This window comes from Anolis sagrei, chromosome X (assembly GCF_037176765.1).
Source record: "Anolis sagrei isolate rAnoSag1 chromosome X, rAnoSag1.mat, whole genome shotgun sequence".
NCBI lineage: Eukaryota > Metazoa > Chordata > Lepidosauria > Squamata > Dactyloidae > Anolis > Anolis sagrei.
Genome location: NC_090034.1, coordinates 92,968,359 through 93,112,537, shown reverse-complemented (window position 1 = coordinate 93,112,537; position 144,179 = coordinate 92,968,359). Strand labels below are relative to the sequence as shown.

The 144,179-nt window shown below is 41.0% G+C and overlaps 3 protein-coding genes across 3 annotated transcripts; 2 read left to right on the top strand and 1 right to left on the bottom strand.

Annotated features, from left to right (window-relative positions):
- Positions 1-38,949: 38,949 nt before the first annotated feature.
- Positions 38,950-54,961, top strand: LOC132781689 (chemerin-like receptor 1). Its single transcript, XM_060786077.2, has 2 exons — positions 38,950-39,262; positions 53,095-54,961. The coding sequence occupies exon 2, from the start codon at positions 53,099-53,101 to the stop codon at positions 54,059-54,061; it is 963 nt and encodes a 320-aa protein (XP_060642060.1). The 5' UTR covers positions 38,950-39,262; positions 53,095-53,098; the 3' UTR covers positions 54,062-54,961.
- An 8,427-nt stretch (positions 54,962-63,388) lies between these two features.
- On the bottom strand, positions 63,389-89,140 carry LOC137094886 (serine/threonine-protein phosphatase 2A 65 kDa regulatory subunit A alpha isoform-like). Its single transcript, XM_067460817.1, has 15 exons — positions 88,973-89,140; positions 83,405-83,495; positions 82,773-82,873; positions 80,782-81,014; positions 80,510-80,657; positions 80,239-80,394; positions 79,158-79,272; positions 78,263-78,333; positions 77,663-77,797; positions 75,686-75,859; positions 74,097-74,157; positions 70,123-70,277; positions 67,266-67,408; positions 67,007-67,098; positions 63,389-64,775 (listed from the first exon to the last, which is right to left on the bottom strand). The coding sequence occupies exons 1-15, from the start codon at positions 89,123-89,125 to the stop codon at positions 64,759-64,761; spliced, it is 1,845 nt and encodes a 614-aa protein (XP_067316918.1). The 5' UTR covers positions 89,126-89,140; the 3' UTR covers positions 63,389-64,758.
- A 14,670-nt stretch (positions 89,141-103,810) lies between these two features.
- On the top strand, positions 103,811-129,508 carry LOC137097932 (sialic acid-binding Ig-like lectin 13). The gene is made up of 11 exons (XM_067473397.1): positions 103,811-103,891; positions 110,779-110,929; positions 113,617-114,006; positions 116,050-116,088; positions 116,779-117,027; positions 120,600-120,665; positions 120,794-121,042; positions 122,018-122,350; positions 123,544-123,628; positions 124,692-124,809; positions 128,490-129,508. Exons 2-11 carry the CDS (start codon positions 110,818-110,820, stop codon positions 128,697-128,699), a joined length of 1,851 nt encoding a protein of 616 aa, XP_067329498.1. The 5' UTR covers positions 103,811-103,891; positions 110,779-110,817; the 3' UTR covers positions 128,700-129,508.
- The last annotated feature ends 14,671 nt before the right edge of the window (positions 129,509-144,179 follow it).

The window sequence follows — 144,179 nt, the reverse complement described above, 5'->3', positions numbered from 1 at the left end:
AACCTGTACTGAATTCACTGTTCACTGACATGGGAGTCACCACCCACCATTCAGCTCCTTCCATCCGAACAGGACCACTCTTGTAGATGACTTTTTGGCTTATCTACCTCTCTGAAACTCTCCCATCACAGCAGCATGCACAGACATCCACAAACTAGCGGTATCTCTCACCTGTAGAACAATCTTTGGTGCTGCCATCTTTCAAGGTGCTGAGGATGAACTGTACTGTGTAGACTCCAAAAGAGTTGCTTGCAACACATAGAATCCTGTGGTCTAACTCTATGCTGGTTGTCCAGTTGATGCTACTGGTGACCTCATTCTCCTGTATTAAGGAAGTGACCTTCGGGTTCTTTCTGCTGCTCTCCTCAGTTATAGTTTCTCCATCTACTTGCCACTGGATCTGAGCTGGAGGGTGAGCCTTGAAGGAACAAGTGCAGAGGACACTATTGTCCTGGTGCCAACATGTGGTATTTCTTTGAGGACTTACGCTGAGCTCTGGGGCATCTGTAAACAAGGGACAGATATGTCTAGATTAATTTATCAAGATCTAGAAATGTTAGTGCTGGCAGCAATCTATTTTTGGACATTCCTCTGATGAGTATTGGCACCATGAGAACTACCAACCTGTTGTTGTTCAAGAAAAGATTCTAAGAAGGCTAGATTAGAAGTTAGAATCTGTTTTACATATGTTTAATATTTAGAAGGCATGTAGCATCTGCTATGATACTACAGAAACTGGGTGAAGGAGTAAAAAATATTTAGCAATGTAGTTACAGCCAGGTATATTTCCAGTTACCATATTTCAGTAAATATTTGTGTAGCAGTGTAAATATCACATACTACAAAAATAAAAGCTAATTAATATTACTTGCTGGTACTCTGGGAAGTTGTTATATTCTTAACAGAAGGAACTCAGGTGAACTAACACTGCACAGTCACCCAGACAGTTTGCTTGGCTGAATCGTGCCGATTCTCTGCCTGGCACTGATACTCCCCAGCATCCTCTGGTGTGATTTTGGTCAATTGGAGTACATGTTTCTTTCTCCCTTTGGGGATGCTGATGTTCCCCTTCATCCAGGTCAGGGTGCGATTTGGACTTCCATCCATATGGCATAGTAACCTGATTGAGGATCCTGCTTGAGCCACCACAATGGCTTTGGCCTCTTCTCCTTTCTCTGAGGAGGAATCTGGAAAAAGAACAAAACAGGTTTAGGCAACTGTGGTGGATCTGAAGGCTATTTTTTTTACCTCAGGAACCTTTCAGGGCTGCATGGGTTGCCAAAAATGCCAAAAACCTTCAAAGGAAATTACTGCAAGTCTACTTCTTTTATTGATTTTTTTTTTGTGCTAGCATGTACAGCAGAGGGTACAATCTTTTTAAAATATATATTAGAGAGTTCTAGGAGATGCAATTCCATATGCATATTTCAATTTGCCAAGGATATTGCTATTTAATAGTGGTATGCAATCCAGCAAAAGCCCGTGTTGTTTTTGGTCCCATTTTTGGCTCCCCCCAATCTGGTTCTGTTTTCATTCTGGTGAGATTCAGTCCATTGGCCCTAATGGGGAAACTTTAGAGGTACATTTCTCTGTCATTATTAGAAAACTTGCCTCAGTTGTAGACCACATTTATGACTGCAAGACTGCCAAGTTTCAGAACGTTTCACCTATCCATTGATTTTTGGGAATTTTAAACATTTTCACCATAACATTTTTAAACACACATACATAAAGGGGGTTCTGGGAATTGAAGTCCCAAGTGTATGCCATAAGAGGGGAGGAGAATGGACACAATCAACCAAGCCTCCGATTGGCTGAGAAAGAAAGTGAGAAACACACACAGAGCAAAACCTCAACTCCCATTGTGCCCCAGGAGGAAGTATGGAGGTCCCTTCAATGTCCACGCTTCAAAAAGTGCTGCTGGGGAAGTGAAATCCCATTTGCCTCAAATGGGCGCTGCGGGGGGGGGGGGGCTTCAGGAAGGGATGGAGAAGGCTGTCAGGAAAGAAATAAGTGGAAGAGCCACAGCTTGCCTGATTTGCAAAGCTGTCCAACCCACAAGCTGCCTCTGCCTCAAATAGAGTGCCCCTCAGCCCCATTAGTCCCATTAGCTAAAAAGATCCAACTGGTGGGATCTCTATTGGCTAAGGCTTCAGCTGCTCCCCACCAGGCTTATTTTCATGGATTTGACAGCCAAATCCCCAGAATCCAATACACCAAAAACATATTGTGCACATCTCTACAATTTAATCCTTAGCAGTCCCACTTTTTTCAGTGTTCCAACTTGTCTTTCTCTACCAACTTTCCTCCTTTGATCCCAGTGAGTTTGAATTGTAAAACTAGTTTACAGTCAATTCAACTCAGATAGCAGAGGAGGGAGCAGAATATTGCCCTTCCTAGAAGATTCAGGCAAGAGCAAACTATTACTTGTTGGCTGTTCTTCCTTGTTAGGTCAATTTGACCACACTCTGATCTTGCTTGGCCACAGATGTCCACATTTTCATGCATAAAATGTGGGATGGCATGTAATTCAACCAGTGGAATGATGACTAAATCTTGGAGAGACTGAAGATACAAAGGCACATTGGGATCTCACATTTTCCGCCTATCCACAAAGTGAAATACAATCCACCAACTGTGAATATTGCCCCTCTAAATGTTTGACAATTCTCTTCTCCTTGTTATACCACAAGAACAGGAAAACTGAAAAGCTTGCTGGATCAGGTTGTACAGACATGTGTTATGTTGCAATCCTGCACAGAGCTCAGAAATATGGAATAGGTGCATGAGATAGCAGCCCACCCCAGATTTTTTTTTCTGCTCTGGTAAAACTTTGAATTAAGACCAGTTATAAGCTTGTTTGACTGAATTCTGCGATACCTCTTCCACATTTCTAGTGGTACCCAGATTCAAAATGAATTAAGTAATATAGCAGTTGAGTTGTAGAGTCATACAAGTTCATTTCAGGTTTAACCTCACCAGCCTGGCTCTGTCTTGTTAAGTTCACTGTGATTTTCATATCTTCATTTTGATCTGGAATAGAAAAAGGTAAAAAGTGAGGGTAATAAATGGGTGGCTGAAAAAGTTAAGAGTAAAATGGGAAGCAAAGTTGGGGGAGTATCTCTGGAACCTCCAACAAGATATGCAAAATGTGGGCCAACCTTCTTCAGGGGCACCTGATTTCCATGTCAGTGGAGCAGCAAATATATTATTATCAGTTTGAATCAAGAGCAGTGATTCCTGAAGTTTGGTCCTCCAGGTATTCTGGACCTCAGGTTCCAAAATCTCTGAGCATTGGCCCAAGTGATTGAAGCTTCTGGAAACTACATTTGGAAGCATCTGAAAGACTAGTATTTGAGAACCAGTGCTCCAAATGTCAAAAATGCTTTCCAATGTGCTGAATACTACCTTCGTAGCAGCTCTTTTGAGAGATAATAATAATATTTTACTAACACAAAAACACAGTATGTCACAGCAAACAAGATATATATGTTGGATTTCGTATCACAAAATCACAGGTTGAACACTTCCCAAGTGACTAGGACTATGTGATGTATCCTTGAATGATGTGTGCAGACCCAAGTAAGGTGGCCTTTTGCAGTTGACAGATTGTGATTTTGTCAATGTTTATTGTTTCCAAATGCCGGCTGAGATCTTTTGGCACAGCACCCAGTGTGCCAATGACCACTGGGACTACCTGTACTGGTTTATGGTACAGCCTTTGCAGTTCGATTTTGAGGTCTTGATAGCGGCTGAATTTTTCCTGTTGTTTTTCCTCAATGTGACTGTCACCTGGTATGGCTACATCAATAATCCAAACTTTTTTCTTTTCCACAATCATGACATCTGGTATATTGTGTTCCAAAACTTTGTCAGTCTGGATTCGAAAGTTCCACAGTATTTTTGCATGATCATTTCCCACGACCTTTGCAGGTTTATGATCCCACCAGTTCTTTACTGCTGGCAGGTGGTACTTGTGACATAAGTTCCAATGAATCATTTGGGCCACATAGTTGTGCCTCTGTATGTAGTCCGTCTGTGCAATTTTCTTATAGCAGCTGAGGATATGATCAATGGTTTCATCAGCTTCCTTGCACAGACTGCATTTTGGGCATTTTTTCAATCCTGGCCTTAATAGCATTTGTTCTGATGGCTTTATCCTGGGCCAGAATCAGGCCTTCTGTCTCCTCTTCAGTGTTCCATTCTATTATTATTATTATTATTATTATTATTATTATTATTATATCCAGAATAGATTCACTGCCCCTCTGACATGTAAAACTCCAGCTTCCACCTAGACCAGTGGTTCCCAATCTTTGGGCCTCCAGGTGTTTTGGACTTCAGCTCCCACAGTTTCTAACAGCTGGTAAGCTGGCTGGGATTTCTGAGAGTTGAAGTACAAAACACCCGGAGGCTCAAAGGTTGGAAACCACTCACCCAGACAAAGTGAAAGCACTGATGGTCCTTCCCTCTCTCATCCACCCACCCACACATTAAAGATGAAAATATTAATCACCTTTTTCCAAAAACATCAGTGAGATCATGAAACCTTCCAGATCTTGTTGGACTGCAAGTGTCAACAGTCCTAGCCAGGATCATCAATGGTGAGGAATAATGGGAGTTATAGACCAACTACCCCTAAAAGATTGCATGATTCTCTCCTCTGCCATGAAGACTCAAATACCCATTGTAACAAGGAATGCCCATTACAATCTTTGCACAAAATTTTTGCTGAGAGTTTAAAATTGACTGTTTTGATCACAAGGGGAACTGTTATAAAATGATGCACCATTGGTATGTGACTCCAAATGCATTTGCTAAAATCCTTAATGATTTATCTAATTCTTTTTGGAAATGCAGTCAACAAAAGGGCTTATTATATTTTATTATATGTGGTGGACTTGTGATGAAGCAAAATAATTTTGGGATCAAATATGTAACCTGATGCAGAAGATTCATAAGATAAACAGGAGCAATACAGGCTGTGGACCCTGTTCCTGCAAAGCTGAAAACAACTATGGGGTCAAAATCTGAAGGGGAAAAAAACCCAGAAAAGGTTTGTCACCCCTCCAGCAATGATTTACAAACTTCACTGGATCTGTATGCACTGCCTTTTGATATATCAATGCAAAATATTGACTTTGAAGTAGCAAGTTCAGTATGATTTGTTATTCAGATACCTTGGGCTTGTATTTCCCTACATCCTTTTTGTATCTTTCCAAGACAGGAGCAAAGAAGTCCATGCCTCAGAAATCCCATATATGAACCCCCATGTTTCAGCACAATATTGGCAGGGACTAGACTGAACACTGTCATTCTAAGAAGGGCATTTGGAAAAGGCACATAAAGGAAAATGTGTCTTCTTTTTTCTGAGCAATTTTCCCAATGGAGGAGTTAGCACTGTGATTATTATTATGTGCAAATGCACAGGGCTTTGTTTTGGGCATCCTCAAGTCTCATAAAAATGTGTATATTTTGAAATGTGCACAACGTTCTATCACTGGAGAAAATGTCAATTCTTTAAAAAGTATACAATAATTTGTGCTGATGGGAGAAAAGGATAAGATGTTCAAATATCCTCATAGAAAAAGAGGAAAGGGGATGAAAATGCTAATCTATCAACTGACCACAGAATTCCATTGAAAGGCCTTGCAATGTTTAGAGGGTACATATTTTTCAAAGTCTACATGCAATCAAATCTATGAATTAACTGTAGTAGTTAATATATAGGTTGGAAAATACTTGCCTGTTACAAAAATGTCAGGTGAAATATAATCAAACATGGTGGAATAACTGAACTTTAATCCTCTGTTTCCCACAATTCTGAAGTAATATTTTTCCTCATCTTCCACCTGGACCTGGGCAATGCTGAAGGAACAGTCACCATGGTTCACGTCTCCTATTAGTTGGAATCGGTTCTCAAAGGCTCTGTTGACCAACTGTGTGCCATCATTGGTGGCTACAAGAAGACCTTGAACACAATGTCTACGGGGGGCTCCATCAAAACAGAATTCAGACCCTTCCTTGTTCTTAAACCAGTAGGCAGATATTTTTTCATGGAAATTTGAAAGTCTATAAGTGAACTGGCAGGGAATATGGACAGAGAGACCTCGTTGTATCGTAACAAAAGTAGGTGCTGTCAATGTGAAACCTGGTATACTTTTGCTCCATATACCTGCCAATAGAAATCAGAAAGATGAGATTGAGTAGGAAGTAGGGATGTAACTCTTTCCCACCTTCATTCTAAAATGAAAGAACAAATATATAAAGCATTCTCTCAACTGTGCAAGGAAATGAGTTTCTATGTAGTTCTTAAGAGTAATTGAATTTTGTGAAATTTTTAGGGGAAACACGTGTTGCTTCTTTGTAACAAGGTTGGAAAGAATATTTGACAATATTCCAAATACAGTGTTTAAAAACCCATGTTTTTCAAGTGTTGGAAAGGAAAAGGATCTTGGATTGGTAAGTCCTGGGTTTTGTGTGTTTCCTGGGTTTCAGTTTCCACTAGGTTTCTGCAATCTGGGTAAACCTTGAGCTATTTCGTGTCTTGACTTTTGGTGTGGTTCCCAACCTATTTTTTTTTGGCAGTCTCCCAAAATCAGGACGGCAGATATCTGTTTATATTCTGGAGTGCCGAATGATCCATTTTCTATCAGCCCATAATGGGGGGGGGGGGTGGCTTCCCAGGCTCCCTTTCCCATCATTTTAGACATTTAAGCTGCTAGTGTTTCTACTATACTGGAACAGCGCTCAGCTGCAGGGAGGTGCATGCTTTAAGGAGGCTTCTGGGCCTGCATGCCATAAACACACTCTTTCCAAGGCAAGGAGGCTGTCACGAAAAGCAGACAACGAGCCGAAATCGGCTCACACTTGTTTTTGTGTCGAGCTGATTTTTGTACCGGGAGGGGGTTTCCCATTATGTGCTCCCTAAGGTAACAAAAGTAATGAAAGAACAGATGAAATGAAAGGAAAATGAATCTGTGCACAACCCTAGTTTCCACTGTTCTGCACAAATAGAAAATCAGGTTTCTGTCCAAAATTTCTGGGGCTTATTTAAAATAAAAAAACTACATTTTCGCACAGAACAATTTCCTGAAAGATTTTGCAAAATGCATAGAGCTTTTGCTGCTGCCTTGCTCTTCTCACAAGGATTTCTTGAGAACTAGAAAGCCCATTTTCTGTAGGAAATGGAAAACTTTCTCATTATATCCAATATTTTTTTACTTCTGTTTCATGTATGTGTATCTTCATTTCATGATCTGATATCACGTATTTCATTTATTAGACACTCAAGGGAAAGACACAGTTTAGTGAGTTACTGGTTGACTAGACTTGTGATATTAAGTTGACAGCACTATACAGAGTCAGGCAACCTGGGCAATTTATTCTTTTTCATTTCCCACTCCTACCTTCAAAGAAAAATGCAAGGATTAGTAGGCTGAACATTGTGTGATTTTTCATCTTCCAGGGAAGATCTGGCTGTTGGTTAGATTTCCTCTCCCTTAGGAATTGAGAGTTTCTTTCTCTGGAGGGAACAGAAATGTCTCTTTTACCAGTGTGATTTTTTGTTGAAAATCAGGAGCTGTTATGCTCAAAATAACCCTTTCTGGGGCGATTCCACAAAAATATAGCAGAGTGCTGGATGCACAGTTTATAAGCAGAAACTTACATGTAGTGAGCAAGGATTGGCTTCCATTCAACAGGATGGAACAGGATTGCAGATCCAAAACTCCATAGGATCACTAATAATATGTTTATTAAAGACAAAATAAATCCATTTTAGATAGGAAAGGTTCTTTGAGCTAACTAGCTTCACTGAGCGATCTTCTAAGGATTAAAAAAAAGGAAAAATAATAAAAGTAGCTATTAGGCCTGGGTAACAACGGAAAAATTTGTTTCTAAAATCAATTTGTATTTGGGGGTTTTTTTTGTTTCGATATTTAAAATAATTACAAAATTTTCCCTTAAAAAAGTTCGATATTTACGAAATTTCGTAAATGTGAAAAAAATTACAAAACATTAATGAATCGATTTCCGAAACAATAACGAATCGATTCGTTAATGGCGGACGCGACCGCGAAATACGCTAAAAAACCTCTAAAAACTTCTGAAGCTTCCCTCTCCCTCTGTTGTTGACTGTTGGTGTGATATTATAATTTTTTTTCACTAATTAAACAAAAAACTTGCCCCAGACATGCGGAAATAATAACGAAACGACCTCAGAACAATAACGAAACGAATACAATAACGAAATACGAAGCATTTACAAAACGTGTTTAAATATTCGTTTTTTAAAAAAATTGCTCCAGAATGGTTCGTTATCGTTTTGTAATTGAAAAAATTAACGAATTATTAACGAATTACGAATTAACGAAACGAAACCGCCCAGCCCTAGTAGCTATGTCTACTACATCTTGCCTGGACAATGGCAAGATGCCTCCTCACTTTAGAGAAGACAAAGGAAGATGGAGACAGGCTGTATGACCAGCCCAGGGCAATAAAAATACCTTTAAAGGGGAAGTTACATTTCCCTGAAGAGATCACATTCCTAAGTATTCAAAGGGGAGGAGACAGTGGCATGCAAAGAGGAGTAAGACAACTCCCTTCTTAACCCCTTCTTAAAGTGAGCTTGCTAGAGGAAATTGGGGAGGAATCCCTCAGTCTAATCTATCTCGGCTAACTACTCATTGAGAGCTGGAGACTTGTGCAGTCAGGGATGAAACCCAACAGTTTTTTATTGTTTATTTTTTAAAAATATAATGCTTTTATTCATATCATGGATTTATATTGGTGTACCATAAGTTCCCTTTACTCCCATTTGAGATGCGGGAGGCATCAATTCAATGAATGAGGGATGCCACCTTCAGCTCAAGCAGCAAATATCATGGGTTGTTGTTCATGCTTTTAGGACTGTCTGCTATCTCAGTTTCCCACCCATAAGGGCTCATCCTAACAGAGTTGATGCAAATATTTTCATTATCTAGATTGAAAAATGAAACTGATAGCAAGCTCACAAAAATACATCTCTGGGAATCACTCTTTGCTTAAACATTGTAGAACATCTCGAAACAAAAGAAATAGGAAGCTTTTGGCTCGGCTGTCATGATACAGTAACTCTGTTCCTCTTCTTGCCTCCCAAAGATAGTTTCACTAATAGGCTGTTTAACAGCTGTGGGCATTGGAAACATGTCCCATCTTGAGTAAGATGTTTGCTTAAATCAGGAGGTACTAGTTTAACCCAGGAGGTACCGGTTTATGCGGGGGGGGGGGGGGGGGGGGGGAAATCCTAGCTCATAAGATATAAAAGTGAAAGGGAAATCTGTCAGTTTCATTTTTGCTAATATTGAATTTCATAAATCCATGCCATCCCAAATACAATGAACTTGTGGGGACAATGGAGAGGGCCTACTCAGTGGTGGCCTCTCAACTTTGGAATACCTTCCCCAGGGAGATTAGGCAAGCCCCCACACTGTCCTCCTTTTTTTAGGGAACTAAAAACCTGGATGTTCCAGCAAGTTTTTGAGAATGGCTAGTCCCTAGGCCCAGTCCCCAGGTTGCCAGATAGTACTCTGTTCTGCACTTCATCCACTTCGCCAGCCCTATAATACACTGTTTGCACTATCCCTCGCCCAGCCCTTCTATAGTTGATCAGATTCATTTTAGTACCCTTGGCCAATGGTATTGTTGAACCTCTCCTGATGGAGCTCTGATGAAATCAGTTTTATTTTGGTGCTGATGAAATCGGTGCAAACTCTAAAATCTTCCAGGGAAGCCCTTCTCTCACTCCCACCACCATCACAAGAACAGCTGGTGGGGACGAGGGAGAGGGCCTTCTTGGTGGTGGTCCCCCACCTCTGGAACACCCTTCTAAGGGAAATAAGACAGGCCCCATCCCTCTCCCCTTTTCATAAAAGCTTGAAGACATGGTGGTTTCACCAGGCCTTTGACAATGACTAGTGCCAGCTCAGCCCTTGGACACTATTAGAATCTGGCCTTGCACCCCCATCTTCTATCCCAGACAGTCCCCCAATAGGCCCTGGAATTGAGCAGCCACAGGCTCCACTATTACTATGGTTGGGACTGGTTATTACACCTTACCCATTCCCCCCATGTCCTGTTTTTGCACTAGTCTCCATCTGATCCTTTTAATTTACCTAGGCCCATTTTTGAAATTCTTGCCCTAACAGTAATTTTTGCACAAAGAATTGGGTGGGATTGGTTTTTAATGTATTTATGTTGTTTTGATAATTCTATGCTTACGTTTCGCATACTCTGCATGTTGGTGTTTTGTTATTTGGAAACCGCCCTGAGGCCCCTAGGGGAGATACAGTGGTATATAAATAAAGCTTTATTATTATTGTTATTATTATTATTTTATTATGTTTTTATTTTTTGCTATTTGTTTATTATGTTACAGTTAGGTTGTTCTTTATTGTCTAATGTGTCTTGTCCTGGCATAAATTGTTTGTATGGTTTTCTTTTGGCATTGAATGTTTGCCAAATTTGTTGGAAACCGCCCTGAGAACCTTCGGAGAGATAGGGCAATCTATAAATGAAATAATAATAATAATTATTATTATTATTATTATAAATGAAATTATTATTATTATTATTATTATTATTATTATTATTATTTGAAACACAACAAGATGAGTCAACAGCAGACACTCTGCTGGCTGTTGAATTGGATCACACATCGGACACCTCCCAAGTGTCTAGGACTGTGTGATGTATCGGCCAATAATGTGTGCATATCCCAGTAAGGTGGCCTTCTGCAGCTGGCAGATGGTAATTTTGTCAGTGCTGATTGTGTTTAAGTGCAGGCCAAGGTCTTTAGACACTGCACCCAGTGTGCCGATCACCACTGGGACCACCTTTACTGGCTTGTGCCAGAGTCTTTGCAGTTATTATTATCATTATTATTATTATTAACTTCCTCAAGAATGCATACAAACAACAACATTACCCATTTGTAACTGATGAATTCCATTAAGCAAAGCTGTTTCCAACGCGGGGAAGGCTATATTGTGCCTTCCTGCCATATGGCTGCTAAAGTTGAGAAGACTCTCAAAAAGGTATTCTATCAGCAAAAAAAAAAAAGGCAATTGGATAAAAAGAGTTTCAAGACTAGATTTTAAAGCATTTAAACACTTAAGGGACTTTATCTGGATGCACAAATATACATAATTTGGTTTCTCCCATTTTTTAAAAAATTGAATACAAAGAAATTTGCAAGCTTTGGACAGTTATAAAGAGACAAACTAAAACAAATAAATGGAAACACTTCTCCAGTATGAAGATACAAAGCATCACAAATAGAAAGAACATAAGGTTAGAAGGCAATGATGGCCCAATGCACTATGTTCAACTGATCCTCAAATTTCATGTTATCCTTACTGCTGTTTTCCTTTTCCTTTTCTCTTCTTGCAGGTCTGCCACCTCTCCTCTCTCTGCCTAAAATAACCAAGGCACAGAAAGGATATAGATATTATCTTTAACAGAGTCATTTTAGGTAGAAATATAGCAGCTGAGAGATTCTCAGAAAGATGATCTCAGTAAACTTCATTAGATATTTTTCCCCATCTAATATCTGCTAGATTGGATACCAGGTGAAAATACAGCAACCTTTCCTCCCACCTAGGTGTAAATACCTTACAGTAGGATGACAGGAGTTGTTGTGTCTCAAGCTCTGGTTGCAGCTGGAGTTGTGAGGGTAATCTGACAAAACAGCAAAGGTATAAATGAAGGAAGGAAAAGGGGCTAGAGAGAGAAACTGATAAATGAGGAAATAATTCATGTCAGACCTGGGTATCTAGAAGGTTACCATGTGTTGTTATTTCTTTTGGCAACCATATTATTATAAAAAAGGAAGTGCAAGTAAGATGGTAGGCAACCAGATGGTCTCCAGATGGACAGGAATATCATCCTTTTGGAGTTGCTGTAGTTTTCCAGGCTCTATGGCCAGCTCTTTGGCTTAGAAATGGAGATGAGCACCAACTCCCAGAGTTGGACACGACTGGACTTAAAGTCAGGGGAAAAGCTTTATCTTTCACCTTATGGCTCCATGACTGCTACAGCAAATGACCACATTTTAATCCTCCGGAGACTGTAATGTTTTTCTTGACACGGATGCTTGAGTAATATAAGACTGAAGTCAAGATCCAAACACTCAAGCCCACAAAGGTAGCTTGGTGGGGCGTGTGGTGACCGTGAGCCCACCCAGAGAGAATCTTCTTGACTGAAACAAAACATTAAGAAAGAACAAAACTTCCTTTTCTGTGAGCAAGTAATTGAATGTTCTCTTCACCAGAGGAACTGTCAGGAACACGTATCACTAGCCCAAAGTCCTAGTTGAATGAAATCCCTTCGGACCATATCTGTTGCTTTCTGGGGGAAAATCAGCTTCCCTCTGAAATAAATAAGACTAAAATTAGATTGTCCTGTATAGCTTAAAATCTACTCTGCAGGAAAGAACATCAATCAATAAAAATATATTGCTTTATATACTGGAATACATCGCTTTACATCCTTGTGAGAGACATATTGAATGAATATCTCATCTGAGTACACAAGATTCTAGCATAAGGGCAAACAACTTGTGGTCCTCTGAAAGTTGTTAGGCTGCAAATCCCATCACCCATGACAATTGGCTTAAGGCGAAGACTGGTGACAGTTGCAATGCAAGCCAATCTAGAGGACATGTTCTGCGCCATATTTTCAGGTCCTCCTTTCACTTGAAATTAGGATGAAAATTTTGAATCTGAAGGCTTTCAGTGACTCATTTATTTAGGGTTCTTTTGAGGGGCAGATGCCACCATCCTGAGTTAAAAACATCTACTATATTATTATTTATTAATTAATATAAACATTTATATTTTACCCTTCTCACCCCGAAGGGGACTCAGGGCGGAGCACAACATACAAACAGCAAACATTCAATGCCAGGACATGAATTTATTATAGGCATACATAAACATTAAAAACATTTATCTCAGTATTAAAATACACTGTTTAAAACTGTCTCAATCATCTGCGTCAAATCTAATTGGCCTGGTAAGGTTTCCTATCACTGCTTTATTGCACGGTCTCAAAAGCTTGGTCTTACACCAAGTTTTTACCATCCTTCTGAAGGACAGGAGGGAGGGGGATGATCTAATCTCACCAGGAAGGGAGCTCCATAGCTGGGGGCAATCACCAAGAAGGCCCTGTCTCTCATCCTCACCAATCACGCCTGTGGCCATGGCGGGATGGAGAGCAGAGTCTCCTCGGAGGATCTTAACCTCCACATAGTTCATACAGGGAGATGTATTCGGACAGGTAAATTGGGCCGGGGCCATTTAGGGCTTTATAGGCCAAAGCCAGCACTTCATACTAATAATATGTACTTATTAGTAAAGAAGTTAGCCAGAACATTGATCCCTCCAAAACTGGTTTGAATTATACGTGGGTCAAAGCAAGTGCTACATCTTAATTCTTATATATTAAAACCTATCTCCTTCTCTTAGTAGAAAGGAGCCCCCAGTGGTGCAATGGGTTTAAACCCTTGCGCCGGCAGGATGGAAGACTGACAGGTCAGTGTTTTGAATATGGGGATAGTGTGGATGAGCTCCCTCTTTCAGCTCCAGCTCCCCATGCAGGGACATGAGAGAAACCTCCCACGAGGAAGGTAAAACATGAAAAACATCCAGGTGTCCCCTGGCAACATCCTTGCAGATGACTAATTCTCTCATACCAGAAGCGACTTGCAGTTTCTCAAGTTGTTCCTGACACACACACACACAAGTAGAATGGTGAAAGGTGAGCTCTTAGTCTGCCCTAGGAGACCTGACCTCGACTTATATACAAGGTTGGCTTATACACAAGTGCATATTTTAAACATACGATTATGCAAAATTGTATTATGCATAACATTCCCATATGCAATTGTCTGGAGAATTTATGGAAAATTATGCATCTCAAAGTATTATAGGTCTGTCATTGCTCCCCACTGGCAGCTCTTTTGACCACACTCACACATATTTTGTATAGCTACTAGAAAAGTACAATTTCCACTGGCTATCATGAGGTTTTCAGTGTGGCTACTGGCAGGCCTGCAGCAAGGGGGGGGGGGTTAGGGGTTCAAGCCCCCACACCGAAAATTTTCAGATTAAAAAAAATAAACCTGGTTTACTCATGAATTTTAACTGGTTAATCAAATCCCCATGCTAAGTCTATGAGATGCAAAAAATTAAGAGTCCCTCCAGAACTGCAAGCACTATCTCAAGCAAATATTGACAATTTATTCACACTGTCATTACTTGCAGCAATAGCCGATGTAGTGAAGCAACCAAGTTGGGGAGGTGTTGAATGCTGTCATTATGGAGGTCAGACTAGGTGGAGGTGGTTGACAGGGGCGGAGCTGCAGGCTATTGAAGGCTGCTCTGTCCCCCTGCTGTGGTCTTTGCTTCAGCGTGAGCCAGGTTTCAACTCCTCCCCCCCCCCCGAAATTTTCAAACCCCTCCCCCAAAATTTCAAAACTTCCCCCCCCCCCCAAATTTTCAACCCTCCCCGAATTTTTTTCTGGCTACGGCCCTGGCTACTGGCTACCATTAGTTTCAAAATAACCTTTCCATGCCCATTAATTATATTGTAATTCATAGAGCTGAATCCATATCAGTTTGTGGTTGAGTTTTGTTTGCACCAGAAAGAGAGGTAAAGAAGAAATTTCCCATGCAAAATATTGTATAGACTTTTATAAAATATTTATCTCCTTGATTAAAACAGACAGTCTTATTTAAATCCATTGAGATTAAAATATAGGAGCAAATCCAATAGTTAAATACGAAGCACCACCAACAGCACCACAGGGGGTTTGCTCTCTTTGAAGATATCAATGGATCCTTGTGAAATGTCTCAAGATACCTATCCATAGATTTGCATGTCATGATGATGGATCTCTTTGATCATAAATTTGATCATAAATTGATCATAAATAAATGCTTGAACGTATATGATTCCTATGAACAAGAAACTCATAATGAAATGTTGGCTATCCCCCAAATAGGTGTATGCCAAGTAGTAGCTGAAGGAAGCAAGTAATCTGACTAGATATAGGATATGCACTAGAGTTGTGTGCGGAACCGTTTTCCTTCATTTCATCTGTCCTTTCATTACTTCCATTACCTTCGGGAGCACTTAACAGGAAGGCCCCTCCTGGTATGAAAATTAGATCAACACGAAAGCAAGCGGGAGCTGATCCTAGCCCCTTGCCTGTTTTTTGTGAGCACATGCTGCTCCACGCCTCCTTGCCTTGGAAAGAGAATTTGTGTGTGTGTGGCATGCAGACCGAGAAAACATATGCATCTACCTGCAGCCGAACGCCTCCTCTAGAATAAGAATGAGAGCTTTCCTCCTTGACTTGGTGTGGCAAGAGTGTGTGTGTGCGGCATGCAGGCCCAGAAAGTGTCTGCCTGCAACTAAACGCCTCTCCTCTAGAGTAAACAGCTTCAATGCCTAAAATGATGGGAGGGAGAGCCTGGGAAGCCACCCCCCCATAATGGGTCAATAAAAAACAGATCCTTTGCCCCCCCCCCCCCCAGAGTGAAAACAGATATTTTCCCTCCCGATTTCGGGAAGCTCCCAAAAAATGGGTTGGGGCCCCCATTAAAAACTGGGACACCAAATGTGTCAAGGTTTGCCCCAAATGCACAACCCTAGTATGCACCACTAGCAGCTGGTGGCTTCAGTGTCTAATAGAGTGGTGAATATGATCATCATTTTGGTATAAGTAATGTTGTTGTTCATTTGTTCAGTCGTTTTTGACTCTTCGTGACCTCATGGACCAGCCCATGCCAGAGCTCCCTGTCAGCCGTCACCACCCCCAGCTCCTTCAAGGTCAATCCAGTCACTTCAAGGATCCCATCCATCCATCCATCTTGCCCTTGGTCGGCCCATCTTCCCTTTTCCTTCCATTTTCCCCAGCATAATTGTCTTCTCTAAGCTTTCCTTTATTCTCATGGTGTGACCAAAGTACTTCATCTTTGCCTCTACTATCCCTCCCTCCAGTGAGCAGTCGGGCTTTATTTCATGAAGTATGGACTGGTTGGATCTTCTGGCGGTCCAAGGCACTCTCAGAACTTTCCTCCAACACCACAGTTCAGAAGCATCTGTCTTCCTTCATTCAGCCTTCCCTATGGTCCAATAGTGAAAAGACCAAGGCAGAGACATCTCCAGCTCATCCCCTGTTTGGGTATCAGCCAGCACGTCAACGACTTAAATCTAGAAATAGTTTTCTAAGATCTACAGAGACACTCGCCGGAACACCTCAGCAAGCAAGAGTCCAAAAGTGGCAGACTCAAACCCAGAACCTCAACCAATGGCTGATACCAAATGAGAGACTCCCCGCTGGGCACACAGAGGGCTGGGCGACTTGGAAGGCGCTGAACAGACTGTGCTCTGGCACCATGAGAAGCAGAGCCAACCTTCAGAAATGGGGCTACAAAGTGGAATCCTTGACATGCGAGTGTGGAGAAGAGCAAACCACTGACCACCTGTTGCAATGCAACCTGAGCCCTGCCACATGCACAATGGAGGACCTTCTTGCAGCAACACCAGAAGCACTCCAAGTGGCCAGATACTGGTCAAAGGACATTTAATCAACTACCAAACTCACAATTTTCGTATTTTGTCTGGGTTTTTTTTTTTTTTGCTTTGTTCTGTTAGAAATGTAATATAATCGACTGCTTGCACTGACATGATAAATAAATAAATGGTCCAGCTCTCACATCTGTAGGTGACTATGGGGAATACAATTGCTTTAACTATGCGGGTCTTCATTGTCATACGTAATAGCCAAGACCTAAAAGATGAGTGGCAATTTGGATAGGTCCATTCCAGTTCACTCCAAAACCCAAAGTATATTTGCCATCCCCACTGAAATGGAAACTACCAAAGACACTGACATATGTGTGGAATGTCGTCACATCTGATTCAGAAGACGAGGGGCATGAAAACAAATGAAAGAGGAAATCATGTTCTTTATTTTATTAAAATGAAGATAGGGAATTTCATCATGTTTTTGGTCCTTGCTTAGACACAGAGGTTTTTATTCCAGTTGGAAGTGACTCAGCAGTCAACTCTCAAATGCACTATGACAGGCATTGCAAGTTGCAAATTGGACAAAAAAAAACTGTTCAATCTGAAGTGCAAAGCAATTACAAAGCAATGTCAAACTAAAAGAGACCATATCTTGAAGGCGAGAGGAGAGTTGTGAATGAACCTGTGAACTTGTGGACTAGCAGTTGTTCCTGGACTGTATCTCTCATCATCCTTGACATGAGAAGTACAATTTCTTGAAATTTTGTGGGTGGGTGAGTGAGTGAGTGGGAGGTGGTGAGGGTGATGCATTTACTTTTTCAGAACATAACAGTCCACCTCTATATGTGAAGATGATAGTTCTGAAGAAAACAACTGCCTAAATATGCCCTCTAGTGACAAAAAAGAGGAATTACCAAGAAAGAAAGAAAAGAAAGAAGAAAAAGATCAGAAATATCTAATGTTCAAAATCCACACAAATTGATACCTATATTGGCCAACTGAAATGCACAAAATACATCATGCCATCAACTCCTTTTAAAACCCTTTTGCTTGGTGATAGAGCCAGGAAAGTTTCAAAAATTGCAAGATGTAAGTTGCACATTTTGGATTGGTCAATAAAAGTATCTCCTTTGTGTGGATTTGGCTGAATGGCCAACACAGCTAAACCTGAACATGTTTCAAGTGTTCGCTTATTGAAATATGTTGTTTCAGCATCTGGGGGGACATTTATAGAATTGTGAGTTGACAGTTTACAAAGCTCTGCAATGTTTTCAACCCATAATGTCGAAATGCTGAAAAAGTAGGCTTTAAGTCTCTAAAAACCTATGGCATTAAAAATGTTTTGCCTTTTAAGGTTCCATGTGGATTTCTCTTGTCTAAGCTATAATGTCAGCCTGCAGTGCAAACTCATTTGATAAGTGATTTCAGCTAACCATAAAAGGTGGATTCGGAGCCTGGTGGATTTTGCTACTTCAAATAAGCTAGATTCAAGACACGAACCAGGTTTGAAGGCAACAAACAATAGTTTAATCAGTCTGGCCAGGTTGGATGTCAGTTCAGAGTCTGTGCTCAAAAGGAACAAACATAGAGCATACAGGGAAATACAGAGCATTTCATTCACTTTGACAACAATTCAAAATACTCATGCCCTTCTCTTATTGGTGGAAAAGTCATTCTGGTTTCGATCTAGGCTCCTATTGGCTGGGTAATCCTTCTGATGTCATAGATGTTCCCTCCATGACAGAAAAAAGGAAGAGCTGTGGTTGGTACATTTAAAGATCCACCCTCACAAGGAGTGTGAGTCTAGGAATGTGTTAATGAAGAATAGCTCCATGACTGATTTAAGGTCCAGTTCAGGTGATTGGGATTACTTGAGGAAACAAAGGTTGGGTTTGTCTACAGCAGGTCTGCTCTGAAAAGAAGCAGGGGAGCTGAGGGGTGATTTATTGTTGCCACCAATTTGAAAGGAACCAGTATTCAGGAGATTTTACCCCAATTTTAAAAAGACTTAGCCGATTTGCAATGGAGGTTGCCGATTAGGAACCAAATTTACCCTCAAGTTAGAGGGGAGGCTGTTCAATTGCACCTCCTCCTTTATTAAGAAAGTAATAACTTAGTAGTAATTACACTGTATATACTGTAGCATGACTGGAGAGAAGAATGTAGATTTATTTGGTTACTTTTCCCTACGTTTCTGCCACCACGTGAGGTAAGTTGTAATATTGTGAGAAATGGCACTTTGTACACAGAATAGACGGAGCTGAGGCAATCTTCAAATAAAAGTTAACAATTTTATTAAGTACACAGCGTGTGGTTGCAAGACGTAACTTTTCCTTGCTGCACTTGGAATAATACTTGTAACTTTAACAGTTCATTCTTTCAAGTAACACAGTATCTTTCTGACATAGAGCACTTGTTTCAGACAAAGTTTCCATACAGGGATGTTTCCCTTAGTTGATCCTCCCTAGATCAAATACTAAGTAAACTATTCTTTAGCCTCTCCTTAGACTAAAAGAATTCTAGCTATGTTTCACCATTCGGCTGCACTAGCCTGAGAAACTTCCAATAGCCAAACCCAGCTTTTCAAAGCCTCAAAGTTTTGCTTCACAAGTCACTCCGCCACCTTTCCTTTCCTTCTCTCCCAACTCCTAACTCCTCACTCCTCTGAACCTAACTCCTGACTGCTCACTCCTCTAAACCTAAACCCTAACTGATTTTTAACTGTCGTTTTTTCAAACTCTCCCCTCTAAGCTCCTCCCACTTCCCTCTCTCCTGCATCGGTCTCCATGGCAACGCACATGGAGGACTCCTCTGACTTAGGCCGCTCCAGCATTACTGCAGCCAATCTAAACACAAATACAATTAAAATCATACAATTTATAATCAACTCCTGTACACCCTCAATGAAGACCAGGTTTCCTAGCACATGTAAGCCAATTTATGAATGGGAAGAGGTTTTTTACAATGGGAGTTGCAGTTTACATATACACAAAGGCAATCGCATCAATGAAATCTGCATACATTATCCAGCTTAGCTTGTTTCCTGGCCCCAGGCATGAGGTTGAGCAAGACAGAATTCTACATTCACAGTTCCAAATACAATTTAAGGGTTTGATTTCTTTTGTTTCAATTCCATATAGTTTATATAATTCCATAAAAGCATATTTCATACAGAGAAAGAAACATAACAGTCAGAATCTCTCTGCAACTGGAGCAGAGCAGCACTTTGGAATTGCGGAGTTTGAGAAAAGGAAAAAATAAAATAAATGTAGTGGTTCAGCCTACACTTATTCCATTGCTTGAGGTTTTAGTGCCTAATGACCAAGATCCTGCAGACCCACAGGGGTCTGGAAATAGGGATTTTGGACATGAGTTTTGTTAGCCATGATGAAGCTGAGGATTCTGGGATGGTCAAGCCTGCATGAGATGTGCCAGTACAGACAGAGAAAGAGGCTGACAATCTTGTGTTAGGTTACTCAAGGTTCAAATGTGCAAAGAATGTTTTAATTGGGGATCCAGGGGAGGATGCATCTTTTGATAGAAGGGGTCAGATTTGTCAACAAAGACATCTGGCTGGGGAGAGGCACTGCTCTCAAAGATTAATTGACAAGAGGGTTCCTCTCGAGTCTTCTCAAGGCAAAAAGGCATGGGGTTTTTTTTTACTGTATATGAGGGCAACTGAGATTGTGTCTTCAGAGGAACCAATGTTTGGTTTAGATAGCATCCTGTCTTGTGTTCAAGTTTCTTGTGTCTTGGATTTACATTCATGTTGATATTCCCATAACTTTTTATGCCTTGGATTTAATGCTCAAGTTTTGTTCCTGTATTTTCATGTGTTTTTGCTTTTGCTGTCCCGGGTTATTTTGTAACCACAGACTCTTGTTGCCTTTGGATCTTGTCATGGTTTTGGACAGTCCTGTTTCCTGAACTTGATGTTTGGATTCTTGTTTTCCATGTTTAAGTGACTCTTTTAAGGACAATATTCTATACTACTTTTGATCTTTTTTTTATCCTTTTGCTGAAGCTATTTTTATTCTTCAATAAACTGCTTTGCCTCTACACAACTCTGGTGTGTGACATTTTTTCAGAGGTGCTTTCCCAGCCCTGGTGTGAAATAATAAATTCATATTTGATATATCTCTGTCCATTTGTGTTTAATCAAGAGGAGGGATCCATTTTTCAATAACACATTTATGCACATTTCCAGGGTCTTCAAAAATGTTCTTGTTCAAGAATTAAAAAGGTGTGTGTGTGTGTGTGTGTGCAGACCCTGAGCCATATGTTGCTCATTACTTGCATTACACATTCAATGCAACAGACAGAGGCATGTCAGCAGTGAGAGCATGGCCAGCTCATATATCTTGTTCCCTACCCACCTTCACCACCACTACACATTTTTCCATACACAATGGAAAAAACATTCAATGGAAATGTTTTCTGAAGAGGCTATAATCGATGTTCTTCTGTATTTTTCTTCCACAGTCACCATGCTTTCTCCTCTTTCATTCTCTGTCCCCCTCATTCCCCACAAAGCCATCAATCTTCCACTTGAAATATATTTACTTTCAGCATAAGCTAAAGTGGAAATAAGTATAGATATTACATGCCCCTGGGCAAGTGACCTTTTCCTGTATTACTCTGCCCTCTTAATCATCTGTTAGGTAAGCATCTATGTCCTTCCTATAATCTACCAGGGATCACACAGAGGTTATTAGCACATACTTGCCTTCCACACTGACTCCACCCCACTCCACCAAGTCTGGTTGCTAGGCATGCTATTGATTTACATTACCGTTATGTACTGATGTTAAAGGATTGTCAATGAAGTCTCTTTGGTTAAGTTTTGGTTGTCCTGTTTGGTATACACACATGCATACATTTGCTGCACAGCAAGGGATAAATTGTTGGAATTTAGGCTGGAAGAACAAGGCACTAGTCCTCGCCAAGCCATAAAACTAAGTGACTCTCAACTCTTCCCTGCCTCTCTCACGGCATTCCAACTCAGAAGGGTTTGTAAGGATAAAGCAAGGAGGAGAAAACACAACTATTTCTTTATGTAGTACTGGATTTTAAAGGAGCAATTACAAAGGAAAGAAAAGAGGGGGAAAGGGGGGACAAGTATATAGTATGGTATCCAAATCTACAAGAAATATGTTTCTGGACTTACCATGGAAACATGACACTGCAAATAATAACAAACACTGGAGGACCTAGAAAATACTCAGAGAGTATTTTCCCTTGTATTTCTGGCTCCCCTGGCATGAGGAGGATCAGATGGAAGCATGTCATAGAATTGCACTGAATAACACTGGTCACATCATGAGAAGAAAGGAAAGCTTAGAGAAGACAATTATGCTGGGGGAAATGGAAGGAAAAGGGAAGAGGGGCCGACCAAGAGCAAGATGGATGGATAGCAACCTTGAAGTGACTGGATTGACCTTGAAGGAGCTGGGGGTGGTGACGGCCAACAGGGAGCTCTGGCGTGAGCTGGTCCATGAAGTCACGAAGAGTCATAAACGACTGAATGAATGAACAACAAACACTGAAAATGCCAACAGAGATATTTTTGCAGGCTTGGGGAAGTGAACTTGCTGATACCAGTCCCATGTTTATGAGAGTTGTACTGTACAAAGTAGGTGATACAGGACTTCTACTTTCATTTTTAATGGCATGCTGAACTTCTGTATAGCAATTTTTGTGCTTCCAAGAGAGTTGGCAACATTATATTTATTATACTCTGCCCTTCTCACCTGAATTATACAATTAACAAGGACAAACAACACAAACAGAGGTAAAGGCAGTTTTTCCACCTTATTTCCTGCAGCTTGGAGGCTGTGCTCGACTCTGGCCATGGGAGAGTGCTGCCGTTTCATCTTCCATACCAAGGAGCTTTTTCCTCCCCACTAAAAGTGGTCGCATTTCTCCTTTTGGCCTGCTACGTGGGCAGGTGAGGTGGGGCTAACAGTGGGTCCTCACCCTGACCTGGGCATGAACTGCTGACCTTTTGATTGGCAGGATTTTTCTGCAGCACAGCCCATATAACTGTCATGAAGAAGTTCAGACCCATGATATGGTAGCAAACACTGGTTCAAGCGTGTTGCTATCCATTGGTGAGATCACATAACAAAGCTTTACAATAGGATCATAAGAGGATCTAGAAAGTCCTCACATTTGGAGCCATAGTGATGGGACACAAGCAAGTTTCTTTAAAATCTGGAACGAGGCTTAATTCCTGACCCCATAAATGTGGAAGCTAGTCACCATGATATCAGAAACCACACAAAAAATGAATTTTGCAAGTTTATCTACAGGAAGATTCAGTATATGCTTTCCAAAGTATTTGGGATGCCTGAATCAGAGGTTCTGGATCATTTCCTTTAGGTTGTGCCTGAAAAAAAAAACATCAAATCAGGCAAAAAAAATGAGACACACAATGTTACTTTATCAGGTTTTTGAAGCTGAAAAACAGCCTATTACTTCTGGAAGGTTACAGTGTCCTTTTTGAAGCATATAATAGTCTGATTTTTTTCCCAACACAATAACTTACATTCAAAGATGCAATCAATCCTGGCTAAAAGATCAGTGCTTTTAGGCCACTGGAAGGATGTGAAATGCTAGCAACGGAAGTAAGCAAGAAGTGAGGGATAGGCACTCAAGGAACCAGTATTTTGAATTAATGGAAAGCCAAGCGGATGTTGTTTTCAAAGAAGTAGCTGTGTTAGCTTGTTGCAGCAAGAAAAGAGGGGGGAGGGGAGGAATAGAGGGGGGGGAGGTAGAAAGAAGAAATTTAGCAGTGTTTAAAGGCTGGATCTACACTGCCATACAATCAAGTGCAATGCAGTTAATAATAATATACTTTATTTATATTCTGCTCTATCTCCCCAAGGGGTCTCTGGGCAGATTACAGAACATGTATACGGCAAACATTCAGTGCCATTATGCAATTAATAAGGACAAACAATTCATAAACAGAGGTAAAGGTTTTCCTCATCTTTTCCATTTCCAGCATCTGGAGGCTGTGCTCGACTCCGGCCACCGGGGTGTTGGGAGAGTGCTGTCACTTCATCTTCCATGCCAAGGAGCTTTGTCATTGTTGCACTCCAGGACAGGAAAAATCCTCTGATTTTAAACACCACACTTTGAATAGGAAAACAATCCTTTTATTGAAGATAAGTAAAAAGCAACTAAATAAAAAGCACTTAAATGGAATAGGCAAATCCAATTAGGTAAGAAGATAAGCAGGAGCAAATGAATCCAAAGTAGAGTTTAGCAAAGTCCATAAAGCAACGTCCATACTTTTCTAATATAATCCAGAAAAACAGGAATACATTGATCCAAGGCTTGGATGAGCAATCAATAAATCCAGGAATCAAAAACTATGACACAAGAAATAACACGAATCTTCAAAGCAGAGCTTCCATGAAACAAGGGCAAGAACTAGGCATGATTCTAAATGATGCTTCATCTGACTACACATCCCAAAGCTGAAACTTCTATTGCCTTGTTAGCTAGGTCACTAGCGGTCAGAAATTGATTTCTCTTTAATTGAGGCTTTATTATTGTTTTCTATTGAAGCCAGGCCAATCGGCGAAGCTACTGTTCAGCCCTCCTGATTTGGCTAATCTCTTCTCATCTATCTCTTGGCTCATTATCTACTAGCTCATTAATTTCTTCAGGTGCTGAGCTAACTTTCTGTTCTCTCCCATGGGAACCCTCTGGTAACAATTCAAGCACATTATCATCCCCACATCCCTCAGGGACATTATCCTGGGAAACTACAGGAATCTCCTGGTTATTTTATTTTTTTCTCGTGTCAGGGCAGCTCCTGGTCATTTTCTGCATCAATATCCCTGACCAAACCATCTTGAAACTCATCTTGAGCCTCATTGACACCCTGACCCTGAAACACAATCACAGACTGAGCTTCAACAGTCATCTTTAGATGTCCTCTCAATTGCATCGTGCCTTATGGGCACCTTTTATTACCCCCTGCTTTTAAAGCAGTACCTATTTATCTACTCACATTTCTGTTTTCAATCTGCTAGGTGGGTAGGAAGCTGTGGCTGAAGGCAGGTGCTCACCCTAACCTGGGCTTGAACTGCCAACCTTTCAATCAGCAGGATGTTCCGCAGCTTAGCGGTTTAACCCACTGTGCTGAGCCCGGTCCCTAGGAGCCGCTGGTGGTGCAATGGGTTAAACCATTGTGATTGCAGAACTGAAGACCGACAGGTCGTAGGTTCAAATCCAGGGAGAGCGTGGATGAGCTCCCTCTGTCAGCCCCAGCTCTCTATTCAGGGACACGAGAGAAGCCTCCCATAAAGATGGTAAAAACATCAAAACATCCAGACAGAAAGGAACTGAAGCTTTGGGGGCACGAGGGTAGGGAGCGGAAGGGGATAAGCTGATTTTTGGGTGCGGGGCAAGAACTTCTTTTCACACCTTTCCCCCCCTTCCCCCCCCTCCCCACCCCCCCTACCTCCCCCATACCACTCCTCCTCTTCCCCTCCCCCATTCTTACCTTTACCCAGCACTTTTGCTACTCACTGAACTGTTACAAATCATAAAACTCAATAAAAAATATTAAAAAAAAAACAAAACATCCAGACATCCCCTGGGCAATGTCCTTGCAGATGGCAAATTCCCTCACACCAGGAGTGATTTGCAGTTTTTCAAGTCACTCCTGACATGAAAAAAAAAGAAGCCCGGCCCCTTAATCAATTTATATTTTAGCATGAACTTTCATATATGCAATACGATGATATTAAAGTGTTTTCCAGATGCAACGCAGAGTGATATTAAAACCTCAGATTATGAAGCATATTTATATAATTGTGGGAGTGAGGTATATTATAATCAAATCTGTCTCACTTATTGTTCAAGACACTCTTCTAGAGAGCTGCAGAAAGGAGTGATATTTATACGTTTGATTGGAATCAGACATAAAGCTTGTGGATTTTATTATTACCTACCCCCTACATTACAATTGGAACAGATGATTAAATAATATAAATCTCAGTTTTTCAACAGCTACGTGATTTACGTAGCAGGTATAGAAGTGCTTTGGGACAGAACTCCATTCAGTTTCAGAAATTAATTTTCTCTTAGGATAATTGCTTGAAATACCCCATTATATTAATGTTCTATACTGAAATTGGTATAATTTCATTGCAGCCATCTGTTCCCTGGCTGGAGCTGTTTGCAGGTCCAGCCTGGAACTAGCTTTTCCTAATTTAGGAACTCCCAATTGGTGATAGGAGCAATTATTTTCATTGAGCCGAATGGGGTTTCGGAGCCTTCTTCAAAACATAGTGCTGAACAGACAAATTTATTTCTTGGTGCTTGAGAACATTTAGGGATATGGCCACATCTTTCAGTTTACCTCTGTGTACAATCAGCTGAATGCCTGAATGAGGCTTTGGGTCCATTACAGCTGCAACTTAATATGATTTCACTTTTTCATCACAGCAGTTATAATATAGTTATTAGCACATGCTTATATATGTGTCTTCGAGTTGCCCTGTTATGGCAAGCTCATGAATTTCTTAGGCAAAGAATACTCAAGGGTGGGTTTTTTCCAGTTCCTTCCTGTGGAAGTCTACAGGGCCTGGCGTTCATTAGTAAAACCAACCCAAGTACTAGCCAGGGCTTACTCTGCTTAGTGGAGCCCCCAGTTACGCAATGGGTTAAACCCTTGTGCCAGTAGGACTGCTGACCAAAAGGTCAGTGGTTCGGATCTGGGAAGCGGGATGAGCTCCCATATGTTAGCTCCAGCTTCTCATGTGGGGACATGAGACAAGCCTCCCAGAGCAAATGTCCAACTGTAGTACCAGTCCGGGCATCCCGGGCATCCCGTAATAATAATAATAATAATAATAATAATAATAATAATAATAATCTTTATTTATACCCCACCACCATCTCCCCAATGGGGACTTGGAGCGGCTTACATGGGGCCAAGCCCAGAGCAACATGTTACAGCAAAATAAAATCAAAACATAAACAACAAGCAACATAATCAAAATTTCATAAAAGGAAAAAATGTATAAAAACAGTAACAAAATAACATTCCAATAAACACAATCATGACAACAGTGGGCGGGCCACATGTACAGGATAAAATGATTAAAAGACTAATGAGATAAAAATAGGAGTAGGTTATTTGCAGGGAGCTCATGAAAACACACAAGGTTGTGAAACTAAACTTCCCATTTGGAGAGTGTGTACTCCAGTGGCAGAAGCGTTGAGGGGAGCAATAGTATCATGTTGTGCACCTACTCGCCAAAGGCGCAGCGGAAGAGCCAGGTCTTAAGGTTCTTTTTTAACGTTTCTAGTGAAGGAGATTTCCTGATCTCTCCGGGTAATGAGTTCCAGAGTTGGGGAGCCACAGAGGAGAAGGCTCTCTCCCTTGTGCCCACAAGACGAGCTTGTGAGATTGGTAGGGGTAAAAGGAGGGCCTCCCCTGAAGATCAAAGGGCTCGGGTTGGTACATGGAGAGAGATACAGTCACGAAGGTAGGCGGGTCCCAAATCGTTTAGGGCTTTGTAGGTGATAACTTGTACCTTGAATTGGGACTGGAAAATAAATGGCAGCCAGTGGAGCTCTTTAAACATGGGAGTCGACCACTCCCTATAACTAGCCCCAGTTATTAATCTGACTGCTGAACGTTGGACAAGTTGTAGTTTCCAGTCCGTCTTCAAGGGTAGCCCCATGTAGAGTGCATTACAGTAATCCAGTCTAGAGGTAACTAAGGCGTGGATTACCGTTGTCAAGTAAGACTTCACGAGGTATGGTCGCAGCAACGTTCTTGCAGACGGTCCAGATCCATCGCTATTTGAGTGCACAGTGCTCTCTGTATGTAGTTGAACTACAACTCCAAAACTCAAGGTTAAATCCCACCAAATCGTTTCAGTATTTTCGGTTGGTCATGGGGATTCTGTTTGGATCAATTCCATCAGTGATGGAGTTCAGAATGCTCTTTGACTGTAAGTTATCTATAAATCCCAGCAACTACAACTCCCAAATGACAAAAAAATCCCTTCCCCATCCCCACCAGTATTCAAATTTGGGTGTATCGGGTATTTGTGCCAAATTTGGTCCAGTGCATGAAAATACATCCTGCCTATCAGATATTTACATTACGATTCACAACAGTAGCAAAATAACAATTATGAAGTAGCAACAAAAATAATATTATGATTGGGGGTCACCACAACATGAGGAACTGTGTTCAGGGGTAGTGGCATTAGAAACACTGCGATAGATGTTCCAAAACTGTCACAGGAGGCAGCTGCGATATTTAAATCCATGATACAGGTTGAGCTATTATACTTTAGAGGGAAATAATATGTTTTGCTGAGATATAAGTATGAAAAGCTTTTTCAGAACTCAGTAAACTCAGTAAAAATAAACCACAATACGTATAAGTATCATTATTTACAAGCTCCAGAAACAGGTTCAGACTGAGCTGAACAAAATTGGCACAGTTGAGCAATTGAGAAAGCGGTAGGTGCTTTGCCTCCAATTCCATACTTGTTACAAAAAAAAACCATCAAAATTCTCACCGTCACCCTAGAAAATGGGGAAAGTAAGTGAACTCCTACATAGCAGTTGCGTCTCAAAATACCTATATATCTGTGCCTCCAACTTTGTGAAAAGTAAAATATCTTACAGAAAGCTGTTTGCGAGATTCATTTCATGACGGTGGATATATTGAATCCCCTGAGAACTGCAGGGAGGTTTGGGAAAACAATCAACAGTGAAATAATGGAAAGGAGAAAGACATCAATTTCCCACTTTTCCTCCAATGAGCTCAAGGCATTAAATATATACTCTTAACAATCCCTACATCACACTTGAGATCAGACAATAAGATCAGATTAGACATAATGTTTCATTGCTTTTTGTGCATTTTAGGAATGTCAAAAAAGACAACGGCTATGATCTAAGAATAATTGGGAATATGAGATAATTTTATTCTTTTTCCTTGCCCAAAGAAATCTGATGGAGGATTCTGTCTACACACCAATAACAGCTTTGGGTGGAGAGTTATTCATTGGAACCATAGCAGAGGAATAAATAGATTCATCATAACCTATTCCTAAGACAGCTAACCAATAGCTGATACATACATACATACATGTGTGTGTAAAGTAACAGCAAAACACAGAGAGTGTGTAGAGTAACAGCAAAACAACAGAGAGGAAACAATCAGTGACATCTAATCATGTCTCAACAAAAGATTGCCCCAGGCACTGCCAGGCCATCAAATGCTAATCAAGGTGGTCAGTTGAAACATTCACACCTAGCTCCATTAGATAAGAGTTATTTGTCCCACCCTAGTCATTCCACAGATATATAAACCCATTTCCTAGTTCCAACAGACCTCACTACCTCTGAGGATGCTTGCCATAGATGCAGGTGAAACGTCAGGAGAGAATGCCTCTAGAACATGGCCATATAGCCCGAAAAAACCTACAACAACCCACTAAGAGAGCTTGCACTATAGAATATCACATCTAGCATATCCCAATTTCTTGTCCAACATGCAATGTAAGCAACCTGCTTGTCAGCAAAAAGGTTAGAGTTAGGGAGTATCCGCCCTGCAATATGAATACAATTCAACAACACTTTAACTAAATGGACTGAATGGTATGAAAACATGGCAGTTGTAGGGTTGTTGTGAGTTTTTTCGGGCTGTGTGGCCATGTTCCAGAAGCATTGTCTCCTGACATTTTACCTTCCATTTCCTCCTTGGCTGTTTCCAGTCAGCTCTCTCTTTTCCCTCCAAGATTAAAATGGCAGTTAAAACCGTTTGTCTCAGCAGCAAGCCAGAGACAGCAACCCATCAGAACTCTGGCCCCTGACATGATCAGCCAATCAGCTGCCGACACATGCCTCTCCAGTCAACCTACCACATCATGGTGTCCTCACATTAAGAAGGTTGATTAATGATGATACTTGTGATATCAGAGGTGACCTCCCCCCCCCCCCCCACACACACACTCTGTAAACGGTGATTCAAAACCAAGGAATTCGTAGTTTTACCAAGGACACCAGGTTGGAATGATCCCATGATCCCCTATCTCTCCCCCATGTGGGAACTTCAGGCTTTTTCATGGCCCCACATGGCAAGCCCCCTGTAATCCACCCTTTATGGATTTTTCTATGAACTTTTAGAAATCTTTAATCAACTTTTCATGGACTTTGGAACTCTTACAGACCCTATACCAAACCCTTATGAACTTTTATGATATTTCACTGATCTATATGAACCTTTGGTCGATTGTGGAGGGAGGGAGGGAGGGAGGGCTGACAGGACTCCCTTGACCTTGCATGGCTTATCCCTTATGTTGTGACTCAGTTTGATTCTGAGTCTGAAACTGAACCCTGTGGGTCTTGTGAGCCAGAGTGCCCTGATGAAGAGGATGATGGGATTCAGATTTCTGTTGTGCCTGCTTCAGACAGTGCAGCAAGAGAAACATCAAGTCAGTTCTCAGGGGAAAAGAATGTCAGTGGGATAGATAATGGCCAGGTGGAGTTGCCTCCCCAGCCTTGCCATGGTGATCTAGTTCAGCTGGACCAAGATAAAGAGAGCCTTGAAGATAGTGAAATAATGAGCAGGCAAGAACACTTAGAATTAAGGGTCTGGAGGAACTCTCGCTTAGCTGGTAAGCGAGAAGCCAAGTTGGCCAAGGGTCATCGCAATGCGTTCATGATTGCAAAGGGTATTTAGCCTTCTGTCTGACAAACGGGAGTTGTCAGTTCAATGTGGCTCTTTCTATGCAAAGTTCTATGGATTTACCTTTGCTTTAAGCAGCATGCTTTTGGCTTCCTGAATCTGGGATGTTGGGTCTTGTGTTTCACTGTTTTACCATGGACTCTTGTTTGATCATTGCCTGAAGGATTATGCTTCATGTCTTTGCCTTTGGATCTTGGGAAATGTGGTTTTTCCTTTAAACCTTTGTCCTGTTTGTGGAACTTTTGCATTTCTTATTCTATGTTTTGACTTTGCCTTTTTCCTCAATAAACTACAAAATCTACAGCTCTGGTGTGGTGGTGTTTGGGAGCAAGGTGAAACTACTCTGAGTTGCAACACCTAATTATTTCCTTGTTCCCTTTTCCTATTATAGGTGTGTATGTCTATATTTATGAAATATGAAGGAAAAGCCACTGTTTTCAAAATCCAGCAACTCACCTAGCTCAGGAACCCTCCCCTCCCACCCACCCCATGCTTCCTGAGCTACTAATCCCCTAACAAAAGGTTTCACCACACCCTTTGCATGGACAATAAAACAAATGGTTCATATCAGCCAGATCTTGGAGGGCACAAGGCTAGTCCATCTGGAGATAAGACCTCTGGGCATCTTGATCCACCAACACCAAAGGTGATTTCCTGTCTGTGAGGAATTAGGACTTTACTACAGCTTCTTCCATTATGTCAACCCTGCTGGCCGAATCCAGAGACAAGATATCATCAATTGATCCCATATCTAGGACTAAGGATTACCGGGGTCTGGCATTTCTTTCATCCCGGGTCTTTGTTTCCCATCTGGACTGCCTCTTCATCCCTCATTGGCCGAAAGGCGAAAGCAGCACTGGCTCCCTGATTGGCCAAGGCATGGCAAAGCCAGCCACACCTCCCCTCCAGCTGATTACACCCACCAATCGGCGTGAAGCCAGCAAGAGAGGGCACCTGTCCTAAGATGAAGCTGGACACAACATATTAATGCAAATAAAATATTGGTCTTTTATAAGATTGTTTCATTGGTTCCAGATTTAGTTAGGCTTAGAGCAGACCAGCTGAAAGCATTGGAAGTTCAGTGTTAATTCCTGGTGATCTCAAATCCTGTAAGAATGTTTGGAACTAACCCAGTTTTTACCCAAGGGCAGTTATTAAAACTGTGTCTTTAAAAATTTGTAAGAACCACAGATGGCAGACATCATATCAGAATAATTTCAAAAGCAGTAGCTTAGCAGCTGTTGCGCTGAAAACAACAAAAAGTTTCCTGTGTATATATGTCTTCAAGTCAACATACTGAATATACTGGAGGGGTTTGATGGACTGAGGTGACATAATACAAGTTGTAGTTCACCTTGCATCAAGACAGAGCACTGTGACCCCCACCAATAGACCTGAACCAAACTTGGCACACAGAACCGTCATAACCAACAAAAAATACTGGAAATGTTTGCAGGGATTTGACCTTTATTCATATGAGTTGTAGCTCACCTACATCCAGAGTGCATTGTGAACCCAAACAACAATAGGTCTGAACCAAACTTGAACTGTATATTCAATATTTCCAAATTCAAATACTGGTGTGGTTTGGGGGGAATTGACCTTGACATTGGGGAGTTGTAGGGAACTAGGATTTATAGTTTTCCTGCAATCAAAGAGCACTTTGAGCCCCACCAATGACGGACCTGGACCAAACATGGCTCACAGAACCCCCATGATAAACAAAAAGTACTGGTGAGGTTTGGGGGGAATTCACCTGGATTTGTAGTTCACCTACATCCAGAGAGCATTGTGAACCCAAACAACAAAGGATCTGAACCAAATTTGGCAATCATATCCGATATGCCCAAATTTGAATACTGGAGGGTTTGGGAAGGATTGACCTTGATTTTGGGGAGTAGTAGTTCATCTATATCCAGAGAAAAAACTGTGACCCCAACTGACAATGGACCTGGACAATGCTTGGCAGACAGACAAACAGTTTTAACTGCCGTTTTCATCTTGGAGGGAAAAGAGAGCGCTGACTGGAAACAGCCAAGGAGGAAATGGCTGCCAAGTCTCTAAAACCTGATCAATTTCTAAGGCATGAAACATATAGAATCATCGAATCATAGAGTTGGAAGAGACCTCATGGGCCATCCAGTCCAACCCCCTGCCAAGAAGCAGGAATATTGTATTCAAAGCACTCCTGACAGATGGCCATCCAGCCTTTGTTAAAAGCTTCCAAAGAAGGAGCCTCCACCACACTCTGGGGCAGAGAGTTCCACTGCTGAACGGCTCTCACAGTCAGGAAGTTCCTCATGTTCAGATGGAATCTCCTTTCTTGTAGTTTGAAGCCATTGTTCCGCGTCCTAGTCTCCAGGGCAGCAGAAAACAAGCTTGCTCCCTCCTTCCTGTTTAAAGGGACCATTTAATTCCCTCTGTTCTCTGTGTGGATTCAAATAAATAAATAAATAAACATCCATGATCAACTTGACATACTGGAGCAGTTATAGGGAAATTGACCTTGATTTCTGGGAATTATAGTTCACCTACACTGTGACCCCAACCAACAATAGACCAGGATCAAACCTTGCACACAAAACCCTCATGACCAACATAACCATACTGACCCAACATGGTGGGAGTTGTCATTCATCCTGCAGCCAGAGAGCACACTGAACTCCATCAATGACACATTTGGAGCAAACTTGCTCCATCAGTACTAAAAGTTAAAGTACTGATGGAGTTTAAGGGGCTTGACCTGGCATGATGTGCGTTCACCCACAACCTTATGCATTTTATTAATGGGACCTTAATGCCTTTTTTCAATTAACCCAGGCATCGTTGGTTACCCAAGCTAGTATCCAATAAAAGAGAATGATGCAAGCTGCAGTCTAGCAACTTCTAGTGAGCCACAGTTCTTCCAACCCACTTTGGTAGAAACCTAACAAATCCCTTGAAGGAGATGCAACGATGAAGAAGTCATCAACTGATAAATTGATTTCTGACACACAACTTTCCAAAGAGTAGCTCTTTTGTCAAGGAAAAGGACAGTTAAGCCAGGCAAGCTAAGCGTTGCTGTTCAGTGCAAAAAATGATATTGCCAGTGTGCTGGGATGCAGTCGCTCAGCCTTAACACCACAAGGATATTAAATTTAGGAACAATGAAGATAAGCAGAAACGAGTAGCAACAGTTTGTGGGTAAGCAATGTTATCACTTCCTCACCCACTGTATTGCCGCTGGAGCCTTGAACTGTTATAAAACCAGGTGGAAAAACAGCTAAATAAGCTTTCTTGTGCCCTGAAATTTCATCCCCGGCATTAAGGTAGGAAAAGAAGCACCTGTTAGACCTCCATCTGCAAAGCTGTTACCAAAGAGTCCGAAGAAACACTGCCAGATTTTTTTTTTAAAAAAGCCAAACTAAAATGACCAAGGGTCTGGAGAACAAGCCCTATGAGGAGCGGCTTAAAGAGCTAGACATGTTTAGTCTGCAGAAGAGAAGGCTGAGAGGAGACATGATGAGGGCCATGTGTAAATATGTCAGGGGAAAACATACAGAGGAAGGAGCAAGCTTGTTTTCTGCTGCCCTGGAGAACTAGGACGTGGAACAAAAACTTCAAATTGGAGGAAACAAGATTCCACCTGAACATTAGGAAGAACTTCCCAACTGTGTGAGCTGTTCAGCAGTAAGGTAAAGGTAAAGGTTTCCCCTTGACATTAAGTCCAGTCGTGTCCAACTCTGGGGGATGGTGCTCATCTCCATTTCTAAAGCTGGCATTGCCTGTAGACACCTCAGGAGCGGTACCTATTGATCTACTCACATTTGCATGTTTTCGAACTGCTAGGTTGGCAGAAGCTGGGGCTAACAGCAGGAGCTCACCCTGCTCCCCAGATTTGAACCAGTAACCTTTTGGTTAGCAAGTTCAGCAGCTCAGTGGTTTAACTCACTGTGCCACCAGCATTAATTCCAGCAGTGGAACAATAATAATAATAATAATAATAATAATAATAATTTTTATTTATAGACTGCTCTATTTCCCCCGAAGGGACTCAAGGCAGTTTCCAACAAATATGGCAAACATTCAATGCCCAAAGAAAAAAACATACAACCGTTTACATCAGTACAACACACATTAGACAATAGAAAACTACATAACTATAACTTAGTAATCAAAATAGCAAAAATTAAAAATAAGAAATAAAATTGGTCATGTCAGGAGCGACTTGAGAAACTGCAAGTCACTTCTGGTGTGAGAGAATAGGCCGTCTGCAAGGACGTTGCCCAGGGAACGCTCGGATGTTTTGATGTTTTATCATCCTTGTGGGAGGCTTCTCTCATGTCCCCGCATGGGGAGTTGGAGCTGACAGAGGGAGCTCATCCGCGCTCTCCCCAGATTTGAACCTGTGACCTGTTGGTCTTCAGTCCTGCTGGCACAGGGGTTTAACCCACTGCACCACCAGGGGTTAATTTTAATTTTAAAATTAAGTAAAAACATAATAAAAATTTGAAAAATCCTGATAAAACACACTAAAAATAAAATATAATATATGGAACTCTCTGCCCTAGACTGTGGTGGAGGCTCCTTCTTTGGAGGTTTTTGAACAGAGGCTGGATGGCCATCTGTCAGGGATGCTTTGAATGTGATTCTCCTGATTCTTGAAAGAGGTTTGGACTGGATGGCCCATGAAGTCTCTTCCAACTCTATGATTCTATGAATGACTTGAATACAGGACTCAAATGTCTGATGAAGTTACAAAGCTTCCATGCAACGGTGAATGAATACCCCTTTATTTAAAAGCATCACTCTAATTTCTCATCTGAAACCAGCACTGAGTATTAGAAAGCGTTTATTAGAAGTCATGAATATTTACATAGTAATCTCCCCATCACCATCCAAGCGCTTAAGTGGCTTTAAATACGTTAGCCAAATGGCCTTTACAACAGTTCCGCAAGGGAGGTTGCTGTAATTTATATTTCATTTTAAGTATTCACTTTTGCATCGGATTGGTTAAAATAACTGGTTCCTTGAGCCCGATTTGCAAAGGCAATGCATAAATATGACACTCCATAATGGCATCGTTATTATGCCACAGGGTATAAAAACATTATGTGCAAGCGCCAAAAGCGAAGAGAGAACTATAACTTAGACTCATTTGCCCAGTTTCCAACAAACCTCACAACCTCTGAGGATGCCTGCACTGATGTGGGCGAAACGTCAGGAGAGAATGCTTCTGGAACATGGCCATACAGCCTGGAAAACTCACAGATCGTTGCAGCTATGGGCAACTCAAAGATCATTGCAGCTATGGGCAATCATCACACTATAGAATGAATCTACTTGTAATTTAGTGAGGAGCTTTTAACAGCCTCACTAAAGTACAAACCCCATAATTCTGCAGGCGGCAGAAACTGGATTTAAAGTGGATTCTTTCTTTAGTGCGATGAAGTAGTGGGTCCCACATTAGAAGAAAAAAGGGGTATAAATTAAATAAACAAACAAGACTTTGTCCTCATTGGGTTGTTGTGTATTTTCTGGGCTGTATGGCCATGTTCCAGAAGCATTCTCTCCTGATGTTTCACCCACATATATGGCAGGCATCCTCAGAGGTTGTGAGGTCTGTTGGAAACTAGGCAAGTGGGATTTATATATCCATGGAATGTCCAGGGTGGGAGAAAGAACTCTGGTATGGGTTATTGTAGGTTTTTCAGACTATATGGCCATGTTCTAGTAGCATTCTCTCCCAACGTTTCACGAACATCTATGGCAGGCAGCCTCAGAGGTTGTGAGGTCTGTTGTAAACTAGGTAAGTGGGATTTATACGTCCATCGAATGTCCAGGGTGGGAGAAAGAACTCTTATCTGGGTTATTGAAGGTTTTTTCGGGCTATATGGCCATGTTCTAGTAGCATTCTCTCCTGACGTTTCATGAACATCTATGGCAGGCATCCTCAGAGGTTGTCAGGTCTGTTGGAAACTAGGAAAATTGGATTTATATATCTGTGGAATGTCCCAGGTGGGAGAAAGAACTCCTGTCTGTTGTACTTAGATGTGCATATTTCAATTGGCCACCTTGATTAGCATTTGATCGCCTGACAGTTTTTAGGTGTGGCTTGTTACTGCCTGAGGGAATCCTTTGTTGAGAGGTGATTAGCTGTCCCTGATTGTTTCTTGTCTGGAGTTCCCCTGTGTTTGAGTGTTGTTCTTTATTTACTGTTATAATTTTAGAGTTTTTTTAAATACTGGTAGCCAGATTTTGTTCATTTTCATGATTTCTTCCTTTCTGTTGAAATTGTCCACATGCTTGTGGATTTCAATGGCTTCTGGAAATTAGGAAAATTGGGTTTATATATCTGTGGAATGTCCTGGGTGGGAGAAAGACCTCTTGTCTGTTGGAGCAAAGTGTGAATGTTTCAATTGGCCACCTTGATTAGCATTTGATGGCCTGACAGTTTTTAGGTGTGCCTTGTTACTGCCTGGAGGAATCCTTTCTTGAGAGGTGATTAGCTGTCCCTGATTGTTTCTTGTCTGGATTTCCCTATGTTTGAGTGTTGTTCTTTATTTACTGTTATAATTTTAGAGTTCTTTTTAATACTGGTAGCCAGATTTTATTCATTTTCATGGTTTCCTCCTTTTGTCCACCTAGCTCCAACAGACTTCTTTCTCCCACCCTGGACATTCCACACATATACAATAATGTTTTAGATTGATTTAAACCTAATGTTTTTATTCAATATGTAATTGCTTTGCTTGTTGTTGTGGCATCAAATTGTTGCCAGTTGTAAGCCGCCCTGAGTCCCCCCTTGGGGGTTGAGAAGGATGGGATATAAATATCTGAAATCATAAATATAATATAAACTCAATTTTCCTAGTTTCCAACAAACCTCACAACTTCTGAGGATGCCTTCCAAAGATGCAGGTGAAACGTCAGGAGGGAATGCTTCTAGAACATGGCCATATAGCCCAAAGAACCTACAACAATCCAGTGATTCCAGCCATGAAAGCCTTCAACAATACATTGAACTCTTGTCTGTTTGAGGCAAGTGTGAATGTTGCAAATAAAGAGCAACATTAAAAAAAAAGAGGGGGGTACAAGACAAAAATTAATCAGGGCCAGCTAACACCTCCCAACAAAGGATCCTCCCAGACAGCAACCAGCCAGGCTTTCAAGCTGCATGGTCATTCAATGCTAATCAAGGTGGCCAATTGCAACATTCACACTTGCCTCAAACAGACAAGAGTTCTTTCTTCCACCCTGGACATTCCATAGACTTCTTTTTTCTATGTCAGGAATAACTTGAGAAACTGCAAGTCGTTTCTGGTGTGAGAGAATTGGCCGTCTGCAAGGACGTTGCCCAGGGGATGCACAGATGTTTTGATGTTTTACCAGCCTTGTAGGAGTCTTCTCTCATGTCCCCACATGGGGAGCTGGAGCTGATAGAGGGAGCTCATCCACGCTCTCCCCGGATTCGAACCTGTGACCTGTCGGTCTTCAGTCCTGCCGGCACAAGGTTTTAACTCATTGTGCCACCACAGTTATATATTCCACAGATATAGAAACCCCATTTGCCTACTTTCCAACAGACCTCACAACCTTTGTGGATGCCTGCCATAGATGTGGGCAAAACGTCAGGAGAGAATGCTTTGGGAAGATGGCCATACATTCTGGAAAACACACAACCACCCAGAGATTCCGGCTTTGAAAGCCTTCAACAACACTTTTGCCCTCCTTTCTGTTTTAAGGTTCAGTGCTTCCTCGTTCTATTATTTTGCATTGTTTTATTGTATTCCTAAGTTATTTATTTTATTGTGACATTAGTTCTATTGTTCTGTTTTTATTTTGCTGTAATGTATTACTGGGCTTGGCCTCATGTAAGCCACCCCAAGTCCCCTTTGAGGAGATAGTGGCAGGGTATAAATAAAGATTATTATTATTATTATTATTATTATTATTATTATTATTGACACAAAAGCACAGTATGTCACAGCAAACGGGATCTATATGCTGGATTTCGTATCACAAAATCACAAGGCGAACACTTCCCAAGCGTCTAGGACTGTGTGATGTATTTTTGAATGATGTGCGCAGATCCAAGTCAGGTGGCCTTTTGCAGTTGACAGATCGTGATTTTGTCGATGTTTATTGTTTCCAAATGCCTGCTGAGATCTTTTGGCATGGCACCCAGTGCGCCAATGACCACTGGGACCACCTGTTGTTGTTGTTGTTGTTGTTGTTGTTGTTGTTGTTATTATTATTATTATTATTATTATTATCCATCCTGTCCTCAAAAGCACTAGCTTTCCCCACTTGTTGGAAAAAGGGGGTGGATTCTGGAGGCTGTAGTCCACCAGAAGGCCATCCTGTCCAGGAAAGCTGACTCAGACGCTGACGTCCAAGTCAAATGCATTGCCACGCTGACCCTTAAACCCCGAATGTCATACTCTTAAACGTCAGCAAGACTCAATCGCAAGACTAGCTTACGAATTGGAAGAGAGGAAGGGGAGGGTAAAAAAAAAAACTTTAACCAAAGAAGGATAGATGGAGCTTATGCATTTAGGGAGGGAAGCGGAGGAAGAGACACCCCTTCCTACTGCATCAATGCTATTGGGCAGCTGAGTTCCCTCTGCATATAGAATAGCTTGCCTTTTCCAACATCAGCACTAGCTTTCCATTGCACTCTCCTTTCTCTCACACATACAAGCCCCCAACCACTTCACAGAGAACAGCTAATCCGCTTCTCTCACACTCCGTGCCGGGGCTTTCTCATGAATAGATGGAGGATCAGCCTCAGCCTTGCTCCCATCCATGGGGCTCAGGTAGTCCCACTGCCTCTGGATCGGAAAGCATCTCCTTTTCTTAGAGGGGAGAGGACCACTCGGATCTTTCCTGAACAAATGGACAGAGGAGCCAAGAGCCAGAAGACCTGTTGACCTGTTGAAAGGAGCACAGACCTCATCAAGCAGTAAGGTAGGATTCTATCAAGCTCTCTCCTTCCTCTTATTGATCTCCATTGAATGAGGATGCCTGCTTTCCTGAAACCAATTTGGCATCATGAATTGCAACGGCGATTCAGAAATTGTTTCAGACAAGCTCGCAACAATCATGGGTCGAATCTAATCTTATGTCCCCAACTTGAATAGATCGAAGGGATGAGTCACAAGTCACAGCCTGCGTATCTGGCTTGAGTCAAGGGCTAGCATTAACATAAAGGTTTTCCCCTGACTTTAAGTCCAGTCATGTCCAACTCTGGGGGTTGGTGCTCATCTCCTATTCTAAGCCAAAGAGCCAGCATTATCCGTAGATATCTTCAACGTCATGTGGCCAGCATAACTGCATGGAGCGCCATTACATCCCCACTGGAGCAGTACCTATTGATCTACTCACATTTGCATGTTTTCAAACTGCTAGGTTGGCAGAAGCTGGGGCTGAATCCGCTCCCTGGATTCAAACCTAGAATCATAGAGTTGGAAGAGACCTCATAGGCCATCCGGTCCAACCCCCTGCCAAGAAGCAGGAAAATTGCATTCAATGCACCCCCGACGGTTGGCCATCCAACCTCTGTTTAAAAGCTTCCAAAGAAGGAGCCTCCACCACACTGCGAGGCAGAGATTTCCACTGCTAAACAGCTCTCACACTTAGGAAGTTCTTCCTAATGTTTAGATGGAATCTCCTTTCTTGTAGTTTGAAGCCATTGTTCTGCATCTTACTCTCCAGGGCAGCAGAAAACAAGTTCGCTCCCTCCTTCCTATGACTTCCTCTCACATATTTATACATGGCTATCACGTCTCCTCTCAGTCTTCTTCAGGCTAAACATGCCCAGCTTTTTAAGCCGCTCCTCATAGGGTTTGTTCTCCAGACCCTTGATCATTTTAGTCGCCCTCCTTTGGACACATTCCATCTGTGACCTGCAACCTTTCAGTCAATAAGTTAGCTGTTTAACCTGCATTAGATTATAATTATAATACAAATTATTACAGCTTTGTTAAAAACAACAACAAAAGAACTAGAATTTAGTACATTGTGGCCGTAACAACAGGTGCCTTTCTAAATCTCCACACACAACATCACAAGAAACCATCCTTGCATAACTCCATACACAAGATTATGAATGCACTCACCTGTGCTCTTAAAGGTACATAAACAATGGAGCATTTGTGACTGAAGTGCAATTCTACCCCTTCAACTCCCCTTTTCTGTTATTCTCAGCTGCACCAGACTCTTTGCGTACTCACACATGGATCATAACGCTGTTACGCAGATATGCCAATCGAAGCAGGGTCATTCAATGGGTTAAGGGGAATAAAAACTCAGAAGCATTTATTCTAGCCAATTTGATCCCGAATCCATGTTCCCTAGTGTTTGGGTGATTATGTATGAAGTGCTCCAGACATTTCTTTAAGGACATTGCACACCTTTCCCCTTCTTAAGAGACTTTCCTATAGAAAAAGGGGTGTGTTCAATGGGAAAACATAGGAGGGTTACAAATGGACAACAAGATAATCTGGATCCACATTAAAATCTCAAAAGATGTAGCTGAATGATTGTGGGACAGAGCAGCAGGTGTCTGTGAGATGCTCCCAAACACCTCCAGGTGTTTTGGACTTCAACTCCCACAATTCCTAACAGCATACCTGCTGTTAGGAATTGTGGGAGTTGAAGTCCAAAGCACCCGAAGAGCCCAAGTTTGCCCATGCCTGATTTAAGGTATGGCCAGACTTTTCTTTGTTGTCCAAAATTGACATTCCAATATAAGATATACTGCTACTGGATACAGAGGCTCCACCTTTGCACTCTGTTCTGCCATATAGGAAGAGATGTTAGGCTGTATCTTCACTGTGGAATTAATGCAGTTTGACACCACTTTAATTGTCAAGGTGGAAAGCTGCCCCGAGTCCCCTTTGGGGAGATGGTGGTGGGATATAAATGAAGTTGTTTATCTATATAAATAAAAATGTAATGTTCATTTGTGGGATTAACAGAACTCAAAAACCACTGGACGAATTGACACCAAATTTGGACACAAGACACCTAACAACCTAATATGTGTCCTTCACTTAAAAAAAATGATTTTTTTCATTTTGGAGTTGTAGTTGCTGGGATTTATGGTTCACTTACAATCAAAGAGCATACTGAACCCCACCAACGATGGAACTGAACCAAACTTGGCACACAGTTCTCCCATGACCAACAGAAAATACTGGAAGAGTTTGGTGGGCAGTGACCTTTGGTTTTGGAGTTGTAGTTCAGCTACATCCAGATATCACTGTGGACTCAAACAATGAAGGATCTGGACCAAACTCTACACGAATACTCAATATGTCCAAATGTGAACACTGGTGGAGTTTGGGGGAAATAGAATCTTGATATTTAGGAGTTGTAGTTGCTGGGATTTATAGTTCACCTACAATCACAGAGCATTCTGAACCCCACAGCAACGCGTGGCAGGGGACGGATTTTTATTATTATTATTATTATTATTATTATTATTATTATTATTATTGGAATCCTGGGATTTGAAGTTTGAAAAAACACCAGCCCTCTTTGGCAAAGAAGGCTGAAGAACTGATAAAACTACAATTCTCATGATTCCATAGCATGGCAATTAGAGTGGTGTCAAACTACATCCATTCTACTATGTAGATGCATAACTAGTTACTTGCTAGCTTCAACAAAAAGGGGGTGGATAAGGGTTTTTTGGAATGTCATGCGTAATGATAACAAACCACACATGGCTGGGATGTGTTGTGGATACAACAAAAGGGCTTAAAAGTGCATTTACACCATTCTAGTTTCCTTTTTCACCTGTACATAAATCATAATTCAAACTTTTCCCTTTCCCTCCCAAATTACCAATTCATCAACTTGCACCCAATGACTCTGAAGGCCAAGGTTTGAAACCCCATTGGGCTGGTCACACTTGCTCAACCTCCAGCGATAGGTGCCCTTTAGGGCTGCCACAAGTTGAAAACGACATAGACAGAAGAAACTGTTGAATGGAAGGGATTAAAATACATGTTGCAAATAACTTTAAAAAATATTATAGTGTACAATCCCATTAATTAATTGCTCCTCTGGGGCCTGCCTTTGATTGCCTGCCTTCTGTACCCTGAAACAGCTGGGTGCACATCCATTAGCAGGCCTTAATGGGTCTTGGCAGCTCTGGAGCACGTGGCAGGTTGTTCCCCAGGCGGTGGCGCATCTTTGTGAGTGATGATTATTAGCAGCACTCTTCCCCTTCATAGGCAGAAGGACTGATGGACGAGCCTCATCAAGGAAGCATTATTAGAACATTTGGAATGCTTGGAAGCTTTCTTGAGTCCCCTCGGGGAGATAAGGCGGCCTATAACTAAAGTATTATTATTATTATTATTATTATTATTATTATTATTATTATTATTATTATTGGAGGCGTAACAAGCTGCTCCTCCCAGGAGAAGGGAGGAAAGACTTGATGCTGCGCCACCACCTTCTGACTTGGACTGCAGCTCCCTTCATCTCCAACAGCAGGTAGGTGAAAGAGGGGAGTGTGTGCTCGAGGCTGGTGGGACATCCATTTCCATGGGCTTTATGGGATGCTCTCCCTTCTGTTGACATCCATCCACCTGGGATCCTCTCCCTTTTGTTTTGGACTACATCTCCCATCATGTCCAACTCCCAGGTTTTGAGGAGAGATTTTGCTTAAGGCTGATGGGACATCCACCCCTGTTGGCTTGAATATATTCATTTCTATTTTAGACTGCAGCCCCCATCATCTCTGTCTATAGCTGCTGGGGGGCATTTACTTTGAAGCTGTTAGGGTATCCATACTTCTAGGCTTGGTGGGATGCTCTCCTTTCTGATTTGGACTGAAGCTTCCATAATCTCTGAACTGGAAGTAGTCTGGGGAGATTTCATTTGAGACTGATGGGACATCCATCACTCCTGGATACTCTCCCTTTTGTTTTGGATTGCAACTCCCATCATCTCCAAACTCAGGTGTTGGGAGTTTATTTCTTTTGAAGCTAATGGGACATTCAGTCCAATGGGCCTGAATTCTCTTCTTTCTGGGTTGGTGTGAGTTTTCCAGGCTGTATGGCCATGTTCCAGAAGCATTCTCTTCTGATGTTTGGCCAACACATGGCCATAAAACCCTTAAAACTCACAGCAACCCAGTGATTCCAGCCATGAAAGCCTTCAAGAATGCATTGAACAGCTCTCCTTTCTGGTTTGGACTTCTGCTCCCATCATCTCTGTCCACAAACGTGGGGAGATTTTGTTGGAGGCTAATGGGACATCTGCCCCCATTGATTTTATAGGATATTTACCTTTCTGTTTTGGACTATATCTCCCAACACCTTCTGACTGCAGATGATGGAGAGATATCCTGTTTGAAGTTGATGGGACATTGTTGTTGTTGTTTTTGTTGTTACAGTTGTTACATTATTATTATTATTATTATTATTATTATTATTTATTTCCATCCTGCTTTAGCTCTCTGAAAAAGAGAAACCCAAAATGACATGTAGGGGAAACATTTGGAGGAATATAGTGCTGCTGCAAGGTGATGTTGGGCAGCTAAAATCAATTGTTAAACAATAGAGTCTGTCTGCAATCTATGCATATATATTTGGCAGCAAGCTTCACTGAACACATGGAAGGCAAGTCATAGTAAACATTGCGCTCATATCTATCATCATATTTATGAATTTTTCAAACTAATGACTGGTGAATGTACTGGAAAGGAAAATGGGTTCCCTTGGAACTGGAAAGACCAGTATCCACTAACTGCAGTGATGCAAAAGTGTCTAAACACATAGAAATTCAATGTATACATATAAATACAAATGTCAGTAAACATAGGATTGTCATATTAACATTAAACAGAAATAATTTGTTCTTTTCTCAAAAGATGGGGGAAAAATCCTCTTTCCATGTGTGGAAATAGTTCTTGTTTACTTTACTACAGATGAGTAGACTCCAAATCCTTGCACAGTAAATGTCCTATTTTCTTTATTACACAAGAGTGGACTCCAACATTCAACTGGTCTTCATCAGGTAGTCTTCATCAGGTAGCTGGGTCTATAAACAGTACTTTCCTTGCCATCCATTTGCAAGTAGCCAAAATTAATGCAGGTTTAGCATCTCTTATCTGGAATTCTGAAATCCCCCCAAAATCCAAAATTGGCCACATGGGTAAAATGTTTACTTTCTGTTGCTTCGATGTACACAAAGGTTGTGCACATATCTTTTCGTATGTGCATAAGGGTTTTATGAAATATAAATTTACTTTATGTTTACACTTGGGTCCCATCTACAAGATAGCTCACTATGTATGTATGTATGTACTATGTATGTATGTATGTGTATGTATGTATATGTATATGTATGTATATATATATGTATGTGTGTGTGTGTGTGTGTGTGTATACACACACACACACTAGCTGTACCTGCCATGCATTGCTGTGGCTAGCCTTCCCTCCCTCTTTCTCTCCTTCTTTCTTTCTCTCCATCCTTTCCTCTCTCTCCTTCCTTCCTTCTCTTTTTTCCTTCCTTCCTTCCTTCATCTCCTTTCTTCCTTCTCTACCTATTCTTCGACTGTAACTCCCAGCAGTCCTCCTGATTGATCTATCTACCTACTATCTATGTCTATCTAATCTATCTATCTTATCTATCTGGAGAATTGCTAGGAGTTGCAGTCCAGGAATAGGAAATAGGACATATGTATGGATTGGGATGCTCTCAAAGAAATCCAAGGAGAAGCAAGCTTGCAGCTTGGAAGCAGTGCATTTGGAGCATCCTCTTCCCCTAAAGGGTCTGGTCTAGGGGATGCTGGGAGTGGTTGTTTTCACGCATGTGCTGTATCGTCATTTAGCTTTTTTGAGAGCGGTTTATGAGTGATGGTCATTCATTGGTCCGTTAGGGATGTAGTGTCCAAATTTTGTGTCAACTTGTTCAGTGGTTTTTGAGTTAGGTAAATCCCACAAATTAACATTACATTTTTATTTATATAGATGAATATACAAATATTACAATTTCTGGAAAAGAAATTCCAAAATCCAAAACACTTCTTGGTCCAGGCATTTCTAACAGGGAATAATCAGCATGCAGTAATCAACCTGCTTGATTTTTAAAAAAATCATTTCTGCCATTCCCCCCCCCCCCCCAAAAAAAAAACCCCAAACAAAACAAAACAAAACAAATAAAGGTACCAACAAATAAAGGTTTTGGGAAGTACAAAAATAGTATTTGGGTTCCATCCTGAAATGTAGAAAGCTAATATAGGTGTCCAGGAGTCTTAGCCAACACTACCCTTTTTCCATTTTTAAAATAAATATCAGGAAGATAAAATACAATGGCACTGGATTGGCCTTTAACAATTGGCAGTTCTTATTACTCATGTCCCTTATCACTCTCCATGGAAATGTAAGATAAATGAGGTGGGAGAGAAGAGATGTGCTGAAGTTGAATTTTTAATAACCTTGCTCTTTTCAACAGTGGGACTACCATCATGTTGTAGTTATATACCCTATTATTTTTGCACCAGTGAGAAGCTGTAAACACAGTGCAGCCTAGGAGACTTTACAGCAAAGATGTACTATTTGGTGTATTTGCAAATATACAAACAATGGACAGGGCACTTCTTATTAGTTGTGACCATTTTAAGTTTCATTTTTGATTGACTAGAAACAGAAAAAGACCACCATTGTTTCATGCAATAATTTGTGGTTTGTGGAACCCAACAGGACTTCTTGATCCTTGTGCAAAAGCCTGTTTGTGGTATGTTTTCTCAATTTCAGCAGTATTATATTAGGGAAAATGGAGTCAATGGCCCAAACTAGCACTGGTGTTCATGTAGACCTCCAAAAGTCATTGGATTGCAGCTCCCAATATTCCTCACTATTGCTATGCTAGTGGAAGCAGTTGGATATTGTAGTCAGACAACCTCTGAAGGGCCACATGATCCTGATGCTGACCTATATCCAGTCTTAACTGCAACTAGAGTAAGTTCAGTGGCTCAATTGTAACTTGGTTACACCTAGGTTAGTTCTGGAGTTTGAATAGTTCTATTCTGCTTGCGGTTTAACACACAGCCTCCAGCATTCCTGATTTCCCAGTGAATTCTCTGCCTTTAAAACGTCCTAGTTTCTCACTCCCATTTTTGCCTTTCTACAGTTTACTTCAATCTCTGCAAATTGAGTTTAAAGTACTATAACAGTTCATATTTTATTAACTCAGTGGAGGGAAAAATATGAGAGGAGAGGAGGAGTGGATAGGATCTCACTCTCCCTGGAAACTCAGGCAAAAGCAAACTGCTGCAGTGTCTCCTTGCTTGTGAGTTCTTCCACATGAGCAACTTTTGCCATCTTGACTATGCTCTAATGTTACTTGACCATATGTGTCCCGGTTTCCATCTGGAAATTGTCGGTGGTTATGCTAGCAATAGGTAGCCATAAATATCCTAAACACAACATATCCTATCAGATCTTGGAAGCTAAGCTGGAACAGTCCTAATCAATACCTGGATAGGAGTTTTCCAATGAATCCCAGGTACCATAGGATGTATTTCAGAGGAAGGAATTAGAAAACCACTTGTGAGTATACCATGCTTCGGAAAACCCTGGGAAATGCATGGGATCACCATAAGTCAACAGGTGATTTGAAAGCACATAGACACAAACTTGCTTGCAATTGGATCCAGACTTTAAATTGTTGTTAAGGTAAAGGTTTTCCCCTGACATTAAGTCCAGTCATGTCCGACTCTGTGAGTTGATGCTCATCTCCATTTCTAAGCCAAAGAGCCGGCGTTGTTCTTAGACACCTCCAAGGTCATATGGCCAGCATGACTGCATGGAGTGCCGTTACCTTCCTGCCATAGCGGTACCTATGGATCTACTCACATTTGCATGCTTTCAAACTGCTAGGGTGACTTGTGACCTTTCGGTTAGCAAGTTCAGCAGCTCAGTGGTTTAACCCACTGTGCCATTGGGGGCTCCATATGGTCCCATAACCTTGGAGCAAATAAGATTCATCATGATATGGTTATGACTTGATTTCCTTTCAGCATCACCACTCCCTTCAGTGTCATTGTGGTTTGTCACAGAGCGATTCCTCTGAAACCCAGGAGGAACCAGTTAACAACCAAAATTAAGTCACTTCAGAGTTTACCAGTGGATATTGAAATCTTCCCCTCATCCTTGCAGCACAGGCATTAAAAATAAATAAAAAACTTAAAAGAAAGAGATCTTAACTTGAGAGCTGCTTTTATAATTTTTGCTGGACAGCTCCTCTGCCTTTAGCATCAGCCTGATAGACAGAAAGAAGCAAGTACTGTATTGTCGAAGGCTTTCATGGCTGGAATCACTAGGTTCTTGTAGGTTTTTTCGGGCTATAGGGCCATGTTCTAGAGGCATTTCTCCTGACGTTTCGCCTGCATCTATGGCAAGCATCTTCAGAGGTAGTGAGGTCTGTCTATTTCCAACAGACCTCACTACCTCTGAGGATGCTTGCCATAGATGCAGGCGAAACGTCAGGAGAAATGCCTCTAGAACATGGCCCTATAGCCCGAAAAAACCTACAAGAACCTAGAAGCAAGTACTGTTTTGTGATCCAGAGAGAAACAGTCAGGGGGCTTTCATCTCAAGTTCTGTGCTAGACTCCTGCTTTTTTAAAAAATGGCAATGATAGTCTCTCGCCAGAATTTGGCTGCCTACCTCCCTCCTCCCTTCTTTGTTTGTTTCCAGATAATGTGTCTCTGGTTGTTTAACAGCACCTGGAATCAGATGGAAGAGAAGTTACACAACACAGAAAATCTCAAGGTCCCAGCTAGACCCAGGAGGGCAGATGCAACAATAGCTGTATAAATAATAAAACTACAGCTGCAGTTGCATAACCAGATCACAGCATTATGATAAATCTTACAGCAGCGTGGAGACTAGGAGAGCGAACATTAAAGGTCTTCAGATCTGCAGGTTGACTACATTTGAAATGCTAACATCTAAACTAGGTATTAGATTAGAAATCCATCAGTTTTCCTCTCTCTTTCTCAGAGACCCCTGGGATCACCCACTCCAGCCCCCTGCCATGTAGGAATACATAATCAAAGCACTCCTGACAGATGGCCTTCCAGATTGGTTTAAAACCTCTACAGAAGGAGACTCCATACTCTATCCTTTTCAAAACCACAGCCTTACAACAAAAAATCTCGAATGCTGCCATCTGTACCCAAAGTAGAAGCAGGGGACTTTGGTTGTTGCTGAAACCCATTGGGCTGCAGTTAAATATGTACAGGGCCAGAGTCATCAAAAGTGTTGGGCCACATCTTTTTTTTTCCTGCCAGACTCTTTCCTCTTATTCCTTTCCAAGAGGTGTTTGTTTAAGGTAGGAAACAGAGCTGATTCACTGTAACTTTGAAGCCCTAAAATTAAATGTTAAGTCTGGTGTTTACCCATTTTTGAGCAAACACGCTGCAATTGAAGTTTAGAATATATTTACTTTTACAGTTTGAAGAGAAAAGGAAAGAAAACTTCTTCATTTTATTCCCCTCTGTTTTGTAATCTTTTGTGCTGAAATATGGCGTGCCGGTTGGGTTTAGGAGAATGGAAGGAAGTCTCCAAACTTGGACACACTTTCAGATTCTAAAAGCTTTTAAATTTGTTTCTCAGATTTGAATGAGGTGAGAACTTTTTTTTACTGTCTAACAGGCTTGTTCTTTTGGGGTAAACCTTGCTTCATTTTATGTCCTGGCTTTTGTTGGAGGCCACAATCAATTTTTGAGAGTCTCCCAAAATTAGAAGGGTTGTTTTCTGTTTGGGGACCTAAAATTTGGACCATAATTGGGGGGATTCCCACCCACTGGCTCCCTTTGATGGTGTTCTTACCTGGCACCTGCTTTTTCCCCTCTCGAGTAAGAGGCACTCAGCTGCAGGCCTACATGCCTGCCAGCCGCAACACAAGTCCCACCACACTCTCTGAGAGTGTGTGTGTTGAAGCTGGCCAAAATTGCCTCCCTGCCTGCATGTAGGCAGGCCTGGAGGTTGGTTGCAGGCATGCTCTGGGTCCTGGCACACATGCTTTTGGAGAGTGTGGTGGGGCCTGCAGGCAGGCCTGAAATGTGCCTGTAGGCAGGCTTGGAGTGCACCTGCACTCGAGCACTAGACCTGCCTGCACGCCCTGCCACACTATCCAAGAACGTGTGTCGCGGGGTTTGTAGGCAGGTCTGGAGCATGCCTACAGCCAAGCTCCAGGTCTGCCTACACGCAAGCAAGTAGGCAATTTCAGCTCAACATGAAAGCATGTTTTTGTGTTGAGCAGATTTCTGTGTGGGGAGGGGGCTTCCCATTTCGTGCTTCCAAAGAAACACAGGACACAAAAGAAATGGCAGAAACAGCAGGTAATTAATATTACACACATGTCTACTGTCCAGCTTCTTCCTCTTGCTCATTTCCTTCCTGGGCTTATTTAAGTCTAATTCACTAACAAGTTCCTATATCTTTGGTTAGCAAAGGATAGAAATTTTCTCCTGGCTTTGCCAAAATGAATGTACACTGCACAATCCACTCTTGAAGGTTTGTATACTCAACAGATCATATCTCTCTATTCCACACAAACCCTGACTCTTTGATGGTACTCATATGCTGCTATGCACCTAAGTTGGCCACTTCAGCCGGCCTTGTGGTCGGACCACTGATTCCTCCAGCATCCCCTTCTCTCTTGTGCCATCTCTTGGCAACGGAAGCTCTCTCTGATCCCATGGCAACTCTCTCGTTTTGTACCGAGGCTCGTTTATTGATGCTTCCCTCCACTTTGTGCAATAGTTCCAGCTATGTGGAAGTTACGCGGTAACCAGAGCAACTGAGATTGCCCTTGAGAATTTCAATTACAGATAGGAGGGGAAGGAGTGGTTAGTTTGCACAATGTGGTGGGTGCGTGGGAGGGGAGCAATGGAGTTGAGGTGAGCCCTGTCACCTTGGGGGGAAAAATCCCAGGTGTTTTGACTCTACCAGTGACTCCTGCCCTCTTTTTCCTGTGGCCTTTAGTTTTTCCCATGTCAACAGGATGATTAATCAATCTGCACTGGGTTTCAAACTTTAGAGTAATTCTCCATGGTGCTGAACTACATCCCCAAATAGGTTCAGCCAAGCGTAGTTTTACCATGCAACAACTGACGTGTGAACCACCTGCACCCTCTTCACTAATAGACACAACTTCCAATTGGTTGGGCACGTGCAGCATGGTTTTCACCTCCTTCTGCAGACTCTGGGGCAGCATTAAACTGAGGAGCAGTGAATGAGTAGAGAAGCTGAAAAGTTGATGTAATGGCTCATAATGCCTTCCGCAGACTTTTAGATTCAGAAAGCATAGTAAGGGGCATGGTTTATATGGTGCAGTGGGGATTAATTAACTCTTGGTGAGTCACTCAGGAAGTCTAGAGGGTGAGGAAGTGCCAATCTCCAGTATGCAGTTCTGTGCCAATGTCATTCCCAAAGCTAAGATCACAGCACTCTGAAGTTTAACACTGAGGAGTTTAGACATGAATAGAAGGAAGAAATAGAATGTTTCATACATTTTCAGCCTCTTGATGTACTACTATTTAGATTTAAAAGAAGTTGACATGGATGTAGGTACCACTAAATCTCTTTTGGGAAAATGCTGTTTGGCTCTTCTTATATTGGTAAGGAAATGTGGACAGACACATGAGATGCCGTTGTTCCTGAAAGTGGCTTGTTTTTTATCAGAGGTGATTATTTGAATGAACTAATATCTGGGGTGCTCTCACGGGACTACCATTACACCCAGAGATAGATTTTACACATACATCACAGTTTTTAAAGTTTGAGCATCTTAAACATACTCTATAAATTGAGTGCTAATCTATCCGAATGCCAACTCTTACTAAATTAATTGAGTACCCCTAAGCAACCACCCCCAAAATGGGTTTGCATTCACCATACAGCCTGGGTTTTAAGTCAACCTACTCCAAACATGTTATTGTTTATTCATTCAGTCACTTCCAACTCTTCGTGACCTCATGAACCAGCCCACGCCAGAACTCCCAGCTCCTTCAAGGTCAAGCCAGTCACTTCAAGAATACCATCCATCTTGCCCTTGAATGGCTACTCTTCCTTTTTCCTTCCATTTTCTCCAGCATTATTCTCTTCTCTGAGCTTTCCTGTCTTCTCATTATGTAGCCAAAGTACTTCATCATTGCCTCTAATATCCTTCCTTCCAATGAGCAGTCAGGCATTATTTTCCAGAGTATGGACTGATTGGATCTTCTTGTGTTCCAAGACACTCTCAGAATTTTCCTCCAGAACCACAATCCAAAAGCATCTATCTCCCTTCACTCAGCTTTCCTTATGGTCCGGCTATTGCATCCATAGGTTACTACGGGGAATATCATTGCTTGAACTATGCAGACCTTTGTTACCAGTGTGATGTCTCTACTCTTTACTCCACTGTTCACTCCAAATATATCTGTGCAATTTTGTAAAAAGCCTTCAAGCCATTTTCACCTAATGAAAGCCGCAAATCGAAATTTTTTTTTTGATATACAGAATTTTGAAAATGGTTGATGCTCATGTATTTTTGAGCTATAAATTTAAAACATGGAGAATGAACAGATGGGCAATGCAATTTTATGTCCTTGCTGGAATAAAGAGGTTTATGCTTCAAGGCTGGAAAATAAGTACCTAGCACTGCATGTTTTCTACAGATTTTTTGTGGGCATCATTTTGCTATATGAACTGCTTATAGTAACTCATAAATTTAATTTTTACAATATATTTCTCCCTCACTTTGTTGGTTTGATGATTAATAATTTTATTTTATTTTAATTCTTACTTCCCCACCTTCTTTTTTGACAGCGTTGCCCTTGGAGTAGGGCATATATTCCAGTATGCTATGGACATACAGTAAATTGTATTGGGCAAACTCTGCACCAGCGTGACTTACTGCCTTGAGTGTTTGACCAAGGTGCTAGGAGACCAAGGTTCCCATCCCAGTTTAACCATAGAAACACATCTCAGGAAGGCCACACTCCCCGAGCCTGAGGAAAGCAATAACAAACCCCTTCTGAATAAATCCTGCCAAGAAAACCTAGAAATCGTGCCGCCAAATAAATAGATCCTAGAGCAAATGAAGCCTGAACCTTCCCTAGAAACTAAAATGTCTAAGTGGTGTCTGTTATACTTTGGCCACATCATGAGAAAACAGGTCTCATTAGAAAGACAATGTTCCTTGTGAAGGTAGAGGGTGGGGAGATCAATCAAGGAAGCCATGGCTCTGACGTGGACAACAGGGCTGTTGATAAGTGGATGATGTTGAGGTCTCTATTAAGTCAACATGATGGAAGGTAATACAGTGTCATAAGAAGTTTAGATTGACCTGAAAACTCTGAAACCTAGGGGCCAATCCTCACCTTCTGCTCACATTATAGGTTCACTAAAAAAACAAGAAAGTGGAAATTATTTTTAAAACTTCTGAGGATGTCTGCCATAGAAGTGGGTAAAACATGAGGAGAGAATGTTGCTGGAACATGGCCATACAGCCTGGAAAACTCACAGCAATCCTATTAGAAACCTTTATTAGTGGTTGAAGAAGAATTGGAGGGCTGCACTTTGTGTTAAAGGTGAATTTATAGCCTTGGAGGCCACCATAAACCATAAATATCTTTCTTTTTTTTTGCCTAATGAGGGAATGGGCAGAAGAGGATTTAGGGGCCACAGAAATGGGTAAAGAGGACACATGTGGTCCATTGCCCTTCATAGATAGAGTTACATGCAAGCTTAATTTTTCCCCTTTCTTTCTCTCTTTGGCAGGGAGATGTCCGCAAGCCCAGCAGCCAACAGTTCAGCTTCCTCTCTGGTCCTGGGGGAGAGCACTGTGCGTAACATTGTAAAGATCATCACGGGTGTGATCTTCAGCTTTATCCTCCTGGCTGGAGTGACCGGGAATGGGATAGTTTTGTGGGTCACTGGCCTGAAACTCCGTTGGACATCCAATACAGTCTGGTTCTTCAACCTCGCCTTGGCTGACTTGGCCTCCACCTCTCTGATTTTTGTGACCATCCTATATTTGGCCTTGGATCTGCACTGGCCCTTTGGATCCGTGGCCTGCAAGGTGGCCAACTGCCTTTTTGGGCTTAGTGTGTGTAGCGGCGTGCTCTTGCTCAGTTCCATTAGTGTGGACCGCTGTGTCCTTGTAGTGGCCCCTGTCTGGTGCCAAAACTACCGCACGCCCCGCCTCACTTGGGGGGCATGTGGGTTTCTCTGGCTGCTCTCCTTGGCTTTCTTTGTCCCCAGCTGCTACTTCTTCACTGAGGTCTCACTAGAAAAGAACAACCGGAGCTCCTGCAACAACCTGGATGTCTTCCAGGACTGGCAGGAAGCTGAAGTCCTTACCATTTGCATCTTTCTCTATCAATTCCTCCTGCCTTTATTGGTCATCTCCATCTCCTACACAATCTTGGTGGTGACCATGCACAAGAAGAAGCTCAACAAATCCAGCAAGCCTTTTTTGGTAGTCACCAGAGTGGTCTTCTGCTTTTTCATGTGTTGGCTGCCCTATCATGCCTTGGCTTTGGCAAGGATCTCCATGGACACAGTGCCAGATTCCGTGCGCCTGGTAGCCATCCCCCTCTCCAAGTGCCTTGCCATGTTCAATAGTTGCATCAATCCTTTGCTCTATGTCTTTGTGGGGCAGGAATTCCAGGATGCAGTAAGGAGGTCCTTGCTGCAGGTCTTCAGGACAGCTTTTGAGGAGGCACCCATGGCAGCCAATCTCTGAGAAGCAAAGGGGAGTCTCGCTTTCTTGAGATCTCATTAGTGGAAGGAAAACCATCTTCTGGTTACAACTAACCACAGTTTGGCCTTTTGCTACTAGCTACTGCCACCCTGCTGTGGAGGACAGAACCCACTGTAAAGAAATGGGGAACCTGCAGTCCTATAGGTATTATTGTACTACAGCACCCATCATCCCTGACAATTGGTCACACTTCTGGGACTGATGGGGGGTGGAGTGCAACAATATCACAGGGTCCACTAGTTCTCTTAACACCACTTTAAGCAAGCGTATCACTTAAACTCTGGATCAAGGTACTGTGAAGCCAAAATCTACAAAATTAATAGATACCAATTTTTCAAAAACTTTGAAAAGCATCAACATTATTCAGTTTATGCTTGTGATAGGAAGGAACCCAACAATGAACTCAGGCTCCTCATTCTGCACTCCTAAGATTTCTCCCAAGATGATCCATCCTTCTTCAAGCGTAGCAAGGGCTAGCAACCTGACTTTTAAAAAGAAGAGAAAACAGAAAGTCATAGGATTTTCATAGTGTCACAGGATGCCACCTTTGGCAACCATTATGCTATTTATGTACACAGAGAATTTCTGAAAATGGGCAGATCTGGTGAAAAGAGACTTCTGAACCAGCATTAATGCCAGCTTCTTGGTCCAATTGCACAATGTAACCCTATCAGGTCTAATCTGTAGTAAATCAATTGAATTAAATGGGAATGGCCTGGCAAGTGTGTGAGATTGTAGTCTTAAGTTTGTGTCCTTCCCTACTCTGCCTTATCTTAGTCTTATAACCTGGCCACTCTGTTTCGGTATGTGGAATTGGGAAAAGAGCGACACACCTATGCCGATATGCCACTCTTGAAAATAGTCATCAAGGCAAGATCAATTTATTTCACTGCAAAAAAAAATTAATAATAATCTAACTGACAACTTAAATACCTATTTTAAAAGTGCATTCCTATTAGTCAATTCACTCTTTTGGTAGATCATACATTCACAGGCCACTCAGGGGAGTATGGATATATAAATACAATAAAACTTTATTTATATTCCGCTCTATCTCCCCAAAGAGACTCAGGGCGGATTCCAAACATAACAATCAAACATTCAATGCCTGAATACAACAACAATACATCCATACTAATAAAATGTGTGCAACCCAACATATAAATACGAGTTATAACTTAACAAACTAAAATTAAATAAAAAGCACAGCCTGTTATAACAGACATAAGACAAAATGTCAAACATCAAATGGAAACAATAATTTCCCATTTCCTTGGGGCAAATTGGTTAATCATTGCTCAAGATATCTATGGAGGAGCTCAGGGCTGCAAAAATAGCCTTAGATGGCCTTTGATGACTCCAGGTACCTACAGAAAACACCAATTTCTCAAGATCTGGGCTCAACATTTTTTTTTCGTGTCAGGAGTGACTTGGTGTGAGAAAATTGGCCGTCTGCAAAGAATAGTCTGAAGTTCAGTCAATCAGTCAGTCAGTAGCCTTTATTTCGGTCAACAAACCATCGACTAAGTCAAGTGAAAGTAGAATAATGAAATACAACATTTAAGTAATTAGGAACATCACATTTGGCTTATGATTAATGAAAACAAGTATCACCATTTGCTATCAGTTGAATGACTGGAGTCTGAAGTTCTGATGTTTTACCATCCTTGTGGGAGGCTTCTCTCATGTCCCCACAAGGGGAGCTGGAGCTGACAGAGGGAGCTCATCCATCTGCTCCCCGGATTCAAAACTCAAACCTGTTGGTCTTCAGTCCTGCCAGCATAAGGGAGCTCCAAGCTCAACATTAACCTCAGCAACAGTAGTTTTGCTCTGTATGGACCCTCTAAACACCAGCAGATTATTCTTTGTGTCTGAAACTGAAAAATAGGCAGGGCAGGTATGACGAATATGTTTACTTTGGATGACTTGAGAACATCCAAGCATCCTGAAGTTTTTATCGACTGAAGATATTAGCCTGTGTGGATTTCTCAGCTTTGAAACTTCCCAGTGCATTTGTGTTTTGCTTTGGCTTTTACTTCCATCAAGAGGGCTAGGAACTTGATCTTTACAAAAGGGACAAGTGACAATTGATGAAATGTCTTAATGACATCACTGAAGAAAAATGCACAAAATGCTTTTTGGTTATGATCCTCATGCTGTCTTTAGCAAATGTTTGGTAAATATCCCCTCTCTAATCTCTTTTCCTTCTCAATATCCCTTCCTTTGGTTTGTTTTGTGTCTCTGTGTGTGCATTGGGAACTTTGTTGGTTTGTCTCAATCTACATTTAGGAAAACTGACATGAAGTGTGTAAAGTTGCTGATTTCTGCTTATGTGTCATTTTGAAGCCTAATATTTCAGCATGGATCAGGGATAAAAAGCCAAGCCATCCAACAACTGATTGCAGAAAGCAAAACGTGTTAAATCGATGGTTTTGGAGGAGCAAGCAATCAGTAGAAAGTGCCTGAATTGTAAACCAAATGATGCAGAATCCCTAGGATTTGGCTGCTTTTGCATCAGAGGAGAAAGACTCAATGCTGTTTCCATCCTGCTATTGACGCAATGCTCCTGTTTTTTGGCAATGGTTAACTGCATCCCCAACCGCGTTTTTCATTTACTCTGAAAGAACAAACTCCAGAAATGAGCAGAAGCAGAATGTTGATAAGGACTCCCTCTTTGGTTTTGTGCAGAACATTCGCAAGACCTAAAATACAACTTCAAACAGCACCATTTCCTGCTGAAGACTTGGAAAAGATTGCTAAGTGTGGGTAGAAGAAGCCACTTTCCTTATCCCCAAGTGGGTTTTAAATCGCTTGAGAATTGTGGTATTAGAAGAGCGGTTTAAATCCGAAGCTCTACCTTGTCTTTTCAGGTGTAGTGTAAAGAAAGATGCTAAGGATCTGAAATTCAAGTGGCACACCTCAAAGTACTATGAGACAATGTATTTTCATGGCTCGAATCACGGGGTTGTTGTGTGTTTTCCAGGCTGCATGGCCATGCTCCAGAAGCATTCTCTCCTGATATTTCACCTGCATCTATGGCAGGCATCCTCAGAGGTTGAAATTTCACAACCCCTGAGGATGCCTGCCATAGATGCAGGCGAAATGTCATAGAATCATAGAGTTGGAAGGGACTTCATGGGCCATCCAGTCCAACCCCCTGCCAAGAAACACGAATATTGCATTCAAATCACCCCTGACAGATGGCCATCCAGCTTCTGCTTAAAAGCCTCCAAAAGAAGGAGCCTCCACCACACTCCGGGGCAGAGAGTTCCACTGCTGAACAGCTCTCACAGTCAAGAAGTTCTTCCTCATGTTCAGATGGAATCTCCTCTCTTGTAGTTTGAAGCCATTGTTCCGCGTCCTAGTCTCCAGGGAAGCAGAAAACAAGCTTGCTCCCTCCTCCCTGTGGCTTCCTCTCACATATTTATACATGGCTATCATGTCTCCTCTCAGCCTTCTCTTCTTCAGGCTAAACATGCCCAGCTCTTTAAGCCACTCTTCATAGGACTTTTTCTCCAGACCTTTGATCATTTTAGTCGCCCTCCTCTGGACACATTCTAGTTTGTCAATATCTCTCTTCAATTGTGGTGCCCAGGAGAGAATGCTTCTGGAACATGGCCATGCAGCACGGAAAACACACAACAACCTACTATGACACATATGGAGACAACTAAAGTGTTGTAACCGCTACCTTCTCAATAGCCCTACCAGGGGAAGTCCCGGAGCTTGTTTTTTATTTATTTACTTACAGTACTTAAGTTGTGCCATTCTCTCCCCAAAGGGGACTCAGGGCGAATCACAGATCATATACAGTGTTCCCTTGCTACTTCGCAGTTCACTTTTTGCAGACTCACTGTTTCTTTTTTTTTCAAAAAATATGAATTTAAAATATACAAGTAGCGAGGGCACACTGTATACCCATTACCTGTGAGGACCCCTACGTGGATTTGGTGGTTGTGATTGGTTAAAATCATCCCCTCCGAGTTGACACCATGTTTCCCAGCGCAGTCACCGGAAGGTGAAGAATGTGTGTGTGAGCAGGGAAGGAGGAGGGAGGGAGGGAGGAAGGGAGGGGGAAAGAGGAGAGGAAAGAGAAGGCGAAGGGATTGAATAAGTGAAAGAGAGAGGGGGGAGGGGGGAGGGGGATAGAGGAGTGAGCGGTCCTATGCTTCACATGCGCTGGGGCAGTACATATATAGCGTCCCTCTTTGCGGATTTTCAGTTATCGTGGGTGGTCCTGGAACGTAACACCCACAATAAGTGAGGGAACACTGCATATGGCAAACATTCAATGCTGATTATACAATGACAAGACTGACAGACAGATATAGGCTTTTCCTCATCACTCAGCTGTGCTCGGTTCTGGCCACAGGGGAATGGTATCGTTCCATTTTCTTGCTAAAGAGCTTTCTTTGTTCGTAAACTTTCATCCGAAATGCCGTGCCTGAAATACCTCCCTGGATAATGTGGTTCCTATTCATCTACTAACATTGTTGTTTTCGATCCTCTAAGTGGGCTGGGAACTGGGCTGAAAGTCAGGAGCCCACCCTGACCCGGCTTCAAATTGTCAACCACCAAATGTCCACACTGTTGTTTTTTTTTTGGGGGGGGGGGGGAGGGAGGATAGCAAAAGTGAAATTTTCATATGACAAAAATGATTGAAAATATGATCCTTGTTTCTGCTTCAACTAAGCTAGAGACAAATAAGACAGCATCTTGACATGAAAGACAGCTGTATTCAAAGCTAAAGATCATGGATTCGGTCAACTCTATCTATTTTGGTTGCATTCGCATGAAGACCTTGTGAAGCTCAACAATGTCCAGTTTGGGATTTAATCAAAGTGCCATAAAATGTTTCTTAATTGTGGAAGGTGAGAGGTGAGAGGAAGGCTAGGGGAGCGGGAACTAGCCCTTAATCCTGGGAGGGTCGTACCTCTCCTGAAAATGAATTAATTTGTCCTCTAGTTGGTTTTCCCTTGTTTGGGGTTTCAAAAAAGATATCTCCTAAATTGGTCCAGTTGATCCATGATGGAATTGCACCCCATGTTCCTTAGTGGACATTTGGGAATATTTATGTTATTTTCCTTGTAACATTTTTTTGGAAAAGTGTGTTTGGCCCATGGGATTGAGTTGCCTCCAAATGTAGTGAAAATGCCCTACACACCCTTAGAGTGACATTATGGGGCAAAAGTGTTTTAAGTAAGGCTTATTTTGTTAATGCTTTGGGGGCCTGCATGGGCTGGAAAATAGCCCTGGGAGCCCCATAGTTCTTAGGACTGCCCTTTCCTCATTCGGCTGTTGATACTCCATGATGGGCAATTTTGAGCTCAGAGAAAGAGGCTTCATGCGAGACAACACTTGTGCAGTTGAGATGGGCAGAGAAACAGAGAATACGCACAATGCGAGGTGAAGCAACTTGAAGTGTGCACGTTTGTGTGTGTGTGTGTGCAAGCCAAGGGGAGATACTCTCTCCAACCAGGGAAATGTAGAAATACCTGTTTGCCTCCATTCATACTTTGCTTGTATGTTTTGTAAATAAAGCACATGCTGCAAAGATGCCATAGATTTTTTGGTGTGATTCCTCCAAGAAATGAAATAGAATATGACCCCTGTGCCCATGAATTCACTTAGCTTCATCCAACAAAATATGCCTTCTCTGTTTGACTGTTTTTATATTGTTTTTATTTAAATTGTATATTTATGCTTTTGGTTGTGGGCACCATGGTGTGCCGGTTGTTAGCCGCCCTGAGTTCCTCTGCGGAGGTCGAGATAGGATGGGATACAAATGTCTGAAATAATAATAAATAGATCCTCCAGGCAATTGGATGGTATGCTTCTGTCAGAAGCTACCATAGTCGTGTTGAAAGACGTCACTAGAAAAGATATCTTCCTAGAGAAGATATCTTCCTACAGATATCTTCCTAGATCTTCCTGTCTTGGAGCTTTCTAAGTCCTCTGATTCTATGGCAACTTCCAACAGAAGTTAAGTAATTTCACTATTAATCAGTTTGCTACGTCCATTGAAAGTTGAAGAATGTGAAGAATATGATGATTGAATTGTATATTTGGGGATTGTCTAGTTGTGGGATTTACTTACCAGTGGTTCTGGAAGAAGGTTGAGTCCCATAGGTGAGGAGTAGGAATCATGCCACCACCCAGATGTGTGGCTGCGATGAGACTTGCAGCCCAACATCATCTGGAATACCACCCCTCCTGTTTGTGCTGGTAGCTCTGACTGCTCGTTACTGTCAGAATTCTGGATCATGTAAACAACACTCTGCATATGACCAGGAACACAAATTACAACTTTCAACATATAATTCTTGGGTATATAATATCTCTTGTGTTTCTCAACCTGGGTGTTAGGATCCCTGGGGGTGCCGTAAGGGGGTGTCAGAGGAGTCGCCAAGGACCATCATTTTCTGTTGATCATGGCGGTTCAGTGTGGGAAGTTTGGCCCAATTCTGTTGGTGTGGTTCAGAATGTTCTTTGATTGTAGGTGAACTAAAAATCCCAGCAGCTACAACTCCCAAATGTCAAGGTCTATTTTCCCCAAACACCACCAGTGTTCACATTTGGGCATATTGAGTATCTATGCCAAGTTTGGTCCAGATCCATCATTGTTTAAGTCCACAGTGCTCTCTGAATGCAGGTGAACTATAACTCAAACTCAAGGTCAATGCCAACCAAACCCTTCCAGTATTTTCTGTTGTCATGGGAGTTCTGTGTGCCAAGTTTGGTTCAATTCCATCGTTGGTGGTGTTTAGAATGGTCTTTGATTGTAGTTTAAGTATAAATCCCAGTGACTACAACTCCCAAATGACAAAACCAATCTCCCCCCACCCCACCAGTGTTCAAATTTGAGCATATCGGGTATTTGTGCCAAATTTGGTCCAGTGAATGAAAATACATCCTGCATATATTTACATTACGATTCATAACAGTAGCAAAGTGACTGTTATGAAGTAGCAACGAAAATAATTTTATGGTTGTGGGTCACCACAACATGAGGAACTGTATTAAGGGGTCATGGCATTAGGAAGGTTCAGACCCACTGTCTGAAGAGCCACTACAAACATATAATAGTGAGCCTCAGAACGCAGCTGAGAGCAATGGGACATCCGTATGTCATCTCAAATCACTTTTCTTCCTTGACCCAAGTCATCTGCTGTGTACCCTCAGTTCCTTGAACTGGCTTTAATTACGGCAATGTTAATTTTTGCCACCAGATGAAGATAAATTAAGCTGAACGGCACAAGAGCCGGGTTCCTTGATTATCACTAACAATGGCATTAGCAAAACGTGTACGCTTTTTTTGTTTCATTTTCCAAAGTCCCTGCCAAAAGCATGACAAGAATACCAAAAGCAAGTTGAATAAATGAAGCTTTAATGCCGAGAGGCCAGGGAATGCGAGCTGCCATCAAAGCATCTCTGCAGGTTGAAAGAGCTGGTCCGTATCCAGAGCAGTCCTCTTCTCTCCTGGGTGACACAAAGGACATTTGCCAAGAACACAGTGCTAGGTTATGGTGTTTTTTTTTGGAGGGGGACGGTGTTATAAAAGGGTTTGAAGGACATTTTCCACCCACATCCTCCCCTTCCCCACTCAGCCCAAGAGGTACAATTCCTAGAATTTAAGCCCTTCAAAACTGCTGCAGTGTAAAGCTCTGCAACAGATTAAACATTAAAAAATGATTTCAGTTGTCTGGAGGTGACACTGGAAGAGGAAGTGTCTGCATTTGTATAGCCTCTTGAAACACAAGAGAGACTTTTATCTGCTTCAAACACAAAAATGGTTGATTAAAAGGGGGGGGGGGTGTTCTGTATTGTTTCCTTACAAAGAACAGGCTGACTCTATGACAATATTTCATTTGAATAGATCTCCTCACCAAGCCTTACCCAAATGAACAGGAACTGTAACAAGACGCTATGGCCTTCTGTCTAACTGCAACCCACTTTCCTTATTAGGACTGGGAAACCCATAGCTTTCAAGGGACTGGGGGATTGCAATTTCCACCGTCCCCAGCTGTACTGTTTGAGACTAAAAGAAGTCTTGAACTCATCATTTCTCAGCCTGGGGGTCGAGACCCCTGGGGGTGTCAGAGGGGTCACTAAAGACCACCAGAAAACACAGTATTTTCTGTTGGTCATGGGTTCTGTGTGGGAAGTTTGGCCCAATTCTATTGTTGGTGGGGTTCAGAATGCTCTTTGATTGCAGGCGAACTACAAATCCCATCAAATATGACTCCCAAATGTCAAGGGTCTATTTTCTCCAAACTCCACCAGTGTTCACATTTGGGCATATTGAGTATCTATGCCAAGTTTGGTCCAGAGCCATCGTTGTTTGAGCCCACAGTACTCTGGATGTAGGTGAATTACAAATCCCAAACTCAAGGTCAATGCCAACCAAACCCTTCCAGTATTTTCTGTTGGTCATGGGGGTTCTGTGTGCCAAGTTTGGTTCAATTCCATCGTGGGTGGAGTTCAGAATGCTCTTTTATTGTAGGTGAACTATGAATCCCAGCAGCTGCAACTCCCAAATGTCAAGGTCTATTTCCCCCAAACATCACCAGTGTTCACATTTTGGCATATTGTGTATTTATACCAAGTTTGGTGCAGATCCATCATTGTTTGAGTCCACAGTGCTCTCTGGATGTAGGTGAACTACAACTCCAAAACTCAAGGTCAATGCCAACAAAACCCTTCCAGTATTTTCTATTGGTCGTGGAAGTTCTGCGTGCCAAGTTTGGTTCAATTCCATTGTTGGTGGAGTTTTGGCCAGCAGCAACAACGGCCAAATGACAAAATCAACCCCTCCTCCAACCCCACCAGTATTCAAATTTGGGCATATTGGGTATTTGTGTCAAATTTGGTCCAGTGAGTGAAAATACATCCTGCATGTCAGATATTTACATTAGGATTCGTAACAATAGCAAAATTCCAGTTTAGCAATAGCAACAAAACTAATTTCAAGGTTGGGGGTCACCACCAACATGAGGAACTGAATTAAAGGGGTGTGGCATTAGGAAGGTTGAGATATATGAAAATCGTGCCTAAAAAGGCTCCAAAGCTAATCTATTTGCAGAATTAATGCACTCTGACATCACTTCAGTTACTATGGCTAAATGCTATGGATTCATGGAAGCTATAGTTTTACAAGGTTCTTTTGCCACAAATCCCAGGACTTCACAGTATTAAGCCATAGCAGTTAAAGTGGTTTCAAATTTAATTAATTTCACAATGTAGATGCACTCAAAGTTTTAGTGAAAAGACGCAGCTCCATTTCACTGTCCCAAAAAACACAATGCCAGATAACGTTCGAGCATTTTATTAATCATAAGAGAGGAAAAAATAAAACAAGTATACACCAAAAAAATTCAACAATTGTAAAGTAACATGCCACTAACAGAGGGAGGGTGTGTGTGTGTTTTGCTGTTAGGGGGTGCGTGGTTAGAACACACACTTGTTTCACCTGTCCAGTGCAAGAACCATAGAGGCAGCAGCAGGAATCTGGGGAGTGGAAGGGTTCAAGAGATAATTGGGGAATGTTGGAGGACAGGGGAGGAAAAAGTTGTCTTTTTTTCAATTTCTCAATGTCACATGATAAAAACTGAGAACCCCAGTTGGCAGAGCTTCCAAGATTCACCAGAGAACGCTACCTGATCATCCCTCCCTTGCATGTCTATTAATTAGGAATCCTTTCTCATATAGCATCCCCATGGCTTCATATTTAGGAAAGACCAAGCCTGGATAGTTAGAAAACACACTGGTAAGTCCCCGACTCACCTTAGTCCAGAGGTAGTAAATACTAAGGCCTGAGGCAACACAATACTTGTCAGCTTCAAAACCTCTGCCTGCAAATCACAACTCATGAACTCTTTCAATCACAGGTGCCATTTCTAATGCCTACCTCCTACCAGCAAAGAGAAGCTCACAACATTAGACATGCAAGGGATGTTATTTCCCAATTTGATCAGGTAGATTGTAAAAGAAGGTCTGACCAACCCTCTCTACTGCAGGTGGGAAAGCTGATTTATTTCATCACTCTCAGCAAGAGAGGATTTTGGCAAATCAAGGGATCTTTTCTGCCTCCCAGCTCATTTCTAATCTTCATTCTGATCAAACTGGTGTTAAGAATTGAATGGAAAAATTGGGGACTTCTAACTCTTTATGATGGGAGAACTAAAGGACCCATCGGGCTGCCAGATGAGCACGAAAAGGGCCAGATTGATACTGCATTCGCAGCTATATACAGCTTTAGGGACATTCTCATGCAAACCCTGGCCAATAAAGTTACAGGTTGGCCTAAGCGGCAGGTTTTGCCTCTTGCAAAGCTCAGATTCATGCCAAGTGGGGCTCGAAGGGGCTGTTCTGCTTCTCTTGCTAAGCTTGCATCAAGACACAGAACGGGGGGACTGCTGTTTGCTGCCTCCTGGTGATGGAACAAAAATTAAACTTTTCTAAGATGGAAAAGGAAGACTCTCACAGCTGCCCAAGAAGGTTTGAAAACACAGAGCTAAGAATAGGAGAGGGAGATCAGCTACTGGCCAATAGCACTGTCTCCACCACATGGATCGGGGGGGGGGGGGGATTTGCGGGTGTCATACACATGCTGGGAAAGGGGGACAGGATGGGTCCAATGGCGTCCAAGCTGAAGAGACAACAGAGCCAGGTCCTAACGTTCAAGCCAACGCCAACACTGTATGAATAAAATAGAAAGTGAATAGGTTACAAAACTAAGAAATATTTTTGCATCGTCAGTTTTTGCCTCCAATTAAATGGTTCCTTCACTGCGAGTAGTAGAGGACAAGGACTCATGGGCCAAGAGTGACTGCTCTTCTGGCTGAATAGAAAACAAGGAAGCTTTGAGTGCAAAGACAAACAAGGTTGGGAGGGGGCACAGTTTGCTATTGGGTTGTTGATGACTTCAGTATGAATTGATAGCTCACAAATGGGAATGATGCAGGAGAGGCCATTCAGCCCCAATACCTTCATGTCATCGCAAACATGCACGTCTTCAACAAAGGAAAATGGTTACAGAGTCCTAAGTAATTGAGTGATGTGCATGTCCTGTGCCACGCTAAGTGCTACGAAGGAGACTTAATAATACCGAGGTCTTTTTAGGCAAACAGAAAAGAAAATGATTACAGGAACGAATTGCAAGGAAAAAGAGTGGGAAAAGTTATCTCCCTTTATACCTGTTTCTCAATCTGGGAGTCGGGACCCCTGGGGGAGGGGTCGCCAAAAACTATCAGAAAACGTATTTCTGATGATCTTAGGAACCCCTTTGGCAGAGAAGGCTGAAAATCTCTGTCTGTCCTTCCCTTCCTTTTTAGAAACAGACAGTGAGTCCTCCCACCAAAAGCCTTCATCTGCTATGACTAGCCGGCCTCTTAGCGAAGGGGAGGGCTGTTTCTGAGACTTCAAGTGGGGAGGGGAGAACAGGCACATTCGGTGCATGGCAATGTGGTGCGTATGTTCAGGCAAGGGAGAGCGTGTGAGGCTGGAGGGAGATTCGCACCAGCAAATTCCTTCATGGCATGGGGGTTCTGTGTGGGAAGTAAGACCCAATTCTATCATTAGTGGGGTTCAGAATGCTCTTTTTAATTGTAGGTGAACTATAAATCCCAAATGTCAAGTCTGTTTTCCCCAAATTATACCAGTGTTTACATTTGGTCATATTGAGCATTTGTGCCAAGTTTGGTCCAGATCTATCATTGTTTGAGTCCACAGTGCTTTCTGGATGTAGGTGAATTAAATCTCCAAAACTCAAGGTCAATGCCCACCAAACCCTTCCAGTTTTTTCTGTTGATCATGGGAGTTCTGTGTGCCAAGTTTGGTTCAAATCCATCGTTGGTGGAGTTCAGAATGCTCTTTGATTGTAGGCTAACTATACATCTCAGCGACTACAACTCCCAAAGGACAAAATCAATCCCTACAACCCCACTAGTATTCAAATTTGAGCATATTGGGTGTTTGTGTCAAATTTGGTCCAGTGAATAGAAAATACATCCTGCATATCAGATATTTACATTACAATTCATAACAGCAGAAAAATTACAGTTATGAATGAAAATAATTTTATGGTTGGGGGTTACCACAATATGAGGAACTGTACTCAGGGGTTGCGGCATTAGGAAGGTTGAGAAACACTGCTTTATACAATATTAAAAACTAGCAGCATCTAATGATGAGTGGATAACATATCTCCTTCTCCCAAAAACAGGTTAAAAAGGACAGAATTTTCTACCTAGGTATGTGTTGAAAGAGGATTAGACTAATTTATTGTGGTTAAGGCTATTGGTGGTTACTAGTCATGGATCCCATGTTAAGAGAAAGGCAGGATACACATTAAATATTAAATAAATGAAAAAAAAAACCTGATAAAGTCAAGATGGATATTTATCAGTTCTAGTGCAAATCAGAGCTGTATGATTTGGTAACAAAAGCAGAACATATGTTCCTGTTTATGGGCTTTCTCGAGCACTTGGCTAATCATGTTGGGGCAGAATGCTATCTATAGACTTTGGTCTGATCCAAAGGGACAAAACAAAGAAACATCCCCGAACACCTGTTCTTTGAATGCAAGTATTTTTGAAGGTTGAGTATCCTGTACAGGTTGCCTTTTATATAAATGCCCTTGGGTCTAGCACCATTAATACGCCAGCACTCCTCTGTGACACTAAATCCATAAACTGAAGCTATTAAAGCAAGAGGTCACTAATCTGCATACACAATGACAGAAAGAGTAGGCATATAGGCTTTTTAGAAACAGCCATTAAAAGGCAAGAACTTGGGTGGAAAGCATTTACTCTCATCATCTGCAGTCGTATTCCTGGTTAGAAGTAGGATCTGGAACTGACACACATTTGTTATAAAAGAGGTCAAGGCTACCCGAACGGAGGAAAGGAAGAAGTGTTCCAAACTTACCGGTCAGTGCCTCCTGGGCAAAATATTTGACATCCACATCCGCATCCTGTGTTAGTTTTTCCAGGACTGGCTTAACTTCATTCTGAAGGGTGCTGTGGGTTTAAGAATAGTGTGAGATTATGCCAAGAGAGGAAAGAATCAGTATCCAAGGTCTCATGGGCGTTTTTGCTTCTTTGTCTCCATTTCCACCTCCCAAACTCTTTAAACAAGAGAAATTCAGGAGCTTCACAAAAGAGTTATCCTCGGTGATACCCAGTACCTGTTGTCCAGGATTGGTCCAATTTTCTGAAGGGATTTGGCCACATTGAAGCGGACATTTGCTACTGCGTCACCTGCCATCCGCAAGACGGTAGGAAGCATGTGCTTTGTGGTGATCTCCTGCCCGCACACCTCTGACAGCACCTAAGGGAAGGGATTTATTTATTTATCGTATCAGGAGTGAACCAAGTGCACAGTTGTGATGTATTTGAAAAAAACATACAGTTTAAAAACTTGGCTTTATGTATATTTAAAGGGAATTGGGGACCTGGATCATGGTTCCGTACATATCTAGATCCAAATCTTACATTGTCCTTGACTTTTAGGCTTCCTTCTGGCTCTCTTGCTAGCTTGTACTCAATAGATTAGAATAAAAAACAGAATTCATCTTTGGGTTGCTTTGAGTTTTCCGAGCTGTATGGCTATGTTCTAGAAGCATTCTCTTCTGACGTTTCACCTACATCTATGGCATGCATCCTCAAAGGTTGTATCACAATCTCTGAGGATGCCTGCATAGATGTGGGCAAAACATCAGGAGAGAGTGCTTCTGGAACATGGCCATACAGCCCAAAAAACTCAATGATTCCGGACATGAAAGCCTTCAACAATAGAATTAATCTTCTCAAGGCTAATCTTGGAAAAACTTTACAGAAAAGCAACTAGTGGGCCACATCATAGATTCTACTGCCTTGAACACTGGACATCTAGTCCCAAAACACAAACAACAATTCAACTTCAATTGGAACACCTTGAAAGATGGCCATCTTAATGTCTCCTAAATAACTTATTCTATTGTAGAACAGCTGATATATACATTGAGTGGTGCAGATTGTTGGAATCCAACCCCACACTGCCCAAGTCTCAAGTCCTCAATGAGTAACAGGTTGGTTAGTTTAGAATAGTCTGAGGGAATTCCCTTCCCCCATGTCTCCTGTATGACAGTTGGGAATCTATTTACTTTGTTCTCTCTGTGTTTCTACTCTCATTCTGATTGGTTGCTTAAAAAAAGATATTTTTCTACTGCGGGCCTTTTTGAATCTGACTTCTGCCTTCTTACACTTTAGTATGGAGAGTATGTGCTGTGCACTTTGAGATCTCTCGCTCTCTCTGTGTGTCAGAGAGATGTAGTGATTGGTGTTTTTCCTTTTTTTAAACCTTAGAAGAGATGGGTGTTAGAGTAGGTCAGACCCAGTTCTTGATTATGAAGAAATGCAGTTATTTCTTATTATTGTAAAGAAACCTTTTGTGATTTTTTAAGATTGGACTCTGCATGCTTGCCTCCTAAGATCTGAATTCTTTACAGCCACATCACGCAGCACTTCACACTCTGCTCACTAAAGAACTGATGCTCAATTTTTGTATCCTGTTTGTTTTTGGATGCTCTGCTTTATTTTAGAGTAGTTTTCCCTAACACACTCAAGTCTAAAAATCAAGATTACAGCCTTGATCCTGCTTGGAAGTGACAGAACATAAAGGTGCAGCCCCAAACTTGTGGGTGAAAAATGACTGGTCTGCTATGGTTCAGAGATCTACTGTTGTAAATGAGTACTGGATACTGTTTTAAAAGATACATCCAAGACTTAAACCTGCATAACATCCCTCATGATCCTATCCAGGGAACTTCAGCTAAGGATCAAGGAAGGATTAATGCTGCATTCTGAACAAGATTCTACTGACAGGTGAGGAATGCAGAAAAATATTAGAGGAGGTTGTACGTGCTTTTTCAATTGTTCGTATTCCTTCTCTTCATTGCTGTCTTTGATTTCTAGTCCTAAATTTGTCTCCTGACACAAAATAATTTCCAATGCATAGAATTTGTATTTTAAGAAAAATATATTTAAACTTCACAAGTCTACAAAAGTGCAGTTAAAAATGCAGTTGAGTTATGGTAATTTTGAATGCCAGATCCATTTGATTGCTTGTGTATAAGCCAATTCCATGTATAGTTCGAGGGCAAGTTTGGGGGAACAAAATTATAGATTTCAATTTGACTTGTGGCTAAATCGAGGGTCATTCCATGGAGAGGGGAAAGCGGCCAGGACACCTCAAGAGACCAGACACCCCTACAAACCTCTGCTCATTCCATGCCCAGGGATTCAAAAAGACCAGATGCAGATGAGGGGAGAGCAGAAGGCATAGATGCTTTTTAAGGTTCTCTTGAGTCAGACAAAGCTCTTGCCTTTTGCCACTCTATTCAGAGAAGGTGGTGGTTCCTTTTATGAGAAAAGTACAGCACTCACATTGACCCATGGAGAAGTCAACCCAGATTTTTTGGAATGGTGTCTTTGCTAAAATTCCTCAACATACCCAAGTATATAGAATAATCTTCCTTATTAGATACTGGATAACAATGTGTTGTCAAAGGCTTTCGTGACCAGAATCACTGGGTTGCTGTGAGTTTTCCCTGGCTGTATGGCCATGTTCCAGAAGCATTCTCTCCTGACACTTTGCCCACATCTATGGCAGGCATCCTCAGAGGTTGAGGGGTCTTAATCTTTGAGGATGCCTGCCATAGATGTCGGCAAAACGTCAGGAGAGAATGCTTCTGGCGCATGGCCATACAGCCTGGAAAACCCACAGCAACCTACTGGATAACTAATTATATCTTCAGGAAATTGGAAATGCATTTCATACATAATTTTCTAAACCTAAGAAATATGCTTCTATGAATGTTTTGAGTTGAAACTAAAAATATACTTATGCGGCCTGTTTTTAAAATTTGTTCCAACAGCAAGAGGTAGTCTTTTCTTAGTAGAAACCTGGCAATTACTGTATAAATAATCAAGAATATCCCCTGGCCCTCTTGCTCAACATTTACTCCAGATGTTTCTTCTATTCCAAACCCTGACCCAACTTACGTTGATACAGAAGAGCGTGGTCATGCGGTGTAAGTAGTTGGGGTCATTAGACATAGCCAGGACCTTTGGGATGATTGTGGCATGGGCCCAGTCTTTGCCAAACTTCTCCACTAGCTTCTTGAGGTTGCTAGTAGCTGCCTCTCGGATGGCATAGACTAGGGAGCAGGAGAAGAGCAACATGAGCCAAGGATGTGGGTTAAGATAAGGAGTAATTGAATCCATTCTTTGTTTCACAGGGAATATCTCAAGGGGACGTTCCAGCATTTTTGCCAGAACAAAGAGGGCTTGTTCTTGTTGTTTATCAAAACAGCAGTTGCTTTATATTTAAAGTAAAGCTAAGTAGCAGATGGGGTCTGAGAGTATCAAAGAAAAATCCTGCAATCCTGCTATACGTGCTATGAGAAATCCACCTTAAAACACGGAAGGAAATCTATCCCATACACAGGGAAGAACCTCCCATTTTATGTAAAACTTGCATGAATGAGGGTACAATAAAGTCCTTTATATCAGAGAGAAATGTGTTATTTATTTAAAACATTTATATTCCACCCTTCTCACCCCAAAGGGGACTCGAAGGAGCACAGCATATATATGGCAAACATTCAATGCCGGGACACAAATTCTTATTTACATATATAAACATTAAAAACAATTATCAAAATATTAAAATACACCATTTAAAACCATCCTAGTCATCCACGTCAAATCTAATTGGACTGGTAATCTTTCTTATTGCTGCTTTATTGCCCTGTCCTGAAAGCTTGGTCCCACAGCCAAGTTTTTACCATCCTTCTAAAGGACAGGAGAGAGGGGGCTGACCTGATCTCACCAGGGAGTTCCATAGCCGGGGAGTAATCACCGAGAAGGCCTTGTCTCTCGTCCCCACCAATCGTGCCTGTGACAATGGCGGGACGGAAAATAGGGCCTCCCCAGAGGATCTCAATCTCCGCAATGGTTCATAGGGAGAGATGCGTTCGGACAGGTAATTTGGGCTGGGGCCATTTAGGGCTTTATAGGCCAAAGCCAGCACTTTGAATTGGGCCTGTAGCAAACTGGCAGCCAGTGGAGCTGGCATAACATGGGAGTTGTATGCTCCCTGTATGCCACCCCAGTCATTAATCTGGCTGCCTCTTGTTGGACTATTTGAAGCTTCCGAGCAGTCTTCAAAGGCAATCCCTCATAAAGTGCATTGCAGTAGTCTATCCTAGATGTAACGAGAGTATGGACCACCGTGGCCAAGTCTGACCTCCCAAGGTACGGGTGCAGCTGGCGCACAAGTTTTAATTGTGTGAAAGCTCCCCTGGCCACCGCTGCGACTTACAATACACAAGTTTCACACATAGTCTGAACTTCTATGAATTACGTCACCATTGGCTACAATTATCACTATAGCCCTTCTCTTTTCAATAGCAAAAATCGTACATGCTTAAACTGAGGCCGTGGGGAAAACTGAATCGGGCACAAGTTATGTGTGGACTGCCTTGGGGTTGTATCCATTTACTTTATACAAGTCACCTGCACCCCTTCACAATAATAATTAAAGAAGATGGCAATTAAATAGATGTATATTCTAAGGCACCTTCCACACAGCTGAATAAAATCCCACATTATCTGCTTTGAACTGAAATATATGGCAGTGTGGACACAGATCACCCAGTTGAAAGCAGCTATTGTGGGATTCTCTGCCTTGATAGTCTGGGTTATATGACTGTGGAAGGGCCCTAAGTACAGACACCGATATGATCCCACAGGCAATTTGCAAAAGATTTAACAAAGCACTTAATAGTGGTTTGCAACTCTGCCAGGAGAATGGGGAGCATGGTCTATGGTAGTTTGAGAGTGTAAGAAAAATATATTTCTTCAATTTTATAAAGCAAGAGATTCACAAATTAAAACCCCTACTGATCAATAATGGCAAATCTTACTCGATAAATAGCATATTTCCATTCTTAAATCATTATTATAGTGAGTGACTGCAGGAGGAAAGCATAAAATAAAAAAGAAAGGCTTAAAATAAGGGGTAATATTAAGTTGCACCCCTTATTTTATACCAGGTTGCAAATATTTAAGGTTTTGGTTATAATTTAAGAATTCTATAAATTCTATAAAATACTAGAATTACAAATATTCCTTGAATACCAATGTAGAAAAAGCCATGGAAACAAACTAAATTACTTTTTCACCATTATCCTGGCATTAGACTTTAATTTAATTGCTTCTGTGGCTGAAAAAGGTCTCTTCCCCTCTCCCCATTAAATGGCAAAAAGCAAACCAACATCTCTATTTCTCCATTAAAAGCTGCATTAGTCACTACCCTGCTGTAAGTGGAAAAAGAACACAATGGATCCCATTAGTTTCAAAGTGCACTTTCAATATTGTGGATTACTTGTTCAGTTCTAGAGCATTTGCCATTTTAGAGACGTGGACTAAAATCTAAAGAACTACTTCAGCATGTGCTCTCCAACTTCTTACTCACAGGAAGTGCACTGAACTAGTAAAATGAAGCCTTCAATTAACCTAAAGAAGGGATGCTTCAGGTCCTACACAATTTATTATCATCATCATAATTCATTTTATTATTAACAGTGTTCATATGCTACTCAACGACAAAGTTATCTGGTAGATAACACAGGTATATGTAACAATAAAAATGCACTAATAGACAAACAGACTGCAGACCTATAACACTGGCTAACAAACATTATGGTGCCTCAAATATTAGCCCTGCTTCTGGATATATTTGTCCTGCTGATTTCAAAAATGGCAAGAGTTTCCCCTATCAGCTCTAATTTTTGAGATACAGAACACATGGCATCTACCAGACGCCATCTGCTCGCAAATGATAACTGTATCTAAAAAACAAGATACCAAGATTTTTTTGGTGTGGTTTGGCTGTGTAAACGAAGAGACCTGGAAAAATAAAATTAAAATGTTTACCTCCTACACAAAATCAGAAAGTGAGAGCACATTTCTCTAAAAAAGGGAATGCCACAAAAAGGGGTCCCACTTCTGAAAAACAATCCTTGTCCTGTATAAGCACCCAGAGAAACCCCTCTGAATATGATTTCAGGATCTTTATATGCCAAAGTAACTTGTTTAAAACTTGGAAGATAAACCTTTTGAATCTGGGCTGGAGGTGAACAACAAAGCCAGTGCTTACGATAATCACAATTCAACCTAACATCACTAATTTATTATTTCACAGTACATTTCTGAATTGTAATCTCCCAATTAATTTACAAGGGCAACATCAAAACAACACACTACAATAATCCCAGGGCCCTTCCCCAACCATATAACACAGAATAGTAAGGCAGATTTTTTTTTTCTGTGTCAGGAGTAACTTGAGAAACTGCAAGTCACTTCTGGTGTGAGAGAATTGGCTGTCTGCAAGGATGTTGCATCTGGGGACATCCAGATGTTCTGATGTTTTACCATTCTTGTGGGAGGCTTTTCTCATGTCCCCACATGGGGAGCTGGAGTTGACAGAGGGAGCTCATCAGTGATCTTCTCGGATTCAAATCTCTGACCTGTTGGCCTTCAGTCCTGCTGGCATAAGGGTTTAAACCCATTGTACCACCAAGGGTTCCATCAAGGCAGATAATCCACAATATCTGCTTTGAACTGGATTATCTGAGTCCATACTACCATACAATCTAGTTCAATGTGGATTTCATACAGCTATGTGGAAGGAGCCCCAGGAATCCAAGTTGAAGTTAATTACACCTTGAAAACTGAAGCAGGATCTTATCTGTACAGGTATGGAGGCAGCCAGCAAATCAGCTGAAACTTTAGTGATAGCTTCTCTAAGTTGATAACTTGCTGATTGATCAAGTCTGATACAACGCTCCTGATGAGAAAAGTACCTATATTCTATATTTCAACATCTTGTAGCATAGGGCAACACTGCTAAAGGAGGAGGGGAAAAGCAAGAGAGAATGTAGGAACGTCTTGGTTACAGTGTTAGGTCTTACCATGATCCACAAGCCACGCCATGCAAAGAGAGTTCAGCTTCTCATCAAAGAATTCCACACCCTAAAAATGGAAAATTGGTGGTGAGTTCAAATTAACTTGCAAGCTTGTTAAATTACAGGATTTTTAAAACCAAAGCCATAATTTTAGGAGATGTGATGGTGTTACAACAATCAGTAAACTATTTTTTAGGGTCATGTGTAAAAGCAATAGTGAATTTAAACCACTGAATGTCCAAGAAATTTTGGAGATGAACAAGTAGAAAACATATTATAATAATTATATGAAATTGTTGAAATTAGAATAAGCAGAAGCAATTTAAGGACAGAGCTGTATTTTTATAACACCATGTGAAGGAACGGCGCTCCATGCAGTCATGCTGACCACATGACCGTGGAGGTGTCTACAGAAAACGCTGGCTCTTCAGCTTATTTTATTTATTTATTTGGGGCTTTTACATCCCATCCTTTCTCAACCTCTGTAGAGACTCAGGACGGCTAACAAAGTGGCACCTCATGGTACCCACATCAAAACATAAATATACAGAAATGGAGATGAGCAGCACACCTGAGTCGGACACGACTGGACTTAATGTCAGGGGAAAACCATTACCATTTTTTAACTATGTGAAGGAAAGGAAGGGTGGAGGTTAATATAGATTTGGGAATAGATCATTTTTTTTATTTTTCGTGTCAGGAGTGACTTGAGAAACTGCAAGTCGCTTCTGGTGTAAGAGAATTGGCTGTCTGCAAGGGCATTACCCAGGGGATACCCGGATGTTTTAATGTTTTACCATCCTTGTGGGAGGCTTCTCTCATGTTCCCACATGGGGAGCTGGAGCAGACAGAGGGAGCTCACCCGAGCTCTCCCTGGATTGGAACCTCCGACCTGTCAGTTTTTAGTCCTACCGGCAAAAGGGTTTAAACCAGGGGTCCTCAAACTATGGCCCGGGGGCCGGATACGGCCCTCCAAGGTCATTTACCCGGCCCTCGCTGAAAGTCTGAAAGTACACAACAACAACAACAATCCTATCTCAGCCAAAAGCAGGCCCACATTTCCCATTGAAATACTAATAAGTTTATATTTCTTAAAATTGTTCTTCATTTTAATTATTGTATTGCTTTTAACTGTTTTTTGAACTACAAATAAGATATGTGCAGTGTGCATAGCAATTCATTCATAATTTTTTCAAATTATAATCCGGTCCTCCAACATTTGGAGGGACTGTGACCTGGCCCTCTGTTTAAAAATGCTGAGGAACCCTGGTTTAAACCATTGCACCACCAGGCACATAGATGATGTGACATAAGTGTTGTATTATGTCTTTAATGTTTCAAAACAAATATTAAAAAATCAATTATAAAAGGACAAGAAAAACCCCACTCTCAATCGGTAGGCCAAACAAAAAGGATGTGGAAAGGGAACAGACTTTGGTTGAATTGTCAATACTTCCAGTTTCATTGGCAATAATCTTCAGACTGTTTGAGGGGGAACAAACAGGTCAGCTGACACAAGAATCTTAAGGTCATTATTTTCCTCCAGACACACAAGTACTTTTCATTCATTTCTAAAGAGCTCATGCAGCACTTACCAGTTGCCCAGCCAACAAGGGCATGTACTCAATGATGGCCAATCGCACACGCCACTTGGCGTCCTCTGCCAATTCCACAATGGCTGGGAGCAGGGACTGAGACAACTGCCGGATACCAATCACCTCATTCACACAGTCCAGGTTGGAGATGATGTTGAGTCGGACTTCAGGACACTATAGAAAGAGAAATGGGTTACATCACACAAGGGAGATCTTATCTTTACTCCCAGTGGCAGTTTCTAACACCTGCTCCCTCTTTTTGAGCTTCCTTAGTTGGAAGGCTAATAGAGAACCGCTGTGCCTTCTTCCACCTTATGTGAATTGGACTTGCAACCTGTTGATGTGTGAGATGCATTCTTGAAAGATATAGGTCTTTCATTCAGAAATAGGAAGGAGTAACTAACAATCACCCTCTCACAGGCATGGGTAAACTTTGGCCCTCAGGGTGTTTGGGACTTCCACAATTCCTACCAACTGTTAGGAATTGTAGGAGTTGAAAGTCCAAAACACCTGGGGGGGGGGGGGCAAAGTTTGCCCAGGCCTGCCCTCTAAACTTCTAAAAAACCAAGTTTCTACTACCTACCAAATACTTGGTCATCTAGTTCAGTACTGTGAGTTTTCCTAAGGCCCTTTTCCACCCTGCTTCGAAAGCATTTAAGTGCAGGATTGAACTTGGGATCTTATACAAAACATGTGCTCTGCCACTCACCAATGAAGCCCCTCTAGAGAAACTACTCTATTTTATTATTTGTTTTATTTTTGACATTTATATGCCGCCCTTCTCACCCTGAAGGGGACTCAGAGCAGCTTACAAGTAAAAAGTAAATACAATATATTATATTATTACCATAGCACAATATTAATATTATATATTACATTGTACTATAACATTATACTGTAATATTATTAGTAATATTACATTTAATATAAAATATATAATTATAATACCATATTATTAGTAGTATTATATTGTATTACATTATAATATTATCAAGGACAACTATGGATCTGTCCTCACAAAGAAAATTACACGCTTCAAATTTAAAGACATAGCCATTAAGTTTGAACTATCAGTACGTGAAGAAATCTTGTAATATCTTAGAGAATGAGAAAAGAAACACAGTACAAAGCATTTTACAACAAATAAAGGCAAAATTCAATGTCTCACATACATATAAACTAAGTCACAGATATAAACAAAGCATATAACTGAGCATTAAAATCAGTAAGATAATTAAATATAAGATAGAGCAATAATTTGACATGAAGACATAAACATTAAAACCACCTAATAAAAACACTAAAATCACATTATCCAAACTCGTAGACTGGGGCCATTCCAAATGTCGATTGCACATATTCCATATTTAACCTATCATAGAATACCTTATGTACTAGTGTGCGAGTCTAGATATTATAGTCAGAAAATCAAACCAAAAAACCTGGGTTGATTTATTCAGATTGATTTGAGTAGCGTACCATCTTTTAAAAAACAACAACAAGCATCCCTTTCTCTGAGTAGAGTGGCAAACATTTCAGGAGAGCCCAAAAGAATCTCTCCATCGTGGTGCTGCTTTTGGTCTTTATGAATGTTTGGATGGGGAAATGGCATGAGTCATATTAAAATCTGTAATTTTGATCTCAAAATCTGCCATCAACTTATATATCAGTCTATACAGTAATCTTATGAAAGCTTATGCTCTAAGGTGCTACAAGGTTTCTTTGAATATTTCAAATTTAGTTTATATTTTCCTGTATGTTTCTATAGCTACTTCTATGCTTTGGTTAATTCTATGAGACTGTTTCCTTAGCATCATACAAAGTGGTTCATGGCAAGGAAGCTAATCAGACATGTAGTAATGCACATAAGATAGGAGAGCAGGCAAATGTTCCCTTGTGTGAGCCCTGGGAACTAGAGAGAGATGTTTTGAGTACTCCAGAAAGAATGGGAAGTATAGGCCAGGGGGAAGCACTCACCTCATCTTTGAGCTGAGCCAGGAAGAGAGGCAGGAGGTGTTCAATTGTGTTGTCCTTGCCCAAAATGGGAGAGAGCCCCATGATCACAGAGGCCAAGGCGGATTTGACATGTTGGTTTGCATCTGATACTAGTTCCTAGAAGGAAAAGGGGAGAATTTTTAGACAACACATGCTGGAGAGAAACATTTAGGTAGCACTTCCTGTTCTTGCCCCCTGCTGAAGAGGCCACCTTTATTCTGCTTATGTGATAACCAACTAATGAAGATATATATATTCAATGTTCTGGTGCCACACCACAAATACCTACACTCTCATTTCTTAAAACTTCCCAGATACATGCATGCTGCGAAACAGCCAATATGAATGCACATCTTGGGAACTACCAAGGCTTTGATCAAAATCAGAAGTAAGGAATTGCCCTGGCCATGCATAATAAACAACTGCTTGCTGTTCTTTCTTTATAGAGTCCTCCTGCTTTCTTTCCTTCTTCAGCCTGCAATTCTTATTGAAAGTCTATTCCTGACCTGATTAACTGAAGAGCAAAAGTAATGGTTAAAAAAATTCTAGCTCGAGCTCAACGGAAGATGTCCTGACACATACCTTGATGCAGGGCAAGATCTGGGTCATGATGACATTTTCACGACAATCGGGAGAGAGGTTCTCACAGAACTCTAAGAAATGGAAAAAAATGGTTACCATAGTAATAAGATACAAGGATGAGGCTGTTGTTTACCTGGATAACAAAGATCAGAGAAATATTACATTTCTCTTCCCTGGTGCCCTAACTTTTTATGCTAACTCCCAGTTTTTTTGTGGCAAAATTAGGTGATTTGGCTTATATTCATGTCGGCTTATACTCACGTGTATACGCAAAGCAAAATAATGGCAGTTATAAAAGACTATCTTTCCTAATCTCTCTCATGATCATCAAGGTTGATACAGTCTTATGTTAAATTACAATTTTATATAAATATTCAAAAACATCTAATCTACTGACGCCTCAATTAATGTAATGTTATTGTCATCTATTTTTATTTTGAAATCTACCAGTAGTTCCTTCATTTCCCACCCTCAGCTTATACTAGAGCCAATAGTTTTCTCAATTTTTTTGTTTTAAAATTAAGTGCCTCAGCTTATTCGGGTCGGCTTATACTCAAGTATATACGGCATTTATTTTTGCCAGTGTGCATTACATTTGGCAGCAAACTTTTTTGGTTTCAGGGTTTTGAAAGCAAAGGTGTGCATTAGATTTGATGGTGCATTAAACTCAAGTAAATACGGGTAAGTAATTTGTACTAAATCTACCCCCAGTTGGAAACATTTCAAATCATGGAGATCAGAGCTATAGCACCAGTTATCCTTTCTGACTCCTATCACTTTCAAGGGCCATCACTATACCAACTTTATTCTGCTTCTCTTATACTGATTCCATTGCTGTTCAAGGTCTTCCACACATTATTCCAAAAACACTACGGGTCAAGTAAGTACAACTGACCTTTGACTTTGTGGGAGGCAGCAGCCCTCACTTCAGCTTCACAGTCTTTCATGAGGTTCTGGAAGGCCGGCACCAAGTCAGTCTTAGTGATTTCTGGTCCAACAGCTTTCTGGAGCTGTAAGGAATGAAATCACACCCAACTTCACCACATAGAAGCTCCCAATAGGGTTGCCAGAACTCTGATAGAAGCAATTATAACATTCACCAGAGAAAGTGGTGGTTATGAGGAGCAGGCTTTGAATAATGTGCTGGGCTTTGATTTATTTTTTAATGGCTTATGTTTTAAATATTTTAATTTTTGATGGTTTAACTGTTTTTCAACTTTCATGTGGTGGAAGTTTTAATTATGCTTCCTTTATAAGTGCTGTAAGTCTCGCTGAGTCCCTAACAGGGAAAAAGGCAGGAAAGTAATAACAAACAAGAGCAACAATCAACAATACATGTGTCTAATACAAAGTCCGTAGGCCAAATCTAGCCCTTGATGCCATTTTATGAGGCCCTCCAGATGCTGGACTACAACTCTTGTATTCCTCATCATTAAATATAATGGCTAGAAACTATGGGAGTTGTGGCACAGTAACATCTGGAAGACTGCAGTTGGTTCTGTTTTGATGGGGAGACTGGGGTTCCAAAAGGCTCATGGATATGATGTCTGGTGTTAAAATGTCCTTTCATCTTTCCCTGACCTCAGAACCACAAGTACTGTTGGGTTGTAGTTCTCATCATCCCTAGTCCACATGGCAGATAATCAAAAGTGATGTCCTTCAATAACATCTGGGGACCCACACTGGGTAAAAACTAAAGAGAACTGACCAATATAGTTGGCCCTCTGAACCCACAGATACTCTGTTCATGGATTCAACAGCCCTTTGCTGTGGCCCTCAATGAAAATGAGTCCGAAACCCTTCATGGACAACTACGAGGAGGTATAATCAGGAAAAAAAAGAGAGTACTGAGTGGAGTTTGTATACTCTGAAATTATTATGTGTATCAACAAGAACAGAAGAGGGTATAAAAAGTGTGTCACCCGAATCTCTCCACCACAATATATTGCTGACTTGCAGAAGGGATTCATACTAACCTCTGTGAACTTATCAGCCACCATGTAACGAACCCGCCAAGATTTGTCTTCTGCCGCTTGTCGTAGTGTTGGCATGACCAAGGACTCCAGGTCCTCTTGGGGCAGGAGCTGAGCAATATTAACACAGGCTTCCACGGCCAATAAACGCACAGAGTCCTATATGAGAGATACAAAATGGGTTAAAGTAAAGTTTCTTTTCAGAGTACTATGCATATCTCTGCCACAACTCGCTCCCATTCTCTTCCAGAACTTGACATGCCAGCATACCAACCTGCTCATCAGAGGCCAAGTTAGAGAACATGGGGATGATCTCACTCTTGACATGTTCCAACTCCAAGACTTTGGCAAATTCGCCCAGCTTGGAGGCTGCTGCCCGTCTCACCATTGGAGTATCATCTGAACACAGGTTCCGGAAATACCTGCAGAAGAGGAAGGAGCAGCAATAGTTGCCATTTATGATTTATGGGGCCACACAATCACTCTCTCTTACTCTGTGTCATTCACAACTCAGCAGATATAACCCAACCATTTTTGCACACTTACTGTCGGAGTTCTGCTTTCACCGAACTGGAGACTCGTGGATAACAGACGCTGAAGAGGCCACAAGCAGAGGTGCGAGAGGTGAACCAGTCACCTCCTGCCAGGCGCTTTACCAGGGGTACAAAATGGGCCTCAAGGTCAGAGGGAGAGTGCTCATGGGAGATGGCTCGCAGGGACTCCACTGCCTTGTCTCGCACCACCGTCTCTTCAACTGTCGCCAGGCTCTCAAGTGGGGGCTGCAATAAGATCGGAGGACGCATTATAGACAGGATGCATTTCTGCAGGTTATAATTTATCACTATCCATAAGAAATAGTAATAAAACAAAAATATACTATAGTTTTTTTTTAAAGGAAAAGAAATCAAGAAAATAAATTGACATTTTGATAGGACAAACAATCTATTCAAAGCAGCCAGGAAGAAAGAGATTTTCAGCCACTGTTTAAAATTGTTGTTATGCTTTTGGAGCATATGAGATTAACAAAACTTTCCATTTCTAGTAAGATAAGTGGAGACTCAACATGCAGGAAACAGAATATGGGTTACCTGCGTAAGAATTCCAATTCTTAGCCACATATTAGAAACACACCCTATATTCCTTCATGCAAATAAATTGCAGATAAATATTTTGCCAGACATTTTCATGTGATGTACAATAGAGCTTTGATGTGTATGTATGTGTGTGTGTGTGTGTGTAAATTACAGTTTCCAGAACTGAAATAAGAATTTTCTTTCCCACTTAGCAATCTTCTTTAGAAAACCAAGCTGACCCTAGAAAATGATTTATCTAAGAAAATGTTTGTCATCTGTGAGGGCTTAACACTATAATCCCCTCAAAATTATCAATTGTCAATAATAATAATAATAATAATAATAATTTTCTTTCTTTCTTGCCCGCATCTCCTGGTGGCTCAAGGCACATTACAGAATAATTAAAACATATAAACATTGTAGAAATATCACAAATTATTTTTTTCTATAAAAGATACATATTAAAATATATTTCTATAAAATACATATTAATATATACAAAAGGTAGATTAAGCAATGGGCACATGTTTGAAATTCATGTTTAAAAACTGCCTAGGAAGGCCTACTGGAAGAAATAGGTGGTTTGGTGAGAATGGGGGAGGGGTCTTCTCCGTGATTGCTCCCCATCTCTGGAAATCCCTCCCTAAAGAAGTAAGCATGGCCTCCACCCCCTCTCCTTTAAGAAACTTCTAAAAACACACTTATGCACTTTAGCACATGGAGAGGAAGAGGACTAAGCGACTTTAACTACTTGTAATGCTGGCTAGTCCCACTTGTTTTTATGCCTGCCACCTTACATTTCAAATGAACATGCGTGTCAGCCATTTTTAATGTAACTGTATTTTAAATTGCTTTTAGGATATTTGTTGTAATGTTTACTTATGTTTTAGTTAGCTGTGTCTTATTGGATTGTTTTCTTTTCTTTTTCATCACAATGCTTGATTCTTTGTTGTTAGCTCACTGTTATTACTGCTGCTTTACTGTGTATTATGTGGCTACGTTTGTACTCTACTAAGCCATTGAATGCTTGCCTTTTTGTGTGTTTAAACTGCCCTTCGGGGAGAAAGGGTGGTCTAGAAATAAAGGATTATTATTATTATTATTTAGATAGATTTTAAATTCAAACAGCTCATTTGGTTGTCAGAGCTCTTCTAGCAGGTCATTCCACATTCGTGGGGCGGCCGAAGCAAGGGTCCTCTGAGTAATGGTCACCAATCAGGTTCTGGCAAGATGGAGTAAACTGTCCATCAAAGGACCTCAGTGTGCAGGGCAGATTGTATGGTAACCTGAACCCAAACCATGTAGGGCTTTAAAGGTCAAAACCAATATCTTGTACTTTGCCCAGAAACTAATTTGCAACCAGTGGAATGAAGGAACAGAAGCACTCTCAAATTCTTAACACTTTTTACTTCCATTTCTTTCATCTGCTGAAAATGTGCCCCCCCCCCCCCCTGGGCAACTTACCAATAGACAGTGGACATATTCAGGGCCCCCAACCAGAGCCGTGAAAGTTCCCAGCTGCTCCGCGAGGGCCAGTAGCACCTCATCTTCATCGTAAATAGTATCTGTAGGAGAAGGAAAAAAACAATGGAAAAAAAAAACAGTTGAAGCAAGCAAAGACAAATAAGCTTGCAATGATTAAAACTATCACAATATAGCGGAAACCCAGGTAGTGAAAACAGGGTGATAATTTGTTTTTAATATTAATTATCATAATTCTTTGCCATATATGATATTGGTTTAGAAACCATATTTAAAGGCAGAGAGGGTGTTATTATTTCGTCAAGTAGAAACTTCAGCATTGAAAACAACCTTCAGCTACAAGCTCCCAGCCTGGATGAAAGCCTTACACTTTTCCTTTGGTCAGGGCTGTACCAATAAGCATAAAAGAAAGAACAACGTAGTAGTCTGCCTGAAGAATTGTGAAATGCCACACAGCATGCATATTGCAATCTACAAAGAGAAACTTCTAAGGAGGCCTTGGAACACAAACTGGGGCATTGTCCAAAGCGGAAATTGAAGCACACAAGTGTTTTGGCTTTCAGAATTGGCTCTGATTGCTTAAGACTGGACACCAATAGAAAGGCTTTCATTACCTGTGAGAAAAGGCAAGAGCTCACTGCGTGTCCTCTCAACGCCCAGGGCCAATGCAATGGTGGAGAGCTTCTTGATGCTGTTCAGACGAAGCTGTAGTCAAAAGAGAGAAATCCAAGGAAGAGATTCAAAATAATGAACCACTCGAGGAAATTAACTAACCTTGCACAAACCCAACATCTTGATACTGAGTCTCGAATTGCCTTAGCTATTACCCTGCTAATCTGGGAAATCAGCCTTCTGTAACTTGGGCTTCTCACAGATGTCCTGAATTTCTGTTTCTATTATCATCATGCTGTTACTGGCTCATGGAATTGAACTCCAAACACAGAGAGGGGGATACCATATGGTGAGAGATTTATATCATGTTCTATTTTCCCATTCAGCCTCACCCCTCAAAGAAAGTCAGAGTACATAGAAATAAATTACACACAAGACAAGGTCCACACAGATAAATTAATCACAAGCACGCCTGGTGGGGACGAGAGACAGGGCCTTCTCAGTGGTGGCCCCTCGGCTGTGGAAACGCCCTTCCTTCAGATATCAGATCGGCTCCGTCCTTACTGGCATTTTGGAGGAAAGTGAAGACCTGGCTGTTCGAACAGGCATTCAATTAGGCAGTGTAATTGATTATAGGAACATGGAATAACGGATGATGAGACTGGATTCTGATTCTATTGATGAGACATGAATGATTTGTCATATTGATGTTTAATTGTTGTTTTGCTATTGCTTTTAAATGTTCCAATGATTTTGTAATGTGTGTATTGAAACTGTTGTTGTTAACCGCTTTGAGTTGCCTAAGGGCTGAGAAAAGCAGTATATAAATGAAGTAAATAAATAAATAAATGTTCAAGTATACATCATGGAGTGAAAAGCCAGTAAAAGTTGTTGTCCAAAGGTCTGAAATATACATTATGATATGATCTCAAAGAAACATTTACAAAATGCTGTCTTGTTCGTGCATTTTAAATCTTGTGTGTGATGTTTTATGTGTAACCGTTGTGTAAATGTATGTTGTTACTGTTTCTTTATGCTTATGTATTGTGTATTTTTGTGTGTGGCACCTTGGAGTGCTTTTGTGAACCGCCCTGAGTTCCTTCGGGGAGATGGTGGTGGGATATAAAGCTTTATTATTATATTATTATGACACATAAGAAATTGGCCTTCGACAATACATTGAATACTTTTTTTAAAATTGCCTGGTTTTGAATTCTCTATAAAACAGCCTAGCTGATCAAAGAATGGAAAACAGAAAAGATATGAAGTAAAAGTATTAAAAGTCTTTGAAAGATTCTCACTAGGATTGGATATCATGGTATGTGTGGGCAAGTTCCAGAAGTCAAACAGAGGAGGAAACAAAGTAAGCTTTTCTCACTTTTGAAACACTAAGCCCAATCATAATCAGAGTTTAGAAAACTGGTATTTTTAGATTATCACTATTAGGATCATCTACATGGCCATTTTCCATTCTGACTTACTTTATGCACTGATTCATCTTTCACAAACTGAGAGGGCAAAATGGAATAGTTATCAAGTGACAAACCTTTAGTTGCCAAAGGAAAAGAACAAACAACCAATTATGAGCCATTTAAGCTTTCAGCCCAAATGTTTAAAGTGAAGATTTTAACAACTTCAAATTTCAAACACAGAAGGCTAGAAGGAATAGACCCCTGTCCTGCCTTTGTAACCACTACATAACTGGGTCCCAACACAGTTCAGGCACATAAAATTCCATGTTATGATACTTGGTTGACCTGCTAAACTGGTCTCAGTCCCTCCCTATCCTCAATATATTGTCAATTTGACAGGTTTTGACTGGGAAGGATCAGTGACACACAGCTCTGGATTGTGCTACTTCTGGTAGGATAAAATTATAGTTAACAATACAAACATCTAATACTAGTGCTCTGAGTTTATTATAGCAGAAAGAGATATTCAGGCCAATGAGAAAGCAACAGTATGCCTACGCTGACGTTCAGGGTTCACCAAGCTGATGGCCATGTTTATCATGACAGATGCCAAAGACAGGGCCCGTGTAGCGCAGATGTTTGAACAATAGACAAATCCCCATTTGGACAAGGAAACCCTCTGGGTGACCTTGAGCAAGTAACCTTCCCTTAACCTCAAAAAAGCCAAATAACTTGCCAAGTAAACCCCTGATAGGTGCACCTTGGAGTCCCCATAAATCAGAAATGGTCTGAAGACAAAAAAAAAAAAACAAATAATGGAAAGCAATCTCTCCATAAACATGAGGTGTATATTTATCTATCTTTACAACTGAGAGAGCCCACATGGTATCTACAGCATACAACACTTCCCAGCAGATAGGGCTGGAATAGCAAGTGCAACCAGAAAGAAAAGCTGCACAGGCACTATCAGGATCCCTCAATAAGCATGACCATTTTCCAGTCTGCCTTATTCTGAATTTCCAAGATTGACTACATCAGATTATTATTCATGTCAGGAGCAACTTGAGAAACTGCAAGTCGCTTCTGGTGTGAGAGAATTGGTCGTCTGCAAGGACATTGCCCAGGGGATGCCCAGATGTTCTGATGCTTTACAATCCTTGTGGGAGGCTTCTCTCATGTCCATACATGGGGAGCTGGTGATGACAGAGAGAGCTCATCCATGCTCTTCCTGGATTCAAACCTCCAAACTTTTGGATTTCTGTCCTGCTGGCACAAGGATTTAACCCACTGCGCCACCGGGGGCTCCATTACATCAGATGACACAAGTGCAGTCAATTGGGTGCATATGCCCCCAAAGCCCTTTTGGTAGCCCTTGGTGCTCCCCAAGCCCTTATACAGCCCAATTTTCTGCTGGACCAAACATCTGCCCAAAAATGTCAACCAAAATTCATCAAAATAATATGATTTTACTTCCAGTTTTGACAGGGTGGTGCAATGCAATCTTCAAAGACGTAGAGGGGGAAAATAAAAACAGAGCTCCTGTTACAGTTGCCTAGCTCTAAACTAAAACAATATGCTTTACATAGGCATGCCCTTAAAGACTGTTTCATTGTATTCTTTCAAATTTACTGTCAACTTATGTTGTCCCATGAATCTCATAGGGTTTCCTTTGGCAAGAAATAGTTGTCTAGGAAAGTTGTACTACAACAATGTCATGACTCTTACCCTGCTGGAAATCAAGATCATCTTCAGATTCCACTCCCAATTTTGCTATTTTGCTGAAGGCACAAATTCTGTGTGAGAGGCTCAGAAATCTACCATTACATTTTTTTAAAAAAAATTAGGATTGCTAAGATAGAACAGGCAACTCTGTCTCATGATCACTGTGTGAGGCATATCAGGCACATATTAATTTCCTAATAAATCTAAAAGAGGGTTTCTGCTCTTTTGCTGTACACAGTTAAATTCCCATTTACAGTCTTAGTAGTGCTTGCTTCAATCTTTCCTGGGCTATTTATGATAACAAGGAATTTTATTATCCTCATTTCATCTATGTGAGATTCTAGAAATTGGGCCACACATTTTCAGTGGCTTTATTTTTCCAAAAAAGAATGGTCTATTTCCTTTCAGAAAGCATCCCCAGCAGATCATCTGTGAATTATTATTATGCTATTTTAGATTGTAAGTCGCTCGGAGCACCTTGGTGGAGAGCAACTAATTAAGAAATAAAGTGAAGTGAAGTGTATTAAGCAAAGCAAGAAGGAAAATATTACAAAAATGGTACAGAACTTCTGCACAACTTTCACGCTTCGTACCATGGATAAAAGATAGGTGTTGGCATGGTTGTGAACAAAGAGGGGTGTTTAATCTTATGATATGGGAATGTGATTAAGTGCAAGAATACTGGAAAATGATTGAAGGAGAAATCAATAGAATGCTAAATTTACAAATAATAATGGTTAATAGAAAAGTAGTACATGCACAGATAAAGAATATACAAAAGGAAAAATTGGTTGACAAATTAATAGCGTGTGCACAAATTGTTTTAGTGAGGGGTTGGAAAGATAAATAACAAATTGCAAATGGAATAGTATAGAAAAAATTGAAAAGGTCACAATAACTAAGAGGATGTTGGAACCAGTTAGGAATTATTTAGAAAATGTGCTTTTTTTTTGGTCCTGTCAGGAGCGACTTGAGAAACTGTAGGTCGCTTCTTGTGTGAGAGAATTAGACATGACTTGAATTGTCATTCAATCTGATGTCCTATACTATATTAACTAATCCTGTTAATTTATTCTGTTTCCATGATATTTCCTATGCCATTATACATTGTTATCAACCTTACTAAACCACTTATCCTTTAACTAGTTCATGTAGAGGTCTTTCCTCCCCACCCACTCCAAAATTAGTGTGCTGTTATTGTTATGTTGTTTTACGTTGTTTTATGCTGTCTTAATTGTTTTTGCTTTGTTTTTAATTGTATTCTGCCTTGGGCTTGGGCCCCATGTAAGCCGCCCCAAGTCCCTTCGGGGAGATGGAGGCGGGGTAGAAAAATAAAGTTCTTCTTCTTCATCATCATCTGCAAGGATTTTGTCCAGATGTTGTGATGTTTTAACATCCTTGTGGGAGGCTTCTCTCATGTCTCCACATGAGGAGCTGGAGCTGATAGAGGGAGCTCATCAGCGCTCTCCCCTGATTTGAACCTGTGACCTGTTGGTCTTCAGTCCTGCCGGCACAGGGGTTTAACCCACTGCGTCATTGGGGGCTCCTTAGAAAATGTGCTAAGATGTGGAGTAAAAAAAATTAAGACTGAGACTAATATTTCAAATGTAACTTCTGTAGTTTGAGGTATACATTGCATACACAAGGAGGGGAGGGTGGGAGTGGGAAAAAACAAATAAAACAATTTTTGAAAAGGAATTGCAATTTTACAAAGCCTTGAGCTTTCACTGCCAGAAAGGGCTGGTGCCTCCCATGATTCCATAGCATTATGCCATGGCAGCTAAAGTGGGGTGAAACTGCATTAATTCTACAGTGTAGCTGCACCCTGAGAAAGGTATTTCAAAAAAAGGGGAGAAGAAATGCCACACACCTCCATCCTGGACATCACCAGGCTACATCCAACATGGCTTCCCTATTGACAGCCTTCCCATACAAGTAGATCTCCTAACTGGCCCACCTCCATTGAAAAATAATAATACAGCAATGTCTTTCCCAGGGTGTAATTCTGAATGAACTGGGGCTGGCATCAAATAGAAAAAGCCTAACCCCCCCTCCTCTGGATGGACAGGAAGCTTCTCTGCATTAAATAAATAGGCCAAGCCTCGCCCATTCACTCCCCTCTTGGGTTTGAGCCCCGTATCAGAAATATCACCCGCACGGCCAATCACGTGGCGGCTCTCATCCCGAAGGGAGAGGTCAATGGATTGTACAGACCCTTTCATTAGCCAACACCCTCCTCTTGTCTTTTCTTAAATGAAGACCCTTCCTGCCAATCGGGCTCCGTTTCTGATTGCTCTCATCCGGGTTTCCTTATAAAAGGGAGCTCCTGATTGGTTACCGTGCCGGGGCCTTCGCTTCGCATTCCCCGGCTGCCTAAACCAACACTCAGTTCCTTTCCCTCCGTCCTAGCTGCGCTCCCACAAAAACGGGCCTTACCTGGACGTCCTCATTCCGCAGCTCGTCGATCAACACGGCAATAGGGTAAAGCGAATCATCTCCGTCGGCGGCCGCCATCTTAGCTCCCGGCTTCTGTTCTGACGGGGACGCGGGGTTCCCACAGACGCCTTGCAGGGGCGGGTCTAAAGTCATTGGTGGATAAGGATGCCACTCTCGCCTGTTCCTCAACCCTATTGGTTACTGTTGTTCAAACCCCGCCTCTTCATGGCTCCCGTTTGAGAGGCCTGCAGATCAATCAATTCTCCACATGCCACTCATTGGGCTGTAATTTTGGAATTTTGACCATTCACAGAAAGCATAGGGAAATACGTCATTAATGCCCGCCCCTTGCAAACTTTTACTGGCTAAACGAATTTTAGACCCGCCTTCATCACTTACTTACTTACTTACTTAGGCGATTCCTCGATGGACGAGTAAAATGGTCTTCCGTCATGGGTTTCCTTGTGGGTCCGGATGTGGCTGTGGAGCCCTATTCTTGCTCTGCATCTTCTTCCGCAGTGAAGGCATTGGTTTCCAGGTGGAAGGCGGTCCCGGTGGGGGTTGGCTTGACGCACCTTCCTCCTGGCGCGTTTCTCTCTTTCGCCCTCCATTCGTGCCTCCTCGAATTCTGCAGCACTGCTGGTCACAGCTGACCTCCAGCTGGAGCGCTCAAGGGCCAGGGCTTCCCAGTTCTCAGTGTCTATGCCAGAGTTTTTAAGGTTGGCTTTGAGGCCATCTTTCAATCTCTTTTCCTGCCCACCAACATCCCGTTTTCCGTTCTTAAGTTCAGAGTAGAGCAACTGCTTTGGGAGATGGTAGTCAGGCATCCTGATAACGTGGCCGGCCCAGTGGAGTTGATGTTGGAGGACCATCGCTTCAATGCTGGTGGTCTTTGCTTCTTCCAGCATGCTGACATTTGTCCGCTTGTCTTCCCAGGAGGTTTGCAGGATTTTACGGAGGCAGCGCTGATGGAATCGTTCCAGGAGTTGCATGTGACGTCTGTAGACAGTCCACGTTTTGCAAGCATATAGCAGGGTTGGGAGGACAATAGCTTTATATTTTATTTTCTTTGGAAGACGCCTGTGCGTGGGTTTTTTAAATGTGTGGAGGTCAGTGCACAGCTGATCAACACACAGTCTTCACAGAGTGAGGTTCCACTGGTCATGTAGTTTAACACAATGACCGTGGCTTCTCAGTCTGTTGCAGCCTTATTCCGCCTTCGCAGCCATTGTAACATGTGTCATGTTATCCTCCGCCTGCTCCGCCGTTGAGGTCTTTGGGTCTTCAGACTGTGCTTGGTCTGGAACCTCCCCCGCAGACTCCAGTTGTTGTGCCTACAGGTTCATCAGAACACGCAAGCCCCCTCACCACGACAAGGTGACAGTCCATCGAGGGGGCCGCCTTCATCAACACATGATTGGATGTACTACTTTCCCATGTCTCTGCCTTAAGGTTCTCGAAAACTTGGGCATGAACATTCTTGTTTCAGTCTCTCACGCTATTGGATAGAACCTATTCCCGCCCTCTTAAGATTGAAAAGGTGATTGGCCACTTGTTTTGAAAGGATAGTGGTAGTATCCAATCCCAGGTGTGCAATAGGCTTTTGTTTCACTCCAAGAGAGGGGAGAAGGGGCGGGGGCAGAGTATACCTATGAGTGTTGCTGAAGCAACGACTGGCCAATAGCTGGAGAAGAAAGGAAGTAATTGGATGAAATTCCATGATGTCATTTGTGATGTCATCACTGTGGTATAGATTATTCTAATAATCTACTATTATTATAGATTATAATAATAATAATCTATAATAATAATAATATATAATAATAATAATTACAATAATAATAATTATAATCTATAATAATAATAATCTATAGTATAGATTATTCTAATAATAATCTTCTATTATTCTAATAATAATCTTCTACAAGACCAAGTAGCAACAGTCAGAACTGACCACGGAACAACAGACTGGTTCAAGATTGAGAAAGGCATACGGCAAGGCTGCATCCTCACACCCAACCTTTTTAACTTGTATGCAGAACACATCATGCGATGTGCGGGGCTGGATGAATGCAAAGCTGGGGTGAAAATTGCTGGAAGAAACATTAACAACCTCAGATATGCAGATGACACCACTCTGATGGCCGAAAGCGAGGAGGAGCTGAGGAGCCTTCTAATCAAGGAGAAAGAAGAAAGCGCAAAAGCTGGGTTGCAGCTAAACATCAAAAAAACCAAGATTATGGCAACAAGAATGATTGACAACTGGAAAATAGAGGGAGAAAATGTGGAGGCCGTGACAGACTTTGTATTTCTAGGTGCAAAGATTGCTGCAGATGCAGACTGTGGCCAGGAAATCAGAAGACACTTACTTCTTGGGAGGAGAGCAATGTCCAATCTCGATAAAATAGTAAAGAGTAGAGACATCACATTGGCAACAAAGATCCGCCTAGTCAAAGCCATGGTATTCCCTGTAGTAACCCACGGATGTGAGAGCTGGAATTTAGGGAAGGCTGAGCGAAGGAAGATCGATGCTTTTGAGCTGTGGTGTTGGAGGAAAGTTCTGAGAGTGCCTTGGACTGCGAGAAGATCCAACCAGTCCATCCTCCAGGAAATAAAGCCCGACTGCTCATTGGAGGGAAGGATACTAGAGACAAAGTTGAAGTACTTTGGCCGCATCATGAGGAGACAGCAAAGCCTAGAGAAGACAATTATGCTGGGGAAAGTGGAAGGCAAAAGGAAGAGGGGCCGACCAAGGGCAAGATGGATGGATGGCATCCTTGAAGTGACTGGACTGACCTTGAAGGAGCTGGGGGTGGTGACGGCCGACAGGGAGCTCTGGCATGGGCTGGTCCATGAGGTCACGAAGAGTCGGAGACAACTAAACGAATGAACAACAACAATCTTCTATATAAACAAAAATGTAATGTTCGTTTGTGGGATTTACAGAACCAAAAACCACTGGACGAATTGACACCAAATTTGGACAGCATATACCTAACAACCCAATGTATGTCCTTCACTAAAAAAAATTGATTTTGTCATTTGGGAGTTGTAGTTGCAGGGATTTGTAGTTCCCCTACAATCAAAGAGCATTCTGAACTCCACCAACTATGGAATGGAACGAAACGTGGCATACAGGACTCCCATGACCATCAGAAAACACTAGAAGGGTTTGGTGGGCATTGACCTTGAGTTTGGGAGTTGTAGTTCACCTACATCAAGAGAGAACTGTGGACTCAAACAATGATGGATCTGGACCAAACTTGGCAAAAATATTCCATATGCCTAACTAGGAACACAGATGGAGTGTTTGTGTGTGTGTGTGGGGGGGGGGGGGGGGGGAAGAGACGACATTTGAGAGCTGTAGTTGCTGGGATTTATAGTTCACCTATAATCAAAGAGCATTCTGAACCCTACCAATGATAGAATTGAACCAAGCATGACACACAGGACTTCCATGATCAACAGAAAACACTAGAAGGGTTTGGTGGGCATTGACCTTGAGTTTGGGAGTTGTAGTTCACCTACATCAAGAGAGCACTGTGGACTCAAACAATGATGGATCTGGACCAAACTTGGCACGGATACTCCATTTGCCCAACTAGGAACACAGATGGAGTGTTTGTGTGTGTGGGGGGGGGGGGGGAGAGACCTTGACATTTGAGAGCTGTAGTTGCTGGGATTTATAGTTCGCCTACAATCAAAGAGCATTCTGAACCCCACTAACGATAGAATTGGGTCATTTCTCCCACACAGAACACCCACAACCAACAGAAAATACTGTGTTTTCTGGTGGTCTTTGGCAACCCTTCTGACACCCCACATTACCCCCTCAGGGGTCACGGCCCCCAGGTTGAGAAATGCTGTCTTAAGGCCATCCAGTCCAACTCTCTTCATCAGGGCAAGAAAACATAATAAAACCCCTCCTGACATAGAGCTATCCAGCTGTAGATATAGATAGATATAGATATGATTCACACACACACATATGTATGTATATGACAGATATAGTATCATAGATTTGAAAGGGACCTCTAAAGAAGGACAATTATATGTTGTATGTTTCAGAGTAGACAAGCCAGACAATCTCTACATCAACACTGACAAAGAAACAACAAGAAATACTGTTTCCCCACAAGCATAAAGAGATTACATGTATTAGAAACCAATACTTCTTCATTACTTTATTTTCCAGATCGCCAGACTGGGCTACAGCAACGCATGGCAGGGGATGGCTAGTATTATTCTAATAATAGAAAATAATAATAATAATAATAATAATAGTAATACCAACAAATATTTAATAATACATTATTTTTATTAACAGCAAAAATAATAGTATTACTAACAATAATTCAATAACTCATTGTTAACAATAATATTATTATTATTGCAATTAATAATGGCAATAGTAATATCAGAAATAATTTAATAATATATTATTTTATTACCAACAATAATTTAATAGCAATAATTATTGTCTTAATAATAATAATTGAAAAGAATAGTATCTCTAGAGATTAAAATATGGCAAAAAGAGATGCATAGCACAAGTACACAAGAACAACAACAACAACAACAATAATAATAATAATAATAATAATCTTTATTTGTATCCCACTACCATCTCCCCAAGGGACCCAGTGTGGCTTACATGAGGCCAAGTCCATAATATATCAATAAACAAACATCAAATAAAGCAATCAATACAATACAATTCATATAAATCACATAAACATAAATAAGCAATAAACAATCAACAGTGACATACAAGCATTTAAAAACCAATGGCCAGGCCAAATGTAATAGATTACAATTAAAATAATGCTGATGTGATGTAGACATTTTCAGAGAGAAGTGAGGGAACACAATCAGTCCTAACTCAATGGTAAAGTGCATTTTGAGGGCATATTTCTGAGAGTTTTCCTTATTCTGGGAAGGCACACTGGAACAACCACGTTTTCAGGCTCCTCCTAAAGACATGTCTGATGTCCCTGGGAAGTGAGTTCCAGAGTTGGGGGGGGGGCACCACCGAGAAGGCCCTCTCCCTCGTAACTTAAGCAATGTGCAGTCATTGAATTTTTGAGGAATTACGAAAGTGGAGGCATTACTTTTCATTCAACCCTCATAGTTTGTTGAGGCAGAAGTTATGACAAGTAAAGTGATATCATGCTGCTTTAATTCTACAGTGTAGATGGCCTCAAGCGTAAAGACCTTGCAAAGTTACAATCCCATGATCCCATAGTATTGAGAGTTATGGCAGTTAAACTGGTGTCAAACTACATTAATTCAAGAGTGTAGCTGTAGCCTGTTTTATAAGCGCATCAACTTTTTGAGAGCACATTATATGGTCTTTGTAGTATATCTTGTGCAAGTAAAAGCAGACAAAGAGATCCAATAAGCATCTGCAATTTGGCATGAACAACGGGTGGAATCTCATATTTAGGGGAATGCTTTTGTGTCACATATAGGAAAGATGCTGTGCAGTTATATCTCATTTTGTTTGTCTTGTTCACAGATGGCTCCCCTCTCTCTTTCAAGCCAGAAAGACTGAGACTTTTCATCTGTAACTTATTTCTCCATTTCTGTTCCCCAGCTTCTCTACAGGAAGCAACCCATCCCATCTTCTTGCAGAGCGCAATTGGCTGCATTTCCATACAAATAAGGCAGGCTTTTCATCCTCTTGTTTTTTACCTTCTTGTAATTCACTGTGGCGCTCTCGCTCAGTTAAAAAAATAATAATCTGAATTTCCAATGAAGCTTTCCTTGCTGACTGCCTTTTAATATTATTGATTGTCTTCTTTTATGCAGTTCCTATTCTTCAAATGGACTTGCTGATAATGTTGACAGATCTGATCAAACCAGATGCTGGGAGATGGCAAAAATATGTTGGAAAAGAGGGCTATGTGCCACAACTTGTTGCACTTGTACGAGGGTTATCCAGAAAGTAAGGCTACGAGATTTTTTTTTAAAATACAAAGAAAGAATATATTTTAATAAAACATGCATTGGTTGTAGCATAGGTTGTTGTTGTTTATTCGTTCAGTCGTTTCCGACTCTTCGTGACTTCATGGACCAGCCCACGCCAGAGCTCCCTGTTGGCCGTCACCACCCCCAGGTCAGTCCAGTCACTTCAAGGATGCCATCCATCCATCTTGCCCTTGGTCGACCCCTCTTCCTTTTACCTTCCACTTTCCCCAGCATAGGTATTACATTATTTTTACACATAATCACCATGAGGTCACGAAGAGTCGGAGACAACTGAATGAATGAACAACAACAATCACCATTCACTTCAATACATTTTGTCATCTGTGGGACAAGTTTTTGACACCTGTGCTATAGAAGCTTCCCTCTGTTTTTTTTTCAGCCATTTCGTCACTTTGATTTTCAACTCTTCATCGTCGGAAAAATGTTTGTCACCAAGGTGTTCCTTCAATTTAGTTTGTCGTGTCAGGAGCGACCTGAGAAACTGCAAGTCACTTCTGGTGTGAGAGAATTGGCCATCTGCAAGGATGTTGCTCAGGGGACGCCTGGATAATTTGATGTTTTTATCATCCTTCTGGGAGGCTTCTCTTATGTCCCCGCATGAGGAGCTGGAACTGATAGAGGGAGCTCATCCGCCTCTTCCCAGATTCGAACCTGCAGCCTGTCGGTCTTCAGTCCTGTCGGCATAGGGGTTTAACCCACTGCGCTACCAGGGGCTCCCGGTGTTCAGTTTAGTGAACAGATGATAGTCACTGGTGCAAAGTCAGGGCTGTGAGAGGGGTGGCTTAAAACATCCCAACCAAATGAAGTCAACAACTCTTGTGTTGCATGAGCGCTGTGCGGATGCGCATTGTCATGAAGGAGACAGACTCCCGCCATCAGCATCCTACGATGTTTGTTTTGGATGGCTCTGCAAAGTTTCTTCTTCACAGTCTCACAATATTTTCTGTACCCATTTTGTCACATCCTGTCTTGACATTACTCCCTCTCCATAAACTGAAACGATTTCGCGATGCAGCATTCATGCCTTTAGCATTTAGGTAGCGTATTACAGCATGAACTTCGCACTTGGAAATAGAATGAGGAAGCTCAACTCTAAGCTTCACCCCAATACCAGTCAATGAGCTACTGATGACTGGCATTGCTCATTTGCTTCCACTGGCTTCCCACTATATGGCAATGATACCAACTTCCCCCGAGAAAATTCCCTGCGAGAGCTACGTGCCTTGTAACCTTACTTTCCAGATAACAGTATCCCTTTTGTCATGCTATCCTTGTTTTCCTTTTGTACTCAAATCTCAGGGAAACTCTACAGCCGAATATCAAGCTGGTATTTAGGATACTGCTTTGCATTAACTAGTTCTCTAAACACTTATACCCTGACTGCATCCCACCAATCAGAAGAGTGTCTTTCCCTTCACCCTATATAGACATACCTATCTATAGGTGATCACTCGTGGCTGAGTATGATTGTCTTCCAAGTGTAGAGTCTTGACTGTGTAGACCTTTTCTGGATCCACATGGTTTTTCACATTGAGGACATAGATTTCCAGATGACAGGCAGTCACATCAAGGATTTTCTTGATAACCTTTTTGGTGTGTTTCTCCCTTTCTCCCTCTAATCATACATCTTCAAAATCCATAGCACTGCTGGTAAAAGCTGACCTCCAGTTAGAACACTTGAGTGCCAAGGCATCCCAGTTCTTGGTGCTTATTCCACATTTTCAAAAATGTAACTTTACAAAAATGTAACAATTTTACATCCCATTTTCCATTCCTGAACTGAGAATAAAGTAGCTGCTTTGGGTGATGGTGATCGGGCATTCAGACAACATGGCCAGTCTCTCCCTCCACAAGGTGGAGACACAATGTCTCTGAATAACCTACAACATTTCTAGAAGCCTTGCATAGTGATAGTTTCAGCTTTTCATGTCACAAGCAGGTTACTTCCCAGGGGAAAATCTAAGCCTTGAAGCATTTGAGGAACTGAGAAGTTAGCATACGTTATGCCTTCCTGTGCTCTTCTATTTTGGCTAACATGATTGTTTTTACAATCAGAAACAGGATAATGTTTATTTCTTTATTACAAGGTTGTAGCTTATCTCAACAACTGTTTTCTATTCCCCTTAGCGGCACAGGAGTGAAAGAGCTAGATGCCATTTTAACTGCCATGGCTCAATGGTATAGAGTTCTGGGATGTCTAGTTTGTTATGGCACCATAACTCTCTGATGGAAAACAGTAAATATCTCACCAAACTGTTATCAAGCAAATTTAGGACAGTTTGTGGATAGTGAGATCCGGAATGCAGAAACTGAGTCTGTGCCTGGCGAGACTTAAAGCTAAAACCAAAAGTTCCCCAATCAAAGAAATCTCTCCAGTTGAAGCAGAAGCCACCAAGGTATTGAATTCAATCCAGTCAGAAGGGATGACAGTCAGTAGCATGCTGCTCAGAGAAGCTGACATGCCATTTTACAAGTTAAACACACATTTTATACAATTTAGTCTTTTGTCTTACGCACATACTCAGCTGGGGCCAGCTTCGCACTGATTGGCAGAGCCGGCTCTGATGTCACAAGTGGCTGGGAGGATTCCCTCCACATGAAGGAACTGCAGCACCCGGCAGCCAATCAGAGAGCTTTTCCCACTTCCGATGCAGATGTCGGCTCTCCAATGGCAGGCAGAGGGTGGGATGCTCAGGAAAAACAAAGGAAAATATGGATTTCTGAATGGGCAATAGTGTTTCAACTTTGAGACTAACAAAGAGGGGCCATCAGGTCCCTGAGGATTATTGTTTTGGCAATTGTCTAGTCAATGACCCATTGGGTGGGTCTGGTGCCCACGGTGCCTGTGTCCATTGTTGACCATGCAAACATGCTGTCTAGAGTGATGGGATTAAGAAATCCATTCCTGGGAAAGGTGAAATGATAATCAGAAAAGCCCTGGCAGGACCTTCCAAACTCCAGGAAGGGTGCCAGATGATAATGAGTCCTTCATGTCCATATGGTCACACAAAAGTTAGCCCAATTCAGGGTCTGGTCATCCTTTGTACAGCCAGTTCAAACTGGAATCAATAGAGATGGATTGATTCCGAAGATGATGGGTGATTGAGTCCTTTGCTAAGGAGAAGACCTAGAAGACCTAAGGGAAATTGCAGGTCAGGGAGTGTCGGTGAAAAGTCACCAAGGTTGTGGTGGTAGCTTCATGGCTCCAAAGACATTTCATAAAATCACAAAACATAAAATATTATAATATACACATAAAACATACCGGCATTGCCTAATCCACGGATACCAGAGGAACCTGGTTCCGGATGCCAGGGTTTTGGGGGTGCGGAGGTTGACCCAGGGTTGGGGAACATACAAGGCGGCAGTGGTAACGGGGAGGAGAAGGGAGAGAAGTCTCGCTCGGGAATGGTAAATGAGGCGGGCTATTAACGTAAAAGGAAAGGCAAAGGAGACAATAAAGGCTACAGTGAAGCAAGTATGAGGGCAAAATGACACTGGGGTGTTCATCGATTAAGGGGTTACTTTGTAAGTCATAAAAAGGGATTTTGAGACTGTATCTTCTGAAGCTGGTGGCTGCTGCAAGTCTTCCTCGGTCCTCCTCTGGCAAGTTATAGGGACTTCTTGCCATGTTCCAAATGAAGCTCTCTGTCATTGTTCATAAATTTTGCAGAGGGGCGAGGGTCTTGGTTTGACATCAACACTACAGATACCAGCATTATTATGGCATTCTTCCATGGTAGATATAGTGGTATTAAATTGCTAAAATTCTGCAGCATGGCTGCAGCATTAGTTTAAGTGTAAATAATTCATCAGAATTTCTGTTAGGATTCTGGAAAGGCCAAAACGTTTGGCTTGTGCCCTTAGGAAGGAAATCTAAACTAGAACTCTTTAAGCAGCTGATGAATTTGAGTCTTTTTATGCTTTTCTTCAAATTAAACATAAGCCAACAATGTGATGCAGCGGCAAAAAAAGCCAATGGGATTTTGGCCTGCATCAATAGGAGTATAATGTTTAGATCCCGGAAAGTCATGCTACCCCTGTATTCTGCCTTGGTTATGCCACACCTGGAATATTGTGTCCAATTCTGGGCACCACAATTGAAGAGAGATAGTGACAAGCTAGAATGTGTCCATAGGAGGGCGACTAAAATGATCAAGGGTCTGGAGAATAAGCCCTATGAGGAGTGGCTTAAAGAGCTGGGCATGTTTAGGCTGAAGAAGAGAAGGCTGAGAGGAGATATGATAGCCAAGTATAAATACGTGAGAAGAAGTCATAGGGAAAAGGGAGCAAGGTTGTTTTCTGCTGCCCTGGAGACTAGGACAATGGCTTCAAACTACAAGAAAGAAGATTGCATCTGAACATTAGGAAGAACTTCCTGACTGTGAGAGCCGTTCAGCAGTAGAACTCTCTGCCCTGGAGTGTGGTGGAGACTCCTTCCTTGGAAGCTTTTAAACAGGCTGGATGGCCATCTGTCGGGGGTGCTTTGAATGCCATTTTGCTGCTTCTTGGCAGGGGGTTGGACTGAATGGCCCATGAGCTCTCTTCCAACTCTATGATTCTATGCTGTTGGACTTCAGTTTCCAACAGTCCAAGGTAATATAGCCAGTTGTCAGACCTTGTTGAGCATATCTGTATACTGTTAAACATTGCAGAGATGAAGACTGGGACATGTATCTAGTCAAAATGGAAAAAGTTATTGGTGAGGAAGAACACACCAAATAGGAAAAGCTGCAGTAGATTGCTTTTGCCCAAAATTGCAGGAAAGGACAAGTTTCTGCCTCCTCTTTATGTTTCTGAGTTAATTGAATACGAACTTAGTTTGTTCTTTGAACTCATTTTGCAGCAATTTAAGCCATCAATGAAAAAGGAAAGTGGTTGGAAGAAGAAAAACTGAGACATTTTAAAAGCAGCTGAAACAGAGGAATGAGAAAGGCTTAGGTCAGTCAAACTGGGACAGTTGGGGGGCATGTATGTGGAAGACTACAGTTTTATTGATGCTAGGACTGCTTACTACTAGCAATGAGATACCCCACTTGCCCATGGGTATCTGTCCTTAGGTATCAAAGGATCAAAATCTGAGATTTTTACAGCTCATGGGTGAGTCTCATTACAGTTTGCATGGTTAACCCTGTCTAATCCTCACTTCTTTCTCTATGTTCAGTGTGCTTATTTGCACTTAGACCGTTAACTCTTGCGGTGATTTTCTTCATAGCTGTTGTGAAGCAGCAATTCCTGTATTATGGGGAGACATTTGCATGTCTGTCTCAAATTTCCCATCTGATCACAAGCCTTTCACAAGAATCACACAATTTTTCAGCCTCAGACCATTATACAGTGACACCTTGACTTAAGACTTTCATTAATTCTGTGATTGAGCTCTTAATTCAAATTGTTCTTATCTCAAAGTGAATGTTCCCATTGAAATACTATTAATCTGTTACACCACCCTGAACCCCCTCCCATTTTTATTTTACGTGTTTTAAAATAACATGTACTTTATAAATAACTAATAATGTATTAATGTATTAATGGAACAATTAAAAAAGTAAGATTAACTTTAAAATGGTAGAAGCACAAAGTTGTGGCAAAGAAGCACGTTTGAGGCAACAAAATGTGTTTTTGCCAGTGTAACAGCAAGGCAAAACCTGTATATTCATATGGAACAACTTTAAAATGGTAGAAGCACAAAGTTGTGGCAAGGAAGCACAAAGCAAAGAGGCAGAAGCATCACTTTCTTCATACTGTACTCATTCCAGCCTCCCTCCCTTTCTTGCTCTGTCTCCCTCTCTCTCTTCATGAAACCAAACATACCAAGAATAAAAACTTCGCAAAACTAACTACCGTAACAAAAAGTTCCTCAAAGTGGACAAAAGCAATGCAGACAGCAATTCCCCAAAGCAGGCAAGAGCATGAGGCAAAGGGATGCTCCATTGAAACACTAAAGCCCTTTACATTCATGCTAGTGTTCTCATGGACACTAGTGGACCCTCCTGTGCTCTTAACTCAAAATGCTGGCTTTATGTCAAAGCGAAATCTGGGTTGTGCAACAGCTCTTAATTCAAAACACTCTTACATTGGGATGCTCTTAAGTAGAGGTTCCACAGTACTTCCAAACTAAGGATGCACCTAATTAATTAATGCAGTTTGATACTACTTTAGCAGCCATTGCTCAGTGCCATGGAATTGTGGGAAGGCTAAAGATCTTGCAAAACGGCAACCTCCACAGTTTTACAGAATTGAGCTGTAGCAATTTAAGTGGTGACAAATTGCATTAATTCCTCAGTGCAGATACATCCTAAGCCTCTTTTTATAATTCTGGCTTCCCCAAGAAATCACGTGGCTATAGCTTTCAGAGACTGTTAATCATCTACACAACCCTATGGTTCCCATAGTTTAGCTGTGCAGTGCAGATTGCTCCTTCTCTTCTATTTCTTTGCTTCATATTTGCAGGTAGATCTGGAAATGACGACGACGACAACAACAACAACAACAACAACTTTATTTACAACTCTATTTTCCCAAGGGGATTCAGGGCACAGATGTGTTTTGTCTGTTTAGAAAGTAATTTTGGGATTATTCTCCTACTTCTTCTCTCCATAACATGGTAGAATCTCATGGTTGTCTGTTCTCTAGGTGGTGGCATCAGGAATTGCTGGACTATTTTGAATGTTTGATTCTAGGAGTACAGCTGGGACAAGCTGCCCTTTGACATGACTCTTGGGGTTGCCGGACACACAAGCTCTTGGGCTTGTCATGATCTAAGATGAGGAAGTGAGCTTGAGGGAATTCGTGCCTCTCATGCTGAAATAATTTTCCTTGAAATGGGTGATGTGCTTCTTGAACTGGGTGGGTATGAAACACCACTTGGTGCTGTGCCTTAAGCAGAAAATTATTTCTGCCTCTATACACACAATATATGTACAGTAGTCTGACTTATCTTGTGTAGCCTGTTGTCGACCTTTGCAATCCGAAAGACAGTTGCATCTATCAAGTAGGAAAAATAGGTACCACCTTAAAGTGTGGGGAGGTTAAATTAACTAATTTATGAGGCCATAAAAAAGACTCCAGCAAGCACTCCTGCAAAAAACATGCGGGGAATGCGGAAGTACTTCATCAGTGTCGCAGATGGACAATGAAAGCGACAGCTCCCCTTGGTGGCCAGAAAAAGTTAAATAGCCTCTGTCTATGTCTGTATGTGTTGTATGTCAAAATTGACATTGAACATTTGCCATATATGTGTACACTGTAATCCGCCCTGAGTCCCCTGTGGGATGAGAAGAGCGGAATATAAAAAGCTGTAAATAAAATAAATAAATATCTGACATAAACGGGCCAGCAGAATGTTGGATAAGTGAAAATGCTGGAAAAACCTATTAAATGTCAAATTATGTTATGATTTTACAAATTAGGCACCAAAACATCATGTTTTACAACAAATTGGTAGAAAAAGCAGTTCAGTACATGGTAACAAAGCTATTTTGTCACTTCAACATGGACTGCAGCTTATGTCTTAATCTCCCTGTAGTCATAAATTTGCATCTCGATGATGTCTGACTGAAGGTGATGGTAGACTTGTCACACCCTTCTCTTGAAGTTTAGAAGAAAAAGAAATTCTCTTGAAAACCAAACCGGGGGATAAGAAAAGTATACTAGAATTGGATCTTATTAGAAAGCAATTGAACGTGACACAATTGGAGCAAATGGCAAGGAACCTAACATTTTTGAAGGCAAACTGCTTTGCCAATGCCAATAAACCAAGGAAACTATTGGCTAGGAAATTAATGAAAAGAAAGCAGCAACAACAAGATAACTAAAGAGGGAAGATTTTTTTTTCAGAGGAGGAGATAATAAAACAATTTAGAGACTTCTATAAAAATCTATATAAAAAGGACCAGATAAAAATGAAAGATATAGTAACATATATAACGGAACAAAGATTAGAGAAACTAAGTAAAGCATGGCAAACTTGTAAAGTCCCAAAAAGTTTGCACTGAATTAACCTAGGGCCCTTCCACACAGCCATATGCCCCAGAATATCAAGGCAGAAAATTCCATGATGTCTGTTTTGAACTGGGTTATCTGAATCCCCATTGCCATATATCCCAGTTCAAAGCAGATAATGTGGAATTATATTCTGCTGTGTGGAAGGAGCCCCAGTAGAGAAGAGAGAGAAAGGGAGACAAGTGCTGAACTCTCTTCTAACTTGTGTATTCATCCTTAATAAATAACTTGTTTTCCTGTTATTTCTTTCTCCCACTCTGGACATTCTGCAATTCTATAAACCCCATTTTTCTAGTTTCTAACTGACCTCACAACCTCTAAGGATGCCTGCCATAGATGCAGGCGAAACATCAGGAGAGAATGCTTCTGGAATATGGCCATACAGCCTGGAAAACTCACAATAATCTAGTGATTCTAGCCATGAAAGCCTTCAACAATACACACACACACATCTTTTTAAACCAGTTAGGTTATGTGAATCAGCATGGTGTATTGGATTGAGTATTGATGACTCTGGAGACCAGGGTTTGAATCCCTGTCCAACCAAGAAAACTCACCATGTTGCCTTGAGCAAATCACCTTCTCTCAGCCTGAAAGATAAAATGCCTCTGAAAATCTTGCCCAGAAAACACCAGGATAAATTAGCCTTGGGCCCCTCTATTTTTTCACCCACTCAAGCCAATAGCTTATTTTAGTAAGTGTGGCTGTACATGCTGAGATTTTCTATAGTGAGATGAGGGAAAGTCTCTGGGAAAGTCCTCATCTGCTGCATCTTCTTGCACAAGCAATTTGCTGACACTTCTGCTTTTCTCACTTTTCAGGTTCCTGTCGATTCCACTTTGGTTTTAGCATAAATCTTCATCGGGGTCAGACTCCGGACTGAAGACAAATCGTACTAGAGTCTCCTTCCTCGCTGCTGGATAAGTGAGTGTGCCTAGCTGTGGAAGGGAATATTGGAATATAGTCCAGATAGGATTAGAACAGTGGTCCTCAACCTGTGGGTCCCCAGGTGTTTTGGCCTACAACTCCCAGAACTCCCAGCAAGTTTAACAGCTGTTAGGATTTCTTGGAGTTGAAGGCCAAAACATCTGGGGACCAACAGGTTGAGAACCATTGGATTAGAAAGATCCAAGAGAGGCAGTGAAAAAAAAAGATAGAAATTTAATTTTCTTTCTGTTTCTTTTCTTTTCTTTTCTTTTTTTTTCTTTCTCTCTCTCTCTCTCTCTTTTTTTTTTTTTTTTTTTTTGATAAGACCTTACTTTTCTGCTTTGATTATTGCAGTCTTCTTTTGGCTGGTCTTCGTACCCTAGTTCTCTGGTTTCCATGGAATATTATGCTATTAAATAAAATTTTCCACCTGTCATTTTTATCATGGTGTTCCATTTTTGCATTCTCTCTGTTGGTTGCCAATTCTTCTAAGATTTGGTACCAGCTTCTTGTTTTAACATTCAAAGCCTGCACAAACTCATGGCAAACTATTTTTCATGCCTGATTATATTTTCCTAGCTTACTCAAGATCTACATTCTAGGAATTCTAGGCTTGTCACCCAACTAATGGTTTTCGTGGCTTGGTCCTTTTTCACTCATTGTTCCACACCTTTGGAATTGCCTCCCTGAACATCTGTGAACTGCTCCTTTCCTTATTACTTTTTAAAATCTCAGTTTAATGACTTCCTTATTGTCTAATTCTAGTTTAATATTGGAATTTAGGAATTCTAGTGTAATATTGTTTTATAATCTTATATAATTTGATTACATGTGTTGGTATGTTTATATCGTGATCTTTTTTATTTCATCCACATAATTTGTTTATAATTGCTTTGTATAGTTTTATATTTGACTAGCTGTACCCGCCATGCGTTGCTGTGGCCAATCTTCCCTCTTTCCCTCCTCCCTTCACTCCCTCTTTCCTCCCTTCCTTCCTTCCTTCCCATCTTTCCTTCTCTTCTTCCTTCCTTCTCTATCTTTCCCCTTCCTTTCCCCTTTTTCTTTCTCTTCTGCTTTCTCTCTTTTCTCCCTTCTCTCTTTCCTTCTTTCCTTCTCTCCCTCTTTCTCTACATCTTCCCCCTTCCTTCGCTCCCTCTTTGCTTCCTTCTTTCCCTTTTTTCTTTTCTTCTCTCCTTCCTTCCTTCTCTAACTTTCCTTCCTTCCCCCTTTTTCTTTCCCTCCCTCTTTCTCTCCTTTCTTCCTTCTCTACCTCTCTCCTTCCTTCTCTTTCCTTCCTTCCTGTATTTTTGTACCCTATTTTTGTACCCTGTTTCCCCGAAACAGGGTATGAAAATACCCGGGCACCCCTGTTGAATGCCATTTGGACTTTTCCTTTGAAGACTTATTTTGAGAAGCAGTGCTCCATTTTCACTGGACTTGATTTGGATTTTTTCCATGGAGATTGTTTTGAGAGTGGCGCTCTATCTTCATTATTGTCTTCAGTTTACATATAGCCTCATGACTCAATGCTTACTTTGTTTATATACTTTTCATATTGAATGTATCCCTGAAGCCTATATACAGTGGTATCCTTATCCAGACCGAGAACTGTTACGTTTGAGAGCGGCTGCTCCTTTTGATTTTGCTATGTACCACTGAATTGAGCTATGTACTGGGGATTTTGGTAAATGGAATACTATATGTGCTTTTGATAATACACTTTGACATTACGCATAGATTGTTTTGTGTTTGTGCTAGTATCAAAACCCAGGCAGCATTTCACAACCTATAGATACATCTGATGAAATGGATTATATACCACAAAAGTGTTGATATTGGTTGTTATTTGCTGTCAAGTTGACTATGACTCTACAAATAAGAGACCTCCAAGGGCCCATCCAGACAGTACCTTTATTGCGGAAATTTTTGCAATAAAAAGGGGGCTGTCCAGACAACATTCTGGACAATCTCAAATTAATTCACCACAAACCAGGAAAATCCTGGTTTGTGGTGAATTAATTTGATAGTGGATTTATTCCGCGCCTTCTTGGAAGGCGCGGGATAAACCCACTACTTCCGGTGTCTGGACTTTAGTACAGAAACCATTATCTCAGTTTTCTGGACTAAATTATTCTGGAAACCTGTGGGAATCCCACTCCCTCCTCCACAGCCCCCAAACCTCTTTTAAAAGTAAAATAAACTTACCTGGCCTCCATTATAGTCTAGCCAGAACTCTCCCGGTGCATAGAAATGTCATGCCAGGAGAGCGGGGGTGGGTGGGGGGTGGGTGTTAAACTATTTCCTCCCCCCCCCCCCCCGATCTCCTGGCACGTCATTTCTACATGCCGGGAGAGCTTCGGCAAGATTATAATGGAGGCCAGATACATTTATTTTTACTTTTAAAAGGGGTTTGGGGGCTGGGGGGAGGGTCACCAGATGTTCTACCGGGCCAGTCCCGGATGAATATCTGGACACCCACCCCAGAAAGACAGAACCCAAAGAACATCTGTGTTTTTTAAACGCAGATGCTCCTGGGATAAAGGGCTGTCTGGAACCACCCCAAGAAGCTTGGCCTTCCATTTTATCAAACATTACAATTTTTCCTAGTGAATCAAGTTGTCCCATGACAGATCCAAAGTACAACAGCCTCAGCTTAAGGATCCTAGCATATCCTGACAGTTCTGGCATGTTCTAAGGCCCATTCATATGTCCTTTCAATGCTAATGGTATCCATAAACTCCCCTCCATTTGGCTCTCATGAAAGTTAGATCAAATAAAATGTTAGCCTTTAAAATGACACAACACTTTATTCTTCCTGTGTAGATTTAGCTTCATTTGGAAATAGGTCAAGGGAAGTTTCTTGTTGTTTTGGTGTATTGGTATTTTAAAAATATTTTTAGGTGAAGGCACAGTAAACAGACTATCTTGCAACTGAAGCCTACCTCTTCTGCATCAGATCTTAAAATAAGCATGCAGAATCTTGAGATGTTCTGAGATTTGAAAGTTCCCCTTTAAACGATAGCTGGGAAATTCCATGAATTGTTATTCAAACAGTAATGTTTCCAAGCTGTGAGAGCCGCAAGATGTTTTTCTGTCTCTTTCCGACTTTGGCTCAGATTCAACCAATGCTTTTCTTCTCACACAGGGACATCTAATAGGCTTGGGTAACAACGGAAAAATTTGTGTCTTAACTCGTTTCATTTTTAGGGGTCCATTGCGTTTCGTTTTTTAAAAGAATTCTGAAATGTTCCTTTTAAAAATTTTGAAATTTACGAAATTTCGTATAATTACGAATCAATTCGTTAATGGCGGACGCGATTGTGCAATATGCTAAAATAAACCTCCAAATGGGACAGGGGGAACTTCTGAAGCTTCCCTCTCCCTCTGTTGTTGACTGTTGGTGTGATAAAACAAACAACAACTATAAAACTTGCAGACATGCGAAAATAATTACAAAATAATTACGAAACAATTACGAAATAATAACGAAACAATTACGAAACAATTACGAAATAAATTGAAAAAATTGTTTCGAATCTAATTTACTCCTCACACAATTCCTGCATGGCTCAATATTGGATCGTAAGCTAATTTAAATACGAATTAATAACGAATTACGAAATTAACGAATGAAACCGCCCAAGCCTGACATCTAAACCTAATAGCACATAGCAAGTGTTCATGTATTTTGTAGCTATTGAGAAAAGCTGGCTAAGTTCCCTAACTCAAAGACAAATTGTGGAAACTTTAGGCTTTTCCGGTTGTTGCAAAAGAGGGTCAGCTCTCACAGTAGTCTCTGGGTTTTGTTGGGATGCTCTTGTGCTCAATTTCTAATGCAGTCTTCTCAATATGTAATGCAATCTAGATCATGGCCTTAATAAGACGATCAAGCTGCCTTTGAGTAGAGGTGAAAATAATAGAGATCTTTGGTCTAAAACACAAATGTGTCTCTGGGGAGATGTAAGGTTTTTTTGTGGTCAACAGGTCTTGAACTCTTATGCCTCACTTCCTTTTGTTGGGGTCCAAATTTGGAAGGTACAAAGACCCAGTAAGAGGAAGTGGGTCATAGTTTCTAAATTTTGGGTTCCCTGTTTAAATCCTTTCCCAGTGTTGATTTTTCTGGGGAAGGTATCTCATGAGACAACAGACATGCTTCTTTCCAGATTGCTCAACTACTTGTGCAGACTTCAGTTCTAACTGACCTACTTGCCTCTCTTTATATTTCTTTTGGGGGTATCATATGTCTCTGTAACAGCTTTATAGTGCTAAAGCAAGTCCTAAACTTTGAGATGATTTTAAACCAGGGGATCTTTTCAGCTAGGGAGCCCTTTTTGAAGCAAAAGTTTATTGTGGAGCCCCAAGAAACGCATGCATACACGCACACACACACATACACACATATATACATATATAGATGTATATATGTATGTATACACACACATATATATCAGACATGGGCAAACTTTTGGATGCCTTGTGTTTTAAAATTTGACAGACAGGACGTGTCAGTGGCAGATGAATGGAGAGTGTTTGTGTGAACTATTCTTATTAATATAGCCGTATCAATGTACAAGCAAAAGTTTCTCATGGAGCCCCAAGAAATGTTATATTATATTGTATTATATATCAGGCATGGACCGGGCTCCAAGAACAGATGGATGGAGAGTGTCTTGTGAATTAATTCACACGGTATTTAAAAAGAAAGGTGATTATAGTATTTTTTTTATTTTGTATAAAAAGCATTGCATAAATTAGTATAAAACTAATAAAAATAGAAGGAGCGCAGGCAGCTAAATATCTTTTGACCAAAAACGGGCAATAGCAATGGCATTGTTATATTATTATATTATAATCTCCCTCTATGAACCATCTTGGAGATTAAGATCATCTGGGGAGGCCCTGCTCTCAGTCCCACCTTCGTTGCAAGCATGGTTGGTAGGGACGAGAGACAGGGCCTTGTTAGTGGTTGCCCCTCGACTGTGAAATTCCCTCCCAAGCGATATTAGATCACCTCCTCCCTCTTAGTCTTCAGAAGGAGAGCAAAGACTTCGCTCTGGGAGCAGGTTTTTCAAACAAATGCAGTGCAATAACTTTCAAGTGGAATAATGTGCAATTTCACTTCAGAATGGCCTTAGACTCTGATCCATGGATGGCGTGTTTTTAACATTGGAATGCATTTTATTATGTTTAATTTGTATTAATTTTAATTCAATTTATTTTAAGTCAATATTTTATGTTTTAAGGCACATGTTCATGCCACTTGTGAGCCTCCTTGAGTCCCTTTTGGGCTAGAGAAAGGTGGGATATACATATATAAGGTAAATAAATACATTATATGTTATACAGGGTGAGGCAGTATTACTTCCCTTTTTCAAAACTTAATAAAACCCATTGTATGAATCAGAATTTTTTTATAATGTAGGCGCATACCTAAAGTTTTGTTTTACATAGTTTTGAAGATCAAATTAGGTAGGTGATGTCCCCCATTCTCCATATACTGAGTAAACCGATTTCTGGCATTTGTCATGACTCTTGCCAGCATAGTAGGCATTATGTTGGCAATTTCTTCCTGGATGTTGGTCTTCAAATCTTGTAGGGTCCTTGGACGGTTCACATAAACACGGGATTTCAAAAACCCCATAGAAAAAAATCACAAGGCGTCGACGGCAAAAGCACGCCCCTCACTGTTCCAACGCATGATGGCGACTGAACTGCATCAGGACAAAACTTTATACTCCCGCCTCTCGAACGAGACCACTAACACTCCGCTACGTCTTCAACTGACTGAATGGCGCATATTTTAAAAAAAGGAAGTTATGCTGCCTCACCCTGTATTATATTATATATAATATATAAACATTATATTATATATAATATATCAGGCCTGTGACAGATGGATTCACACAGTATTTACAAAAGGAAAGAAAGAACAATACAATATTTAAAATGAAGAACAATTTTAAGCAACATAAATTTAACAGTATTTCAGTGGAAGACCCTTGGGTCCATCTAGTCCAATCCACTTCTTCCATGCAGGAAAAACACAACCAAATCACCCTCAACATATGGCCACTCAGCCTTTTAATAATAATAATAATAATAATAATAATAATAATAATAATAATAGGAGCAATGTTGGGGCCATCAGGACCAACACCCTATTAAGAAGAAGAACAACAACAACAGCAAAGAAGAACAAGAACAAGAACAAAAAGAAATGCAGGACAGGAGGAGGAGGGAAGTATGGAGCCCCTCAGGATGCTTTGTGGAGCCTCAAGACCTCCCTGGAGCACACTTTGAGAATCGCTGCTCTAAACAATTGAGACTCTACCTGTTTGGGGTTTGTCAGAAATTGCTGCTGTTGATTTTTTTATTTTTTTGTCGTGTCAGGAGTGACTTGAGAAACTGCAAGTCGCTTCTGGTGTGAGAGAATTGGCCGTCTGCAAGGACGTTGCCCAGGGGACGCTCGGATGATTTGATGTTTTTATCATCCTTGTGGGAGGCTTCCCTCATGTCCCCGCATGAGGAGCTGGAGTTGATAGAGGGAGCTCAACCTGTGACCTGTCAGTCTTCAGTCCTGCTGGCACAGGAGTTTAACCTACTGCGCCACCGGGGGCTGCTGTTGATGATTATATTTATATTTATTTATATCCTGGAGTTCTCCAAGTTTGGAATTCAAAGTGACACCATAAATTAGAAAAAACACATAGTTAGAAGAGTGATCAAAATAAGAAAGCATGATCAAAATAAGAAAGCAACAAGAAAAAACAATATGTGCATCCACATAGACAGAGGGACATTTAGAAACCACCCGTGTAATATTGCAAATAGTTATTTATCTTTTGTTTTCTCATTATTTGACATGACTTTTCTTTCCTCTACAGAATTCCTGTCCCCTAAAAGAAACATCCACTTGCAACGTGATGCCCAAGTATGGAAGAGGCTGGCAGGCTGTGTTTTTGCCTTTGAAGAAGAAGAATTTGGTTTCTCATATGGTGACTCAGATAATCCTGATTCTTGCATTTTTCTGCAAAGGTAGGCACAACGTTCACAAACGACAAGAGAAATATGGAACTATGGAATTCTCCACCTTATTAAAAGAGTATAAAATCTGGAATTGATTATTCCAAGCTGTTGTTCATTCTAGGTGTGTTAGATTATAGCTCCCATAATCCCCAGCAACATGATCAGTGGGAGATGTAGTGCAACCATGTTAAGAAAAGCTGTTCCAGAGAAAGCTCTAGAATGGTATCTGCTTCTTTTAGAGTGCAGATGCAACGGAAACTTAGGTAGAACATGAGAAAGTTACTTTTTGGACTATTGCTCCCAGAATACCCCTGCCAGCAAGAGGTTATATTTAGAAAAGAAAGAAAAGAGGAACTTTTGAAAGTTCTGAGTTTGGTTATTTCAAATGTACTCACCTTTATTCATTTTAACTAATCTTTGTTTTATGTATACTAGTTCTGTATATAGATTTTGTTATTTGATTTTAACCATTTAGAGGTCAAGAATAAATGCAATAAATGTTCAAACTGCTGCTGCTACTACTACTAAAAATACAAGTGCCGTTCTTTCTGGAGATGATGCACTTTACAGTTCAACATACCTGACTGGAAGGTGCTGGATTAAAAGGCTATTCTAGAAGTGCTATCAGAATGAGACCTTTCTTTAGAGGAGAGAGTAACAGAGATGTGGGTTCTATCTACATAGCCATATAATATAGTTTGGAATTATATTATATAGTTAGTGTGGATTCCTGTAATGCAGTTCAACTTGATTGGCAACATAATGCAATGAAGCAGCACCCTTAGACAACAAATAATAATAACAATAACAACAACAAAAATATACAGTGCCTAAAGACCTCGGCACACTGAGTGCAGTGCCAAAAGACCTTGGCCTGTACTTAAATAATAATAATAATAATAATAATAATAATAATCATCATCATCATCATCATCATCATCAAAGTATGGATTGTCAATGTCGCAATCCCAGGTGACAGCAGGATTGAAGAGAAACAACAGGAAAAGCTGGCATGATATGAGGATTTAAAGATCGAACTGCAAAGACTCTGGCACAAGCCAGTCAAGGTGGTCCCAGTGGTGATTGGCGCACTGGGTGCAGTGCCTAAAGGCCTTGGCCTGCACTTGGCCTGCTGACAAAATTACCATCTGCCAGCTGCAGAAGGCCACCTTACTGGGATATGCACGCATTATTCGCCGATACATCACACAGTCCTGTGATCCAATACAACAGCCAGCAGTGTGATCTTGTCTGCTGTGAACTCATCTTGTTGTGTTTCAAATAATAATAATAATAATAATAATAATAATAATAATAATAATAATAATACACTTGGGTTGTTGTAGGGTTTTCTGGGCTATATGGCCATGTTCTGGAGGCAATTTTTCTCCTGATGTTTCGCCTGCATCTATGGCAAGCATCCTCAGAGGTAGTGAGGTCTGCTGGAAGTAGGAAAAATGGGTTTATATATCTGTGGAATGAAAGTCCTTTTGGCTGTGAGAAATTGTGGGATGGTATCTGTGTCTCTGCAGTGTAGAAGGAAAGTCAGGGAGCACAGTAGATGTGCTTTCCTGGTCCTTAGTTTTCCCAATATCCGTGTGTCTTGGAACAGTTTCTCCCCGTAAAGGTGTTCAATGTATTGTCGAAGGCTTTCATGGCCGGGATCACTGGGTTGTTGTAGGTGGCTTTATATACAGACAACAATTTGATGCCCTAAAACACAATGTACACTTAATTTAGTTTAAATTTAAGTACATTAGAATCATAGAATCATAGAGTTGGAAGAGACCTCATGGGCCATCTAGTCCAACCCCCTGCCAAGAAGCAGGAATATTGCATTCAAAGCACCCCTGACAGATGGCCATCCAGCTTCTGTTTAAAAGCTTCCATAGAAGGAGCCTCTACCACACTTTGGGGCAGAGAGTTCCACTGCTGAACAGCTCTCACAATCAGGAAGTTCTTCGTAATGTTCAGATGAAATATCCTTTCTTGTAGTTTCAAGCCATTGTTCCGCATCCTAGTCTCCAGGGCAGCAGAAAACAAACTTGCTCCCTCCTCCCTGTGACTTCCTCTCACATATTAAAACAATTAAAAACAATACATTCAGAGTTAAACATGTAATTCACGAGTGTAATCCAGGCTGTTCCAATGGTCATTGCACATTGTTCCAAGCCTATCTATTGCACAAGTTCTCTAAAGTCTTGGTTACAAAGCCACACTTTCACTCTCTTGCGGGGTCAGAAGGGAGGAGGCTGAACTAACAACGTTGGGGAGGGGCCACCACTGAGAAGACCTTGTTTCTCATCTCTGCCAATCGTGCTTGCGAGGGAGGCGGGACTGAGAGCAGGGTTTCCTCAGATCATCTTAAACTCTGTGGTGGTTCATAGAGAGAGACACATTTGAACAGATAAGCTGGGCCAGAACAGCTTTGAATATCTCATAATCAAATATGTTTAGGCTCTAAAAGTTTTCAGAACAAAAAGCCGATCCTTTCTTCCCAGTGAATCTCTTACCCACAAAAGTTTCTGGTTGAAAAATTAGAATCTGAAAAGTTTTGGAGTTGAAAATAAACTCTTCAAAATATTAAAATAGATTAAACCTGATTTTTTTTATTGTGTCAGGAGTAACCTGTGAAACTGCATAGTATGTTATCAAACCTGATATTATCACCTTTGTTTTCTCTCTCCCTTTGGCAGGTATGCTGAGCCAACAGGGATTGAGCTTCACACTGGAAGTGTCTCGATATGTCCCTGTACACCGGAACGGTTGTGTTCACATCCCTTGCCAATTCACATATTATAGTTCCTGGAGAGAGACGATTTCTGCCTACTGGTTTAAATCTCATGCAGTAAGAGTTCCTGGTTTACTTGTGGCCACCACTAATGGTAGAATGATGGTTGAGGAATCTGCTAAGAACCGTTTCCACTTCATAGGAGATCCAAACCAAGGCAACTGCTCTCTTATCATCATGAATGCCGAAGCTGAAGATGAGGGACGCTACTTATTGAGAATTGAAGGAGATGTGGATGTGAAGTACAGTTATGTGGCTTCAAAGGGTTATACACAACCTTACATTTCTGTGATAGGCAAGTGACATCTTCACAATGTGCTTCCTCATTAATGTCTCCCTATTGTTTTTATTGTTGTGGTGGTTGTCGTTAAGGGGATGGACAAAGATGGATCTATAGATCTGTCAGCAGCTCTGAGCACCATGGTACTAGGCAAAGAATCAGAAAACTGTGATCCCTGTTTCTCCACATTAGTTCAGTGTCCTCAGTAGGTGTTTCCCACTTTCAGATGTCATTTCTCAACAGTCAATTGATTCCTCTTACTGGGATAGATAGGAACACCATGTTTCAGATGCAACACTCTGAAGGAGTGTGGTGCAATGGGTTAAATCCTTATGCCGGCGAAACGGAAGGTTGCAGGTTCGAATCTGAAGAGAGTGCGGGTGAGCTTCCTCTGTCAACTCCAGCTTCCCATGCAGGGACATGAGAGAAGCCTCCCACAAGGATGGTAAAACATCAAAAGATCCAGGTGTCCCCTTGGCAATGTCCTTGCAGACGGCCAATTCTCTCACACTAGAAGCAACTTGCAGTTTCTCAAGTTACCCCTGACATGAAAAAAAAACTGAAGTGGAAAAAGATTAAACATGGGGCACTGCCATTTTCACTCTGCATAATCAGTTTATCTTAAGTGAGCCATTGTTTGCAGGTCTATATTTCTGATCTTCTCTGTGCCCTGGTTTGGGTTGTAACTTCGTGGGATATGGTATGAACAGATAGGAAGAGAGTATTCATGCATAAGTACTAACCATAAAATACAATGGCTAAAAACCATGCCTTGAGTTGCCTTCGGGCTGAGAAAGGCGGTATGTAAATACAGTAAATAAATAAATAAAATAATAAAAGTGCCTCTGTATCCATTGGCAAGATGCTTTAGCATCTATGTTGCATACCTTCGTACTTCCTACTTCCCAATCTCTTCCAGTTGAGGAAATCACAGATGTACATATGAGAGCCCTTCCACACAGTTGTTGCAGCCCTGAATGTCAAGGCAGAAAATTCCATGATATCTGCTTTGAACTGGGTTATCTGAGTCCACACTGTCAGATATTCCAGTCCAAAGCAGATAATGTGGGATTTTATTCAGCTGTGTGGACGTGTCCTGAGAAGAAAGGAGGAATGGAGATGGCCCAGGACCATTTCACACTACAAAATTATGGCACAGTGGGTTAAACTGCTGAGCTGCTAAACTTGTTGACTGAAAGGCTGCAAGTTCAAATCCGGGGAGCGGCGCGAGCTTCTGCTGTCAGCCCCAGCTTCTGTCAACCTAGCAGTTCGAAAACATGCAAATGTGAGTAGATCAATAGGTACCACTCCGGCAGGAAGGTAATGGTGCTCCATGCAGTCATGCTGGCCACATGACCTTGGAGGTGTCTACGAACAACTCTGCCTCTTCGGCTTAGAAATGGAGATGAGCACCACACCCCAGAGTTGGACACGACTGGACTTGATGTCAGGGGAAAACCTTTACCTTTACCTAATGCCATTATAAGAGGCCTGACATAATTTTATGGAATGTTAGAAGCTGCAGTTTGATGAGATACTAGAGCTCTTTGGCTGAGAATGCTAAATGCCTTTTGATAAATGACAACCCTCAGGATGCCATAGGATGTTGTCATGGCAATTAAAGCAGAACTACTGTCTTATAATTGTGTAGTGTGAAATGGCTTCTTAATTTGGTGATTTTGAGATTATGTTAATCCTATGATCTCCTCCTTCCTTCCTTCCTTCCTTCCTTCCTTCCTTCCTTCCTTCCTTCCTTCCTTCCTTCCTGTGAAAGTCTCCAAAGACAAGAACCTTTTCTAATCTATAGTTCTGAAATGGTTTCCCCAAACAGCAGAGTATCAGAGTAGATAGTATCTCTTCTGCTACTCTGCTGTTTGGGGAAACTGTTTCAGAACTATGCCTACCTTGACTGAGCTTTCTGGCTTTAATAGAAGCTTTCGTCACTCCTTGAACTGCCACATTTTTGATTCCCTTATTAGATTCATCCCTATTGTTTTTATTCTTGGATTTCCCAGCAATCTATCTGAAATATTTACCCTTCTACTCTTCATGTTTCAGATCAGCCATGGGATGTCCAAATCACTTGGACCATAAATAGTAAGTTTTGATTTTTTTTGTTTATTTTTTCCTATTCCGCACTCCCAAAAGAGCATCCAATTCAGGGCATTCAACTTGGTATGTATCAGTGATAATGTGACTGTAATAGAATAGTGGACTTCATATGAATATTGGGTTGCTGTGAGTTTTCTGGGCTGTATGGCCACGTTCCAGAAGCATTATCTCTTAATATTTCACCCACATCTATGGCAGGCATCTTCAGAGGTTGTAAGGTCTGTTGGAAATTAGGCAAGTGGGGTTTTTATAGCTGTGGAAGAAAGAACTCTTGAATGTTGCACTTGGCCACCTTGATTAGCACTGAATGTTCTTGCTTCAAAGCCTGGCTGGTTCATTCCTGGGGAAATCCTTTGTAGGGAGGTGTTAGCTGGCCCTGACTGTTTCCTGTCTGGAATTCCCCTGTTTTTGAGTATTGCTCTTTATTTAATGTCCTGATTTTTGAGTTTTTTAAAAATACTGATAGCCAGATTTTGTACGTGCTTTTCTCCTTTCTGCTCAAATTGTCCACATGCTTGTGTATTTCAGTGGCTTCTCCATGTAGTCTGATGTAGTGGTTGTTAGAGTGGTCCAACACTTCTGTGATCTCAAATACTATGCTGTGTATAGGTTGTTTCATCAGGTGCTCTGCTATTATTACAACATTAAGAATATTGTAATCTTTTTCTCTTGCAGGCATATCCCATCAAGAAGGAACTACAGGTCCCATAGTGGCTCAAGAAGGTGATGCTGTCACATTGGTGTGTGATGCTAACAGTAATCCAGATCCCAACCTGAATTGGATAAAGGGGAACCATGATATCCCTATGCAAGGCAAAGAATATGTGATTTCTCAGATCAAACCAGAAGATGCTGGAGAGTATCAGTGCCAGGCAAAAAATCAGCTTGGTTCAGCCAGCCAAACCATCCTTGTGACTGTTCGGTGTAAGTGAAGATTATTTGGAGGTCATCAACTGAACACATGCATCGTGTGCTAAATGGTGTGGCTCACATTAGCATCGCCCAAGAAGACTTTCGAGTTTTTGAGCCACACGATAAATGAATTATTCCACAAACATGTTCTTATTGCTTAGAAAGTTTGGGAATGCATAAATAATAATTAATTAAATAATTACGATTAAACACTTGTGCCGGGAGGACTAAAGACCAACAGGTTCGAATCCGGGGAGAGCGCGGATGAGCTCCCTCTATCATCTCCAGCTCCCCATGAGGGAACATGAGAGAAGCCTCCCACAAGAATGATCAAACATCAAAACATCTGGGTATCTTCTGGGCAACGTCCTTGCAAACTGCCAATTCTCTCACACCAGAAGCAACTTGAGTTGCAAAAATGAGTTGCAGACAGTGGCAATATAGTTTACATTGGTGGCGGCCCATGGACTAGGGCTACTTTCTATCCCTTTGGCTGCCTATCCCTTGTGAGTTTCCAGGAAGGAAAAAAATGTAGCTAAAGTATACAGATACTGCATTGTTATTTTGCACGCTGGAAGGGAAAAAGAAAAAGAAAACACTAAAACAAATACCAGTCCTCCACATTGAACTGATTGGGAAGCACTGGCTTTACATGGTCTAAACTAATTTTGTGGCTCCTTAAATAAGATGTAAGCTTTGGGGGACTTCAATCTACTTTGTATGCCTTCAGGAACCACATGGTAACCACAACATTATACAGATTGTAAAGGAATCTGCAAACTACAGCACTCTGCCCTCCAGTGGTAAAACATTCCATTTCAATTACTGAAAATAAGTACAGGTTGAGCATCTCTTATTTGGAGTTCTGAAATACACCAAATCCAAAATTGTCTTCATGGGTGGCTCAGATAGTGACACCTTTGCTTTCTGATAGTTCAATGTACACAAACGTTGCTTTATGTACAAAATTATGACATATATTGTTCAAAATGACTGTGGCTTTAAGGTATATATGAAACATAAACAAATTTCATGCCTATACTTGTGTCTCATCACCATTGAATTGGACATGGCTCTCAATAAATGTAAAAATGGCAAAGCAGCTGGCCTCGATGACCTACGGATGGAACAAATCAAGAACTTTGGTCCCAAAGCAAGGTGCTGGCTGCTGGAGCTGATAAACAACTGCACGGCATCCTGTCAGATCCCCAAAATCTGGAGGAAAGCAAGAGTCATCGCCATCTTGAAGCCAGGCAAAGACCGTAATGACCCAAAAAGCTACAGACCAATCTCCCTGCTGTGCCACCTCTACAAAGTTCTGGAGAGACTTATTTTGCATAGAATTATGGAAAAAATAGACCCCTGTCTGATCCCACAGCAAGCTGGCTTCAGAAAAGGCAAAAGCTGTACATCGCAAGTGCTGAACCTGACTCAGCACATAGAAGATGGCTTTGAAAGGCAGCAGATCACAGAAGCTGTCTTCATAGACCTGTCAGCAGCCTATGATACTGTGAACCACCGCCTCCTCCTGAGAAAAATGTATAATATCACAAAGGACTACCACCTCACCCGCCTCATAGGAAACCTGCTCCAAAACAGGAGCTTTTTTGTTGAGTTCCAGGGCCAGAGAAGCAGATGGTGGGAACAGAAGAATGGCCTGCCTCAGGGGAGCGTGCTCGCTCCATCCATGTTCAACATCTACACAAATGACCAGCCACTGCCAGAAGGGACAGAGAGCTTCATCTATGCTGATGATCGTGCCATTACTGCTCAAGCAGGGAGCTTTGAGACTGTAGAACAGAAGCTCTCCGAAGCTCTAGGGGCTCTTACTGCCTACTACAGGGAAAACCAGCTGATCCCTAACCCATCTAAAAGACAGACATGTGCCTTTCATCTCAAGAACAGAGAAGCATCCCAAGCTCTGAAGATCACCTGGGAAGGAATCCCACTGGAGCATTGCAGCACACCCAAATACCTGGGAGTCACTCTGGACCGTGCTCTTACCTACAAGAAGCACTGCCTGAACATCAAGCAAAAAGTGGGTGCTAGAAACAATATCATACGAAAGCTGACTGGCACAACCTGGGGATCACAACCAGATACAGTGAAGACATCTGCCCTTGCGCTGTGCTACTCTGCTGCTGAGTACGCATGCCCAGTGTGGAACACATCTCACCATACTAAAACAGTGGATGTGGCTCTTAATGAGACATGCTGCATTACCACGGGGTGTCTGCGCCCTACACCACTGGAGAAATTACACTGCTTAGCCGGTATTGCACCACCTGGCATCCGCCGGGAAGTAGCAGCCAATAGTGAAAGGACCAAGGCAGAGACATCTCCAGCTCATCCCCTGTTTGGGTATCAGCCAGCATGCCAACGACTTAAATCTAGACATAGTTTTCTAAGATCTACAGAGACCCTCGCTGGAACACCCCAGCAAGCGAGAGTCCAAAAGTGGCAGGCTCAAACCCAGCACCTCAACCAATGGCTGATACCAAATGAGAGACTCCCTCCTGATCACACAGAAGACTGGGCGACTTGGAAGGCATTGAACAGACTGCACTCTGGCACCACGAGATGCAGAGCCAACCTTCAGAAATGGGGCTACAAAGTAGAATCCTCGACATGCAAGTGTGGAGAAGAACAAACCACTGACCACCTGCTGCAATGCAACCTGAGCCCTGCCACATGCACAATGGAGGACCTTCTTGCAGCAACACCGGAAGCACTCCAAGTGGCCAGATACTGGTCAAAGGACATTTAACCAAACTCACAAGTTGTGTATTTTTCTGTTTGTTTGCTTTGTTCTGTTAGACTGGTTGTTCTGACACGACAAATAAATAAATCACCAAGACATAACATTATGATATGTACCGATATGCAAATACAGGTATTACAAAATCTGAAAAAAGGCTGCCATCTAAAACATCTGGTACACATTAGGAGCCAATTAACACGTGAGAATTATAGTACTGTGATTCCACTTTAACTGCTATTATTTTGCCTTGTGGAATTCTGGGATATGCAGTTTATTAAGGAGCATATATGAATTCTCAAGCACTGAATTCCATTACCTTGCCTAACTACAAATCCCAGGATCCCACAGGATAGAATCAAGTTGAATAATAGCACTAAATGTAGGTAAAGGTTTCCCCTTGATGTTAAGTCTAGTCGTGTCCGACTAGGGGGTGGTGCTAATCTTCATTTTATGCCAAAGAGCCGGTATTGTCTATAGACACCTCCAAGGTCATGTGGCTGGCATGACTGCATGGAATGCCATTACCTTCCCGCAGAAGCGGTACTTATTGATCTACCCACATTTGCATGTTTTCGAACTGCTAGGTTGGCAGGAGCTGGAGCTAACAGTGGGAGTTCACCCTACTCCCTGGATTTGAACTGCCGACCTTTCAGTCAGCAAACTTAGGAGCTCAGCAGTTTAACCTGCTGTGCCACCGAGGGCTCCAGTGGCACTATAATAATATAATAGTACTATATTGTATAATACTATAATTGTGTAAATGTGTAATCTCAAGGTTGGGAAAGGCTAGTATCTTATTAAAATGCTAATTTCTCTGTTGCAGATTCACCAAGAAATGTGACATTCAGCATCACTCGAATTTCCAGGAGAGACCCTACCTTTTCTCAAGGTACCATTAACTTTTGGGGTGTAAAAATCAGTATCTGATATCTTTCTCTGGAGGTGGGGGTGATGCTATCTGCAATAAGAAGTTTTTAATCTTTTATGGAAATAACTGGTGTTTTACTGTGGTTGCAGGTTTTCCCCCAGAAGTGGCACATGGCAACAAACTGATGGCTCAGGAAGGAGAGTCATTGCGCATACTGTGCCAGGTGGATAGCAACCCTCCTTCCAGCACCCACTGGATCAAGCCAGACGGGAAGACCTTGAAACAGGCTAACTTATTAGAACTGACTGAACTGACAGCTGAAGATGAGGGTGCCTATGTGTGCCGTGCCAATAACATTATAGATTCAACTCAGGAGACCTTCCAGCTCTATGTAGCATGTGAGTGAATCAGGATGGGGGTTACTTTCTGGATATCTTTGACACCAGTAAAGCCTGATCTCCTACACTACAAGGCATCCCTTTCCATCTACTGGGATATTATGCGAATACTGTACTGTATACTGTAGAATTAATGCAGTTTAGCGCCGCTTTAACTCCCATGACACATTGCTATGGGAATGTGGGAGTTGTAGTTCGAGAAGTCAACACTTTTATGTTTCTTTGACACAATGGGTTGGTTCCAGTTGAAACTAGCAATTTGTTTGAAGCCAATACATTTAATGTAGTTTCAATTAACTTCTTGAAACTGCATTAATTTTTTTTGTGTCAGAAGCAATTTGAGAAACTGTGAGAGAATTGGCCGTCTGCAAGGACGTTGACCCGGGGATGCCTGGATGTTTTGATGTTTTACCATCCTCGTGGAAGACTTCTCTCATGTCCTGGCATGTGGAGCTGGAGCTGACAGAGGGAGCTCATCTGCGTTCTCACCAGATTCGTACCTTCGACATGTTGGTCTTCAGTCCTGCTGTCACAAGGGTTTAACCCATTGTGCCACTGCATTAAATGCTCAGTACAGATGTTCCCAAAACAGTACTGGCTCAGCAGAATGTGAATTGCTTTGTGGACACCCAGAACACTTTGTTGATGTACACATGCATTCTGGTGAGAACTTAAAACACATTCTTCTTGGCTGTCAAGCCACAGATACTACAGATCCTGGATATCTGTAGTTTGTGTAATCACCATCTGGGCCTCGAACCAGCTCCAGGATTACCAGTGTAATCAACTGAATACCAATAACGCTTTCTTCTATATTGGTTCAAAATTGACCTAAGTGATCAGTATAGAGGTGTCGTTGGACAAAGAAAACTAATCCACAATCTCCCAATGACCTCTAATGGATGCTTTGTAACTATGGATGACATTTTTGCACCACAGTTTTATCACTCCTTGGTTTCTTCTGCTCCTTTCCAGATGCCCCCAAGCTCAATGAAGACCCTCAGAGAAATGCTACATGTTGGCAACAGGACAACAGCTTTCTCTGCAACTGTTCCTTTATGGCCCAACCTCCACCGCAGGTTCAGTGGCAAGTAGATGGAGAAATTATAACTGAGAAGAAGAGCAAAAAGAACCAAAAAGTCACTTCTTTAGTCCAGAAGAATGAGGTCACCAGCACCCTCAACTGGACAGGCAATCTGGAGGTGGACCATGATATCATATGCATTGGGCACAATTTTTTTGGGACCTACAGGATGCAGCTCCCCTTCAGTGCCTTGGGAGCCTCCATCACCACAGAGTCTTATACAGGTGAGGGGCTCTACACAGGGTCAAAATGGGAGAAATTTCAAAAGGCAAATAGGCCAGGCAATACTGTAAAGCAGTGGCAAAAGCTCTCCTTTTCAGACAGAAGTAGTTCAATGGTGGCTGAAATCTCCTAAGTAAGGAAGGGAGGGAATCCAGTCCAGGCTTTAATCACAGTTTTCAAGGAGCTCTCCAAGGTACCAAACTCAAAATAGCTTCAGCACTTTGAGTCCTTCTTTGGAGGTGAGACGGACAGGATAGAAATGACCGAAATAATAAAAATAATCTATATAAATAAAAATGTAATGTTAGTTTGTGGGATTAACATAACTCAAAAACAACTGGACGAATTGACACTAAATTTGGACACAACACACCTATCAGGCCAACGGGTGACCATCACTCATAAAAACACTGAAAAACACAGCAGAAGAGACTTATAAAGCGTATACACACACACACACACACACATTACAGCACATGCACAAAACCACATATACTTATGCAAACACACATATATACATACACATATACCCAAATATACACAGACACAAAACACATATACGCAGACTGGGCCACAACAATGTGTGGCGGGGGATGGATAGTAATAATAATAATAATAATAATAATAATAATAATAATTCTGACCTCACAATCGTGTTAAAAAACAAAGTATGGATCATCGATGTTGCAATCCCAAGCAACAGCAGGATTGAAGAGAAACAACTGGAAAAGCTGACATAATATGAGGATTTAAAGATCCAACTGCAAAGACTCTGGCACAGGCCAGTAAAGGTGGTCCCAGTGGTGATCGGCACACTGGGTGCAGTGCCTATAGACCTTGGCCTGCACTTAAACACAATCTGTGCTGACAAAATTGCCATCTGCCAGATGCAAAAGGCCACCTTACTGCGATCTGTGCACATTATTTGCTGATACATCACACAGTCCTAGACACCTGGGAAGTGTCCAATGTGTGATCCAATACAACTGCCAGCAGAGTGGTCTTGTTTGCTGAGGACTCATCTTGTTGTGTTTCAAATGATGATGATGATGCTCATTCTGACAGCCCCTTTTCTTAAAGACTTGCTGTGAGAAAAGGAAGAGAATTTTCTGTGATTGGGGGAAGTGAAAAATCAAAAGTTTTGAATCCGAATCTTGTTTTCTTTTCCTTCTGAGATCTTGGTTTATCATTGCAGGAAGCCCTGCAACTGTGCTCATCTCTGGATTATGTGGAGCCTTGCTGGGAGTCGGTTTCTTCATGCTGGGCATGTTTTTGCTCAAGTGAGTTTATCTCTCTTCTCATGTTCTATAAGGTAATCTAAAAAGCAGTCCATGTCAGATTCTAGGATTATCACTAGATAACCCTAGATCAATTTTTTTCTAAATTCTTCCTTAGTCCTACACACACTTACATGTTGTATCCTTTCCTTGCTCCTTGTCTTGACAGATTTCAAGTTACAATATGCAAAATGTAGAACTGACAACTGATAATTTTAGAATCATCAAATTGAAAGCAACTATAAGGGTAATCCAGTTCAGCCTCCTGCCATTAAGAAATATGCAGTAGTTGCCACTGTGTTTCCATGGATTCAGAATTCAGAGATTCTGACAACCACAGACTGAAAATATATCCCGGCTCCAAAAATAAACCATTGATTTTGACATTTAATATAAAGGGCACCATTTTGGCATTTTGTATCATGGAGCTTGAGCATCCACACATTTTGATTTCTATGGTAGTCATGAAATCAAGCCACAGTGGATACCAATGGTCTATCTGCGAGATGGTATGGTTGCTGATGACACGATAAATAATACCTGCGAGATGGCCATCCAGTACCTGCTTAAAGCCCTCTAGGGAAGGCAAAGAAGCCCAGTTTTGATGCATGTCATCCCATTGTTGAGTCGTTCTGTCAGAAGGGTCTTATTAATAGTTACCTAGTTATAGTTTATTTGGTTCACCAAGCCATTCTTTATAGGGTATGCTTTTTAGACCTTTTACCATCTTAGTTGCCCTTCCAGGTTGACAATATCTTTCTTCAACTGTGGTGCCAAGAACTGGACACAATATTCCAGGTGTTCGTTCATGCTACACAATAATAACACCATACCTGCTCTAAATGTCATGACATTGTCCCAGGGAATCCTTGGATTTGCCGTTCAGGGAGATGTTTCTAAAATTTTCAGTTAGAGGGTTGTATTGCCTACAGACCACAGGATTTCATAGGCTGTTGCGATGGCTGTTAAAGCGAAATAAAATATTATGAAGGTGTAATGTGATTGGACCTCAAGTGAAGTCTGACCAAAACAATATAGAATAATGATCTCATGATTTTGTTCTTAGATTTTGTAAGAGGAAATTGTCACCTAAAGCAAGCTGTGAAGAGATTGTGGACCCCACAAATTCTGGGTACCCAAAGGCCAACAACAATAGCCTAATCTACAGCAACATTTTGCCTGTGGTAGGTATTACATGTGGCTATGCTATTCTACATTCTCTTGGGCCGTAGGCAGAAGACAAATAGCTAAAGGTTTAACTATCCAGGCTTGAGATCTTGATTCCCCTTCACTTAAACTAGATTAATCTCCAGATTCTACACTTAAACCCACAAATTGTTCTAAAGGGAATTAATCTATACATGTCTACTGAAAACCAAGTCCCTTTGAGCTCAAGACAACTTTCTCCCAGTATGTCCAGTTGTAACTGCACCATTATCTTGATGATACGAAATCCAGTCCCCTTCCATTGCTAGGGTTCATAGCATGCCAGAACAAAAAGATCATAATATTGTGGTTATATTTATACTGGAACTTATTATTATCCCGTTTCTAACTACTGTATATACTCAAGTATAAGCTGAGTTTTTCAGCCCCCTTTTAGGCTGAAAAAACCATTTATTATTTTATTCTGTTATTATTATTATTATTATTATTATTATTATTATTACATTTATTATTTTACTCTAATTATTATTATTATTACATTTACATTATTTTACTCTATTTATTATTGTTATTATTACATTTATTATTTTTCTCTATTACTATTACATTTATTATTTTTCTCTATTACTATTACATTTATTATTTTACTCTATTATTATTGTTTTTGTTAATTTCCATTATTTTACTCTCTTTATTATTATTGGGAGGATACATAAGCACATCTACATTGAAGGAGGTTAGAATAATGGTTTAATCAGAGTTAGACAGTCTTATCTTAAATTACACTTTTATGTTAATATTCAAAAAGATTTAACCTACTGATGCCTCAGTTAATGTAATTTTAATGTAATTTTATTGGTATCTATGTTAATTTTGAAATTTACCAGTAGCTGCTGCATTATACTTGAGTCAATATGTTTTCCCAGTTTTTGTAGTAAGATTAGGTGCCTTGGTTTATATTTGGGTTGGCTTATACTCGAGAATATACGGTAAATATCAAAAGCAATAATGTAAGGCCACACAACAAATTATAGTTTCTTATCCATATCTTAACTGCAGCTCACCATTTGTAAAGCAGATTTCTTTTTTCAAGAAGGATTGAGATGACTTGAAAAAGTTACTTTTTGTCCATACCAATTGGAAGATTTCTGCAAGCTGTAGTTTTAAAAAGAGTAATATTCACAAGCTGTGGAATCTAGCAGCCCATAATTTGTGGACCTGGACATAATTAACACATCCTACTGGATGGATGTATTATTGGCATATGCACTGAATGGCGTACTGTATCATCATGCTAGGGCTGTCCAACCACGGAAAAATTTGTTTCTAAACTCGATTCGTTTTTAGGGGTTTTTTGCGTTTCGTTATTTAAAAGAATTCCAAAAATTTTCTTTTAAAAAGTTTGATATTTACAAAATTTCAGAAATTATGAAACAATTTCAAAACAATAACGAATCGATTCGTTAATGGCGGACGCAATTGCGCAATACGCTAAAAAACCCTCCAAATGGGACAGGGGGAACTTCTGAAGCTTCCCTCTCCCTCTGTTGTTGACTGTTGGTGTGATAATTTTTTTTATCACTGATAAAACAAACAACAACTATAAAACTTGCACCAGACATACGGAAATAATAACAAAATAATAACGAAACAATTTCAAAACAATTACGAAACAATTTCAAAACAATTACGAAACGAATTGGAAAAATTCGTTTCGTTTTTTAGTTGCTCCTGAATGGTTCAATATGGCTTCGTTATAAAAAAAAATAACGAATTAATAACGAATTACGAAATTAACGAACGAAACCGCCCAGCCCTACTATCAACATTTGTAGGAAATTGCACATTACAAATGGAATGACTCAGTCAAGGAAGCTACAGCTCTGAATATGTAGGATATGAACTGGACTGTGAATGACTGAGACTCTGGGAAGTCTCTCATTCATGGGGTCAGAATAAGAGGAAGCTGTTTGGATAACAAGTAACAATGACAATAACAGCAAAGTGCTATAATATACAGTCTAACATGCAAAAGTTTATCACAAGAGCCTATGTATTTATGACCTTAATCCTTAGTTACATTGCCAGGAGACATATCTCTTGCTTCTCTTTTTCTCTACTTCTGCCGCCTACGTAGCCATTGGCCTTTCTGGCTGGAGGATTTTGAAAATTATAATTCAGTAACTTTCTCAAGCTCTGATTCCTATTCAGAAGAGCAAATATTAGGTTTTAAAACTCTGTTATAAGGGAGAGATTCCCAAAACCAACAAACTCCTAATAAAACTTCACATTTAAGTTTATGAGACCTGACTTCAGTTCTTAGTGTCTCATTACTTAGAAGCAAGTCTAGTCACAGCTTGTAAAATACATTGGACTTTAGCAGAAAATCTTTGGCCAATTGACATATAAAGTATATGGAAAAGAATCATTGCTTGGGTACTTTGAGGAAACCCATTCAAGAAAAGAAATATTCATTCTCTGACTTGTTCTGCACTACACTGGCCTTTAATAATAATCCAACCTGAAAGTCTTATCAAAGCAAAGAGGGCTGGTAAAGGTAAAGGTTTCCCCTGACATTGTCTAGTTGTGTCTGACTCTGGGGAGTGATGCTCATCTCCATTTGTGATGGCACGCCCGAGCCTATGGGAAAACTATATTGTCTGACTTTACTTGGGGGCTATCTGTATACCTTCTGTTAAGATTAAGACCCTTAGCAGACAGAGACACTTTAGGCAAAGTGAAAAGATAACCAAAATGAGTTTACTGAAAACAAGATGATTAAAGGGTTAATTCCACCTGCGACTATCATAAGGTTACAAAAGGAGATTTTGCTGGTTGCAATAATCTTTCTTGATATTCTGCCTCTGCTGCAAAGTGATGGTTTATAAATGGGTGCTTAAACTGTTTCAATCTTCTTTCTTATGAAGCTTAGGCTGGCCAAAAGCTTCTGTTGTCCTTTGGACTTATGGTATAATAATACTGCTAAATGCAGGTGCTAAGAATGCCTGTTTTTGGATTGCTTTCACCTAGAATTTCCAGACAATGTCCCAAAGCTAACTATAGAAAAAAAAGGAGTTCAGCAAGTGAGATCTATAAAGGGAAATGGAATAGACCAACTAAGGCTGGCCTCTGGGGAGTGTTACGCTCAACCCAAAAATGAATACAAAGGAAGATATCTACACTATTGGGAAAACCTATAAATGGGAGCAAGTAAAACAGAGAAGAGGAAAAGGGCAGAGCCAAGACTTTACACCATTTCTAAGCTGAAGAGTTGGTATTGTCATATTGCCAGCATGACTGCATGGAGCAGCATTACCTTCCCGCAGAAGCAGTACCTATTAATCTATTCACATTTGCATGTTTTTCAACTGCTAGGTTGGCAAAAGCTGGGGCTAACAGTGACATCTCATTCCGCTTCCCAAATTCAAACTGCCAACCTTTGGGTCAGCAAGTTCAGCAGCTTAGTGGTTTAGCCTGCTGTGCCACCTGGTACTCACTCAAATGCCCCAGATCTCTTCATACTCCAGTTCTTTCCCCAGTTTACCATTGCATACATGTCACCCTGGTTAATGAAATCATGTGCTCATGCTTTTTATGAACACAGTCTCACAGCACTTTGACTATTTACTGTTATATTGTTATTCCAAGGAAGAGGACAGCCTTTTTCACATGGTTTCCCTCCTCTTTTTTCTTCCAGGGTCAAAGGACTCCCCATGTTGGTCAGCCCAAGATACCTAGACAGAAAAATGTGAAACAAGAGCAGATTCCTAAAATTCCTGATCTGACCACAGATAAAGCAGATGAGGTCCACTATGCAGCCTTGGAGTTCAAGTTTAAAAACTCAAACATCAGTCCTCCGATTGCAGAGGAAGAAACAGTGGAATATTCAGCAATCAGACAGAAATAAAGACCTTATTCCCAATCGGGCATGAACTAGACTATTGATAGCAGGTCCTCTGATGTAAGCTCACTCAGACATCAATGCAAGGCTTGAATGAATAGAATGTTTTTCATCAAGGAGTTGGAGATGGATGTGGCAGAGGAAGAGTAAGCAACCTCTGATTTCTATGTTCTCCAAGAAAGCATTAACCCATCCCGTTACCAATAGATAGGGTAGAAGATACTTTAAGAAGCCGGTAGAGCTGGAAGACACTATTATGGAAACTTCAGCTTTTTCAGCCTGGTTTCCATGAGACCATTAGCTAGGAACCAGAAGGCTATCTTGAAGGACTTAGCTAATTAGCTAGGAACCAGAAGAATATGTTGAAGGACTTAGTCATTTTCTCAATAATAAGCAAAATGCACCCATCAATGGATAGACTTCTTATTTGTGTAAACCTCTTCCTGCCCAAAGCAATTGGTCAAACTAATGTGATAAGAAAAGTTCACTATCTTCTAGAAATGGGTTTGATAAAATGATGTCCACAAGCCACCAGTGGCTCCCTGGGACCCTCAGGGGTCATTTTAAATTTCTTTTCATATTTTGCACACCAATTCCCTCCTCCACCCACACACAATGTATTCTGAGGTGTTCTTGGAGAATTACCACAATGTTTTGGACCCTTCCTAGGCCAATATATGCTAAGGAGTGGTAGTTTTCGAAACAGGAGGTAACTTCTGCTCATTTCCTGTTGTTAAAAAAGGGCCTGTCATAGACCTAAAATGGTCAAGGAAGGCCCAACACCATAGTAAAAATCCCACATGGTATTTGGGGGCAAACAATATTTGGTTGGGCAGGAATGGTATTGAGAGGTGACCCTTCAAGGTTGCTTTGGGGCTAATCAAGCCTTCTACCTTTCCAGAGGTGAGAAAGGTAGAAGGCTTGATTAGCCCCAAAGCAACCTTGAAGGGTCACCTCTCAATACCATTCCTGCCCAACCAAATATTGTTTGCCCCCAAATACCATGTGGGATTTTCACTATGGTGTTGGGCCTTCCTTGACCCCAGTTCTGGAGCATAGAGTTTTAATTTGAAAATTTCAGATTTTTAAAATAGGAAATATGTTCTGCAGCTCTATTATTCACAAGTATTTCCAACAAGTGCAAATGTTTTTGATTCTGTGTTTTTAAACAGCATTATTTTTTGTAGTTATTTATTTTAATGTTTGGTATATCTTCCCTTTGTATGATAAAAATAATATCATGTAGTCATGTTTTACATATTTAGCTCTTTTGGCAATGGTTGCTTTTTCTCATCTCTCAATAAAAAATCTCTGTACATTATACAGAATGGAGGAGCTTATGTGTCCTTTCTTACCTGGACATTACCATATCGTGATCAAAAGTGTGCAGAAATTGAAATAAACAACAGAATCTGAGCAGCAAACTTGTTGTGTTATCATCTATCAAGTGATTGGAGCATTGCTTCTCAAACTATGGGTCTGGACCCCAAATGATGTCTCCCCTTAGCTCAGTGTTTCTCAACCTGAGGGTTGGGACCCTTGAGAGGGTTGTGAGGGGGTTTGAGAGGGGTCACCAAAGACCATCAGAAAACACATATTTCTGGTGGTCTTAGGAACCCCTTTGGTAGAGAAGGCTGAAGATTTCTCAGTCTGCCCTTCTCTTCATTTTTGGAAACAGATGCCAAATCCTCCCACCAAAAGCCCTTCTCCTGCTCTCTGGATGTAAGTGAACTAACACTCCAAAACTCAAGGTCACTGCTCACCAAACCTTTCCAGTATTTTCTGTTGGTCATGAGGGTTCTGTGTGGGAAGTTTGGCCCAATTCTATATTTGTTGGGGTTTAGAATGCTCTTTGATTGTAGGTTAACTATAAATCCCAGCAACTACAATTCCTAAACCTCAAGGTCTATTTTCCTCAAAACTCTGCCAGTGTTCACATTTGGGCACATTGAGTATTCGTGCCAAGTTTGGTCCAGATCCATCACTGCATGAGTCCACAGTGCTCTCTGGATGCAGGTGAACTACAATTCCAAAGCTCAAGGTCAATGCCCACCAAACCCTTCCAGTGTTTTCTGTTGTTCATGGGAGTTCTGTGTGCCAAATTCGGTTCAATTCCATTGTTGGTTGAGTTCAGAATGCTCTTTGATTTTAGGTGAACTATAAATCCCAGCAACTACAACTCCCAAATGACAAAATCAATTCAAATTTGGGTGTATGGGGTATTTGTGCCAAATTTGGTCCAGTGAATGAAAATACATCCTGCAAATCAGATATTTACATTATGATTCATAACAGTAGCAAAATGACAGTTATGAAATAGCAACTAAAATAATTTTATGGTTGGAGGTCACCACAACATGAGGTCACCATGACTGCTTTGATATTCTGGGTTATATAACTGTGTGGAAGGGCTCCGAGACTTTGTACAATTTTCCCTAGCCAGGAATTACAGTGTATTGCAAAGTGCATTCATATCCAGCTTATTCAACAGATTAGAGGTCAAGATGCTGTTAAAATGTTAATGGTTGGAAAACAGAACCCAAGGGGGAGGGTTAGCTTGCAAATTCAAGATTGGACACTAGATGGTGTAGAGTCAACTGAGAGAAGGAGGGAGGGGAACTACGTTGAATATACATTTTTTAAAGTAGTGCTTAGAAGATAAGCAGGCATATGCATATCTACGCTCCCCCCAGGGCTGATTCAGTGTGTCTGCATTGTCACACGTCCTGCTGCCCCAGCACTGATGAATGTTGCCCTCTTGCCAATATAGTAACAAGCAACCAGGAACATGAAATCACCCTCCATTGTTGCTTGTAACCAGCGTGATACTCGCCAAAGTGTCAACATGATTTGAAAAAGTATCATTTATTTATTTCATGCATTTCTACCCAGCCCTTCTCCCCCCCCCCCCCCAGAAGGGGGAGTCATATATCCTTCAAAAGTAGCATGAAAGAGGTATGTCCGTGTAAATAACAGCAACCAGTTCCAAATCTAGCACAATAATTCCACTTCTTTGGTTGCATCCCATGGAAACCTGGAGGTTGTACCTGGGTGAGGATTAGTGTCCTCTGGTTAAGAATTCTGAATAATCCTTCCTAAACTGCAAATCCCAGGATTTCAAGGGATGTTGCCATGATAGTTAAATTTTATTTACTTATTGTGTCAGAAGTGAATTGAGGGTACAGTTAGGTATTTTTTAAAAATACAAACAATGTTAGTGCTGTTCAGCAGTGAAACTCTCTGCCTCGGAGTGTGGTGGAGGCTCCTTCTTTGGAAGCTTTTAAGCAGAGGTTGGATGGTGATCTGTCAGGGGTGCTGTTGTAGTTCAGTCTGCAATTGTGTCTGATGTCAATGGGGATGAGGATTTTCCTGGGCCTGAGTCAAGCCCAGGCCTTGCTGAGAGTGCTTCTCCTGTAGATTCCCAAGGTCAAATTCCTGGAAGAGGCCCACAGCAGTATTTCTCTGAGAAACTGTCTTCTGAGAATGATTTGTCAGGTGCAGAATTTAATGAGTTTGAAGACAGAAGACAAGATTTTTGTAAATTAAGACAAGGTTGGGTTGTTGTAGGTTTTTCAGGCTATATGGCCATGTTCTAGAACCATTCTCTCCTGATGTTTCACCTGCATCTATGGCAGGCATCCTCAGCCATATAGCCTGAAAACCTTACAACAACCCAGTGATTCCAGCCATGGAAGCCTTCGACAATACATTAAGACAAGGTTCTCAAGATCGCTGAAGGTCTGCGGGAAAAGAGAGATAAGAAATCCTTATCTGGTTCTAAAGGCAAACGGAATGCTTTCCTTTCATTTCATGGGACAGGAAAAACTTTATATGAGGTGGGAAAGGATTTTAGCTCAGTCTCATCAATGTTGAACTTTCATGACAGTCTTGTTTCTAAGTGGATTTCTAATTTCATGTTTCAAGTTTTTGCCAGGTTCCTGTTATGTTTATTGGATTTCTATGCTGTCTTGTTCTTTTGGATTTTGCATCCTTGAATCTTGGGTTTTTGCCTTTGTACCTTGAAGTTCATGGACTATTTGTTACCTTTAGAACTTTGGAAAACACTGTTCTGGACTATACTGCTTCTATCATTTTTATTGCTTTGCTTACATATATCCTTCAATAAACTGCTTGCTGATTTTACTATACTGGTGTGGTGTTTAAGGACAGAAGTGTTCTTGCTCTGGGATACAACAGGTGCTTTGAATGCAACTTTCCTGCTTCTTGGAAGGGAGTTGGACTTGATGGCTCATGACATCTCTTCCAACTCTATGATTCTATCATTTTAGAAACTTGGTATTATACTAGATTTCCTTTAACCAGAAACTGGCCACTTGGAGTGCCTCTGGTGTCGCTGTGAGAAGGTCCTCCATTGTGCATATGACAGGACTAAGGCTGCATTGTAGTAAGTACTGTGGTTTGCTCTTCTCCACACTCGCATGTTGTGGACTTCACTTTGTAGCCCCATTTCTTAAGGTTCTCGTGGTGCCAGAGCACAGCCTATTCAGAGCCTTCCAAGTCGCCCAGTCTTCTGTGTGCCCAGGAGGTTCCATTGTGAGCAATAGTTTAAACCCTTGTGCCGGCTGAACTGCTGGCCGAAAGGTCAGTGGTTCAAATCCGGGAAGCGGGGTGAGCTCCCATCTGTCAACCACAGTTTCTCATGTGGGGACATGAGAGAAGCCTCCCACAGGATGGTAACAAATACGGGCGTCCCCTGAGCAACATCCTTGCAGATGGCCAATTCTCTCACACCAGAAGTGACTTTCTCAAGTCACTCCTGACATGAAAAAAAAGAGACTAGTTCCTCATGAATCACACTTGGGCAACAGAGTCTAAGACACTCTGGCCATTACAAAAAAAATGAAAACAGGATATTAGTGAAACACTTCCTAGAAATGAAGACATTGGAATATGTGTTAAAGTGATTAGGAGAATTAGCCAAGGTCAGAAACAGAGAATATTATTATTAATAATAATAACAATAATCTTTATTTGTACTGTGCCACCATCTCCCCAAAAGGGACTTTTAATTGGGCTGTTTGTGTGCTGAATTTGAAAAACACAATAAAATGTCATGCTACTCACAGTTCATTAACTAAGTTGATTTTTCAATTTCACATAATATTTATTGTGGTTTTGTCATAAAATATTAATTTAAAATAGAATTTTGAAAAAAGTGCAAGCGGAACAAAAGTTAAAAAAAGAGCAAATAAGAAAGAGAAGAAAAGAAGAAAGAGAAGAAAAAAAGGAAAACGAAAAGAAAAGAGGGGGTGGGTAAACAGATTATATAAAAATAGAAGTTGATTTTTTAAAAAATCATTCAGTTGTTTTTTTTTTAATTTAGTTTTTATTGAGTTTTGTGTATATACAAATGACAAAGAGGATGTGGGAAGTGGAGGGGTAGAGGTATTGAGGTTAGGGTGAGAGTTGTTAGGGTTGGAGGAGTGGAGTTGGGGTGGGGTTGTGGAGGGGGAGGGGGGGGAAGGGTCGCGATTTCCCAAAAATCTTCCAGAAGTCTTCATCTCGTATTCTACTGTCAGTCCGCCAGCCGTATTTCTTTTAAAGTTCATACTTTAAATGCAACATAGGTCTATTTGTACTGGGACCCCCCTTGTTCTAATGAAATCTTTAAATCCCATCCAATTTGTTCTTTTGTTCGTTTCTTTCAATCTTTGTGAGAGGCAGTCCATTTGGATGATATCCAGGACCTTTAAAATCCAATCTTCAAGGGTTGGAGTTTCTTTTGATTTCCAACGTCTGGCCAGGACTATTCTTGCGGCAGTGCACAGAAGAAAGAGTACCTTATCCTGATTCTTGTCGATTTTTGTGTTTATAATTCCCAATAGGTATGTTTCTGGGACTTGTGGGAAGCTGGTCTTCAGGATTCTTTGAGAAGCTTGATGTATATCTTTCCAGAACTTCTTTATCTTTTTACATGCCCACCATTGATGGTAGAAGGTTCCAATCTCCCTTTCACACTTCCAACATTTATTTGTTATGGTTTTGTTGAATTTTGCCAATTTTTCTGGTGTGTAGTGCCATCTGTAAAACATTTTGTACCAGTTCTCGCGCAGATCACTGGCTTCAACATATTTTAATTTATGGTTCCAGATTTCCTCCCACTCTCTTATCAGAATACTGTGGCCCACATCTTTAGCCCAATTTACTTGACAATTCTTAATTTGCTCCTCCTCTGTGTCCCAAGCCAATAGTTGTTGGTAAAGTATTTTAATCATTTTTTTTTGGTTTACTTAAGACCCTCTCCCATGTTCCCTGGATCTGATTAAAACCTGCTTTTGCATCTTCTTTATATTCCTGATATACTTGGTAGTAATTTAACCATGATATATTTTTATTCATGTTTTGAATTTCCTCTAATGATTTTAGTACTAGATTCCCTTCCCCATTTTTTGTCAATAACTGTTGGTATGTCATCCAATACTCCTCTCCTAGCTCCCTTTTATGTTTAGCTTCAACCGGTGATAGCCATAATGGTGTTCCGTTGCAGAGTCTGGGTTTGTATTTTTCCCATGTTTTTAGCAATGCCGCTCTGATGTAGTGATCGCTGAAACCTTTTTCCACTCGTCTCTTGTTTTGCCACAGATATCCGTGCCAACCGGCCCTGAGATCATGACCCTCAAGTGCTAGCAGCGGGGCGTCTTCTAGTGTGGCCCATTCTTTTATGGCAACCAAGTTACATGCCTCATAATAGGCTTTAAAGTTAGGTAGACCCAGTCCACCTCTTTTCTTTTCATCTGTTAATATCTTCAGACTAATTCTCGCCTTCTTATTCTTCCAAATAAATTTGGAAAGATCTGAGTTCCATTTTTTGAATAAAAAGTCATTTCTAATTATTGGAAGGGCTTGGAACATGAACAATAATTGAGGAAGTATTATCATCTTCGTTAGTGCTATACGGCCTAATAGGGATATATTTTGGTATTTCCAATTGTCCATGTCCTTTTTTATTTTTTTCCAAAGTGGCTCGTAGTTGTTTTTTATTAGGGATACGTTGCTCTTTGTGATATAAATCCCTAGATATTTAATTTTATTTTCTATTTTAATCCCTGTGGTTTCTTGTAGTGTACTTTTGGCTTTTTGATCCATGTTTTTAACCAAGAATTTTGTTTTTTGTTTATTTAGTTTAAATCCAGCCAGATTTCCAAAAGCTTCGATTTTTTGTATCCAGCTCTTGATACTACTTGTCGGATCCTCTATAATACACACTACATCATCGGCATATGCTCTCAGTTTGTAATGATGTTTGTATACTTTCATGCCTTTCAAATCTGGGTCTTTATTTATGTTTCTGATCAACACTTCCATGACTAAAATAAAAAGGAGAGGGGATAGAGGACAGCCCTGCCGTGTGCCTTGTGTGATGTTTATCGGCTTTTTTATTTCCTGATTGTTTATTATTAGGGTTGCTTCCTGATTTGTATAGATTGCCTCAATTGCGTTTTGATAGTGATAGCCTATATCCAATTCTTTTGTTAGTGATGTCAGGAAGTCCCAATTAACCTTATCAAAGGCTTTTTCCGCGTCTATAAATAGGAGGGCCAGTTGTTTTTCATTATGCCTTTCATAATATTCTATAGTATTAATAAGTATCCTGGTATTATCTTTTAGCTGCCTATCTGGGAGGAACCCCGCTTGCTCTTTAGAGATCCAGCCTTTCAGGAACTTTTTGAGTCTTTCCGCCATAATAATGGCGAAGATTTTATAATCATTGTTTAACAATGAGATCGGGCGGTAATTTCTCACGTCCGCGGAGTCCGTTCCTTCTTTCTGGATCAGCACTATGTTTGTTTTTTCCCATGATTTTGGGATGACTTTATTTTCTAGGGCCTCATTTAGTATGTCTTTTAATAGGGGGGTTAATTCGTTACGAAATATTTTATAAAAGGTGGCTGTAAAGCCATCCGGACCCGGAGCCTTATTGGGTTTTAATTTGCTGATGGCTATGTCGATTTCGTGCGTAGAAATTGCCCCATTTAAGATTTCACGTTGAGTTTCGTTTAGTTTAGGAATATTTGAGTCACACAGATATTTTGTAATGTCATCTATTGATATAGATGACATTACAAAATATCTGTGTGACTCAAATATTCCTAATATTTTTTTTTGTAATGTCATCTATTGATATAAAGTAGGAAAGAAACCAATAGCCAGACAACCAGAGATTGAGAACAACAACCTCCATGAACCCTATACATCTACTGAATTGGACATGGCTCTCAACAAATGTAAGAATGGCAAAGCAGCTGGCTTGGATGATCTACGGATGGAACAAATCAAGAACTTTGGTCCAAAAGCAAGGCGCTGGCTGCTGGAGCTGATGAACAACTGCACTGCATCCTGTCAGATCCCCAAAATCTGGAGGAAAGCAAGAGTCATCGCCATCTTGAAGCCAGGCAAAGACCGTAATGACCCAAAAAGCTACAGACCAATCTCCCTGTTGTGCCACCTCTACAAAGTTCTGGAGAGACTTATTTTGCATAGAATTATGGAAAATATAGACCCCTGTCTGATCCCACAGCAAGCTGGCTTCAGAAAAGGCAAAAGCTGCACATCGTAAGTGCTGAACCTGACCCAGCACATAGAAGATGGCTTTGAAAGGCAGCAGATCACAGGAGCTGTCTTCATAGACTTGTCAGCAGCCTATGATACTGTGAACCACCGCCTCCTCCTGAGAAAAATGTATAATATCACAAAGGACTACCACCTCACCCGCCTGATAGGAAACCTGCTACAAAACAGGAGCTTTTTTGTTGAGTTCCAGGGCCAGAGAAGCAGATGGCGGAAACAGAAGAACGGCCTGCCTCAGGGGAGCGTGCTTGCTCCATCCATGTTCAACATCTACACAAATGACCAGCCACTGCCAGAAGGGACAGAGAGTTTCATCTATGCTGACGATCGTGCCATTACTGCTCAAGCAGGGAGCTTTGAGATGGTAGAACAGAAGCTCTCCGAAGCTCTAGGTGCTCTTACTGCCTATTACAGGGAAAACCATCTGATCCCTAATCCATCTAAAACACAGACATGCGCCTTTCACCTTAAGAACAGACAAGCATCCCGAGCTCTGAGGATTACCTGGGAAGGAATCCCACTGGAGCATTGCAGCGCACCCAAATACCTGGGAGTCACTTTGGACCGTGCTCTGACCTACAAGAAGCACTGCCTGAACATCAAACAAAAAGTGGGCGCTAGAAACAACATCATACGAAAGCTGACTGGCACAACCTGGGGATCACAACCAGACACAGTGAAGACATCTGCCCTTGCGCTATGCTACTCTGCTGCTGAGTATGCATGCCCAGTGTGGAACACATCTCATCACACTAAAACAGTGGATGTGGCTCTTAATGAGACATGCCGCATTATCACGGGGTGTCTGCGACCCACACCACTGGAGAAATTACACTGCTTAGCCGGTATTGCACCACCTGACATCCGCCGGGAAGTAGCAGCCAATAGTGAAAGGACCAAGGCAGAGACATCTCCAGCTCATCCCCTGTTTGGGTATCAGCCAGCACGTCAACGACTTAAATCAAGACATAGTTTTTTTAGAACTACAGAGACACTCGCTGGAACACCCCAGCAAGCGAGAGTCCAAAAGTGGCAGGCCCAAACCCAGCACCTCAATTCATGGGTGATACCAGATGAGAGACTCCCCCCTGGGCACTCAGAAGACTGGGCGACTTGGAAGGCGCTGAACAGATTGCGCTCTGGCACCACGAGATGCAGAGCCAATCTTAAGAAATGGGGCTACAAAGTAGAATCCTCGACATGCGAGTGCGGAGAAGAACAAACCACTGACCACCTGCTGCAATGCACCCTGAGCCCTGCCACATGCACGATGGAGGACCTTCTTGCGGCAACCCCAGAGGCACTCCAAGTGGCCAGATACTGGTCAAAGGACATTTAACCAAATACCAAATTTACAAAATCTGTGTGGTTTTTTTTCTTTTTCTTTTCTTTTTCATTTTAATCTCTCTGTTTGTTTTGCTCTGTTAGAATTGTAAAACAATGGTTGCTGATGACACGATAAATAAAAATCTATTGATATATGCCTTTTGCTGTACAGTTCTCTATAGAATCGCACGAATTGATTCGCTATACCTTGTGTCTCCGTGTATGTTTTCCCTTGCGAATGTATTTTCGAAATTATTTGCCTTTGTTTACGTTTTCTAATTTTATTAGCCAGCCATTTACCGACTTTGTTCGCATTTTGGAAAAAGTTTACTTTATTTTTTTATTTTTTTTTCCAATTATTTTTTATTTATTTATTATAGCTTTAACATATTTGGTATTTAAACATTCTTATACTTATCACTTTCCATTAACAATTGTACAGAACATGTATGTCTTGATACCTATAATATTTCATTCTCCTGCTTTATTACATCCAATCACCCAGTGCTAACCCTTCACCCCCGACCAGCCAATTACAATACTTATTTCCAAAAATCAGTTGTTTCTATTACAGGTTTGGTCCCCTTACCTTCTATATATACATATTCTATCAATTTCCCCCAAATCTTCCCAAAATCATCTTTTTTTGATAATCCTCTTTTAACCTTGATGTTTCCTGTCAGTTTATCATTTATTGCGATGTCCCAAATCTCCCTATACCACTCTTCCAATTGGCACTCCCCTCCTTCTTTCCATTTTTTAGCTATTAATAATCTTGCTGCTGTTACCAGATTGGCAATTAATTCTTTTAGTTCTTTTGGTATTTTAACATTGTCAATAAATGACAGCAGTGCTATCTCTGGTGTTTCTGTTATCTCTATTTGGGTGATTCTTCTTATTTCTTGAAATACATTTTCCCAAAATTTTTGAACATATTTGCAAGACCACCACATGTGTATATATGTGCCAGTTTCTTGACAACCCCTCCAGCACTGCTTAGAATGTTTCTTGTCAATTTGATTTAATCTGACTGGTGTGAGGTACCATCTCCACACCACTTTGTAATAGTTCTCTTTTATTCTTATTGACATATTTTTTAATATACGCATATTCCACATTCCTTTCCAGTTTTGTGGGTGTATTACTTTATTACAATCTAACTCCCACATTCTTTTAAGGTGGTCCTCCTCCTGGACCCCTTCCAACAACATTTTGTAGATATCACTTGTTATACCTTTTGTTCTTTCTTTTCCTTCCTTACTCCCCCTTTGGCTAATCATTTCTTCAAATTTGGTAAATTCTCTCTCTCCTTTATATTTCTTTCTTATTTCCCTTAACCATCTTTCAAGTTGTAGTACTTTAAACCATCCAATGTTCCCTCCTAACTGGACCTTTATCTCATCTATATTTTTCATCTTTGATTCCCAATCTTTTAATTTCGTTATTCCTTTTTCCTTGAATTCACTTTCCAACTCCTTTTTGAGATTTATGGGGAAATTATTTGTAATCAGCACCGGTGTTAATGGGGATATCGAGGGTATTAATTTTTCTTCATATTTAGACCATATTCCCAATATGTTTTTTAGAAAAGGGTTCTTTATTTTGTTATACCATTTCTTGTCTAGATTCCTAGTTTTCCCTATAAAGAAAATATATTCTAGTTTCATGTCTATGTCTTCACTCTCTTCTTCTAACCATTCTAAATCCTTTTGACCAATAATCCCTTCAACAACATATCTTAACTGGTTTGCTATATAGTATAGTTTTAAGTTTGGTATTCCCAGACCTCCCTTCTTTTGTAGTTTATACCATTTTGCTTTGTTAATTCTAACTCTTTTGTTCTCGTTGCAGAAGGTGTTTATCATATTCTGCCACTTTGAAATTTCTCCAGCTGAGATTTTAATAGGTAGCATCCTAAACAAAAAGTTTATTTTAGGTAAAATTTTCATCTTTATTAGAGCTATTCTGCCAAACCATGACAGTTTGAGCTTGGCAAATTTAGCCAGAGTATCCTTCACATTTTTCCTTAATTTAATTAGATTCTCCTCTTCTAGTTTATCAATTTCTTTAGAAATATTAATTCCTAGATACTTTATTGAGTTCTTTATTTTTAATCTGCCCAATCTCCCTTCTCTTAATTTTTCTTCCTCTTCTTTAGTGTGGTTAAATAATAAGATTTCCGATTTATCCCAATTAACTTTAAGGCCTGTAATTTCTCCAAACTCTGTTAAATATGCTTCTATTCTTTTTATCTGTTCTAATGGCTTTCTGAAGGTTAGTAGTGTATCATCTGCAAATAAACATATCTTGTATCTTCCCTCCTTCCCTATCCCCTTTATATGTTTATCCTCTCGTATCATATTTGCTAGCAATTCTATGACTATTGCGAATAGGGTAGGAGAGAGGGGGCATCCTTGTCTTGTTCCTCGAGACAATCTTATTTTCCCAGTAAGGCCATCATTTACTTGTATAGTTGCATAGTTGGTTGAATATAATCTCTCAATCAGTCCTCTAAATCTCTCTCCTAAACCAAATTTTTCTAATATTTTTTTTAATGCCGGCCATGAGACACAATCAAATGCTTTAAATATGTCTAGGGCCAATATCCCTGCTTTAATATTCTTTTTCTTAATTGTATGAATCATATTTAGTACTCTTCCCACTGGGTTTGACATTTGTCTACCAGGAATGAATCCACATTGATTTTTATTAATATAATTATATATAAAGCTATTTAATCTTTTTGCCATTATTGCCGTCAATATTTTAGCATCTTGATTTATAAGGGCAATAGGTCTATATGAACCAGGATCTTTAGGATCTTTATTTGTTTTTAGAATTAATATGATCCTTGATTCCTGCCATGATGAAGGGATCTGTTCTCCTTCCATTATCCTATTATATAGTTCTTTTAATTTTGGAACTAAAATTGATTTAAATTTTTTATAATATTCCGGTCCTAGCCCATCCATTCCAGGAGTCTTCCCTCCTTTCAATTTATCTATAGCGTCTCCTATCTCTTTTTCTGATACTGATTGTTCCATACTCATTTTATCCATCTCCTGTAATTTTATTTTCCAGTATTTATCTATAACCCCCTCTATTTTGTTGTTGGGGTTATCCACTGCTGTATATAATTTTTGATAAAATTCTTGGAAGACAGCTAGCTTTTCTTTCATTGATATGATTTCCCTACCCCACTTATCTTTTATAGTTCCAATTGTGTTTTTATTCTTCTTATCTTGTGCTGCTTTAGCTAGCATCCTAGAGTTCCGATTGCTATATTCAAAATATTCCCTATTCCCTATATCAAATCTCTCTGTACTTTTTCCAAGTCATGTTTATCCAATTCTTTCCTTTTGGCCATTGCTTTAAGATAACTTTGTTTATCTTTTTCCCTTATGTATCTCTTTTCTAGTTCTTGGATTTCTAATTCTAAATTCCTTCTCTCTGCTTCTTGCTCCCTTCTTAGGTTGCATGCTTCTTTTATGCACAGGCCCCTTGATACTGCTTTCATCGCATCCCACACAGTTGCATAAGGGCATTGGTTGTTATCATTAATTTCCCAAATATCTCCTAATTCTTTGGTTATTTTTCCCACTATCTTGCTATTCTCTAATACTGCATTTCCTATCTTCCAGTTCTTATATGTTTGGTAATCCTTCTTTATTTGGAGATCCAAGCTTATTAATGCATGGTCTGAGCATCTTATTACCCCTATTCCAGTATCTAGTACTTTGGGCACTACCTGTTGTGAAACAAAAAAGTAATCAATTCTAGAAAAAATTTGATGAGCTGTCGAATGGAATGTAAATCTTTTCTCATTCCCCTTTAACGTTCTCCAAATATCAACCATATTTTTATTCCTTATTATTCTATTTAGAGTTGTTCTATTTGGCATTTTCCCTTTCCCTTTCTTTGTGTGGTGGGATTTATCCATTTCCTCATCCATTATTCCATTGAAATCCCCTCCTATGATCAAATACCCTTTTTGTATTCCCTCTATTTCTTTAAATATTGTTTCATAGAATTCCGCTTGGTTAGTGTTTGGAGCATATACATTAGCAAAGGTGAAATCCTCATTCCCCAGTGTCCCTTGTATAATAATATATCTTCCTTGCTCATCTATCTTTGTTTCTTTTATATTGAAACCACATTGATTTTGGATTATAATTGCCACACCTCTCGATTTAGATGTTCCATATGATTTTATATACGTTACAGATCCCCGCATCTTAAGCTCGTTCACCTTTGGTTTGGATTGATGAGTCTCTTGTAAAAATACAAGATGAGCTTTAGCTTTATAAATCAAATCTGCAATGGTTTTCCTTTTAAAAATTGAGCCCAAACCTTTACAGTTCAAAGATACGATCCTCAGGTGTTCCCCCATTCCTTTACCATTCTACTTTTACTCTTACTTGGCTGGTCCCTAATTCGTGCTCCTCCCTGTTTTACCCCCCTCTCCCTCCTTCCCCTCCCTTCCCTCCCTTCCCTTGTGTAGTGTTCATCTCCCCCTATTCCTTTCACCCCACTATGTTCAAAGACTACTTGTCTCGAACCTGGTTTACTCCAAACCATTTTGTGGGGTGGGGGGAGGGGACCCATCCTCCATCTGAGTGCACCCATTCCGATATCTCCCAGGGTATTCTTATAATGCCTTAACTAGTAGGATTGCATATTTTATACTAATAATTAGTCAGTCCTTCTCACAGTCTTTTTCCTTCCTGTCTTGATCCATATTAGTCTTCTTTTCCAGTCGCCAGATCCAGTTTCCCTTTCTCTTTCTCCCCTCTCTTCTTTTCTATCTGTGTTGTATCTATTGTCCCATTTGTCAAGTTCAGTTCATTCAGCAATACTAGACCTTGATCTAGAGACGTAATTTTATAGTTATTATTTCTCCAGCGAAACCTCAAGAAAACCGGGTAACCCCAGTTGTACTGAATTTTCTGGCTTTGTAAAATGGTGGTACATTGGCGAATAGATTTCCGCCACTCCAAAGTTTCAGGGCACAGATCTGGAAAAATCTGTATTGGTGTCTCCTGGTATTTTAGTGAGGATGCTTGTCTTCGTAATGCTTTCATTATCTTATCTTTGTAATAATAATTCCCAACTCTGACTAAAATGTCACGAGGAAAAGAGGTAGTTTTCTTATATCCCACTCTATGGATTCTCTCAAACCAGGCTTCCTCACAGTCTGTTTCAGAGTTCTGTTTAAGCCATGTCATTATTTCTCTTTTTAACATCCCAGGGTTTTCTCCATTCATCTCTGGGAAATTCCTAATTCGAATGTTCATTCTTCTATCTCTGTCCATTAAATTTATTACCCTCAAGTCCATTCTTTGAAGGCTTTTTTGAGATTGTTTTATCTCTGCTGCATTTGCCACTAGTTGTACTTCCACTGCTGCTACTCTTACATCCAAGTCTTGGTTTTTCTTTTCCAGTTTCTGTGAAGTTGCTTGTAAGTTTTTTATTTGATTTTCTAGCCCGGTAATCTTAGTTGTAATTTCTTGAGTGCTGTTTATGATCATATCTTTGATCCCTTGAATCTGCTGTAGTAGTTCTTTATTTGTG

Coding starts and splice junctions, on each gene's coding strand:
- LOC137094886 (XM_067460817.1), bottom strand. CDS start 89,125: ATGACTTTAGACCCGCCCCTGCAAGGCGTCTGTGGGAACCCCGCGTCC. Junction 74,158..75,685: donor CCTTGTTGGCTGGGCAACTG/GTAAGTGCTGCA, acceptor TTCCATTTTTAG/GGTGTGGAATTCTTTGATGA. Junction 70,278..74,096: donor GGCGTGGCTTGTGGATCATG/GTAAGACCTAAC, acceptor CCTGCTCCCTAG/TCTATGCCATCCGAGAGGCA.
- LOC137097932 (XM_067473397.1), top strand. CDS start 110,818: ATGCCCAAGTATGGAAGAGGCTGGCAGGCTGTGTTTTTGCCTTTGAAG. Junction 120,666..120,793: donor AGACCCTACCTTTTCTCAAG/GTACCATTAACT, acceptor CTGTGGTTGCAG/GTTTTCCCCCAGAAGTGGCA. Junction 122,351..123,543: donor CACCACAGAGTCTTATACAG/GTGAGGGGCTCT, acceptor TTATCATTGCAG/GAAGCCCTGCAACTGTGCTC.
- LOC132781689 (XM_060786077.2), top strand. CDS start 53,099: ATGTCCGCAAGCCCAGCAGCCAACAGTTCAGCTTCCTCTCTGGTCCTG.